The following is a 144,179-nucleotide window of genomic DNA, read 5'->3' as shown; positions in this document are numbered from 1 at the left end:
GTTCTGGAAGTGTGAGTCAGATGTATTACACGGCGTGTCATTACAGCTTTCCACTCTAGTTGGTCCCTGTGGTTCACATCACACCCTGCTCTGCTGCTCTATATAGACCTCAGAGGGACAGACGGGTGTCTGCATCTGTCTCCCTGCCTGTCTCCTGCTCCTTCTCTACTGTCTGCCTCTTCTTTTTCTTCACACCGTCTCCATTTTTAGGCCTTTTTCAAATCACAAATGCATCAAATTTGAAAGCAAATGAATCCAATAACATACATTTGCTGTATAAGGGTGAATGAAAATGAGAATGCGTTTGCAGATGAATAGTTAATGTGGTAAATAGAAGTCATAAAAACTGTATTACAATATCACCAGAATATAAAATTATAGAGAAAAATAACAACCTACCAAGTGCTAATCCAACCTTGTAAATTCCAAGTCATTTTGTGCCTCTGTGGTTGTTGTTGTTTTTTTGTAATTTAAAGTAATTTTTGTCTCTTTGTGGTTGTTTTTTGGTGATTTAAAGTCATTTTGTCTCTTTGTGGTAGTTTAAAGACATTTTGAGTGTCTTTGTGGTTGTTTTGTTGTGGTTTAAAGTGATTTGTGCCTCTTTGTGGTGGTTTAAAGAGATTTTGTGCCTCTTTGTTTTGTGATGGTTTAAAGTGATTTTGGGTCTCTTTGTGGTGGTTTAAAGTGATTTTGGGTCTCTTTGTGGTGGTTTAAAGTGATTTTGTGCCTCTTTGTGGTGGTTTAAAGTGATTTTGTGCCTCTTTGTCGTTGTTTTGTGGTGGTTTAATGTGATTTTGTGCCCCTTTGTGGTTGTTTTTTTGATAATTTAAAGTCAATTTTGTCTCTGTGGTAGTTTAAAGACATATTGTGTCTCTTTGTGGTTGTTTTGTGGTGGTTTAAAGTCATGTTATGTCTCTTTGTGGTTGTTTTGCATGTATTTGAAGTTGCTTTGTCTCTCTGAAGTCATTTTGTTTCTATACGTCATAGTTTTGCCCTTTTCATAATTGATATGAGTCTCTCTGTTTTTTGTGTCTCTTTCTATCATGAATGCATCAAATTTAAAAGCAAATGAATCCAATAACATGCATTTGCTCAAATGAAATAAAAGATGCACATAAAGAAAATGACAGGATAAATAAAATTGAGAATGCATTTGCAGACGAATGGTTCAGCTTCATTGTTTTGCACAGAGTCACTCCCATGCCGGTGTCTCTGTGCGGTAAATAGAAGTTATTAATAGCTGTATTACAATATCACCAGAATATTAAATAATAAGAGAGAAAAATAACAAGCTACCAAGTCCTAATCCATCCTTGAAAGTTCGATTTTCCTTTTTCTGACTTTTATTCAAACCTATTTCTTTCTTTCAAAACCCCTCAAGAAAACATCTCATTTGCATTCTTAGATTTATTTATTTTTTATTTTGACATTTCCAAAGTGTGTGTAAAACTCTCCTGACAGCTGAATGAAAACACACCTACTGTCTGCATGTCTCTTGTTGTCATAAGCTCTTTTCAAGCTGGATTAGCAGAGCTGGCGGAGCTCTTTTTAATTGTCATTACCGACGCCAGCCAATGTTTTATTTCGGCAGGAATCTGCCATGTTTGGCATGTTTTTTGTAAATCAAAACCGGAGGAGATTTCCACCCTGTCCCCGGGACACACAGAGTCACTTGTTACATTTGTAGTGGCAGAAAGATAAACCAACACACACCATCTTTCACATCATGGACATTAATGGATAACTTGCTTACCTTTTTTTAGTGCATGTTTGTATTTCTTTCTCCTTCTCACGGCTCTTTCTCTTTCATGACTTTCTGATGAAGTTACGCAAGTTAACAAGTAAACAAAATAACTCATTCTGACACTTGGAATATACAAACGCAGCCATGCACTCCTCCCCTGGCTCTTACTCACCGAGATACACACACACTTGAAATGTTGTATTTGGATCTGCTACATTAAATCCAAATTTATGTAAAATTCAAATGTTGTTTATGTGGTCTGAGGACATTTGGGGTTAGCAAAATGCCCAAAGAAACCCACTAAACACTTCCCTCCAGCTGTGTGACCCAGAGATGAGGCACTTTCTGTGGGTCACTGAGGCCCGTGGACCCCCTAATCCCCCAGCAGCTGGGCCGCACACACACACGCACAAATGCTACAATATGTCAGTGTACTTAAGTAAAAGCACTAATGCCACCCTGCAGAATGACTCCACGACTATAAAAGTCCTGCATTCAAAAACGTGTGTAATTATTTAAAATGCATCATGTTTTAATGGTAGATCTTAACCTGAAAAAAGCTAAATGTAGTGGAGTAAAAAGTATATTTTCTCCTAAAATGTAGAAAAGTAGAAGTATAAAGTTACATATGTGGAAATACTCAAGTAAAGTACCTGAAAATTGTACTTAAGTACAGCACTTGTACTTAGTTAGATTCTATGAACTGAGGTTAAATCATGTAAAACAAGAAATAATATTGTATAATTAATTCATATTAATTATCACACCTCAACAGTATATAGCAGTGGTTTGAATGTAGCTACTCAAGTTCTGTACTTTTCTGGTACTTTACTTAAGTATTCCCACATACATAACTTTATAGTCCACTACATTTTGAGGCAAATATTGTACTTTTTACTCCACTACATTTAGCTGACAGCTTTAGTTACTTTTCAGGTCGAGATTTAACATAAAACATGATCAATTTAAAGTGATTAGACATAAACTAAACCACATAAAAGTACATTAAGATGTTAAAATTTGAAGTACCTTCATAATCCAACATTTGTATTATTATAAACTATGTAAAGTGCTTTAAAGTTGTTAATGTGGAATCTGTAAATACACAAAGATATTATTCATGTAGTAAAGCACAATGTTTTCCTTCTAAAATGTAGTAAAGTCGAAGTATAAAGTTACATTTGTGGAAATACTGAAGTAAAGTACCTGAAAATTGTATTTAAGTGTAGTACTTGAGTAAATGTACTTAGTTACATTCTATGAATTAAGGTTAAATCATGAATAAATGCACACTTTATGTGGGAATCTATGAGGGACCCCATCTACTGCAGGTAACACATTGACTATGTATAAATACCTCATACCCCACAAATAATGCGTACTGTCCCTTTAAGATACTCACTTCCCTCCTGCTTCACTTACAAATTTAAACTGTCACTGTGACACTTAGCTCCCTGAAGAAACGTAAGTACTCCCACATGAGGAGACAAAAGGCCGCCCTACAAACCATCCAGAGCTTAAACTCCTGGCTATGTCATGCTGGGGTCAAAGGTCATCCACACCATGGCACGACAGGAATGTATCCTACTTCATATATCACTTAGTCATCCAGAAATGTGGACAAAGAACATATTTGAGGGTGCGTATACCCCATAAACCGGTGCTTTTCTAGCAAACAATGGTGGCTTTTTCAGTAATGGATTCTTTTCCTGTGCACAGGACACCACGCTGTCAAAGGATTAGTCCACACTTGAATTTATTGTTGCTCCTTATTAGGCCCTCACCCTCATCATTACCTTGGGGAAGCTAAAAATAGTGCTGGAAGGAAAAGAGGAGGTGCAAAAAAAGGAGAGAGACATTTGAATAACAGAGTGCACAAAGAGGTAATGAACAGATATTAAAGGGAGAGGTCGCAGAGGTGACGCAGGAGAGGAGGAAGATGAATATTCAAGTGGAAAAGACGTGGAAATTAAAGCTCTCAGAGGGGGGAAATAAGGAGAGTGGTAGGAGAGGAGCCAGAGGAGGTTCCTGTGTGTTTGGGTGGCCCTGAGTCGGCTGGAGGACCCAGGTGTTCCCCCTCCTCTATCTCCTATATCACTCCATCCTTTCTTTCCACTCCTCTATGCCTCCCCTGGTGGCCTTCACCATTTAATCTGGATTAATGAGCAGGTTGACCTTCCTCTCTTTTTCTCTCTCTGGCGTTTTCTTCCCCTCACTGCGCTTTACATGGAGGAATATATTGTTTTCTGGCGCCACATCTGCTTCAGTCTCCTCACATCTTAATCTTTTTCTACCTCTCAGATTTTTTTTTTCTTTTTATGCTTCCTTACCTTATCTCAAGCTTTGACAACGCATGTGTGAACGTCTGTGTGTGTGTGTGTGTGTGTGTGTGTGTGTGTGTGTGTGTGTGTGTGTGTGTGTGTGCGGCTTGGTCTTTCCTGCTCTGCTGACTGACAAGCCGGTGCTGTTCATTCTTGAGACCACCTGTGTATCCTGTCCCAGCTCTGTTTGGGTGGTCAGGGCCTCCCAGACCCACAGAAAACACACTCTGCTGATATCTGTGGCACACACACACACATATAGAAATCCACATCACCACAGTCCACGAATATCCTCAAGGGAAGTCCGCAGACACACACACACATGCACAAGCTGTGTGCGACCTAATCTGTGGTGAGTGAGTCATTCTAATTGGTCAGTCAACAGGTGCTGAGCCCGACTCCAGGGACTGGACACAGGAGATGCGGGGATACGATGGCAGAACAAGGGAGCGGCTAAGCTCAAGGCTTCTGTTTAATAACTACAGTGGGAGCCATTGTTGAAGGGTGGGAAGTAAATGTCTAAATCTGTTCCGCCATTTTTCTGTCGCTGATTGATATACTATAGTAATTTGAACTGTTGCCAGTTAATGAAAGCTTTAACATTTGTTGTCCAGGCTGTGTTCACACCATAGATTGTATATAAGAAGTGGACATAGCCATTGTTCCATCACCGATCAGTTTATGGACAGTTTTGAAGCCTAGCTTAGTAAGGAAGGTCTAAAATTCAACCCGAGTCCCAACAAAATGCTGAAAAAGACATTTTTTGGCAAACAGAATGTTAGAATTAACTTTCATGGACAGAAAACACACTCTGAAAGGGTCAATATAGCACTTTCCAACAGGGAACTGAATTGCTTTTATCCTTTGCACTTAATTGAGTTGCCCCCTGCTGGCCATTAGAAAGAATGCAGGTTTAAGACACTCCTCAATACAATACCACCAAACAATGTGTGTTTACATGCATTTTGCCACACCACAGTGGTATCCAGGAATGCATTGCTGTGGGCAAACACCAGTTTGTGCACATAAACAAAAAGTTACTTTGTAGCATGTAGCATTGTGCTAATTTATCCCATGAAACAGGGATGAAGAAGAAAATGATTGCTGACTTAGTGAAGAGTAACTGGTTATGTATTTTTTCTATTTATGGCTGGATAGAGTTAGTGATGTGGTCTTTGTTAAAGTTTGTCATGACACCTAGACGTAATGCCTATATATATATATATATATATATATCTCTCTCATTCACGGTGGTGACAGGGCTCATTGTAGATCACCACTTTTATAAATAGAAGAGTTTCCCTTCCAGCGAGGACCCGACTTCCAGATTTGCTTACTTGCTGCAGGTAGACATGTGTGTCACTCAGCACTGGAAACAGCACATAAGATGGAAAACATTTGAATGGGGGCTGTGAAAGGTGAGCAGCCCTCCCTTCTCTTTCCTCTCTCTCTTTAACCTCTCGTACTTTCTCCTCTCCTACTCAGTCTCTCTCTCTCTTTTTCCTTCCGTCTCCCCGAGGCCCGCGTGTCGCCTTACCCAGGGGTTTAGCCCCTAATCACCCAGAGCTAGTGGGAGGGAACCGGAGACTTCCAGCTGGCTGCCTCGTTACTGCAGACCCCTGGGACACACAAACGCATTCCTACACACTCCAGCTAAACACACACACAGCCTCATATATGCTTACCAAGGCATTTGCTGTTATCTCTTGGCATCTCTCCATCCACGTCCCCCCCACAACTCCATCCTGCCAAGGCCACAGCCTCACCACGTAAACTGAATAACAGGAGGAGGCTTACCACGAGGGAGGGCCAAATCTCTGGCACGTCCTCCACTCCCAACCAGTTTAAACCAGTCTTAAATATTATCTTCCTCTATACTTTCTCCACACATGTGTCTGTATCTATATTAATGGTGTCAGTGAGTCTTATCCACCATCTATTTCTCTTCCAGGAGGGATCCATATGATTACCCCACGCACTCCAGACCCGTGCCAAGAGAACCAGCCCCCTACCAGGGCCCTTCTGGCCGTGCTCCCCCCCCCCAGACGGGCCATCAGGCGCCAAGCAACCAGCGATACCACCCCTCGTCTCCCCGCACAGGACAGCCGCACCGTGCTGCAGTAAGGCAGGACGTCCCGCCTTCACCCGCCGCCGGCCGCAGAGGGCGCCACTACTACGAAGCTGCCGGAGGCCGAGTAGACAACTACAGGCAGGCCAGCCCGGGCCGCTACACCAGCCCGGACCGCTACGGCTACGGAGACGATAGAGAGCCCGACCCGAGGCGGAAGAACCCCCTGATAGGTGCGGTCTGAGAAGGTACTCTGGAGTCACAGAAGTCACAAAGAATATAAATAAATTCATGTTTCCAGCGTGTGAAACATTATATCAGCTGTCGCCTCGGCTGCCAAAGTGGATAAGTGAGATTTTGCCATATTAATTTATCTGATCAGGAACCCTGAAAGCAATAAGTGACAAGCTGGGAGGCTAAAATAAGGCTTATTTTCAGAACCATCTGGTCATAACTCTCTCCACAGGCCAGGACAGATTTAACAAGCGTTAAGGACTCGTGTGTGTGTGTGTGTGTGTGTGTGTACATAAATATACATGTTTGCAACCGCTTGTGTATATTTGCAAGTTTATATCAACAGGATGTTATTTTGACAGATTTTTATAATGTAGATTTGAAATTAAATTAAGGGCGATTAAAGTGATGGCAGAGTTAACTTAGCACATGTTGTATAGAATCGAGTCTTTTCCAGCGTTTTGCACAAGCTGATGACACTGAAGGAAATAAAGAGATCACCTTGACCAGGAGACACAGGAAGCTGGAGTCGACAAACAGGAAAAGGAAGTAACTCCCCTTCAAAGTATCCTCTTGTCCTTGATGTTTTGTCTCTTTGACTTCCTCTACATCCTGCTGTCAAACTTTTTGTACTTTGATTATTTGGACGTGGTTTATTATTGTACATTTGAACGTATAAATGAGTTTATTTGTGATATTTTTGTGGTGTTTCTAATAAAAATGTATAAATCTTGATCCACACACGAGCTCGGATTATAAACCTAAGCTGTCCTCACACACAGTGCAGCTAATAAAGAGCTTAATTAAACATTTTATCTTTTAATATATCAATGCTTAATGTCGCCGCACTGAAAACTCACTCAATGTGTCAATGGTGGTTTGATTTAAACATGCTGTCAAATGATTTTTTATACAAATATTTTGCATTAAATATTCTCTCTCTCTCTCGTTTCATCCCATTTCTGTTTAATTTAACCAATTATCTAGACTATGCATATTTAAAATATTCAGTCAAACTACGACAACACTGTGAGTCATCACTTTAAAAATTCATTAAAATATTCACCCTAATTTCTCTGAGCTCAATCTAAAGATAAATTTGCCCTGTGAGATGACTGATAAGAGTAGCCAACGTTCTGATAATGACTAAATCATATTCAACAATTAGAGGCAGGGAAATCTCCACTAGAAAATGATTACTGCCCAATTTGCTCTCAGAAATAAAGATGGCACTGATTGGTGAAATTAGACTTGAAATGGGGAATAATTAGAGTGTGGAGAAGGCTTTTTCTATCAGTTAGTGTTTAATTAGCGTCAAGGCCAACAAGGACCGGGCCTCTGCTGATCTGACCCTCTCCTGTCTGAGCTGGAAATAGACTTTTCTTTCATTCCGACCGATTTTAAGCAAATTAACTTTTTCCCAGATAGACTGAGAGCAAACATCATGATGCTGAGCTACTTCCGATGAGCTATCCAGCCAAGTATTAGCAATAAACACATGCTTATTATAAAATGTTTCTATTTATATAGTGCTTTTCTAAACAGCATTACAATGCATCACAAGCTGGATAAACAATGAAAGGAAAAAACACAGCAGCTGTCTGCTCACCATCCTGTGATGACAAAACAGGTTAAAATGTCTAAATACAGTGAACTTTATCACAACATGATTAAAAAAAAGATGTCATTCTGTTTCTTCTTCTTGAGTGTGTGTCACTGTCTGTTTGTCTCCAGCTAATCCTCTAGCTACTGGACCAAAAAGCCTGCATCTTTGTGCACATTTATTACCATGCTCAAGGACCTCTCGGTTGCGTTACAGTCATTAGTCACATTTCCATCAATGCATTTCTCTGCACATTTTGAAGAGTAGCATGAGGAAAGCTTGATGGAAACACCAAAATTGGATAAAACTTTCGAAAATGCGCATACATTTTTTCATGCTTGTTTGAGGTGGTTATGTCTTATTAAAAAAAATATTTGTTAATGCTCAAATCAGGAGATGGAAACACTTTTTACGAATAAGTTCTGATGAAGTGAACATTTAACTCCCATAACTGATCAGATGTTTCCTCTGACATGAAAGAACAAGAAAAAAAGAAAAAGATTTCTCTCATTTTCTGTTGCCAAAGTTGTCCAATCAGCAACCTCTTTTTGGTATTTTTTTCTCTACTTCTATTGTTTACTGACGGATTAGCCTACAGCAACACATTACACTGCCATCTTCTGACCAAAGTACGTTACTGCAGCTTTGTTTATTAGCTCTAAACCAGTTGATGGAAACGTCCCTAATTTATATTTTCTTTATTGCAACATGTCAAAATTTCACTTCAACATTTGCTTCAACTTTAATGGAAACACGACTATAGACTGCTGACTCCTCACTCCTCTTAACAGGCTGTACATGACATTAATATAGTAGTAAATAACTATTTACTTTGTATTGATATAGTGCATTAATGGCATCCTGACCAGAGAATGAAGTCATGCTCCCTACTTATGTGTTTAAATCTGGGATTGTCTTTGATGTAAACAAACAACGACAAATTGTTGCGGTAGTGGATAAAAATGTTAGCTGCTAACCGCTGCTTACAGTTTTAAAAACCTGGTTAATGTTGTTAATCTGAACTGATTATTTAGGTTTAGGAAAATATTGTGGTTTGGGCTGAAGTAAGAGGAGATGATGCCTTGGATAAAAACACTTAAATTATGAGCTATCGTGTTTAATAATGAAATTCAGAAGATTAACAAATGAGAAGGCCCCCAAACACACAGGAAGATTTAATTTTTTGGTAACACTTTATAATAAGGTCCTTAATAACCATTAATTAACAAGTAATAAGGCATTGTTCTCGCTTTAGATCCGGTAGTTGCAAAAAGCATAGTTAACTTATAGTTAACTTATAATAGATGAGCAATAAAGTATATTTTAATATCAATAAGCAAACAAAATAAGATTAATAAAGGCATGGCAAAGACATAATGGGTGGGTCATGGGTGTTTGTATTGCCATTATTAACACTTATATAAGCTTATAAACACACAATAATGTTAATAAGCATCTTATAAGGACTTACAAGGGCCTTATTACTTGTTAATTAATGGTTATTACAAGAACCTTAAAAGAAAGCGTTACCAATTTTTTTTTAAACCAACCCCTCCTCACAACAACGTTCAGGACATTTGACTAAGCCCAAGAAAGAACGGTAACACTTTACAATAACCATCGAAGTGATGTTTATAGATTGTTTATAAACCATTTACATACATATTTAATCGTTAAATTTTTTAAACCAATTTCTTCAAGGTATATGAATGATTTAAAAATCCTTAACACACTTAATATGGTGTTAAAAATGTTCAAATGAGTGCAAAACTATTAATAAACTAATAATTATGTCATTGTTTGTTAATGGTAAAGTAACTATCAACTGACATTAATATACCATCTTTTTGGCATTTATGAATTATAGTTCAACATTAATACATTTTCTGTTTACCATTATAAATTGCCTATATACGGTTTATAAATGATGATTAAACGATGATGATTAAATCTGTTTACCATTTATAAATGATGGTTATTGTAAAGTGTTACCGAAAGAACTTTCACGCTCAGCAATAAGTTTGACCTAAGTAAAGGTGATTACAGACAATCCTTGAATTCCCCCCCAGTGGAAGTATTTCCTGCAGATCAGCAGGACCATGTCTTCTCTCATTCTCACTGAGGGCAGAGCAACTTACAGCACTTAAGCTGGCCTCACTGGCCATTCACTGTACTTTAAAGAATAACTACGCCGTAAACAGCCTCCTTCAAGTGCTTGTGGTCAGTTGGCTGCCAAAGACAATAAACAACAGCAGTGGAACATCCTTGTATTAATTGCATTTAACGTCCATTAAACAAAAGCTTTGAAATCACTGTCAGGAATGCTTGGCTGTAACACACGTCTTCTGTAATCAGTTACCGTGTCTCCTCTTCCTTCATGCTCATTCACAACAGTTCACTCACATGACACACACTAGGACTGGACACAGTCACAGCCATTGCATGGGCGGATAATGAGACAATGGGCTCCTGGGGACAGACATGAAGAAAGGGCCCCACCTCGTCTCCTACATAGGACCAAGACACAGACTGTCGAGCTGTGTCGCGTCTTTGTCACTCTTTATAGTTGTTGTAGTCACTTCAAAATAGTGTTGGTCTTTTCATAGTCATTTTCTTCTCTAAGTAGTTGCCTTGTGTCTCTTTGTGGGGGTTTTTTTGTGTCACTTTATAACTGTTTTGGTGTTTTTGTCATCATTTTGTGTCTTTCTGTAGTCATTCCATGTCACTTGGTGGTCATTTTGTGTGTCTTTGTAGCCGTTTTGTGTCTCTTTGTAAATCTTTTGGTCCTTTGTAGTTGATTTGTGTCTTGTTGTTTTGTTTTGTTGGGTGTACTGTGTTTTTGTCTTTTTAATCTCTTCATCATTGTTTTTTGCCTGTTTGTGGTTGTTTTGTCTCTTCTCATTGCCATTTTTTATCCTCTTTGTGTCTCTTTGCAGCTATTTTCCATCTCTTTGTAGTCGTTTTGGGTATTTTTGTTGTCTTTTGTGTCTCTTTGTAGTTGTTTGCTGTCTCTTTGTGGTATTTGTGTCACTTTATAACTGTTTTGGTCTTTTAGTCATCATTTTGTGTCTTTCTGTCATCGTGTGTCACTTGGGTGTCATTTTGTGTGTCTTTGTTGTCATTTTGTGCGTCTTTGTAGCTGTTATGTGTCACTTTGTAAATCTTTTGGTCTTTTTGTAGTTATGTTAAGTCTGTGCCCCAGTTCGTAGTCATTCTTTGTCTTTTTTTTTGTCATTATTTTGATCTCTTATCTCTCTTTCCATTATGGCCCTCTTTGTGTCTCTTTGCAGCTGTTATGCATCTCTTTGTAGTTGTTTTGTGTCTCTTCGTGTTATGTGTGTTTCTGTCATTTTAATCTCTTTATCATTGTCTCTTTGTGGTCGTTTTGCCCTTTCTCATCACCACTGTTATTCTCTTTGTGTCTCTTTGCAGTTGTTTTGCATCTCTTTGTGGTTTTTGTGTCACTTTATAATTGTTTAAGTTTTTAGCTGTCATTTTTTTGTTTTAGTTTAGTAATTTTTTGTGTCTTTAGTATTTCTGTGTCACTTGGTGGTCATAATGTGTCTTGTTGTAGTTGTTTTGTGTCTCTGTCATCATTTTCTGTCTCCCTGGTACCTTAATTAAAATTTGTCGTCTGTTTGAGTCTCTTTGCTGTCATTTTGAGTATTTTTTTGCTGTGTCTTTGTCCCCTGAGCCAGTCCGGCCCTTTCAGTAATCCATCCGTGAGCCATTGATACAATGACATGTTTCCATGCTTCAGAATCCCCCCTCCCACTCACTGCCTGACCTTTGATATCAAGGACCCCTCCTTAAAAGCTATTTGTCGATTCTCTGCTCCCATCTGCCTTTCGGTTGAAGTTCCTCGACGATTCTTCTCGTGTTATGAGCTTTCTTTCCTGTGAATTAATTTGACACCTCATAAGCCAACATTCTTGTCGCAGTTTCTGAAAAAGGCAAAAATGCAGAAGCACGGGCTGTTCCCCAGCCGATTGTCATGAACCGCGGGTTGTGGGAGAATTCCCTGGTTATGTTCTCTTAGCATTACCTATTCTGCCGGCGCCCCTGTCGAACACCTTAGCTTGTTAGCATGTGTCAATCAAAAGCCGTGCTCTGGGGAGGGCAAAGTGGAGAAGCTGAAACAGTTATCTCTCTCCCACACAGCTCCCAAAAAAAGAGCAGGGAGAGATAGACGGAGAGAGATGGAGGGTGGAGGGGGAGTCTACAGTAGATAGAGAGTGTGTGGGGACTATACACCCTCACACCACAGAATGAAGCTACGGGTGAGTGCCCGCGGTGACCTCGGCCTGCTCTCGCCCCCCTCCCCGTTTTATCCTCTTCATTAAAGGCACATTCCACCGCATTAGCCCGCTGTCCTTCTGTCCTTCACCTGCTGCCATTCATTTCAATTCAGCCCTCGTTAAGGCATCATGGTCTCAGAATCGAGAGCAGTCGGAGCGGGCCGAGCGGAGCTTCTCATTTAATTATACAGTTCATTAGAAAGCCGGACCGCCCCCTCCTCCTGAGTCTGAGACAGGCCACGGGAATAGCGGGTGGCTAATGTGCAGTTTAAACGGCCTGAATATGGAGATTGGTCGAGTTATGGATTATCGTTACCCGTTAGCCTGCCCTTCACCCACCTCATCCGCTTTTATGTCTGCTGTGTAGCCTTTTGATACAGTATCACTCAAGTTGGAGTGTGCTCTTTCAGCCAGCATGTTTGTTTGATATTGTTCATGAGCTGTGAAATTGAATTTCCACAGTTGGGCTGATATTGGAAATAATTTCATATCCTGTGCAATATTCTTGCTTGGTTTCACCTTGTGCTGTGTTTAAGACATCCATTTTTACTTAATGTCTTTTTTCTATTTCCGAGCTGATACAGCAGCGCTGTTAATTTAGACCATATTTACCCTAAAAGCGACGATGATGATGGCTCGCTGGCTGCCTCTCCTTTGCCCACACACCACAGCCAAGCCACCAACCACCATCTTTTACACCAACTGTAGCCATGGCAACGTGGCCGCCGCTCCTGGCACAGCAGCCTCTTTCAGAGCTGATGACATCAGCGTGGCAACAATGAAAGGTTCATAAATCCCATTATGGAGAAAAGCTGGATTTTTTCTTTTTGGGCAGGGTCACTGAGGCCCAGAAACCTCATGTAGTGTAAAATCAACTGAAGTCCCTTTGTTCTTCGCTGGTATCAAGTAATACATGGGGAGCATGCAGCTGGAATGCCTTCTGCATTACAGCTCAGTGTGCTGAGCTCTTGTGGGTTCAGTCAGTAAGCATGGACACAAACCTCCTGTACATTCAGCCAGATACACACAGCATTTCTTTATCTACTTGTTCAGGGTTTTTTTAGCTGCAGCTCTATAGATCAATCAGTCTATCGATCCACAAAAATGTTTCCCATCCATTGGCGCCAACAGTTTTCACCCTAAGAGACTGGAATTTGGCATGGAGGTCAGGTATGTTTTCGAGAAGGTGTGTGTATGTTTCCATGCCAATTGGCAAAAGGAGGTTCGACAGCACAAGTGGTCTATAACAAAAAGAAACATAACTCCTGAACAGATTCACGTAGCATGGGCCGTAGGAGGCATCATTGGCAGAGAGCTCCTGTCTCCGTCCCAACACTCTACCCAAGCCCCTTCCATAACTCATAAACAATTTGTTATATATCTTGCAGGATATGTCTTTGGACCCAGTTGAGAGCAGTTTTTAGCTGTAACCAGCAGCTTGATATCTCGCTCTGTCAGTCCACAAAAATGTCCTCACCCTTTGGCGTCCACAGTTTACAACCTAGGAGGCTGAAATTTGGCACGGAGGTGAAGTGTGAATGCATGGATGCAAAAAGGCAAACAACTTGGCCACAGCTATTGTGAATTCACGCTTGTTTTATTAGAAAGTCTTTTTAAACCAGTGGATGCAACATGAGCATGAGTCCACTGAATGGTTTGCAGCCCTGTTCCCTGTGGGCTCCCACCTGAATAAAGGGGGCTGCATTGTTTATTTGCTTCCTGTGCAGAGGAGGCTCAGAGCTGCTGGACTGGTCCGGTTCCTGCCTCTGTTCCCTCTTACTCCCCCGCCAGCATCCAAACCCTCCAAAATCTTCTCTTAAATATCTCCCCGGACCCTCTTGGCTTTCCCATCGCTCCAACAATAAAAAAACACCCAAAAAAGTGCTGTGCGCTCTAGTGCTTACCCAAGGCTAGCAGTGTGGTTCACTGGGTTGTGATGTGGCCAGCAACAGCTGAAGTCCGTGACCCCTGGACCCCATCCATCAGGCTTTCAGCACCAGCCCTGGCCTCTGACACACACAAAACTACAGCCAAGGAATGGAAGCACGCAACAGGGAAATGCATCAATGTCAGCGAGACACTGGAACCATATAAAATTATATGTAGACACTTTGTCCAACACTTGACATGCATACAGTACAAATCTGCATGCACGTTAGCACACACCACTGTGGCTTTGCATGTGAATATATAGTTATAAATGCTTCCAGAGTGCACACGCTGCCAAACTGCGGTTCTGTGTGTCCAGAATGAGCCGTCTGTCATGCACACACACATATCCCTGTATATTAAATTTTTATTCCACTGCACACTATTCATATGCTTCTACCGCTGTCTCTTATATACACACACCTGCTGTCTGCTCACACACACAAGCTGTCTTTACGGCACATCCCAACTCTCACACACATGTTACCAATATGTGTGTCGCAGTGGCTCAGCTGACCGCCTGGCAGTCGCTGTGAAGTTGGCGCCCTTCTCATACAGATGCCAGGTGTTTTGCTTGGCAGTCGGGGGTGCTGGGGGTGAGCTTGTGTCAGGAGTGTTGGGTTGCTGTGAACGGCAGGGAAAGGATGGGGTAATATGTCGTGTGTCCCTGTTAGCCCGGCCGCTTGGCGAAGAGCGAGCCCTGCCAGGTCCAAGAGGAATTAGAGACTGCTTAGTTTCCGCATGAGCTTGAAAACGGCGTGTGATATATTGTCTGCTCTATAAGCTGGGGGTATCTCGGGTGGTTTCCCAAACAACATCATCATTCCTCAATTTGCATATTTTTGCACTGATGCTAAAGTATGTCAAACATCATGTTCCATATAAAATAAAGTTTGGATTAAACATTTGGCACTGAAATATTAAGTTAATTTCCTCCCAGTCAAGTGAGACATTCTCTTCCAAATTCTTTCCTACTGTTGCAGAATTTAGATCCAACATGGAGACACATAGCACTGTATGTCTGGATGGGTCAAAAGGCCAAAGGTCGAGATATCTTCGGGTGTTTAGACCTGACACTTGTTGCCCTGTTTGGTCTACGAGAACCTTAGACAAACATCATGTGTCTTTAGAGAAAGTTGATGTTGTGATTAGCCGGGTGACATTTAAAATTTTATTTTAAAGGAACAGTACAACATTTGGCAAGTACACTTATTCACTTTGATGCAGAGAAATCAGGTTTAGCTGAGGTTTGTCCGACTTTCCGAGACAGAAATCTGACTTCAGGGGGTGTTCCAGTTTAAATTTATGACTGGGAAATTGGAAAAACAAGCTAACTAGTTAGCAGCTAGCAGCAAGAAGTGAGCTGGAGGAACAGCAGGAAGCACCAGTTAGGTAATTGTCGTCTTATTTGGGGTCTAATAAACAAAAAAATAATCAAAGCAGGGCTTGGGTGCGGAAATGGGTTTCATAAGGTGGGTTGGAAAAAGGGTAGACATTACCTGGGAGGTTTTCGATGCAGGACTTGCAAGAAAAATATGTAAGGTTTTTATAAGGAACATGTTTTATGAGAATAGTTCATGGTTCAAGCTGTTGCTTCTGCAATGCAAATCAAACTTCCTTGCACAGACGTTTTTATCCCAAGTGAAGTTTAATTTCTCAAATCACATGTCCGTCTGTGCGACTCGAACAAACAGGCAGGTCATTTGATTTCCGGCCTCATTTTCATTTTGCAGAGATGGTCATTCCAACGTGGATTAGATAAGGGTGAAGACAAAGTGGAGCCTCATTGGAAAGTCTCTGTGGCAGCCAGCAGTGTAATCCATCCACACATTCCTTCCAGAGAATGCCAAACAGCTCGCTGAAAATGAGCTGCGGACCCGACTCCATTAGATCTCCGCCCTGTCTCTAGGCTTTCTATCTTTCAAAAACACACACACCTCACACTGTAGCTGGGAGCGACACACACACACACACACACACACGCCTGCCACCAGCTTCATTAGTGCTAAGAAATGTCCTGCTCGTTAAGGCAAGGCAATTAGTGGCTAATTGAGAAGCTCTCTGCAAAGAAGACTAACTTGCTTCCTCTTATTCCAGCCTCCAAAAGTGTGTGACCAGTTTGTGCATCTGGATTCCACCTCGAGCTCATTTTCTTGAGGCGATTGTTCACTACAGAGCTGCAGCCTGAGGGAGATAAGGAGCAAAACACAGGGAGAAGTTTTCTTTTTGATGCTTTTTATTGCAGGGAAGAGTTTCGGCTGCAAAAATAAAAACACGACACATTATATTTTTTGTATAATTGTTTATTTATCCGAAGCGTTTTGCAGTTTGCTGAGACAGTTTAGAGCTGCTTTCTGCAGCGTCGTGTCATGCGATACACAAAGAAAAAGCTTAATAGGGAGTTTCACTGAGTCATTCCCATTCATTATGCCTCCTTTCTAGACATAACAGTGGAGCTGCCGCAGCTACACACTCTCTCACAAACACAAGTTACCAACTGCCTGCCCTTCTCACTCCGCAGCTTGACTTTCCATCCCTCCGTCTCTCTGTTTCTCTCCGCCACACTCCTCCGTCTCCTCTTTCCATTCTGTCACTCCTCTCCCCCAATTCTTTGCAGTCCACAGATAAGCTCTGTGATAGGGAGGAAATGAGAGCGACACACACAGCCTGCCAACCTCTTACACAACTACGATAAAAGCCCTGCAGATAAGATGCAAAGAAAGTAACTTTTGATTCAATTTCAAGCATTCATTGTCATTATTTGTGATGCTTATTTAGCATGTGTCCTACAGGGGGCAGAGTCTTTTTGCCCTGGCGCACTTGTGTGACCCCTTCCCTGATTTATATGCACATTCCCTGGCACCGCCTCGCACACACAGTGTACCGTCGTTGAGTGATACACAATCTTTCCTTCACAAACGTAGATAAAACGATGCAGCCAGTAAATACCCCCCCCCACACACACACACACACACAGATACTTTTTCCGTCTCCGTGTACCCGCTCACATCATGGATTTCCCCTGTAAACATCAGAGATATGTGACCTCTTCACTCTGACCACCCTCTGAGAGAGAGTGTTTTTATAACACGCCTTATCTCAGCCCACCCCACTTCAGAGGGAGAAGGACGGGTGCAGGGTGGGTGGGTGCAGAGCTGGGGATTCCCTGTGTGTTTTCTCTTAAGTCCCCCCCACCCCACACACACACACACACACACACACATGCATGTACGAACCATTTTTCATGTTATTATTGCACAACAAAGTTGAATTTATATGTCATAGTCACATGGGCTCCATACTGTTCGAGGTGAGGCCGCACGAAAGCCTGGAGCGGCCTTCACTTGATTGACTCATGAAACACACAAACACACACACACACACACACACACACACACACACAAACAGATAGAGACGCCCTGCAGAGGTGAAGGCCTAAGGGTGTCCATGAGGGCCAGTCACATCCTATTCCTGCTCACGATTGGAGCAAAGAGAGCAGCAGCCCTATAGATACCAAGTCTTTGTGTGTGTGTGTGTGTGTGTGTGTGTGTGCTGATTTATAGCAGAATGACAGGAGACGTGTGAGTCACTTTAGCACAATTGACAGTGGGGAGCGTGTCGACAGGCTTTGAAAGCGGACGCAGGAGATGTGACCTTATCTGCTGCTTGAATCCCTCGATTTATAAATGAATCCACTCACACTATATTGAGGGGATTTTTTTTTTTTTTACAGGTTTTTCACAAAAGAAACACTATAGCTTCATGACAAATGTTCAACCTTATGGACTCAATGACTGTCCTACTGTGAAATTGAAAGACATTTGACTGTCGCGTGCTTCACTCCATGAGCCCTTTATGAACACTGTTCTTAAAGGTTGCCTTCTTCATTTTTTCTTTTAGTTTTTGTAGCTTCGCAGTAGTGTTCTTTATATCATTTTGGTCAAAGTATGTATGTTTGAGCGTCTAAATGCTGTTTTCCGCAGGCCCTAACACATATCCTTGAACAGGAAGGAGAACTTAAACCGGCTAGTACGTTAGCATGTTAGCAACCTGGGCTCTCTCCTCTCAAACTTAGATGCTGAAATAAGCTCTGTGGTTAACACAAGCTGAAGAGATGTTTTGTTGTATGACACTAAATACATAAGTAATTTAGTTAGTTTGTAAAAGTTTTTACATATCCTTAAAAGGGTGTTAAAGTGGCTAAATGAGTCTACAGTGGTTGTCGGGGACATTAAACGGCATCACGCCGGACACGGACAGGAACTCTCTGATTACTCCACCTTACAGCCTCAATTCATGTTTTTCAGTTATAGGTTAAAGAACTGTTTATTAGCCTACGGTTTGCTAGCTTGTCAAACGGCTGGTTAGCTTGTCGGGGAGCGTCTGAAGCTAACGGTAGTGGTGTTCAAGTCATGCGACCGTGGTGTAGTTCACTATCTCGCTGAACAAAACATGTTAGCATCACAAACTAGCATCACAAAATAAACATTTCTGGCACGTTTTTCACAGTACATTGCACTGTGTAGAAAGAATGCTAGGTGAACATCAATCAACAGTAAAACTTATAATAATAACATCAATATTGTAAATTCAGAGCAGTTGAAATAAAATAAAAATGAATACAAAAATAAATAGACAAAAATAAAATACATATAAAACAGTCTAAATGTTGTTTTCAATATGGGGGATTCAAATTCGTTTTCACTGTTCATTTCAGTGGGGAAATTTTTCAAGATATCTAATTTTTGTGCCTTTGTTATTGTTAGAATTTTTAGAGATTTTAAGTACAATTTGAATTCATTCATGAAGACAATGAATTTGGGGAATGATTTCATAACTCTGTTCTTGTGGATGAAAAAATTTTCTAAAAAAAGGATAACGTTGCAACATAGTTCCACAAAACTTGTGTATGCCGCTGTTATATTTAAATAATTAAAAGAAGGCAGATAGATGTGTTTTTCTTCACTTTAGCTCTCGTCTTTCCCACAGACAGACCTGAGACAGCACAGTTTGTTTTGTTCCCACAGAAGTTATCATGTTTAGGCTTTGTCGCTCATAGATACACGGCTGTAAGAACAACACATCTTTGAAAGAGACTTGGACAGCTGTTGGCCTGTCAACCTCATAGGTAACTGCACAGTAAAACTCTGTTTGTTTTTAAGTTCAACTTCTGTAGAAGAATGAATTATTACAGAGAACGGGGCTCATTCTGACCGGGATATTTACCTATGACCTAAAATAAAAAGCCTGCTTTGAGACCAGTCTTTTTTTCTCCAGTGTGGGTTTACTCTGTGGCTTCCAATCTACTCACCTGAGACCTTAACAGATCCAAAATCCAATGCAAAAATCCCATACACTGCAAAAAAGCCAACTTGTATTTTTTGGCCTGAAACAGTGATTTAAGTTGGTAAAACTTGGAAATATAAATTATTGACATTTAGGGCAATAATGTAAGTTAGCACAACAAAGGAAGCCAGTTGTCTGCTCAAAAACAAGTTGGTGAGTTGTTGTTACTTATATCTTTAAGTTGGGGTTCACAACAAGGGACAATAGTTCTGATAACTCTTATTTCTTTGTTGGGAAATGCGGGAAAGCGCTGAAATTCTGTCATTAGCGAAAGCTAGCGGCTAACTGACGCTAGCGGCTAACTGATGCTAGTGGCGCTGCTTGTTACAGCTACAAGAGTAGCCATTAGCGTATCAATGCTAACTCAAAATTGTGATCACAACATTAGCTGACATTTCATAGCGGCGTTACAATCTTGCCACTTCAGCACATTGCAGTAGTTAGCAGAAGTAAGGATTAAAAGTTATTACAATGTTAAATTATAAGTTAGTAGCCTACAATTTACAGTTGAGTTGACAAAAATCTGAATTCAGAGTTGAGCAAACATAAAAAACAAAACTTAAAATATTTAGTTTAATTCTCCAACTTAAAATTTTAGCGAAGTTTGTTGCCTTGAAATTTTGAGTTCACCCAACTTTTCTTTTTTTGCAGTGTAGGCAAATTCTCAATGGACCCCATGAAGTTGTATAGCCTACAGCGATCTGTACATTCCTTGTTTGGAGAAACAAAAGCTAAGCATTGTATGTTTCAGTTTCACAATGAGTAATTATGATGATCAGGTTTGCTTAAAGACTATTGTCACAGTTTGTTTTCTCAGGTTTCGCACGCAGCCTGTTCTCTGTTGTCTATCTCCACCTCCCAGTAACTGACACCAAAACACCCCTGACTGATAAACAGCACTACATGTAAGAGGTAAAATATGTGTTTTTGATTGCTGCGTGAACTGTCTCTTTAAGGGTCACTTTGATAAAACTTGAGCTTCCTCCCCGTCTGCGGCTGCTGACAGGCCACGCGCCAAACAAAACATTGATACTGGATGATTCTGCAGAACCCCAGATTAGGTTCAGTGTCAGTGTCATTGAGCATAATGTCAGTGATAATGACAGTGGCTGGGCCATTTCGGAAACAGCAGAAGAATTTGATTTACTTTCATTGCTTGGAAAAACATCCACATGATATTTGTCAGTGTAGTGCAGTTAATTGTATTGGTTCCTGATATCTTCCTCTGCCAGCATCGGGAGAATTGATGTTGTTTACTCTTCTGTGCTTTTTCCAGTTTGGTTGTTACTATTTACAGAAGCTGCTTTGAACGCACCATCAGTCTTGATTGCTTTACTTGTAAGTGAGCTAATGCTGGTTGATCTAGTGATGCCACAGTGTGCAGCAGTATCAGTCTGGTTCTCTTTCACTGTGACTATTTAGAGGGTTAGTTTTAATTGCTTCTTGGCAACGAAGCTGTGTGTGTGATTTCACAGCGTCTTTCAGCAACTACGTCAGGTTTTACAGTGAAGTAAGTGATGAAATTTTGATACCAAACTGATGTTGTGGAGGACCAAAGCTGCCAATAAACTTAATATGCCATTATATGAACCAAAAACAATATTAAAATAAATGTTAAATGCTTATTAATTGATTACATGTCACATAAACTGACATTCATGATTTAATTGGCTTCTTTTTTTTTATTATTCATTAATTCCCCTTTTTTTTCAATTCACTTTTTCTTGTATTTATTTTTTTATTTATTTTCAAATGTATTTTTTAAATCTTGCATTTCTTTTTCTTTTGTTTTTTACTCCTATTTAAATATATTTATTTATTATTTTTCCTTTGTATTTTTACCCTTTTTTTATTTCCCCAAACTTAACTTATTTCTTTATTATTTTCTTTTTACATTTCTTTTTTGCATTTTTTCTTGATTATGCAAATTAGGAGACAATTATCAAAGTGTGGCATTGTATACATTTTCCAAAACTTTAAATAAATAAATTTAAAGATGAATACATATAAAGAAAATTAAATATTTTATTTTTCAATTTCTCATAAAAAAAAGAAAAATAAATAAAATAAAAAAACTAATAAAAACAACTTATTAACTAATAATAAATGAATTTAAAATTAACTTAAAGAGAAAATAAAAAAATAGATAAAAGAAAATTAGAAAAGTAGATAAATAAGGGGGAATAATGCAAAGGATAAAAGAAGCAAATTTAAACATAGTTATTTTATTATTTATTTCTCCTTGATTTTGCCAATTTCGGTCCTTCATGCAATATTGGCTGAGTAGATAAAGCCCAGGTTGAAATTAAATCAGTCATACTTTAACCCATAAGAACCCAGAGCCAGTTATCCTTAAAGGATGTGTTCTATAAGTGGACCACATAGAACACATTTCTGATGTTTTTAAAAAAAATACTACCCCTAAATGTCAAAGATCTGTGATGAGACATAAACATTACAATGGGCGTTTATGGTCTTTATGTTTATATTTTTTATTTTAAAATAGAAAAAACTAGACACATTTTATGCTTACAGAGACACAAATTTACCTTTTTATTTTGCATCTCCATAACATTTATCAAAATTGTGACTTTAGTTTGTGCAAGAAACATGGTCAGAACAAGTTAAATGCAATACAGGCAAAACTATTAACGGATTAGAATTGTTAAATGGGTTTAAATTTAGCCTTGTCACAAAAAATAAGCTTTTTAAAATTAGCTACTTTTTCACATTTCTGTTTCCAGCCACAGCCACATTCTTGTCAAAGTCACATGACCACCACACCAGGGTGTTGAGTATACGTCCCTTAGGGATTTAATAAGTTAAGGTGAAGCATCAAGCTGAATATGGGAGATTATAGAAGATGTAAAGTGTTTGTTACATGGGTATCCATGGGTTCTTATGGGTTAAGTTCCGTCTGTTATGAAATTTATGAACACATGTATATCTGACTGTTGAGAAAGCTGCATGCACGTGCTGTCAGTCTGCAGCAGCATCCAGGCCTCCTCCTCCTTTCTCTCCACTGAGGCATATTGATGCAGTGTGAGGAGGTTAAGCCGTCGGTTTAGTGTCCGGGCGGCCGTGACATTCTGCCTCGTCGGCCTGTAATTGACTCGTCGGTGTGTGTATCAGTTAAACCTCGGCTCACCTGCTCCGTGTGTCCAGGGGGTCGTGATTGACAAGCTACTCTAATGCCCCTGCTCTGCAATTTGGAGTACACCGGGGTTTCTTCTGCTCTGTTTTCTCTGGCAGGTACTAGTTTTCCCCACACTTGGCATTTCTCACATTTGTTTTGTTTTCATCTGTCTGCCGCTGTGTTTCTCAGTCCGTTTGGCTGTCAATCTGTCTGTCCTGCTCCCTTTCTCCATCACTATCTCTATTTTCATCTTCCTCAGGTCCTTCCTCCTCTTGGATCCAGATTGTCAGATCATGTTAGTGGAGCAAAGTTACCCCGCTCTGCAGAGACCAGCTGGGGGTCTCAGTTACTCCGGAAAGTTTGGTGCTCATGCTACAGGCATGCCGTTCTGCCTTTGGCTCGGTTTCAGCTGTCTACTCCTGTACGTGTACACACACACACACACCCACACGGACTATATGTTCTGCCTCCCCAGTGACTGGACCCCAGTACAGCAGCATTATCTATTTAAGGCCACTAACTGTGATTAGATCAAGATTCGGCCCCATAATGGCCAGTCTGGCACAGCACCCTGCTTCAATTAAGGCCTGACATGTCACACACACACACACACACACACACACACACACGCTCCCATCAGAATATTATGATCTCACTCACACCCAGATGCAGAACTGGCACACACTTTTAAAAAATTCATGCATCGAATGTAATTGAATTCTTTCCAGGTTTTTCCTTCCAAATCGACATTTACATCATGTGGAAAAATCTACGTTTCCTCGTATAAGGTGACTGCTGGCAGGAAGGTGAAGCAGATTAAAGGTCATTATTAGCATTAGGAGACATATTAACACCTTACATTAGAGAAGTAATAGTTTAGAGAGCGTGGTGGCGTTTTTTTAGTAGCTGTCCGAGTCCTCAGCCTGTTAACTGGACTCATCTTTTCCTCTATGAGTTCACTTTTTGAGCGAGTTTGTTGGAAAGTGTCTCCAGTAGAGCCCGACTGCTATAGACATAGATTTTAAGAGGGAAAAAAATCAAAAATGACCAATATGACAGCCCAGATAGAAAAATTTGGAGCCAGAATGAACATTTCTATGTCGATTTTGCACTAATTTTGCACAAATTATGAGCATGCAAAGGTACTCAGAAGCTGCTCTCTTAAAGTATTAAAGAATATTTTAAATTATTAAATATTATAAATGCAGTGCCTTACACTGTCAAGAAATTATAGAAATGAAAAAAGTGTGCATAAACACCAGTGTATGTTCAGTGTCAGTCGATTGTTGACCATTTAAATCAAGAATAAAATAAATAAATATGTAAATAAGGATCAGTACTGTATGTTAAGTATCAGTCAATTTCTGATCAATTTATAAATAAATAAAAAATAAATAGCTAACACCATATCTAAATCATATAATTATAAAATAGAGACACATGTGATTAAAAATGACAAAAGTATTACAAAGAGACGCAAAACAGAAACAGAAAACAGAAAATGATCTAAAAAATTACCCAAAAAATACAGAAAATGACCAAATAAAACAGAAAATGACGACAAAAAGACACAAAATGACCACAAAGAGATACAATACAACCCAAAAAGACACTAAATGACTCAAAAAATACAGAAAATGACTAAAAAGACACAAAATGACCATTTTATAGACCAAACTCCGAGAGGATTTATCAAACAGCCTTAATCTGACATAATAATGTGAATGGATGTTTCTGTTTTACTGCATGTTGTAGTTCAGAATATCATTTTCATTTTTGGTCGGCTTGGCTCAAACACAGACCTCGACCTCTGACACCAGCAGCCAAAGAAAAACACACACACACACACACACACACACACACACACACACATGCATAAAATCACACACTTTTTCAATTACAGTCAACCCGAACACTGTAACCGACCGTCTTCACATTCTTGTCACACTTGTAAAAATAATGTGAACCCCACTTCCCACACACACAACCACATGTTCCCATAATGATGAAGTTAGGCCGTTTGCTATTCTGAGCTTCTGTTTTCTTTTTTTCTATTTGTTTATATCATGGAAGCAGCTCTGTGGAGTACTTAGACTTGGGAATGTTAGAATAATGAGTCGAGCCTGTAAATAATGAAACAAAGCATGTAGCGCATCAATTAAGAGTCATTTACTGCCTCGCATCCATCTCATATCCGTGTGTGTGTTCCTGATGTGTTTTCGTGCGTGGGGTTTTTTTTTTTGCAAATACGTCCCGGCGCTGTACGCGTCCTTCTGAAAACACATTAATCAAATGGTGAAACATCTCGGTCTCCTCTGATATGAAAATGAGCCGTCCGTAACCACATTGAGGACGTTGTCACCGTAATTGCTCTTTGACAGCTCCGCACACACGCACAGACGCACACATATAATCTTTAATTGCCTCCAAAATGTTTATGTCAAGATGGCGTTGCTAAGATAATGGCTGGGGACTGCCGGGCCCACACTAATGGCATCTCTGTATTTAGCGCTTCACATCACCAGAGCCCATCTGATATTTAGTGGCGTGCAAAGGCTGCTATTGTTGGGGTGATATTGTGCTGCTGGATGCTGGCCAATTCATTAAAAAACTTATCGCACCAGAAGGAAATCTAGAGCACAGTGAGGCATAGCGGGAGGATTTTAATAAATATAGCTAATGTGACATTTTCAATACCCCGCTCCTCTGTTTACATGCTGGAATTTTATTCCTCGTGTTGCTTTAGCACCAAATTGTTGCAGCCACTTTCCCATCAAGCTCTCCTATATTTGTTACTTACATTGCAGAGTTCATTAAATCCAGACTGATTTTTTACGATCGTGAGGAAGATGATGATGAAATATTAAACAGTGTTGTTTCTTATTCATGAAGTGGGCTATAGTAGAAAATCATCATGTCCAGAATCAGTAAACACATTAGATGGATGGTAGAAAGCCACACCCACACATCAATGATGTCACTGACACACCCTGAGTGCACTTCTTCATCAGCAGAGCTCATGGATGGTTTACCAGACCGGCCTGTCAGGCCAGGGGCCCAGAGTGTAAGGGCCCCTGGCCTTCACCAGCAAAAGGTCACTCAAAGAGCTCGTCTCGACCAATAAGAAATACTAAATGACCAGAGACACAAAATAAAAAGAAAGAAACACAATCATACAAAGACACAAATGACTGCAGATGACCCAAAACGACAATAGAGACAAAATGTGACATACAATTATTTCAAAGAGACATAATATGACCACAAAAGCAGACAAAACGGTGATGCAATAGATGCAAAATGCCAACAAGACACTAAATGACCACAAAGAGACTAAAGAAAGACACAAATTACTACTAAGAGACAACCCAAGAAGACACAAAATGACCCGAAAAGACACAAATTACAAAAAACCATACACTAAATGACTTAAAAGAGACACAAATCAACCAAAAAAGAGACAAATGATCACAAAAACAGACAAAACAGTGATGCAATAGATGCAAAGTGTCCCACGAAGATACTAAAGCAGGCATGTCAAACTCAGTTTGGCTCTGGGGCCGGATCCAGACTTTCTGTTCTCAGGTGGGCCGGATCAGTAAGAGAATGTCAACTCCAAATATTTAGCTTTGTTTTTCAGTACTATGCTTTATCATTCAGCCTACATTTGTAGCCTACCCTACATATTATAATCACGGATGACAAGGGATCTTTTCTAAGCACAACACATTTATTCAAAAACAATGGGGAAAAAAAAGATTTAATGTTATGCGGTGAATGTGTTAACAACTGGTTTATTTTAACAGTTAAGTGAATGCAGTTTTACACCTGAACCAACTCACCACACTAAACAAACTCAAGTGGGAGCTATGAAAAAAACATTTTCGCCTTAATTGTCATACTGCTTTGAAATAAATAAAAAAAGAAATATAAAATAAAAATTATAGCAGTGCATGGACAATAAGATTAGACTACATCACATCAAACTACTAGGCTGGGCCTACTGAAGCTGAGAATATTCACAATATTAATTGTCTTTAATATGAAACCAGATTAATCTTATTTTTAATGATCTGTATTCATGAGTGCAAACAAATTTTGTGCCATCACACTTTTTTTCCTCTCTCACTGCACTCCTGCAGTCTACTTGCTGCTGCTGGCTCCTGAAACTTGGGATCTTTTTGCCTTCACAAGTGTATCGATATTAGGTGTCAAATCCTGAGTAGCAGCACATTTAACAATGTCATTCAAGTGTTTATTTGTTAACCTTGAGCGCTGCTTTGTTTTATTGTTGTTCATTATGGAGAACACCTGTTCACAAAGATAAGTAGTCCCAAACATGGATAGAACCTTTGCAGCCATGGCTGTTAATTTGGGGTAACCTGGCACGAGATATTGATAAAACGTATCCAATCCCACGGACCCAAATTTATCCTTCATAGCGGAATCGCACTGCAAGTCAATAAGCTCGAGTTGAATGTCAGCTGGCATATCAGAAGGCTTCACTATAAATGGCGAGCGAAAAAAGCCAAATTTGTTCTCAAGTTCACCGAATACCTGAAACCTCTGCTCAAACTCTCGCAGCAAATCTGTTATGTTGCCTTTATATTTTCCCAAATCATTATCGGAACGTTCCGGTGCCTCCGGACGCACAGCTGTGAGACAAGAGAAATGCGCGGTGTCACCGTTGGATAGCTGCGTCACCCACAGTGACAGTTTCACCTTGAACGCACTTATACTGTCGTAATATTGAGTGACAACTCTGTTACGGCCCTGCAATGTAGTGTTAAGTGTATTTAAGTGTTGTGTTATATCAGCCATAAACGCAAGATCCTGCACCCATTCCTTGCATTTAAGTTCCTTTACTGGGCGTCCCTTCTTCTCCATGAACTGTCCAATTTCCTCTCGTAGCTCGAAGAAGCGCTTGAGTACTGCACCTCTGCTTAACCACCGCACGTCCGTGTGGTATGGTAGACCAGCATGAATGTCATTATCTCTGAGAAATGTGTCAAACTGACGGTGATTTAGACCGCGCGCTCTGATGAAATTGACAGTTTTCACAACCACACTCATAACATGGTCCATTTGCAGTGTTTTGCAACATAACGCCTCCTGATGTAAAATACAGTGAAATGCCCAAAACTCTTGTCCTCCATTTGCGGTCTGTACTTTGTCACGGAATTTTTTGGCAACGCCTGCCTTTCTCCCGACCATTGATGGCGCACCGTCGGTCGCCAGGCTCACGGCACGGGACCAGTCCGCTCCCACCTTGTCCAGCGCTCCAACGAGAGCGCTGAAAATGTCATCTGCTGTTGTGGTATTATTCATGGGCACCAATTCAAGCAGCTCCTCGGTGATGGTCAAAGTTTCATCAACACCTCTAATGAATATGGCCAGTTGAGCAATATCTGTGACATCGGTGCTCTCATCTATTGCAATTGAAAATGCGATAAATGACTTGATTTTCTCTTTCATTTGGCCTGTCAAGTCACTTGAGAGTTCTGTCACCCGATCTGCGACAGTGTTCCTCGTTAGACTAATATTGGCAAAGGCAGGTCGCTTTTCAGGGCACACGACTTCTGCAGCCTTCAGCATACATGTTTTTACAAACTCCCCATCAGAAAATGGCTTGGATGCCTGCACCAGCTCGTTGGCAATAATGTAGCTAGCTCTTACAGCCCCATCAGCGATATCGCGGCTGCGCGTAAAAGTAGACTGCTGTTTCTTCAGACCAGCCACCAATTTGTTTATCTCGTCTTTCCTTATTTGTCCTTTCAAGTGGTCATATTTGTCTTTATGATGGGTCTCATAGTGGCGCCGAATATTAAACTCTTTGAACACTGCAACTTGTTGATTACATACCAAGCACACCGGTTTTGCATTCACTTCTGTGAATAAATAATTCTCAGTCCATTTTTCCTGGAAAACTCTGCACTCCACGTCCACTTTTCTTTTTTTTGACAGTGCCATTTTTGGAAGGGTGTGTTGACCGATAACTTGTTTAGTAGTGGTGAATTGTGAAGCAAGATAGGCGGGTTTTTTTTAGTACTAACTCGTGTCATTGCCGCATGCTGGACTTGAGCTCTTTTACACATTTACTGCCCTCTCGCGGCCGGGAGAAGCATTTGTTTTGTATTTATTTAAAAAAATCATAACTTTTGATAGAAATGAGCTAGAGACTCGCTTCTTTTTTTGACATACTCAGAAATTTATGCCGGGCCAGATTAAATCATCCAACGGGCCGGGTCCGGCCCGCGGGCCGTATGTTTGACATGCCTGTACTAAAGGGACAAAATGACTACAAAGAGAAAACAAACAACCACAAAGACACAATTTACTACAAAGAGACCAAAGAAAGACACAAATTACTACTAAGAGACACAAAACAACGCAAGAAAATACACAAAATGACCCAAAAAGAGAGACAAAATGACGAAACAATACACTAAATTACTAAATAGAGACACAAACCAACGAAAAAAGATTCACATTCCTACCAAGAGACACCTTATATAGAAACAAATGACTACAAAAAGACCAAAAAAAGACACAAATTACTACCAAGAGACACAAAACCTAAGAAGACACTACATGATTGCAGAGACAAAAACAGGTTCAGCCTTTGTTTTTTGCTCCTATGTGTAATCCGTCCATGCTTGAGTTTTCTTTCAGGCACATACTATTTGGTGATCTCTGCAAAACTTCACCCAACTCATGCTGAACAGACGAAAAAGCACGTAGACTTGTGAGTCAGGCCTTTAATCACCGTTTCATCTACTTTGAACACCAGATTCTCGGAGCTGGTAGTCTCAGCTTGTCTGCATTTGTTATTCACCAAACAGGAAGCGAGGAGGAGCTGAGTGGCGGGGGGTCAGAGCCGCCATCACTGGGGGAAAACACCTGAATAACAGCCGCTTCACTATCTGTCACAAGTATCAGCTCGCAGGTACACTCTGTTCCACACTCCACCAGCTCTGTGTTTCTCTGCTTCACACCCCACATGCACACCAGCCATAAGTGTTTTTTTATTGCACATCATGAAGTGACACATTAGAAAACTGTACTAAAAAGGGAAAGCACGACCCCATAAAGTTTTAATGGTTGTTCCAGCCTGTTTTTTTGCATTCTTCACTGAGTTTATGCTTTAAATGGACAGCGAACAGACAAGTAACATGACTGATGAGCTGTTTTGGCTGTGATCCCGGATATTCTCATAACGGTCTCCAGACGACATGAAATACAATATGGCAACATGAAGAGCAATTCAACCACTCTGCCTTGATCCATTTCTCTCTGTGTTTTGTTTTGTTTTATCAGACTGGGTTGTGTGTTCTCATTAGAGGGCTAAATAACAACGCATTGCTACCATCAAGCCCAGACACCTGCCATACATTCCGCTTAAGATATTTTATACGCTCCAATAAAGTTGATGTAGATGCATTTAATTTGCATTTTATTCTGGAAGTTAGGAAAGTTCTCTCTCACAAATGGATGGAAATGTAGCTGCACACACACTTGCCAGCTCTTTCCTCTCTCTCCCAGACTCTCCATCACACACACACTCACACACACACTCAGGCCTGATGGAGCGGCTGCAGTGGTGATGACCTTGCTATCGTTTACAGCAGCTGCCAGTCCATTGTGTACTGTGGATCAGCTCAGTTACCCTCCCCGCCACATGCACTCACACACACATGCAAATGGCGTCCCAGTTTTAGCCTGCCTCTCCAACCTCTGCCTAATTATCATGGTGCTGAAGCTGTCATAAAAAGCCCATTGTGGCCACGTTGAAGCAAGTCTCTTCACAAACCTCCGAGAGATTGACATTTACTAAGTCGGAAACTTGTGCCGGGATTTTCTATCACAGCCTCCGAGAGCAGAAAAGACGGATATAATGTGGGATAGGAGGCTGTAGACTGCGATGCATTCGTCTCTTCCATATCTGGGTTGCAGAATAACAAGTGAATGATTTATGAACTGGAGCACTTTCCCACAGCGGCTGAGAATTTGAAGTGAAATGACAACGGGCTCAGGCAGATTGTTGTATTTACTCAGCAGGAATTCAGAGTGTAAACTGAAACTGGCCTGTTGTGATGACAGGTTTGCTGTTGTCATTTATTTCTGCATAGCATGGTATTAAAAACCTTGTAATCACAATTAGCTGCTAAGTACAATAATTATGCAGGGATTTGTCCTGGTGAGAGTTTTACAACAACACCAATAGATTTTGATTGAAAACTACGGCCTCATATAACTTCCTTTGCATGTAGAATAATTGGATATTTATTGCAACCAAGCAACTAGTATATGTTATATTCTGCTGCTTTTGACACTGGTGACCAAACATTAATATTAGACAGGTAGAAAAATAGGGTTGGACAAAAAACACTCTTTTTTTATTCAGCAATGATGTAGCCAAAGACACAATACAAACCAAAAACACACAAATCAACTACAAAGAGACACAAAATAACCAAAAATATACAAACGATTACTACAAGGCACACAAAATGACCTAAGAAGACACTAAATTACTACAAAGAGACACAAAACAACCTAAAAAATACACAAACTACTACAAAGAGACACAAAACCCACATACACAAAATGACTACATAGACTCGGAAGAACAACAAAACATCAAAACACATGGGGAATTCCACAAGGCTCATTCCATGGTCCTCTTCTTGTTTAGTTTTACTTGAATCGATGGCTAAATAACACCATGTACCATGTAAAATCTGCAGTGTGCTGACTGTTCCCAGGGTCCATTATTTAACCAGGTAGGTTATTTAATTTGCTGCAGAAGTGCATTGTTGTTATTTCTTCAATGCACTTCTGCAGTAAAAACATATGGAATTCCACTAGGCTCAATCCTTGGTCCTTTTGTTTTTGACTTTTACATGCATCCATTCGGCAAAACAAAAACATCTATTCTTATGCAGATGACACACAGTTTTACTGAAGTGCATTGAACTTCAATGTCCCTCTGCAGTCTCCCAGCAGTCTTCTTACTGTTCCCAGGGTCCGAACTGAATACAGGGAGCCAGTATTTTGATTTATTCATCACAGAGCTGGAAAAAATTTCCAAGCTGTATGATAGACTTGCCGAAATAAGACGTTCTCCATTACCTTTGACTGAATGACTCAAAATGATCAATCTTATGTGGAACCCGATTCTACTTATTTCTCTGCATCATTTTTGTTTCTTCTTAACATATCTTTGTCATAACATCTCATGCTGATTTTTTTCAATTAACATCATGTATGCTTTATAAAAAACTCTTTGAACTGCCTTTGTGTTTGACACGTCCTTTATAAATAAACCTGCTTTGCCTTGCCTATAAATACACGTTCATTATGCACCTGTCTATCACAGATTAGTCGGTCAGCCTATAGCCTTCTTAATACCCAGTGTCTGGTGGCTATTTCCATGGGAAACAACCACCAGACACTGGGTGCACAGAGAGTTAACTTGAAGAACTGGGTTGTTAGCATGAGCAGTGATAGCCACTAAAGCTGAAAAGTGAACAAAACCTACATAAATTCAAAGTTTGTCCAAAGAAATCCAACAAAACAGTGCTACCCACACTGTTGACTGAGTGTGGGAAGTGCATAGCAGAAACACATTCATAAATCCAAAAAAGCTGAATGTCAAAGATTAATCCTATTAGAGACACAGTCCAAGGCATAGTCTGGCCAATCGACTCGACACATCCATCATTCTGTTACTGTGTGGGCTTTAGCAGCATGGCATCCAGCCCGCTTCCAAACCATCTCCAGTTTTGAAGTTCGACTCGCTCAAACTGAAAGCATATTGACCCGGAGCAGGGCATGAGATGCTGCAGCACTGTGGCCATTATTAATAATGAGCATGACACACGAGGTGCTGGCTTAAAGCGTTTCGACAAACAGGTTTGTGACCCCAGAAAACAATTAGAGGCTATTGTCATGACCTTTCGCTGGTAACCACCCTGGAACCTGGGATTGAAAATAATGAGTCTGGTTGCAGTCATTACCTGTAGGGGAGGAGCGTGGGCTGAGAGAGTGGTGCTGTCAGACAGCCACTGGATTACAAATTCTCCCGTTTTTGTATGTTTTATGTGTCAAAAAGTTGCATTGACAGCCCACACAGTAGTGTTATGGACAAGATGTATTTTTTGTGTTTTGATGTCAGAAAGTTATTTCCCGTGCAGTAGCCTTCACATGCAAATCCGAGTCAGGACTGTGTGTATTTCCACATTTTACTGCATGTTAAGTTCTCTCTAACTTGGCTAATGTCAGCTTGAGTCTTTGGCAGGAAGAAGCTCGCATTCAAGCAGGCAACTGTCTGAAGATTTGGACAAACATTTATTCTCACATGTGCACATCCAATCCTTCACTGTTCCCGGCTCTCGTCTGTTTCTGCAGCTTTCTGTCATCGCAGATTCAATCAGTTTCGGTGTGAAAGTAGAAGACAATGTCACAGATGCATCGATGTAAAAGATCAACATCTGACACACACACACACACACACACACACGAACAGTCTGTGTCTCATCTGTCTGTCTCCTGGTTGTGTGTTTACAGTGTGTTTGCCATCCACAGAGCAGGCTAGTAGCGCTTTGTTGTGCCTCTCTGGTCCCCTTCCTCATTTGCCTTTGACAACACTGATAATCCCCCAACAAGATCCCCCATTCAAACCCCCACCTCCACACACACACACATACACACACACACACACACACACACACACACACACACACACACACATACATATATACACACTAACAAACATTTCCAGATGCTCACGAGCACATTTATATACACAAAAACCTGCACACACAAATACAATCATGCACAAATACACGCACACACATACACACGTACACTAGGTGCCAACCATTGCCATGGCAACTCCAATCAGCAAAGGCTCCCTTTCCCCTATTACAGTGGAGATATGACAGTTTCTCTCTCCTTCTTCCTGCCCTCCTTGCATTATGATTTTTTCATCTTTTCCCTCTCTTCGTTCCTCCTTCTTTCCTGATGTCATTTTCCGTTTTTGTTATCGTCCACCTCCCTTTTTTCTCGTTCCAGGTCGTTTCTCATTCACACCCGGGGATACAAATCGTCGCCGTAAAGTAAAATAACAAAAAACAGAAACAATATATATTCATTTCTGCTTTATTTTCAGTGGAAAGGCCTGGGTCAGCATGATGCTACTTGCCTGGGAATAGCTGCAGGGTGGAGAATAGACAGAAGCTGGCAAGTGAAATATACTTTTTGCTGTGTAACCTGATCCCAATTCTTGATTTTGCTACTTAATCTAAATTAATTTATTCCCATGTTGGATACAGAGTTTGAAGCAGTGCCCCATATGGTGCAAGGTAAGCATTATGGGTGTGAAGGTCAGACATGAAGGCTGTCTGGCTGGAGTTCACCTTCTGTCACAGACCTGTAAGTAGTTTTTATTAACCTTAACCACAATCTTCACCTTATCTCAGCGTTTGAAGGAGACTTGGACACAGTAGTTAATAAAATCCAGTTTTAGGGGGTGTTGATTAAAGGTGTGTGCCCTTTTAACCCCTCTGCATCCTCAGGGCTTCTTTTTAATTTGTAATTTTTTAATCATCTTCAATTTTCACTCCACTCAGACCCTTCAGGACAAAAACGTCTCCACTGAACCCCATTAAAACCACAATTTTAGATTCCCACAGACATTTCAGCATAAAATCATGAATTCTATTATATCAGGCTTTCAATCTAGAGCCTTGCCTTCAGAATTGTATTTTTTTGACTATTTTCCACCAGACTGAGACATTTTGTCTTGGTTGTCCTATAGGGCAAAGACGTCAAGGAGTCCAGCTTATTGCTGCCGTATTATGTTTCATGCAATGCATCAAAATCATTGAAATATCACAGACTGTGACAAAAATAAACAAAAAAAACCTCCCTGGCATTGCATTTATCACAAATAATCAGTTTGTTTGTTAAGTTTCATTAAAAAAACAGTAGAACTATGTCAACAAACAGGCATTTAATGGGTTAAAATTCTGAAATTGGATGAAAATTGGTGGTTATGATCAGAGCTGATGTTGGTTCACCTCAGTAAAAGTGGAAAATGATATTGGTATATAATATTATGGCTTTTTTGAGGCATTTTTCTACAGGGATGCAGGAGCTTTTTTCTCAGCAGGATGCAGCACTGAGATTTCTCTCTGCCCACCAAAATACCCAGATTTGACCGACATTTTTTCTTTTTCTGGGTGATGAAGCTCCCAACATCTCAGTCTGAAAATATGATATACATCACTTTATTCTGAAATACACTTCTGTCTGCCATGCGTGTTTGATGGGCTATGCAGCCCAAATGATTGACAGCTTACTCAGTTTTTATTGAGAGCTCTTTGCTTGTTGCCGGGTGACTTGGGGGCAAGTTTGACATGGTTTGATAAAATACAGGAGATGGATCTGCACCAGGGACATGATGCTTAATGGGGAGACATGGGTGGAGGGAGTGAAGTTAGACTGTTTATCATATATCAATCAAAGTGATTGTCAGATATAATGCAAGTGTAAAAAAAAAAAAGTGGAATTATAATATAGATTCTCTTTAACTCCAGTCAACCCTAGCATTGACTTTCATGATAAAGTTTCTTTAACCCTCCTATTATGTTCGTTTCTCAGGAACAGCAATAGTGTTCGTGGGTCAATTTGACCTGGGGCATGTTTAATTAGTGTCAGAAACCAAAAAATCACAATAAACATTGTTTATATTTCATGATTAACTCCATTACTAAGCACCTCAATCAATATTTAGTGCAATGGTGTCCTTAACCTCTCACAGATCATGGTTTGTTGATGATAATTCACTTGTTTTTCATAATAAATGCACATTAAAACTTTTTTAAAGTACATTGGAAATACCTGCATATACAATACAATAGTTTTATATGACACTGAGTTTTTGGAACTTTTATTTTACATTTTTAAATTTTGTCTTTTATGGAGTGATGCTGATAAATTAACACAAGACACCCCGTTCTGTTCAGTGTCAGATTGACCCAAGCAGCATCTATGTAATATAAACATGAAAATATGTGAAATTAACTATTTTCATTTTATATGTTGATTACAGAACCTGGTCTCACAGGAATCCGTGAAATAGCCACGGATTCGCTTAACTCAAAATCCGTGGAATAGCCACGGAATCACTCAAATTTCCATGAAACTGACACGGATTTCGCTACAATGCAAGTTAATTACATTACATTACATTACATGTCATTTAGCAGACGCTTTTGTCCAAAGCGACTTACAATAAGTTAATGACAGTCATATCCCGTGGCTATTCCATGGATATTTTTTCCTATTGGTTTGTTCCAAGTCACGTGACTTTTAAGGTCCAGGCGGTCAGAACAAAAAACATGGCGGACAGTTCTCTCATTTTTAGTGAAAAAATCAATATGTTGACTTAGTTTCTGCATAAAAATGGATTTTGATCACATTTCTAGCGAGAAATATATGTTTTATTTTCTAAATATTCACTCAGTGAATGTACATAATCACTTTGTATGTTGGAATAGCCACGGGATATGACTGTCATTAACTTGCATTGTAGCGAAATCCGTGTCAGTTTCACGGAAATTTGAGTGATTCCGTGGCTATTCCACGGATTTTGAGTTAAGCAAATCCGTGGCTATTTCACGGATTCCTGTGAGACCAGGTTGTGATTACACTAAGCCAAGCAGAATTTCAGTTTTCAAGTTTCAAGTTTTATCCCATTTTTTTAATTTTAAACTTTGAAATGGGTCAATTTGACCTGCAACATAACAGGAGGGTTAGGTAAATCTAACTAACAAGTTACTGCTTTGAAGAAAGGTTTCCCTTCACTACCATGACTTGACTCCCCTCTCCTCCCCCCCGTGCCCCCTCCCCTCCACCCTGACTGGCTGTTGAAAGGACCATTTAGGGTCCATTCACATCAAAGACCCCCTCAGACACTTAATGGTGCCATTGTTGTTTCCTCTTCAAAAGAAACAGAGGTGAGAGGCGGGGAGAGAAAGGGAAAGGAAGGGATCCTTTCTTTCACACACACACTGCAAGACAAAAAAGTTAATTCAGCCTCGTATTAATCCTTCAAATCATAGTTTCTAAAGCAGTTAAAATATTCAGCTAATTAGGTGATACGTCTTCTTTTTCCAAATCTTTTTAAAGAACTTTCTTCTCATGAGTGACATTATCTTCTTCAAAGATGGCCGCTGGGTTAGCAGCTACTGAACCACATCTGACTCTCAACCGGGCTTGTCACCATAAAACCACACACTCACACTGCTCACTTACAGATGGTGCACACACACACACACACACACACACACACACAATGCACACGCACACACACACACACACACGCACACACACACACACACAATGCACACACACACACAGAGTGAAACCCAGCCAAACCCACAGTGCTGCTTCCAACTCACAACTCTGCTGCAGAATTAATCTCAAAGTGAACACTGACACATATCAGACTCCTCTCATGGGATATAATGTGTATATTTAGCAGCTTTTTACTAATGAGCATGTTAATAGGCGAATGTGACGCTCATCACAGCAATCAGACGGGAAGTATTTAAAAGGAGAAATGCACGATTTAACACTCTTTTTTTTTTAAATCAGATATAAAAATAAAACACATGTTTTCAACATTTTAATGATCTGATTCACTCTGAATTGTCTTGAATTAAGCTGCATGACAGCAAGAAGGGACCAACACATCCTCATACGGTTGCATTGTATCTGCATGGATGGATTATTGGATTATTGAATGCTCAAACTAGGTACAGGAGGCCTCCCTCACCTTCAACAAAATGCCACTGAAAAGCCTTTTTCATACTGTATAAGTGCAGTAAAGGTGCCCTAACGAGCTGTTCTTTCATTTCCCCTTAGGACATTCATACTGACTAACGTTGGCGTCCATTCACATTACAATCGTGCATTGCGTAACGAAGTGGGAGGAGACGGTAGTGGTGTAACAGAGCAGAAGCATTACGTGTACACTAAGCGACGGCAGCAGCGAGTATATTCAAAACAATAGTAGTGGAAAGAACTGCCCATTGTGTTGTTTCTCACTGTAAAGTTTCTGCAAACTCAGAGCAAAGTTGTTCTGCATTTTGCTGAACATGATTCGATTACTGTCGGACTCAAGTGAGAGGCGTGTTTCTGATTATATAGTCCACACAAATAACGTACATCATGTATTTTCCATCTTGCCGCCTCTATCGGTTCACATCGATCCTGTTTTGAACAATCTAGCTAATTTAACCCCTCTGTTACCACCTCCGAAGGTGGTACAGTCAGGATCACTCGGTCCCCCTTTTACTCCTCTGGGATGTTCAGACTGAAGGTGAAACATCACAGAAGCGTAAATATCACGGCTTGAAACAGCAGTCAGAAAGGGTCTAAAGAGACACGTAGCCATCAGCAGGGCTGTAGTGCTTGAGTCAGGTATCAAGACCACTTTTCTTAGCTTTGTTTTGGCTATTGGTCAAGTTGTTCCTGGCTGTTTCTTTGGGATCAGTTGTATAGAATGTGACTGGTTGATTCTACCAATATGGTGTGTTAGATAAGTTTGATGTTAGAAGATAAATCAATGTTAGTTGGAGATTATTTCTCTTCAATCACTGGAAAGATACTATTGCTGATTATGGACTTGAACACAGATCAATGTGTTCTGTACTTGACTTGGTCTTGACTGCCTTTGGACTTGATCTGGACTTGGACTCGACTGGACCTCCTCTTGGATTTGACTTGTTTATGTTGACTCCATCCAGGCCAAGCAAAAATATAGAAAACTGACTACAAAGAGAGACATAAAAGACTACAAAGAGATACACAACAGCTGCACAGAGACCACAACAAGAGTCAAAACCACCATGAAAAGTGGCAAAACCACAAAGAGACGCATGGCTTTCTTTTTGAGAGGACGGACTGAAAGAGGCAGTTCAAAATGAAGCAGACAAAGCTTTGTTCAGAGTGTTTCATTCATAAAATGATGCTCATGCTGAACAAGGTGGCGAGCTGCTCTCTAAATGCACCTTTTAGAGGAGAAGCAGTGGTAGTAAATGGCAGTGGAATGGGAATAAAGGCAGATAAAACATTCAACCTTGACTAACAGAAAATCAAACTCAACATTTCTCACTCTGAAAGCATCCCACTAGAAATCTCATCTTCTTTCAATAAGTCTGCTTTAAAGATCAACCATCTGAATACTAGGTCAGCCAATCAGCGCCAGCTGCCCGAGGAGACTCAATAATTTACTAATTAATTGATAATTCATTAAGAAATAAATACTATTATTTCGCTAGACTTTTGACCTGAGGGTAGATTCCCATTATGTCAATTTTGCACCACAGGAGCTTTATTTTAATGTCTCCCCCATCAGCTCAAAGTTCATTAAGCTCTATTGCCATGAGATACATGAGCATATAATTGGCCAAAGCAAAGCACTCAAAAGTTTCAAACATAATGTGACATTTTAGAGCGCCACTTATCAATCTCTGAGATATTGTTTTTACAAAAGACTGGTTCAAGCTTCCTGTCTGAGTAACATATGGACATAAAGATGTCTGTGATGTCTGACTTTACATAGAGACTTAGCAGAGCTGCAGGGAGTGAAAATAATAAGAAGTGCTTAAATGTGCTATAGGGTGACGTCCCTGTGCTGACATGTAAAGGTGGATACTTATCAAGTCAGTTCAAACATCGTACACTGTTTAGGCTAGCACAGAAAATATTTTCAGGTCATACCTGTAGTTTTTTTTGGCTATCACATCCTGATATTTGGAGCCAAAGGTGACCAGATTTACAATATTACAATTAACTTTCATGAAAAAAAAAAACACAGTGTGAAAGTTGATGAAGGACACAGGTCGCTGTAGTGGCGACAAGTCAATCACAAGGTGGCCACATCCAAAAACATACTCTGTTTCATTGTCAGTTTTACTCTCAGTGGGGCCATAATCTACAAAATAATCATCATGATGATCTTTGAAAACTACAGATTGAGACCATCAGCTCATTATAAGAACATTTCCTGAGGTAATAAATCAAGTTAGAAGTCTGGTCGTTTTCTCATAGACTTCTATGCAAGCAGTTATTTTTGTAATCAGTGGTGTCGCCCCCTGCTGACCATCATAAAAAATGCAGGTTTGCGCACTTCCACATGAGCTTCACTTTTCAGGCCTGAAGGTTGCTGCTTAATAACATAACAAATACATTTATGAATAATAAATATGTTTATGGAAATGCGTATTTATGCCAGTGATCATGGGGCCTTAAATTAACGTCCATCAGTAGGTGGACAACATTTATAAACCATATCTAATATGTGATGTCTGAGTGAGATATCTGTGTTGCATATAACAATGAAAAACAGCATAATTCTTTGATCTTTGTATTAGATGGGATTTATACATTATTTAAAGAAAGACTGACGAGTCACAAAGTTGAGCTCCTTTAATTATATTTTATAATTAAAGGCTGTAGTGTTAAGGCGGACGAGGATTCAGCTAATCTGGTTACAAAAGAACTTCACTCATGAAGCTCTCCTTTTTACTTTACAAAGCCCCACTTTAGAAATACAAGTCTTTTGACGATTTCTGCCAATTCAAGCAAATAAATGAGGAATAATGCTATTAAATCTTGAATTAAAAAGGGGATTTAAAATATACATAAGCACATATACTTCTGTATTGACTCTTGATTGGAGTTTTTAGTTAATTTCCGTGCTTTTAGGTGGTTAGTTTGTGTCCAATATCCTCTCAGTGAGGACAGGAAGCCTCTTATTGTGGACATTTTCGCCAAAAAAACAGAAATGGCCCTGCAGCACTGGGCTATATATTAATTTAAAATGCTTCAGAGAGAAATTTAAAATACACAGCGTCAAGCTTATCTAGGTCAGAGCAAACATGAGTCAATTCTGGTTTGGCAATGACAGCAGTCACATATTTCATTCATCATCATGGTGGTGAAGCCCTGACACTTCCTCCTCGCTCTAATTAATACGGTATGAAACCATAACCACATAAAGTCGCCTCACTCAGGCCAGGTTTGGCTCCAACTTCTTCTATCCAGTCTGTTGGTGTCACGTTTTTAATATTTTTGATGATATTTGTTGCAGCGATCGACTCCACAGAGCTCCTGGAGTGGGTGGTGAATGAGGAAGATAAAGTTGGCAAAATAAAATTGCTATCTCCCCATGCCAACTGTAAATTGTAAGTATCGTTTTCCTTTCGTGGTAGCAAAATATCAATAACATAAAACCCTGAAATGTTGTAAAGAAACACATAGACATGGATATGTTTCTGCCCCAACAGGCTCTGACTCGTTAAGTCATAAAGAACATGCAATTTCCTTTCTTCATTTCAAAACAATTAACGGTTATAGTCACAAGAGAGGTTTCTCTTTCCAGGATTTTTATCTGATCTTTTATCTTTTAACAGCTTTTCATACGTTTCAGACAGACAGTGGTGTGTTTGAAAGTGCAACGTTGGATCGTTATGGTTATTTTGTTATGACTGAGGTCGTTTTTGCAGACTGCTGTGTGTGTGTCTGTGTGTGTGTGTGTGTGTCCTGTGTCGTTTATATGCAAAAAGGGGTGTGCCATGGACACGGAAGTATTGGTGGAAAGGTTCAACGCATTTCCTCATCCTCCTCCTCTCCCCGCAGCCACACTTCTGCATAGTGAAGGTTGTTTGCACATTAGATATAGTTTTCCTGTTTAATTAGTTTGTTATTTTGGCCTAAGTCCAGCCTGAAGTTTACAGAACAGTTTACAGGTTCATCTCAGTACATTAGAATATAGTGGAAAAGTCAATTTCCAGTAGTTCAAGTCAAATAGTCCCAACCAACTATTGAGTCATATAGATGGACATACTTTTCAGAGGCCAACATTTCCATATTAAACATACTTTTTAAAGTTTGTCTTTTGAAATATTAAAAGGTCTTCTTAGGTCTTCATTAAATGTAAGCCATAATCATTATAATTAGAAGAAATTAAATAAATTAGGACATGAAATGTTTCATTCTGTGCGTAATGGATCTATATAACGTGTTATTTCCACTTTTTTGAATTGAATTACTGACATAAATAAACTTTTCTATGATATTCTAATTTATTGAGCTGCACCTGTGTGTGTGTGTGTGTGTGTGTGTGTGTGTGTGTGTGTGTGTGTGTGTGTGTGTGTGTGTGTGTGTGTGTGTGTAAAATAAAGTGAATCTGAGGAACATCTTGTAATATTGTTTACCTTTTTTGAGGGCAGGATTTGTGAATGATTAAAGAATATGATTACAGTTTATGAATATCATATTGTTAAATTGGGTATATTTATTTTAGTTTTGTGGCATTTAAATTACTTTTATATTTTTATAATCCTTAAAAAAAATCAATTTATAAATATTTTTAATGTATTTTGATTAAACCCCCTGAAAGTTAAACTTGAAAAATTATATTTATATTAATATAGAAATTGTCTATATAAATTTTGGAATAAAAAATAAAATATTATTTATTTGAATTTAAATTACTTTTAAATCCTTTAAAAAAATAGTTTTTGAAATATTTGCAATATATATGTTAATGTACATATAAAATACATGTATTTTTGATTAAACCCCCTTAGGGTTAAAGTTAAAAAAATATGAATTACATTTTTTCTATATATTTTTTTAATAATAAAAAAATATTCAAATTAATTAAAAATGTTTCTTCTTGTTTAAATATGCTGCACTGAATTATTGTTAGGTGATTAAACAATTATAATGCCTATTTGTTATTTGAAGATGTCTGTGCAGGTTGCACAGGTGTGTTTAATTAGAACGGACATTTCCTGTCAATTGAAACTTTTACTCTAAAATCCTGCCTCCATCAGACTTCCAGAGCCAGAGAAACTGCAGCACCAAGACCCACACCTCTCCCCTCACACCACCTGGGACTTTGGTTTGGATTTGAGGCTTTGAATCCAAATTTGTGGCCAGAAAAGACCAGATCTCCAGCCACGACTGCAAAGGTAAGAAGATTCATTAATCAGAATGTCTTGTTTTTGGCCAAGTATCCTGTTTGTTGCATGCTATAACCTAATTCAGCCCACTATTTGCTAATTGGTGTCAATGCAATTTAAATACAGAGGCACCACCAGTATCTTTTAGCACCTGGCTGCTGATAGCTCAGGAGTGTGTGCTGAGGGACGAAACAGCCAGTTCACAGAGCCACGCTGATGACCTGAAATGAGAATTGAGCAATGAAAACGTACTATAAAAAACACCTTAAACCTGCAATAACTGATGTGTTTTGGCAACTTGGTGCAGCTTTCTGTTTTGTATTTATCCTGAGTTTGCTTTATGAAATTCCCAGTAAAGATCAGGCTGCACCAGTTCAATGTTAGAAGTGTTAGAAGTCAGAAGTGTGTGTCAGTGTTTTGTGATGTAGTGAGCTGAGCCTCAGTGACTGAACATGCTATTTGCATACTGCCATACAAAGAAAAAGGTATGTTGCAACATGTTGCAATCTCTTTAAAGGGGACCATGTTATGTTTTCTTTATCTCCTGTCATATGCAGCCTATAATGTCGCAATGCCGGATGTTCATATAAATCCTGGCCAAAGCTTCAAACAATACAGTGAATGAAACATGTTCAAAAGTAATCCCTCTGAGGAAAGATCTCAGCTTCCAAACACTCCATTTCCAACTAGTTTTACAAGAAATCTCAGCTCCAGCTTGTCACAGATTCCTATATCTGGTCATGTATATAATAATATGTATTTATATATAATAATAGGCATGCATATATAATCCAAGGGTGTGTTTACATGACAAACACTGCTGCATTCCTCTACATGCCAATGTTGGGAACCTGTGATCTTGGCTGCTGATTCCTGCTGTTTAATTGTGAAGTTTAGAAGCGTTTATTGGTGATTTTCTTGTAACTAAATAACTGTTGTTGTATTCTGTTACAGTCATTCCACTGCAGCATATGGCTCCATGCTTAGAGGGGAAATCTTTGGTGTTGATTTGAATGATTTCGCTACAATTTTAGATCACATTGCCATTGGAACTTGTTAGATTGTGCAGTTTTTGGTAGTTCTTTCTATTAAAAAGTGCAGACATGCTCGTTTGCAGACCTTCCTGCAGTTGCAATGACAGAGGTGCTGAGGCATGGAAAGCAAAGATGCAAAAGACCCTAAAATGTTGCAAAATAAAGTGGAATTGCCTCTTTCAGAAGAGTAACATTTTGCAAATTCTACAGTGAACCGCTGTTTAAGAAGAGCTTTTCCAAAAGAAAACGGGGGGAAAAAAGTCCATTTTTGTGACACATTTTAAAAAATTTTTGAGACAAACCATTGAGTTTGAGTGCCTAAATGTGTATTAATACACTGCTGAAAATATTTCCCAACAAATGCTGTAGTTATCTGTGTTTAAGTAACATTTAACCAAAGATAGCTGTTTAAGAACATTATTTTATTTTTATTTTATTTACATTATTTGTGACACGTTTTAACAGATTTTCATGTTCAGGACCCTAAAATGTTGCAAAATAAAGGGGAATTGTCTTTTTCAGAAGAGGGTTTAAAGACCCAAAGTACAAGTTGAACCTGTAAATTACCATGATAGGTCCCCTTTAAAATGCATGTTGCAGGACATACCTTGTGTTTGTTGTGAAGGTGTGAGACGACCTCTTCCCCTCCCCTGATAAACTTGTTTGTTGTGTTTGTCCCGTCAGCCATACATCATCATCCATCTTTGCTTTGGTCGAGCTCGGCTTCACCTGAGGTCAGGGCGTGTTCGATAACACCTCGCAATCTCCTCCTTATCGCTATCTAAATTACAACCAGCATGGCCGCCTTCAGATAGCAGCGAGGGTGCATGCCAAACATACCTGTGTCGCCGCTCTCTCTCTCTCTCTCTCTCTCTCTCTCTCTCTCTCTCTCTCTCTCTCTCTCTCTCTTTCTCTCTCTCCGATGGCTGAGGCCCAGCCGAGCTTGATAAACACTGACAGTTGAGGCGAGGTATTTCCGTGACTGACGGTTATTGACTCGGCGATATGGTGATTTGTTTCTGCGCTGCGGCACAATTGATTAGCCATAAGGAAACTCTGGAGACGTTATTGGATTACTATTCAGAAAGATTGAGTGTCAGTCTCCATTGGATTCCATATCTCATCCATCTCTCTTTCTCTCTTCAGAATATATTAGTCATTTTCAATAATGGCAGGCTGATACGGCGGTGCTGTCCCCCATTTGATATTCTATATCCCTGGCTAAATAATGATGGATCTTTGGGCTTGTTCTGGTTACCTGTCGGCCTATTGCTTCTTCCACCCTGTCTGTCTTTCTTCATGCACTGGAATTAAGGGAGCACCCCACTGATTTTGATCAGTTTACTCAGAGGAGCTTGTGATAACAGTCGAATAGTGTCTTCTGTGGAGACCTCTGAAGTCTGATGAGGCTAACATGGCCCGGGGCTTACCCATGTCTAGACCACAAACGTTACATTTACGGCACACTGTCTATAGTGTATGGATTGAGGGAAGTGAGGAAAAAGAAAACTTTTATTTCAGTATGCTTTACATACGAAAACTAGAAAATTTCCTCTGGGGAAATTCTGAAAGGGCCACGGGGGCTACTGCCGGTGTGTGTACACTATGATGAGATTCTTCAGAGATTTCAAACTATGCCCTTTAACCTCAAAATGTGTGTGTGAAGTTACCTGTGTGTGTGTGCGCGCGTGTGTTTGAAGCATGTGTATGCATGTGTGAGGAGTGTGCACACTTAAGCGCGTGTGTGTGTGTGTATCTGTAACTATAATCACATCAAAGATCAAAGCAATCAACCAAAATTACTGACACCTGTTCCGGCACAGAGACAGCAGAGGTGGACTCTGCTGGTGAATTTCTGGCCTCGAACAGAAAGCATTTTTGGCAAAACCATAATACCTACCGACTTCACTTTGAGCGTCCTGAGTTCTTCCTGAACGTCTGCATATGTTTTTTTTTTTTCAGAAAAATGCAAAAATAGCTTTGTTAGAGCGATCTAAAAAAACTGTTCCATTTCCCTTTTTCCGAAATCTCCCTGCGTTTTTAATATGGGAGCCAATGAGGCTGTTGGTGGTGTTGTTGGTGCATCTGTGCGTCATATGCCCAAACTATAACTCTGACAGCTTTACCAGAGGATTGTGAGGGAGAAGACAAATTTTCCTACGTTTCTATGTATAAATTATTTCTGTAGAGTGGAATTTGCGGCCTGGAGCGCAGTTTTCAAATTTATTTTTTGACAGTTTTTTCTCTCCCTCTACACTCTGGCGATGATGTCACACACTGTGACACGAACATTCCGTGCAATACACACCCATTATAATCTCAGAATTTCTCCAAAAATGATCATGGTCATTGAACAGGGATTGATAAAAAACTATATGACCTATCGAAACGTGGATTAATACACCGATACACAAGACTTGTGTCTACTGTTTAAAGTTTAAATGGAGTCTCTAGGTGAAATTATGCCGGAGAAGTAGACGTTTAAAAATCTCGAATTATTGTTCCTTTTCGCTCATTTTTTGTCGGCTGTCCCATTCATTTCAATGCAAAATTTTGGGCAGTTTTTCGCGAAAAATTTGTATTCTGTAGAGAAAAGTAATAGCACACCGATCCCGATCAAACCACACGTTTTGATATATAATTTGTCCTGCAACTCTTCAAGTTGTAGGACTAGTAGCGGGACGAAATTGCGTCCGGAAGAGGAAGAAGAAAAAATCCACAGTATAACAGTAGTGCAGCACTGGTCCCTACAGCTATTGCTGTATGGGACCAGTGCTCGGTGCGATTGCCCCGAGGCCCTAATAAGGATTACACAATGCAGAATCAATAAATGGACAACAAAAAATAGGAAAAAATTCCATCAGAGAATTAAACAACAAGGTCAAGAAAATTGAGATATAAAGATTAAGAAATGTATTAATTGAAAAGGTAAAACCATAAAATAAAGTACTGTGCAAAAGTTTTAGGCAGGTGTGAAAATGCTGTAAAATAAGAATGCTTTCAAAAATAGAAATAGTTTATTGTTATCGGTTAACAAAATTCAAAGAGAGTGAACTAAAGAAAAATCTAAATCAAAGATTTACCACCCTTTACCTTCAAACCAGCATCAATTCTTCAAGGTATTTTTCAACACCAGCCTAAGACTTTTGCACAGTACTGTATATAGTACATTTTTAAAAGTACTTAAGTAGTAGTGTTTTATTGTGTATCAACGTTGCGTTGAGTTGGTCAGAATATAGTCTTTAAGTGTTTCATGTTGCAGTGTTTCCATCCCCCATTTAGTACATTTACTATTTTTGGAAAAAAGACAAAAAAACACATGGTGAGCATGAAAACTTATGCAAATTTTTGAAAGTTTTATTAAATTTTGGTGTTTCCATCAAGATTTTCTCATGCAAATCTTCAAAATGCACAATGAGAAGACATTTTTGGTGAAGAAAATGTAGCATAGCCTTGCTCTTGCTTCAAAATGAACAAGAAGACATTAAATAAATCAAGTAAGAAGTAAGGTAATTCTCTCATAGACCTCCTTTTGGCAATCAGATGAGTCGCCCCCTGCTGGTCACAGGAAAGAATGCCAGTTTAAGCACTTCTGTATTCACTTCCACATTTGGACCCTGAGGCTACAGCCACTTGGTTAAATGCCAGCTTCTACATGTGCTTCTACAAATGCCAGAGTGTCTCTGTGTCTCTTTTGGCCCCATTTCCCACTCCATCTTCTCTCAAGGAGACAAAGATACGGTCCATATTGCATCCACTGGTGCATATCAAGGTCAATCAGTGGCAAAGGGATGCACAATGGAGCAAATGTCATTTAAACGTGTGTGTCGTTTTGTGTGTGTGTGTGAGGTGACACGGGGCATTCACTTACATGACTGACACAGATGTTACCTTTGTGGTCAGAAGGCTGTAAGTCAATTAGGTTTTGCTAATGGGGCCGAGTGCTTAGCCGTCTCCAACACGCACACGAACACACACACACGGTATTGATAAGATTACCATGGTAATGTGAATGCACCAGGGTTAAACCACATTAAGGGAGCCGCCTCTCCCAAAGATGTTTTGCTTTTTTAAATTGTCAGCCATCTTATCCTAAGTGCCCTCCTCTGCCGCTCTCTCTGCCTCTTTCTGTTAATGTGACTTTTCCTCTTTTGTGTGCCCGTCTCTCACTCCTTCTTCATCCCCCTCTCCAGCAGCAGATGCACAGCAAATCTCCTCTTTACATCTCAAACTTCCTCAGCCCATCTGTCTCCCCGTTTCTGTCGTTATCTCTCTCCGTTTAATTGAATGACTCAGTGGCATGATTCTTCCTCAGAAACGCACAAAAATGTTTAACATTTCTCTCTCTATTTCCTCCTCTTCCCATCCAACTCATCATTTTCGACAGAAGTCATAAAAAGACCAAAACCAACAATAAATCAATCGATCCAAACGTTTCCTGTGTAGCCAAAGCCTGATATCTCTTCTTCCTCTGTGCCAAAGAGATCCATTGTTGACAAAAACCACCAAAACCACATGAATGAGCTGCACTGTTTCAACGAGTGACGTGTTCCTTCAGTCTGGTATCACCAAATGGTGTATGAATATCAGTAGTTTAATCTCACAAATTTTGACCCTAAACACATGATATACCTTTGCATTACCAAGCGAACCCCCAGAAAATAACCACATATTAAAACTGCAACCGTGCATCTGTATATGATGAGTTGGGAATAAGAACTGGATGTTAAATGACACACAACAAGCTTTAAATCCATAGATATGATATATTAAAACTGCCTTTAAAGTGCTTGCTATTTAAAGTATGTCCTCCCATGAGATCATTTTGGTTTCTACATTAAAATGAACAAAAACAACCTCACAGATGCTGTCCTGCTTCTGTAAATACTCACTAGAGCAACAAATGTTTATTCATCCACTGCTGAAAAAAGTCCCCAACAAATGCTGTGTTTTATTAACATTTTGTAAATTCTACAATGCACAGCTGTTTAAGAAGAATATTTTGGCTTTTCCAAAAGAAAAAGGGGGGAAAAAATTGTGACACGTTTTAAAAGATTTTCAGGACAAACCATTGAGTTTGGCTGTCTAAATGTGTATTAATTCACTGCTGAAAATAGTCCCCAACAAATGCTGTATTTACTTCAGTTTGGCCATTAGTTTAAATCTACAGTGCCCAGCTGTTTTAGGAGATTATGTGCACAGGGTAATTATAAAGTCCTGACACAGAGACAGATGTCTTCTTGGTTTTGGCTATTTTATTGCTGACAATAAGGAAAATAATCCCAGTTTAACCTTTTAGGATATATACACTCTGCAGGAAAGTTCTACATTCAGCCTATGCAGACTATAAATAGGTATATGTATATAAAAATTACCCGTGGATGATGTAACATTACAGTACGTCTTTAGTCACAGTTACAGCATGCATACATAATGTTTTAAGCGCCTGACTTCATACGATAAAGACATGATTCTTCTTCTTCTGGTAGCAGCAGACAAAACTGTAGCTCCTAGCCGTGCAACTCTTTTATCTCCCCCCTTACAAAAAACTCTCTCTCTCATTAGCATGCACTTGTCCTCCAGTGTTTTCTCTACCCCGTTTGTCAAGCGCTGATCTTTCCTTCAGAGGCCGAGTGATAAAGGCCCTGCAGAGTAAACAAGCCGTGGAGAATGGCCTCTTGTCTTTTTATTATTGCCTCCTAATGCAGCACTCATTCCTGCCGTGATGGAGTGGGGTTGGAACCTACAAACACCATGCGATGGGTGGGCACGAATCAAATGTATGAATTTATTTGCACGGATACACACTGAAGTGGATTCGTCTTTTTTATGTCAAGCAGCAGAGATAAGGCGTAAAAAGATTAGCTGCAGTGAAGTTTTTATTCAATTGTATTTCCATTGTTCATTGAAAACTGCTCAACATGTCAGGTATTGTACTGTCTGGAAAATATGTGTAGTAAGCCCCCCTCTCCCTGGTCTCCAGACTAAAAGGAGGGGTGGGGGGTTTTGGAGGGAAAAGGGTTGCGAAGGTCACTTTGATGTGACTATAAAGACACACAGCAGGCCAGTGGAAAGAGATGAAAGAGAGGGAGCAGAAGTAAAATAGATCCTGGTGGAACAGCAAAGGAAGAGGAGATTCATTCTCTCTTCTCTGCAACATAGAGAGGATAATGATGCTGTATCATAAACAAGAGGTGGCCGGGGAATAGAGCAGGCATCTTGCAATTAAAGTGAGCAAACAACATTTTTGAACCGAGCTGACAACAGCTATGGGGTAGATACGCTGTAGTGCAGCCATCTTGCATAAGAAACAGGCTCGAATCTGAAAAACAGCAACTTAATAAGCAGGTTAATAAATTACCATTCATCAAAATAGGGTATTTGGCACATGCTGATCATCCACTGTGACTTATTTACTGAATGATTAATAAATGCTGCTTGATTTTAACAGCACTCTAAGATGCTGCGGATATGCGGCGATTAAGCAAATTAGATCTGTCTCGATGGCTGTCATAAGCGTACTTTTCCTGCGTGTTGATCTTAATATCTTAATCGTTTTAATGTATGCATAATCTAACATCAAGTTTGTTAATATTTACACCATGTTCCTAAATATTGCCTGCAGTCTGGTTTCCTCACAACCTCAGCTTGATGCAGTTGCCTGCCCCCATTAGGATCAGCTGCGTACTGCAAATGAATCACCCTGTACTGAAGCCGGCTCTGTATCACTGGATATGATCCAGACTGCACTCACTGTGTGTCATCTCTGCTATCTGCATGGGAGGATTATGCACAGACATGCAAAAGGCCTCACGGCCTCTCCTACATGGGAGAAAGGCATGTTGAGCCTCTTTTTGTTGTTTTTTTGTGTCTTCTTATTGCTTTTATGGGGTTATTTTGCATGTCTTTGTTGTCATTATCTGTCTATTTGTGGTTGTTTTGTGTATTGTTGTGGTCAATTTGTGTCTCATTGTAGTAATTTTTGTCTTTGGTTGTTTCTGACCCTTTGTGTACTTTTTTTGCATCTCTTTGCATTTGTTTTGTGTCTCTTTGTGGTCGTTTTCTGTGTCTTTGTAGTTGGTTTGCCCCTTTCATAGTAGTTATGAGTCTTCGCTGTTTTGCATCTTCATTTTCAGTCTATGTGGTTGTTTTGTGTTACTTTTTGGCCATTTTAAGGGTCTTTATAGTTGTTTTGTTGCTCTTTGTGGTCAACTTGTTTTTCTTTGAAGTTGTTGTTTCTGACCCTTTGTGTAATAATTTTGCATCTCTGTGCATTTGTTTTGTATTCTTTTGAGGCCATTTTGCATCTCTTTGTAGTTGTTTTGTGTCTTTGTGGTCATTTTCTGTGTCTTTGCTGCTGTTTTGTATCTTTTGTGTCATCTCTTTGTGGTGAGTTTCTGTCTTGTCTCTTGTTTTATGTGTCTTTGGAGTTGTTTTATTGTGTTACTTTTTGTTCATGTGTGTGTCTGCGTAGTTCTTTTGTTATTGTTGGGGTTTATTTGTATCTCTTTGTGGTCGTTTTCTGTGTCTTTGTAGTTGTTAAGCCCCTTTCATAGTAGTTATGAGTCATTGTGTCTTTGCAGCTGTTTTGCACCTTTTTGATGTTGTTTTGTGTCAGTTTTAGTCATTTTGAGTCTCTTTGAAGGTGTTTTTGTGTCTTTTTGTGGCTGTTTTACCCATTTTCATTGAAGATTTGAGTCTCTTTGTGTCTCAGTGCAGGTGTTTAATATGCTTTTGTCATTTTGGTGTCCTTTTGCAATCATTTTGCATTTTTTGAAGCTGTTTTGCACCTCTTCATAGTGATTTTGTGCCATTTTTTTGGTCTTTTTGTGTCTCTTTGCAGTCATTTCATGTTTCTTTGAGGCCATTTTAAGCCTCTCCCTGGTTGTTAGTGTCTCTTTGAGTGACACGATCCGCCAATGATTGCCTGTCAAACTGATCCTAGCAACCACAAAACGTCAGATTAACCATGTTCGAGCTCACAACAACACCGAGGATGAGCAAGATGATGAAACCTTGTGTTTCTGGGTGTCTCCTTCTATCAAAACGCTGCGTTTCTACACAGCTGTACTTAAAGGTTTCCTGTCTGTCTGCTGTGCATGCTGTTTCTAACTGCAGCTGAAAGTGTTTTGATGATTGAGCTGTTTTTGGTATTGAAGGTAGCACATACAGAAGCACACAGAGGGAAGAGGAGGAGGAGGAGTGGTGAGACAGCAGCCAGACACCAGATGTTTCCATACAATCCAACCAACCAGGCAGCACCGCACAGCAGAGGCAAGATTAGTGTATGCAGTACAGTAAGATGAAGTGTGTGTGTGTGTAATTATTACCCTGGCCAGGGCATGCCCATAGCCTGGGTGGCCCATAAGGAATTCAACAGTGGCAGTAAGTCTAGAAATAGCACAAGATGTGGGAGATTTGTGCTGAAAAAGATGGAGCTCTTTCTCACTGGAGGAGCTGGCGTTGGAGTATTTGGAAATATCGAGTGTGTGTGTGCGCCGAGATGTGCTTATAAGATAAAGATCAAATGAAACTTTAATGATCCCAGGGGGAAATTGGGTCACTGCAGCAGCAAAGAAAAGTGTGGAGATAAAAAATACAACAAACAGAACATTTTGAAGATTAAAGATGCTGCAGATACATCATTTAAATACGGAGCTCCTATAGGCTGTGCATCGGTATGTGTTTTCATACTCCTATGCCTAAAAATACTCTGATGTGGCACTCCCATGAATACCAAAGGGGATCACAAAACTACCTTCTTGACCCTTGATGTGCTCGCAATGCCCCCCATACACACACACACACACACACACACACACACACTCAAGATGCTGATGGGGTCAAGTGGAGGCTATCTGTAGATTATCTCCCCCGCCGTTAGATCTGAAGCCGTGTCTGTCGGTGATGAAGAGAAGAAAGCTAAAGGCCTCGACCGGGATCACTCAGCCTACTAGACTTTCACACAGTTTCCTGCTTGAACCTACAGATGGGAGAGAGGGGGGAGGAGAGGTGGTGAGAGAGTGAAGAGGTAGAGAGGTGTGTTTGTGTGTGACAGAGAGAGAGAGGGAGAGTTATCAGTCATGCTGTCAGTCTCCGGGGCAGCTTGTGATAAGAGAGGCAGTATGGCAGCGCTTGGTATCTATCTCCCCCTCTCTGTCTCTCCTTCTCTCTCACACACACACACAAAACGGGGGAGAAAGACCCTGTTGTGTTCCCCTCTGCCACCCATGAGTGAGCACAGCGCAGGTGTGCCGAGTTGAGGAGTCGGACTGTACGGCAGCCATTTGTCGACTGTATTTCGGGGCGGGGAGACAACAGAGGGAATACAGATGATAAAATAAATTAGAGGAAAAGGAGTTCACATATTGCAGCTGCAAGTTGTGAGTGTTTGATTTCACTGCTGTGGCACTTAAAGAGCCTCTGACACTGAGACATGCAGTGGCTTTTTTAAGCTGGGGCTCATACTTTAGCATGGCATGTGCTAGGAGATGAGTTCTTTAGTCTGGTAAATATCTGTTTTGCTGCTCCATATTAGAACTTTTTATATATACATGAATAGAAGAAGAACATGGTAGTGTGTATGAGGTGCAATGTGTGTAATGTACATGTTTCTTCAATGGAAAATCCACGAAAAAGATGTCAGGTTTGCACATAATTTCAGCGATGTAGTACTCAAGTTCAGTCTTGCTCTTGAGTCTGGTCCATGACAACTTTTTTCAAGTCTTGCACTTGTTGGACTTTTTTGCATGAAAGCATGGTAGAAATAGCAAATTAGCTAGCTAACCAGCTAAATGTGTCACAGCTTATCTGCCCTTAATGCTTCATTCGCATACTTTTGACACAGTATAGGAAAACACACTGACATCACCAGATGAATGGAAGTTTTTCAAGTTTTTTAAAGGGATTGCAGTCTGTGAAACCTACACTCAGTGCATTGATTAGCTTGATGTCTTGTTGGTAGATACAGTTGGAAGAAAACGCAGGTGAACCCTTCGTTGACCTAGTTTTCTGCATTAAATTGTCATAAAATGTGATCTGATCTTCATCTAAGTCCCAAATATGGACAGACATAATGTTCTTAACCTAATACCACATAAACAATCATAATACTTCTGGTCTTTATTGAACACACCCATGAAACATTCATAGTGCTGGTGGAAAAAGTAAGTGAAACCTTTAGTAAAGACCTGGAGTACAATCACCGAAAGGAGATTTGAGTGAGTTGTAGAGCTACTTTAACTTCTGACTTTTAAAAACCTCTCAAAACATATATTAAAGATAATATAGTATATCGGTTTGTGTAGTGTTGGGTTAAGCACATTGTGGTTATCTATACTTGGGATTTAGATGCAGAACAAACCTCATTTTCTGAAATTCTCAAGTAATTTCAAAGGGTTGACGTACACACATACTATTATTCTTGCCACTGTATATTATTTATGTCAATTTTAAGTCCTTAATCACTATATTAGCATTGGAGGGCTTGAATAGGACTTTATTTTGCTTTGGACTCAGCTGCCTAATCTTGACTCTGGACCAAGTCTTGGACTTGACTTGAACTCAATTGAGTTAGTCTTTGCCCTGCCCAATGGTAGGCTATAAATAAACTACACAACATGTACCCACTTATGAATACAAAGATACCCCACCCACAACATTTAGTCTCTATTCCTCTTTTTCTCAGCTTGTCTTGTAGACTGTTGCCCTCCATTAGCCATGTGTTGACCCAATATTTTGGGGGTTGAAAGCTGATGGTGGGGGCAGAGATGTTGACAAATGGGAGAGAGGAGTATCAAATGACCCCTGGGGACTGGGAGGGGGGACAGAGCAGAGCAAGAAGAAGTTACCCAGTGCTGCTTGAAGGTTTTATAGTGGCTGTGTTTTCTCTCTCTTTATCTCTTTATGTCTGTGAGAGGGTCATCATGGGGGTTAAGGGACGCTCGCCCGCCGCTCATCAAAGCAATTAATCAATGCTTACTCATCAATAAACACATAAAATGCATAAGTGGCACAGAAAGCATAAACAGCTCGACATTATAGCACATGGCAGACTGGTTCACGCCAGTGCGGACCCCCGCCCAGAGGCTCAGATTAGCCAATCACAGTGACGTGTGACAGCCGTCGCACCCTCAGGCGAGAGGTGGGCTTAAAAATGACTGACAGGCTGTAAGAAAGCTGCAAGTTGATGGCATCTAGTCAACCTGGGGGGTGCAGCGCAGCAGGGGATGACAGTTGACTGAGGTGACAGACAGACAGTCACCCAGACCTGTCATACAACCTTCTGTCAAGGGCGCTGGGGTCTTTGGTTGACATTGTTTACAGCTCATGACTGTCATAGGAGAAGATGATGACTGTGAAAGCTTTCTGTTTACCACCATCATCTAATGTTCAGTTCAATTCCCTTCACCGACACAGGAATGTCGTTTATAAGATTAATAAAAGTGAGTGATAAGCTGCTGCTTGCTGCTAGCCCAGAGGACACAGCGCACATGATTTCCAAAAACGGTATGAAATGTGACCACAGCACACTTATCTCAGATGAGCTCCAGCCCCGAGAAGTTGGCGGCGTTTTCCGGATGTTGTTTATATAACTTGCATTTTGCAGATGCAGCAACAAACTGTGTTTACTGACAGCAGTTTCCACAGTTTTCATGTAATAAATCCTGTCTGTTTTAATGCAGCGCTGCCCAAAGAATCAGTTTTCAGCCTCCTTACATGCAGATATTTCTCCAGATCCTGTGAGTCTTTTATTGATGTTATGGCTTGTAGATGGTGAAATACATAAATTCCTTGCAGTTGTGTGTTGAGAAATGTTCTTAAACTGTTGGATTATTTGTCTACAGAGACTAATACCGGTTACAATGACCTGTGGCATGTTCCAAAAAGGTGTTTTATCTTGTTTGTTGCCTCTGTCCAAACTTTTTTTTGCTGCTATTAAATTCAGAATTATCCTTTATTTACAGGAATCCATGACAGTGATCAGATACAGCATTAAATATATTGTCCTTGTACAGTTTTTAATTGAATATATGTAAAAAAAAATAATCAGTATGTGATCACATTCTGTTTTATTTACCCAGCGCCCCAACAATCAGGCTTGTATATCAGGGTAAAAGTTCATGCGAGAAGGTGTACAGTATGTCACATTGCCCCAAAGAGTTCCTCCTGTGCCCTGACCTGTAGGAATGCACCTAGCCGTTCCAAATAAAGATGCCAGCGAGGCTACATACTGTACCTCATTATACAGCCAGACCTCAGCCAGTCCATTACATTACACGGTAATACAAGCCATAGGCAGGGAGGGCACATGGGCTGGACGCTGCAGAGGCCTTTCTCAGCAGATTATTTTGGGCTCACTACTGTGTCATTACACGGCCTCCCGCTCTGTATTTAGGCCTGTTGATTGCAGGGCAGAGATTGGGCAGGGCTGAGGTGGGCTCTCCCTCTATTGAGTTGAGGGCTTTGACATTGGTTCGGTCGTTTGATGTGTTTTGTGGTGAATGGTGGCCTTGTGCCTCATGTTTGCTGTGCAGCCACCCCTTCCCCAGTCAGTCACACACTCCTCCCTGCCTCACTCTTTCTGGGATTTGTGTTTATTCCTCATCAATGCTCTGTTTTGCTTTAAAAACAGCCTCAGGAGAAGTTGTGCACCCCGGTTTACCATTACAATATGTCTTATCTGGGCATTATCTGTGGAAGAGTTCATATCTTTGGTATCTTCTGCAGGGGGGTGCGTCTGTATGTGTGTGAAAGAGAAAAGGGGGAAGAGAGAGAGAGAGCCTGGGGCGCGTGCACGTGCGCTCTCTCTCTCCCTCTCTCCTTCTCTCTCCCTATAATCAGCGACCGACGGGAGGGGGCGGAGCCGAGGCGCCGTGACTGTAACGCGATAGCTGCTCAGCTCAAAAGCGCGATCACTCACACACACACGCTCCACACACCTCCCAGACGCGTCCACGCAGGACACACGCCGGTGTCGGAGCGGAGTGCAGGGGCTGTATGGTAGGGAGCCGCTAGCAGAGAGAGAGGAGCGGTGCTGCAGGAGGTGGCACGACAGGAGCGGCTGTTTTTGGAGAGCAGGAGCGCAACACTTTTAATTTATTATTCTGTGACTTTTATTGAAAAGCAGCTTCTCGCGTTTCAACTGAGAGCTGTTTACTGTGGACTTGCTGCTGCCAAGCCCCAACAAGGAGAGCCAACCCTCTTGTGCGCAAAATACGCGGGGACGCAGAGAGGGAGGTACGGGGACTGAGAGGCTCTGAGCCGGGACTTGACGCACCCTGGAGCCGCTGTCTGTGGAGCTCCCAGCGGCGCAGTCTTGACCAAGGAGTTTGCTTGTTCACCCTTTTTTGGATGTGTTGCTAAATGGACAGACTTAACGGGAAAAGGGCTGCGCAAAAACAGATATCTGAATATCTTCAATGACATGTAGTTGGCACATAGTTCCATCCACCAATGGTTTAACAAACGCCGTGGGATTATTCCTGAAGTGGTCTGCTGCCAGCGGTTTTTGGTCCTGCACAGCCAGGGGTGTGGATTTTTTCTTTTTTTGGAGGAACAGCAGATTTTATATTCAACGAGGAAGAAACTTAAAAGCTCTCCGCGAGTTTCTGCATCATCCAAGATGGATTTTGAGTCATCATTGATTGGATTTTTAATGGCACTGTGTCATCTGGCATTGGGAGTCAGAGGAGAGGAGGGTGAGTTTTAGTTACTTCTTTGATTTTGACGCACGACGCATGGTCTGCCCCAGCCAAAACACACCAAAAAAGAAAATAAATATTAGTGTAAATCAAAGAAGCATGGATGCACTCTAAACATTACATTTATTTCTGCTTTAAATCATTTTTGTCATGTGTTTCGTGTTATTTCAGTTCACATAAGCGCCTGGCATGATGAAAACCATTGTGTGATGAGTAGATCCATGTGTCTTTTGGATATTTCTCTCCCCTAAACATGAGAGAAGAAGGCTCAGGGTTTGTGTATGAGTTTCATCAGAATCATATGATGACTTTTTAAATTGAAGTCAGTGACTAATTCCGCCCTGTGCCAAACCAGCTGTTACACATTTCAAAGTAAAGAACTTAGATGCTTTCATTAAATATTTAGCAGATCAGAAACAGTTATCTGTCCCAGCTCGACTGGGAGCTGGATGGATCCGCTGGACTGTGAATGAGCTCATTATATGCATGAAGCTTTTGGAAATTCAAACACATTGTTTACCCCTTGTTGCCCTTCATTGATTTAATTATTCATCAAGGGAAATAAACAAACCTGGGCCTGATTAAAATGCTGCTTCTCATCCGGATGGTTTTAAAGGTTGGGCTGCTATTTTATAAAATCGCTGGTGTCCAAAAAACCGTGCGTAAAAGCTACACTGTCATCTTAACATTCCCGCTAATAGGACTGTAATCATCATCATTATAATCATTATCTTCATCAGCCACCATAAGTCTTCATTATCTCCTCGTGCTCCGTCTTGGGGTTGTGTGTGCAGGGTGAAGGCTGGTGGCGGAGCGCCGGCTGCTCCAGGCGGCGGCGCACCGTCACCTCCGTGCGCTCTCAGCAATCAAACAAAAAAAAAGAAGGCAGATTATAGAAGATGAGGTGCAGAATAGCAGCCCTGTAGCCGACAGTGGGTTCACAGCCTTGCTTTGAGGCACTTAAGAAGGGATCATTGGTACCGTAACGCACAGGGACGAGCCCGCATTTCACGGAGCGAGCGTGAAACAGCGCCAAATGTATCCAGAAGCCTCATTAAATGTGGATTTAACACCAGGGAGCGTCCATCTGGTGACACGACCAAATAATAGTAATAATAATGAGTCATTCATTACTTTCATTATGTCACCAGACGCGGTCAGGGTGGTTGTGGTTGTATGTTAAAAGCTTACTACACAGAGAAGTGACGCCACTGGTGGGATGACACATGGCCTTTCGCTCTGTCGACTCTAGCAGGCTTGTTCAGGGTGCTTACGGGGGCTGGAAAGGTTTGAAAAGTGCTTGGATTTCGGTTATAGTGCAGGAAATTGTTTGAAAAATACATTCAAGATCAATACGTTATACATTATTGTGTCTCTGAGAGAAGGGGCGCTTTAAAATGAGCTCGAAAACCTTGAAAACACTTGATTTTAATATCGTGTGATCAAGGTTTGAGAAAGGTGTTGGGCTTTGACTATAGGTCTTGAAATCTGAATTCAACTTAAACACAAATGCATGTATTGTCTTAGTGAAAGGGTGCGTTTAAATGCACCATAACAGGACTCCTAGTGGTGCTGGAGATCCTTGAAAACACTTGAATTCTAATGTGGTGTTTCATAAGATTTGGAAAGTGCTTAGATTTTGAATTAAGTGCTTGAAATATAGATGCAAAGTCAACTTTAAAACAGCTGACACATTGAGAAACACAATTTTTTTTGGTGTTTCCCTTTTGATTTGCCACCTTTGATGCATCTCATTTAATATGATGAACAAGTGACATAATTAGTATGGTCTAATATGCAGTTTACCACACATGTAAGGGTCTGGAAACGCTTGAAAATGCTTGAGAAGTGCTTGAATATGACTTTGGACAGCGTGTAGGAGCATTGTTGTTGCATTTACGGTAATTTTATATTAAATGTGGATGCCAGAAGAAAAACAATGTATCAGCATGTTGTGTTCCTGTCAACGTTGCACACTTTTTAATATACGTCACACTGAGTATTGGGAATAAGATGCTGTTTGTGTAGTCTACAGTTGGCTGCAGCTCCTCCTGACGGCTGAGCCTTTACAGCACCACCCGCTGCTCCGTCTCAGGCTCTGTTGTCTTCACATGGTCTCTTCCTCTTGTTTGGGCTACTTGTTTTAAATAGGACAGTCGTCCCAGCCATCCCTCTGTATTGCAGTGTGTTTTACTGGCTGCTTGTGCACCTCTTGATCAGAGACAGATGTGGGCCTCTTGGCAGCCATCAGGCAAGCAAGAAGCTAGATCTCCCCCTCCCCTCTCTCTCTCTATTGCTCTCTCTCTCTCTCTTTCCCCTGCCAAGACACTGCACCGCATGTCCCTGCCTCTATGCTCCCCTCAAGAGCCACATTACACACAGATGCCAGCGGAAAGAGAGACTGAAGGAGAACAGAACGGAGACAGAACAGGGAGGTTCAGAAGGGAGTCGGGGGGGAGAGAGAGAGATGTGAGGGGACAGAAAAAGACAGCGACTGCAGAGTAGATTGGAAGGCAGATGCAAAGCTACCCAAGGCACAGAAAAGAGAGCATCCACCAGGTCTTAATGTGAAGAAACAGAAGGGAACAAGGAGGACTCGGGGGGTGGATTGTGCATCAAACAGTGTGAGCGGAAAGGGCAAGATCAAAGCGTGCCGGGGTCACGGAGTTAAAATGGCACTGGACTTAGAGGGAACAGATCGCGTTAAGGGTTTATGAAGTGACACTGGTGTGACAAAGTGTGGTAAAAGCACAGCCAGAGCGCTACAGGGAGATAAAAAAAAAAAGTGTATCTACTTTTTTTTTGCTACAAAATGAAAGTTAAGCACATTGGAGTCCTGCTTTTGATGATCGACACCATCTGCTTTTTCGCAACTTGGTACATTTCCAGGAGCAAAAAGGTCTCCCTTTAAAAAATAATGTTGTGGAACAAAACCATGCATGCCTCCGGCACGTCTGCATCTAAGTGTAAAGACCTCACATGGTCCAAAAGGTAAATGACCCATGAAAGATGTTTGCTGCTTGGACATTTCCAGTTGCGGCCTGCTGTTCGCTGCTGGTGGCGAACTGGAAATGTCTCTTTTTCTCAAGATTGTTCTCATCCCAGCTGGGCAGATATCAGCGCTTCGTCACAGCCCACAGAACGCCTTTGTTTCAGTTTCAGGGACCATGTGTCACTTTCTACTAGTTATAAGCATTGTGGTTTTCAATATAAACTCCCGTGTTCACAGGAAAGGGTGACCTTTAGGCAATAAAACCATCTGATAACTAGACTTAGAAACAACTACTTCTGCACTTTATTACTGGATGCAGTTACGTAATTTGGGTTTGACTTTTGGTTTCACATGGGACACAAACTCCATTCTAAAGTCCCATTTCCTTGGCCTAACCTGCTTTTTCCCTAACCTTAGGATAGTGTTTTTTTAGAAGTGGTTTTGGTTCCTAGACGTTGATATCTGATGTGTTGGGATCTTTAAAGCCTTAGCAGAGAAACTTGGACTCACTTGTACTGTAATCACTATAGTTTGACTCGGTGACATGTGCATCAATTACTCCATACCACCAGCATTAATATTCAGGCCATTAAGCATCTCATTTGCATGTTTATTGAGTGGGCGGCTTTGCATCCTCTCCACCTATGGTATCGACTTCTTCCAGAGTCGGATTTCTACTCATTTAATCATTTCTTTTCCAAATGTTAGCTCCTGGCTGAATCTCATTTTTATCTTCTCTGTTGGTCTTTTTTTTTTTTTACGCTTCTCTATTTGTTTTTCTCCCCTCAACCCGCCCTTCGATTCTTTGCATTTCTCTGTGTTTTAATCTGCACCCAGCCCTCTGAGGTGCAAAAACAAGGTCACCTATTAGCATTCATAGCCAAAGACAAACCAAGCGGCCCGTTCAATACCAGTCAGGTATGAGAGTCACAAAGCCCTGGAACGGCCCGCCACACATGGGGTGAAATTAAAAACAAGACCCCCATAAATAAAACAGAGCTGGGTCTTTCACTCTGCAGCATTAGCTGCACAGGGGGGGTCTTAACGGGCGCTCAGGGACAGGTTTAGATGGGAGCTAGAGGGGGTTAGTATTGTCAAGAGGCAAAGCGTTTTAAATTTACTGTAATTCAGAAGCGGGTTAAAGAGGAAAAGGGGGCACGAGGAGAGAGTAACTGCTTTTGTAAGAAGTGCATTTTGCCGAGAAAGGTTTTTTTTATTTTTTTTAAGCAGTCGGTTCCGCTGAAAGGTAACATTCTGTGAGGTGGGGGGTGGGGGGGTAGAGGGTGGCAACAAATCACCAAGACTCTTGCAGCAAAGCTCAATTCTTCACAGCGCTCCCTCGCTGATCTAGGCTCAGCCGTTTTCCACTCTTTAGACAGGGAGATCTTTTGTGAAAAGTGCTTCGGCTGTGCAGGTTTGACGCTGCCGCACAGAGACAAAAGAGCGCACCAAAGGGAGAAGGAGACATGATACCGTAGTCAGGTAGTTTAGGATTAGGCCCACACCATTACTACCCCCCTGGCCCCCTGCAGGCACCAGCAACCATCTGTTTACCCGATTGATCCATTGAACCATTGATCAGGATGGCCAGCACTGTGCATTTAGCTGATTAGCATGGGGCACTTATCCTGTTAGGGAGGGAGGAGGAGGAAGAGAGGAAGAAAAGGAGGCAGAGAGAGAGAGGAAAAGAGGATTTGGGATATTATCTGCCTTTGATGTAGCTTTTGTTAGTTCTTATAAGTAAAAAATCCCCTTTAAACACATTTAACACTGTTTAACAAAAAGCTATTGTCTGTGTGTGCTGCATTGTTGTGTGTTTGGTCAATTTTCATTTATTCTGGAAGATAACTGGCTGCAGAATATGCCAAATCTGTCTAAAACATCAATGCACATTATAATGTCTGAGTGAAAGGACGTGTTCTTCAGTTTCAGGGTTCCTGCAACAGCTGGAAATCCTTAAACACTTGAATCTTAATGTTGTGTTTTTAAGATTTGAAAGGTGCTGGGATTGGATTAAAGTCTTCAAAACTACTTAAATTCAGGTCACAAACAGGTGACACATTTTGAAACGTGCCATTTTGCTGTCGTGTTTTCATTTAAAATTGTCACCTTTATGCAGAATGCTGTCATAAAACATAATTTGGGTTGTTTATCGCACAGTAACATCTAATCTAACATGATGAAAAGGTGAAATATCCGTATGCTCAGAGGAGTTCATTTGCAAAAATACAGCAACATTTTGATTTGTTTGCCCTTGGTTCAACAATAAAAAATAAATGATTTACTGAAATTTTAAAAATGTAACAATGTATCAAAACAACCCAACACCAGTTTGACTGATATTCCCTGAACTGCAACAAAAACAACATGACGTAGGAAAATGAATCAAAACAGAGATTTATTTTTTTACCACATGTATACGGTGCTGGAAAACCTTGAAAAGCCCCTGGACTTTGCTTGAAATGTGCTTTGATGTGAAAGTGTAGGTGTAACATTACATTTTGCACCGATTGTTGAAAACATAAACATTAATATATGAGTAATGGGTGCACTCTTCCATTAAACCTGCATTCTTTCTAATGACCAGCAGAGGGCGACTTTGCTTGTTGCAAAAAGAAGTCATCCTGCTTCTTAATTGATATATTACGTCAGAAAACATTCTCATAATGAGGTTATGGTCTCTAATACTAGTTTTAAGCCTTCTTCAATACAGCATGAGGTCATTTTTATTAATACTGGTGACATTTAGAGTAAAATAGACAATAAACATGTTAGACATGTTTTAGGCATAGGAAGTCATGCTAATGTAACTCTTGGGTTTAAAGTGAAGATATTGTGTAAACATAGATTGTTTCTGGGGCCATTATATACATTACGACCAAAAATTGTGCCATTTTTTAACATTTCTCCATGTCCTGTGGATCATGTGGATTTCCTAGGCACCCAAAAAACACTACAATCTCAATTAATATCCAAGTTAATAGAAATACGGGTGAACCCTTGCTAACCAAGCTACAAAACCACTGCTAGCAGTAGTTTGTATCTTAGCATCCTCCTCCCAAGCTTCACATTCTCATCCAAATATGGTCACTTCTGGTTTAAAAAACGATGCCAAATTCAAGGCTTCAAAACATCACATCAGCTCCCTCCCTTCCTTTGTAGCATCTATGATTGTAGGCTGCTAATACTGCCTCTATTCCCCACAGCACCATCACTCTACCTCAGCATAAAGCACAGGGCAATGAAAGTGAATCTCTTTTCTTCGCCCTTCCTCCTCATCCTCTCCCTCTCCTTGGGTCCAGTCTAGTGTGGAATGGGTGAGATTAAAAGCAGTCAGAGAGACAACCCCTGCTCTTGACTGAATGGATGAGTGCTGCCCACTCTCCCCTCTCATTCCCTCACTCTGGGCGATAGCACTTTTTAATTAAGGTGGGGGGGAGGAAGGGAGGGGCTAGAGACACTAGGAATGATGGAGGGATTTATCAGCGCCTCTCCTCACACTCGCAGCTTATCCCAGAGCGTGACGCCATACTTCCCTGATAAGGCAGCTAATAGAAATGAGAGCGCGGGCACACACACACACACACACACACACAAAACGTGAGCTAAGACATGCAGACATATGCACATTTTGCCAGATAATGAAGATAAAGGTACTCACAGCGGGTACAAAGACGTCTCTGGGTTTGACTTGATCTGGAGTGACTACACACACACACACACACACACACACACACACATGCTGAAAACAAATGATGTGGCTCCATGCAGAGGCACACACACATTTATAGTATTTCTGCTACATTTCCATTCAGAATAATAACACACTTTTGCAAAGACACTCTCCCTCTCACACACACATAGTGGCGACATTGTTCTGGTGTAAGAGGGGTTTGCTCCCAGCATGGTAGAAACATATGTGGCTCTCATGAGTGTGTGTGTGTGTGTGTGTGTGTGTGTGTGTGTGTGTGTGTGTGTGTGTGTGTGTAGACAGATTGGCTCCTCTAGCAGAAGAGACAGTGTAATTCATGAAGCTGGCTGGCAGCTCCTGAGTGCTTCCCCTGTGTTACTCATCCAACACCACAAGTTGTGTTCTCCCAGTGAAACACACACACTCACACACATATTTTGTGCTCACTAATTGCCGTAGATATTCGAGTAATTAGGAAAAAACACACACATCTGTCATCAGAATTTAAACATCTCCTCACAGCGGTTGGTTTAGCGCGGATGTATTGCTGCTGCATCCTTTATTTTCTCTCAGCAGCAGCAGACAAACACACACTCACTTGCACACACACACTTGCAGCATGTGTGTGTGTGCTGACTGACAGAGGTTTCCCAGTGGGGTCAGTGTCTACAGGGAGCCGCTGGATAGCAGGCATGTCTTAATGAGGCTCGTCAGGCTCTCTGTGCAGCACACACACACACACACACACACACATACACACTCCACCTCTCCTCTCACTCACTGCATCTTTCTGTATTTCTCCTTCCTCATCACCTTTTGTCGCCTCCCTCCCTCCCTAGCCGCCTGTCACTCGCCCTCTCTCTTCCTCTCTCTTCCTCTCTCTTCCTCTCTCTTCCTCGCTCTTCCTCGCACCCGCCCATCGTACATCAACCCCACCCACCGCCTTCGCCCTCCTCCCCTTCCGATCAATCTTCCCCCTTCTCCCTCAATCCATCTTTTATCCATCGCCTCACTGTCTCTCTCTCTCTCCTTTTCCCCCCAATCCTCCTCTTCCCTTTCATCCTCTCCTTCTTTCAACCTCTTCCATTTTTCCTTTTCCCCGCTGTAATCCGTTCCCACTCCTTCTCCCTTCTCCCCTCTCGCCTCCACCCTTTCCTCTTCATCCTTCTTGGAGGCCATTGAATGGGCAGCTCAGGGAAAAAGTGTCGAGGCTGCAGGATTCTCCCCAAACGGCTTAATCTGCCGGGGCTTCTGCGTGCTGATAGCCTCCTGCACGCCGTTCCCTCCATAGGCGTCCCAACAATGACTGTCTGTCTGCACAGCCGCAGCAGATAAAGAGATGTCTGTGTGTGTGTGTGTGTGTGGCTTTCTGTCTGTCTCTGTCATTCTCTGCCATCCCTGCTATCTTTTTGAAATTTTTCAGTTAGCTATTTTTCCCACCTCTCATGATTGACAGGCCCTCTGTACGTAGTTGGATGTGTGCGTGCGTGGGTGGCCGTTTGAACACGGAGCAGCGTTTGTGTGTGTGTACAAAGGCGTGGGTGTATGTTTATGCACGCATCCCCGTACGTGCCTTCATATGCAGCTGAACTTGTGTTGTGTGTGTGTGTGTGTGCATTCGTGCAACAACTCTGTGTGTGTGTGTGTATGCACGTGGGCGGCTGGAGTCGTGCACTCGCATTGAAATCACCGGCAGCTGTGTGCGCCTGGTGTGTGAGCGTGGGCATTGCTCCTCTCCAGCAACAAAGTAAGGAAGCCATCGCAGCTCTATCAAATGTCAGAGAATCTTAAGTGTGCCTTTTAAGCACAATAGGCGGTGGAAATGTCAACACTTGAAGGGTCTATTACACTTCAAGCCTTTGGTGCTGTTTTTTTTCTTTCTTTCCGCTTCCTTTATTGATGCTTTCACAGAAATTTGAAAGAAACAGGCGAGAATATCAACCCATTTATGTCAAGAATAGATGCAACTCAGCGGATGAGTGGTTAAGGCGTTGTTAATGGCAGTATACCATCGTTTGTGGCCTGATATAGCACTTTCCCTCCCTATGTGTTGTTTTCCTGATTTGGCCGACTGCTGCAATATTAAGAAAACATTCGTCCCTTTGAGTTCAATATCAGGTTCATTACATTTACCGATCCCCCTGGTGCACACACACATATCCAGAGCTAAACCACCCCCCGCTGTTGTCATGGAGAACATCCGTAAAGAATAATAATGCTGCAAATCTATTGCAATGCAAGAGTAATAAAAGAACCATTGTGCAAAATGTGTGTGTCCCACAGGGTGTGTGTGCACAGAAAATACTCATATACATGCTTCTTTTGTATGTGCATGTGAGTTTATGTGTTTAGCGTGTTTATGGGAGATAACGCAAGACGCGAAAGCTGCCTTAGCTGTCAGGCCGCGAGCACAGAATAGGGCCTTTGTTGCCGCGTGAGCTTCTCATTACAGAGTTGGGGTGACCCCCAGAACCCCCGCTAGACAAGCCGTCTGTGTGTCACTTCCTGTCGGAGTCTGCCGAGCGACGCCATCGGCAGGCTATTGTTCCTGCGAGAGCATGATAGGATCAGGGAATGTGTCCTAATGTTTGCAGATTGGCTTGCCGGAGCAACAATTACACTTGGAGAACGCTCCCCACGGGGAGCTGCAGAGATAAGAGCCTGGGTGTGGAAGAGGGTGAAAAAGGCTCTGTGTGTTTCTCTGCGTACGTGTCTACGTGTGTGTGCAGCACTGATGATCTTTTATTGTTTTAATAGCTTACCCATGTGGTCCCGCTCGCATTGACAATCCACAATGGAGAAGTTTTTCCAATTTCCTCCTAACTGACGGCCTAAATTGCTTTCTTTGTTTTACTGTTCATTTGTTGCTCATCACATCTTCATACAGAGAAACACAGTCAGTCTGAGTCAGTGATTCCCAACCAGGAGTACTTGTACTCTTGGGAATACTTGTGCTGCTGCCGGGGGGGAACGTGCAGAGATTATAGAGTAGTTAGGGAAAAAAGGAATTATGATATGATGAATATATCTACATATTATGTCAGGTGTAACACCTGAATACTACACATGCAGTTATGTAAGAGGGCGTGAAAACTGAGGCAGCAAAAAGTAATCACCAAACAGTGAATTGTGGAAAGTACTCACAAACTAGTTCAAATAATGAGCTCAAAGTAATGGATAAACAGGCCACTAAAGTAATATTAATGGGTTAATGATGAAAATAATTAGCTACTTAGTTACTGTAAAAAATACTCCACTACAAGTAAAATTCCTGCTTTCAAACTTTAGCAGGTAAAAGTACAAAAGTATCAGCATCTAAAAGTACCAACTGGCTTCACTCAAATTATGTATTAAATATTATGTAAGCAGACTCTTTATATTGTCAAAGTAGGGCTAATTTTGACTACTTAATATACTGTTATGGTTTAATTTATAATAATGCCTAATCATTTTAAATTGATCACGTTTTTTATGTTAAATCTTGACCTGAAAAGTAAATGTAGTGGAGTAAAAAGAACAATATTTACCTTTAAAATGCTAAAATATAGTGGAGTAAATGTATAAAGTTGCAACAAAAACAAAACAACTATCAAGCAAAAAGGCTGGGAACTGAGTCACAGTTACAGGGAGTGTTTCACTTACTGCTCGTTTATTTAGTTTCGAGCCTGAGGTGCAAATGACAGATGAAATGTATGTTAAAAAAGGTCAATTTCTTTGAATTTGAGTTCTAACTGTCCCACCTCTCTGTCTCCCTCACAGTGCCAGAGTGTGGAGGAGTATTGGATGCCAGCGAGGCGGGTTACATCACTTCCCCTGGTTATCCTTTGGAGTACCCGCCTCATCAAAACTGTCACTGGATCATCACGGCGCCGGAGTCCTCGCAGCGCATCGTCCTCAACTTCAACCCTCACTTTGAGATCGAGAGGCTGGACTGCAAGTAAGGCGGGGAGGAGGGGGAGTCATGTCACGCTGATGTCTGAAACCACTCTTCTTTTAGAGTTAAATTGCTTTGACCAATAAGACTGCATAGTGTATTATTATTCTGGCTGATTTGTTTTGACGTTTTCATTAGTATGCTGCAGCAGCATTTGCATCTCAAATAAGTAATTTCCAGTTGAAGCACACAGGTTTTTACATACTATTATAATTCACTGCCAGCGGTTTGGCTCGCTCCCAACTTGTTGAAACATTTTCCACATTTTGACCACAACAGGTCAATTGCAAAGGAAATTTTAATTGTAGACACAAGCTTTCTGCAGAACGCAGACCATTAAGTGGACTGTGGTTTTTCTTTTTGTGAAATAATTATTTATGGAAAGGATGGCGAGCACATAAGCTCCCTTCAGCGCCGTCCCTTTTCACATTCACACCATTACACACATTATGCCCTGGATGCTGCCCAGTGCAACCACAGGCTTTTTAAAGGCTTCTGCTGAGCAATTACTGGGTTAAATTCCTTGCTCAAGGGCACATCAGCTGCTTGTAACCCCAACAGTTCGTTTAAGTTTCCACATCTCATTTGCACGATGGTGAATAGAGACGAAGCAGAACGAGTCAGGATGAAGACTGAATGGAAAGAATGATTCCAATGTCTCAATAATTAGTCCATGTGTTTCTTCCACTGGTTAAAGTGATGGTGAAGGGCAGAATATCTTTCACCAAGAGATTTCTGCTTTATTCTGCTTGGTACCAGAGGCTGCAACAACACATGATTCACCATAATTATGGGCAGATGATGAGGCAATGTGCAAAGATTCAAAGACCCTGCCATCTTTACTGCATAAGACAGGTTTTGTGTCTTTAGTTGTTTTGGTCTTCTGTGTAAAAAAATAAAATAAATAATAATAATAATAATAATTAAGAAATTAGTATACTTTTGTAGTCATTTTGAGTCTCTTTTAGTTGTTTTGTGTCTCTTTGTAGGTTTTTTTGTGTCTCTTTGTAGTTTTTGTAGAGTAGTTTTTGCTGTTTTTGCTCTTTTTGGTCATTTTGAGTCTTTTCGTTGTTGTTGTGTGTGTCTTTGTGGTAATTTTGAGTCTCCTTGTAGTTGTTTTGTGTCTCTTTGTAGTTGTTTTGGTTTTCTTGTAATCATTTTTTTCTGTAGTTGTTTTGTAACTCTTTGTAGTTCTATATCCCATATATAGTCATTGTGAGTCTTTTTGCAGCTGTTTTGCATGTTTTGTGTTGCTTGGTGACTCTGCAGTCTCTGTGGGCCCATAATCCAAAAATTAAGACACATGTTGAAAATCCTTTTTGTGTTTTTGCTCAACAACCTATCTGACTCAACATGACTGTCTGTTTGAGGGGATATAGTATGAAAAGAAGACAAAAGAACAGAGTCATGATGTAGCTGAAGATAAAAAATAAACAGGGAAGGAAAGGAGATGAAGAGAATGAAATCCAGCTGTTTGTCTGGATATGAGTGCGTCGGTCAGTTTCCTTTCTCAGAGACATGAATAATCCAAATCATATGGTCTTCTATTGTCTTTGACCTCAGAGGAAGGAGGAAGAAGTCACGGTCTCCACTGTTTAATCCACTTTTATACAACCGAGTCAGTGAGAATGTTACACAATTCATCCACTTTGGGGCTTTTTCATTGTCTGCTTGGTCTGTTTAAAGTGAAAACAGAAGATTTCTCTCCAATTACAGCAATTTAGTTCTTTTTTCCGCGCTCCAGCTCTCCCTTCTCTGTGTAAATTGGAGAATTAATAATCCTAGATGGGTGTTTTTTTGCATTGTTCACTGACAAAGCACTTTGTCTGGCCAGGAGAAAAATGTAACTTTCATGATGACATCAATGGCAGCTTTGGTGAAAGGGCTTTTCGTAATGATTGTCGATTCTATTCACACGCTTGTGTCACGTCGCAGCGAGCTGGGGAAATGTTATTTTGATGTCTCGGCTTTGTGTCTCCAGGTTTCTGTCGCTTTTGTCAAAGGCAAAAAAAAATGTTGCATAATTATCTCCCTTGCAATATGTTTCTCGGTAATAACGCTTTTACACCAGCGTCACAGTGTCAACACTGGACTTCCCTGCTGTAGTGGAAGAGAGAGGAACGGCTCAGCTGTTGATAAGCAGTGTGTCAAGCAGTTTCTCACAGCCAGAGGCGAGCGGGGCAGTAGGAGGCCGAGGGAGGAGGAAGAGAAACTGAAATGCCTTCTCTTTTCTCCTCCACAGAGGGTTTTATTGGGATGGGGGTTATTTCTTCTCTTTTTTTTTACATTTGCCTGGAGGAACGGAGGCCTCGGCCTGCCCTCTAACACACACTCCCACTCAATCTCCCTTCATCCTGCATGTATGAGTGTGTGTGTAAGAAGGAGAGTCAGAGAGCGTGGGTGGGAAAAAGACGTCTACGTGTGAGTAACTCTGCAAGCATGTATTAGTTTGTCAGCTCAGCTTCCCTCCATGCATCTATCCATCCAGCCTCCTTGTGATCACTCCCATTAGTGGAATGGGGATCACGCCTACATTTATTTATGCATAACCTCTAACACTGATGTCTTTGCCCTTCTGTGTTTCACGGAGGATGCATTTCCCTTCAGAGCGCAGAAATAAGTGGAAAAAGCCAAAGTACGGCTCAATATTCCTGCTCTCTCCGTCCTGTGCTATGCTTTTTACCCAGATTGATCCAAACCCTGTAGCACTGTTACGGGTAGCTTCCTTTTTTTCCTTTTTTTTTTTTTTGCCTGTATGATTAGGCATGGCAGTGTGAGCGAGCAGAGAGTAGATTTTTGCATGTTTTCACGGTCCTCGGCGAGGTTAGGGCGAGTGGAGCCGCGGGGCTGCAGAGGTGGGGGGCTCCCCGTCTTTGGTCAAGGCTGAAAATCTGCGTGACAGCTGGGATTACAGAGACGGCAGCAGGGAAAACCGGAGCTGTGTGTTACCTGAAAGACGCAGAGCTATGTGGTCCGGACTGCTGATTGTGGAAAAGGAATAAAAAGTACACATGGTGACAAAGATTGTACATGTGTTTTCAGTGGATACGCTTGAAAATGCATGCACGTATACACTTAAGCATGTAGCCTGTCTGTGCAAGAGCCCGTCATACCCCCCTTGGGCCCTTTAGGCCCTTATAAAACTGTAAAAGTGCTTGGTCAGGGGCTAATATCCCACGCCAGGTGCAGCTTTTCCCTCAGTGGGTTCAAACAGTCAGTACTCGGACGATGTAACGCAGCCAAACCGCGTCTACTGCAGCAATCAAATCCGCAGCCTTATGCAGGCGCTCCGTGTCTGAGGTGGCACTTTAATTCAGGATTTCATTTCAGGGGGAGTCCGGCCGCGTGCCAAATAGCTCTTACCTCCAGGTTGCCAGCCGATTGATGTGAACTAAATGTAATAAAGGCTAGATGAAATATCAGGCCCATATCTCTAATGCAATCTGCCATCACCGAGCCCCAGGATGCTACCTAGTGATATACCAGAAGCAGAGGAGGGGGGGGAGACTACCCCCCCCCCCCTCCTTCTCTTTCGCTCCATCTCCCTCCCTCTCTTTCTTGATCTCTCCCTTTCCTCCCTTTTGTTCTTCCATTCTCCCTCTCTTCTTGCCCGAGGAGGAAGTGTTTTATTTTTACACACTTGAATTAAACATTGAAACAGTCAGACGTGCGCACAAACACACACACACACACACACACACACACACACGCGCCATAAAGCTGTAGTCATTCTGGAAGATCCATTTCTTCCACCTTTGCGGTTTTTATTTTCTCACTTTTATTTGGTTATTTGTTATTGACTGCAGCCTGCGGTGGGAGGATTTGGTGATATAACTTTATAACTTCACACACACAAAGCTGTAAATCCTGGTGGCCTGTGACATGCCTGTTACCATCACCAACACATCAACTCTTATGTTTGTTAGACTGTGTGTGTGTGTGTGTGCATGATATCACCCTCTTACTAATACCCAAAGGGGGCGCAGAGAGGTGTGGGATCAATGTCTGTATTCCGCTTGTAATGGGAAATCGATAAATGATCAGCAATGGCCGGGGGCAGAGAGAGGAGGAGATGAAGAGGAGGAGGAGGCTGATGGTTAGGGATGAAAGGAGAGACAGATGAGTTGCCAGAGGTCAAGACTAAAGGGAGTTGTTCAGGTTCTGCTCCGTCAATATCTGGCACTTGGCTGGCGTTTAGGACAAGATCACGGTCATCAGCGTCCAGCGGTCACCACTATAACTGCTGCCAGTGCTGTAATGATGATATAATAAGTAAGAGATTAAATAAAACTGTTTTATCAACCATTTCCAATGTCGCAAAGACATCCAGGTATATACATGGGCAGATTATGAGACAATTGGCCCAATAACACAGACGTTTTGTTGTTTTTGTGTCTCTGTAGTCATTACACGTATCTCTGTGGTTTTAGGTCGCTCTGCGTCTCTTTGTAGTTGCTTTGTGTCACTTTGTGGTCATTCTGTGTCGCTTTGTAGTTGTTTTTCATCACTTTGTAGGAGTTAAGCATGTCTTTGTAGTTGCTTTGTGTCTCTTCAAGGTAATTTTGTGTCTCTTTGTAGTTGTTTTGTGTCTCTTTGGGGTCATTTTTTGTGTCTTTGTGGTCATTTTGTGTCTCTTTGTAGTTATTTTGTGTCTCTTTGTAGTTGTTTTGTGATCATTTAGCAGTTTTTGCATATCTATGTGGTGTCTGTAGTTTTTTTTTAGTCTCTTTGTAGTCGTTTTGTGTGTCTTTGTGTTCATTTTATGACCTTTTTGGTTGTTTTTTGTTTCTTTGAAGTCGTTGTGTGTATCTTTTTGGTCATTTATGCCATTTTGTGTTTCTTTGATGTAATTTTGGATAGCTTTATGGTTATTTAGTGCCTTTTTGTAGTCATTTTGTGTCATTGAAGTTCTTTAGTCATTTTTTATCTCCTGATTAGTCTCTTGAGTAACATATTGTAGGTGAGTACCAGGGGGGCTCCGATACTTTGGGCCCCTGTGCCCAGTAGACCTATTAAAATAGTCCATCCATGAATATATATGTGCTTAGCCTTGTGTGAAGCTCTTCACCCCAAAAATATGTAAGCAAAGTGGACTGGAGGATCCAGATGAATTTGCAACACAGCAAGAAAAATCTCCATCGCAAATACATGTTGATACGGGTTGATTAAAATGCATCCTGCAGGGCCAGCAGGGTCAGGGCTTCAGCTCAGACAGCAGTTAGAGTCTGATGTTTCAGATCGATGCCGCACTAGAAGGTCTGGGGCCGAGCCCAGACGGCCTGTGGTCAGCGGTTTGGCCTCAGTCATGTGTAAGTATGAGCCTGTGATGGACAGCAGGAGAGGGAGGTGAGGCATGAGGAGGAGAGGAAGAGGAGTGCTGTTTGTTTTTGGGGCTAGATTGAAGATGGCAGGCCCTGTGGATCTGCAGGGATTTTGCTCGCAGCATCTAGTTAATATTTCAGAGGCACTTATGGTTTATTAGAGTCCCCATCGAGGGTGGGAGGAGTGGGTGGTAGTGTGTGTGTATGTGGATGCTTGTGCATGTGGGTGTGTGTGTGCAGTACACCCCTCCTCCTTACTTAATTTCTGCTTCTGCACATCACCGGGAGGGAGAAGAAAGAAGCGACAGACGCTTCTTTTTGTTTACCGGTTCTGGATCTTGTGGGTTTCTGTGCTCTGAGACTGGAGAACAGGGAGAGAACACACAGCGGAGCAGAGAGAAGGAATCATTTCAACCGAAGGCCTCGAGTGTCTTAGCACAGCCAAGTTTGGTTTGCTGATGTTCGCGAGCAGCTGCTGCTCTTTTATAGGCATAAACAAAATAAATCAGACGACCATGACGCGCCCACAGCAAATTACGTGTTAATCTTTTGTGTAATTTCGACGGCCCCAATGAACACTTTATGCATTTATGTCGGCATTTAGAGGAAACTAAATGGAACACAAGATCCCAAGCTGGTTCTTTTGCAGACAGGTAGTTAAATGAGAACTGCTCTGGTGGTTTTACAAGGTAAAGGCAAAAAATATGACATTCTGAGTGTAGAATGACTGGTGTAGACACCACAGGTGTTTAGGGCTATTTCCCTGATGAACAAGTTTTCTGAAGATTTATTTTTATATATGCAAAAGAGGCATTTTCATCAAATATGTGCATACATTTCCAGAAAACAGAAATCTTTATATCTATTTTTATCACTCCAAAATAAATCTAAAAAAATTATTGTCAACAACCATTTAAACAAACTTGGCATGTTTTAAAGAATATAATGTTCTATAGATCATGCTATGAATTATATATAATTAAACCCCTCTGTAAAAAAAAAAAAACCCTTCAGAATATACATAGGAATGAAAGTTTATGGTTTATAAAAGTGCTACTTAAGTGAATATTTCTGGCTCCTAGTTGAGAGAAAAAAACAGCCTTAAACTATATTCACTATGAAATGACATACTATTTGCAAGAAACCGCGGTAAAATATATATATTTTTAGATATATATTGCCATGAACATCCCAATTTGATAACTTATATGAAGCCCAATCTTTTATGAGTTGCCAGTTTTCTGAAATGTTATGTTTAAATATGCACATAGTGAATATAGGAGAAATCTACAGATGCAAATGGACAAAATAAACAATTGGATGTGCACACTGGGTGTCTTTTTTTCCACTCGTTTTAAAGAAGACCTTTTATGGAAGCAAGATACCCCAAAATCTCTGCATATAAAACAATGTTTGTGCAAAGAAAATGACCACCAACGGAGCCCACAACAGGCTAGTTAAGAGATCTATAAATATGCATGATATAGTATATACATACTGCAGTTATGTTTCTGTGTGGTGCCAGTGCCTGCAGGGAATGTCCATAGTCCCCAACAAACAGCAAAGGTGTGAAAGGCAATTAGTTGTTTTGGCGGCGGGGCGGAGTGATATATGAGAGCAGAGGAAGAGAAGACATGTCTGGACTGGTGCAGAATTACTGGCCCTTAAGGGTTTTTAGTTTCCTTTACCCCTCTCCCTCTGCTCCACATAGTCTCTATGGGCGAAAAGAGGGCGCGGGGGTGAAAGCGGTCCCCGTAACGACTCCCTGAACACATGCAGACCCACACACACTGCCAGACAGACAGAAAGCTGCGAATGGGGAACGCTTGGTGTCAGACATGGGCGGAGTTTGGATCCAAACAAAAACCTTTTATGGAATTTGGGTGTGGATGGGGTCCATGTGAATATTTATGTGAGTGGTTTGCGATGCTAATGTGCGTCTTCAGCGTGTGCGCATGTGCAAATAATTAATGTGTGTGTCGTGGAATGCGTTCAAGTGTTTGAGAAAGACAGACAGCGGGGCTCTCACACGTCAGGCCCTCATGCATGTATTCATCAGAGCCTGGGGAGAGGCTGAGCGAACAGGTCAATAATCACATCTGAGGAACACTCACTCACTGACGCTAATCCACGACAGGAGAGAGCGAGACAGAAAGAGAGAGAGAGACAGAAAGTGAGAGAGAGAAGGATAGAGACCCACTCCAAAATCAATTAAAACCTAATTAGGCTCTCAGCTCTTTCGCGGGCCTTTTATCCTCGGTGTTGGCGATACGGCGCTGAGTGTGTACGCGCACGTCTGTGTTTGTCCATATCTGCGTGTGTGTACATGTCTGTCTGTCTGTATGTGTGCGTTTGTTGGCACATAGTTGAGTGTGTGTTTTCCCTAAGCATGTGTCAGTTACAGCCCTAAGCAGCCGTACTTAGGGATAGCCGTGGCTCTTACTGGCTCACCGTGGGAGCTTGCAGCTAAAGCCTTCACGATCGCCTCTGTAATGCAGGATTACAACCAAGACATGTATAAGAGAATTGGACAACGGCTCCTGTGCTTACTGGCACAAGTGCTCTTCGGGCCTACTTTTGTGCAGATTTGCAACATGCTTTAACTGCAAACTTGCTTCCCAACAATATCACAGCACAAAGTCCGATGCATGGATTGCTTTCGAGACATCTGTCGTTGAATAATTGACATACGTTCTTCCATGCTGGTGCACAGATATAATGTGAATTGGTGAAAGAGCACTTCAGCGATTTAGTGTTGCACTTACATACAGTTGAGGGTCTCCAGAGAGGGAAAGAACAGCCAGTGACGATGCAGCAAAGGCAGATGTATCCTGACTTTTCGTCAAAAAAGATGGATCCTGCAATTCCCATAATCCAGTGATTCCCAACCACTAACCAGGGCTACTTCACCCCAGGGGGAAGTCCTACTTCTGCTGTTGCCAGGAGGCACTTGGAAAGATTGAAGAGTATCTCAAATAATTTGAAAAACAGAGACTTAGATTTGATTAACAGAATACTATCACACATAAATGCCTGAATGCTGCAATTAGTTCAGAGTGGGTGGAAACTAAAGTTAGCATGCTGACAGTGTTGGTCACATTACAGGCTCATTGCAGCATTTTCACACTTTGATCCTCACCTGTACATGTGCCACTGTGACCCAGATTAATTTGGCTGGGATTATCCCTCCATCAGCAGTCTTATGCCTTGAATGCTCTGTATAGGAGTCAAAACACTGCAGGAATGAGATAGCCAAAAAAGAGGCTTACTGACTCAACTTAATCCACGTTTTATTCCCAGCAGCAGCACAAAAGCAGTCTTAGTGCTTAGATACCATAAAGGAACACAGCCTACTTCTGATTGCTACCTCTCAGCTTTAGTTCGGGGGAGTAGTGAGAAAAAGTTTCCTGTTTGTAATATTAGGAAGATGTGAAAAAGTGGCTGAAAACCCAGAGACGCTTGTGATGCTTTTTCAGCATCAAAGCACCCATCACAGTAATTAGTGAGACAACAGCGGTCCTGTTGTCTTTCTGACGGCTTCGTCATATGAACTAATTGAGACGAGTGTGTTTGTGTATGATGGGAGGGCATCCTCGGTGTAGCTGCAGGGCTCCTGTGGCGATGCAGTTAGTTACGCAGTGAATCACAATGTGGAGGGTGAAGAGACACTTGGTAGCACTGGAGAGAGAGAGAGAGAAGGGATAAATATGATTGAGAACAAGATTACAGATATTTAACCCTTGCAAAACTTGAATCGAAATACCTTTCTACCTCTTTTTGGCTAAATATGCAAAGATTGAATAACATTACTCATGTAAAATTCGGTGTCATTTCCTTAAAACAGCACTTAAGCATTGAGATGCTAACAAACAGAAATTATGGAGTTTTCCACACCTTCCAAACCACAAATTATTACTTTAAAACCTGGCAGTTTTCTGTCAGCGTGCAAGCTTGGGCTGGCCCTTTCTTAATCATATCCACAAAGCCATGGTACCAATTATTGGAGTTAGTGCACGAAAGGACTGTGGTTAATAGTAAATGACAGTTTTCGTTGTGCAGCACTCGCCTGTCTGAGGCCTAAAAATGTTGTCAGGTAAATAGAGCGATTCAGACTTTCTCTGCAAACAGCAGCTAGAATACATGCAGGGCAATTTAAAGGGGACATATGATGCACTTTTTCAGGTTGATTCTTGCATTCTGAGTTTTTACTAGAAAATGTTTACATGCTTTAATTAAAAAAATAAAAAAACTCTTTTTCTCTACCTGTCAGTGTGAATATAATCTTTATTCACCATCTGTCTGATATGATACGTTTCAGCACCTGTCTCTTTAAGACCCATCCCGAAAAAAAGCCCAGTCATCTCTGATTGGCCAGTGTTTTCTTGTGACATCACAACCATTGAGTCATGGATTGAGTGTTTTGATACTTTTTCATATTTACATAGCACCTAAACCTGCTTTATAATAATAATAATAATAATAATAATAATAATAATAATATAAAAATGTAAATATCTGACTATTTACAATATGGGACCTTTAAATCTAACAAAAAGTGCAAGAAAAAGCAAATTAACTCCAAATAAATACTTAAAGAAGAAAATGAATGAAAAAATATACATAATAAAATGAATACATAATTAATTCAGCAAGAAACCTACATCATGTCTCACACTGTGCTCCACTTTGGTGTTTATTGCCACTTTTCCACCTGATTCAAACATTTTTATACAGAAATTATTTTTAATCCAAACCATGATTTTTTTTTAAACTAAACTTTACCGTGAAGTTTTGCTCATTTATAAGTAATTTTAAGGTGTTTAATCTGAACCATCCAACCATAACAATTGTTTATTTTACCTGAGAGAGATTATTTCTAACAGTTGACTCAAACATGCATAAAAAAAGGGTAGTTGTTTGTGACTGGCTGGTTTGTCAGCTACTGTTCAAAAACTAGTGAATAAAACATCACACAGTTAGGAGTGTGTCACTCTGTGTGTGACTCTGTGCTGCCGCATGTTGTGAATAATGTCGGAGGACTGACACACAGGTCTAATTCTGGATCAGCCAGGTGGGCTTTCTCTCGCTCACTCTTTCTGTTACTCTCTCATAAAAACACACTCACACACTCACTAAACTGACAGTTAAGAATTCGCTTTTATCGTTCAGGGTCAGTTGGCTAGTCAAAGGTTATAATGAGCTGAGTGCTCAAGCATGTGGAAGCTAAAAAGCGAGGTGTCTTCACATTTATGTATCGTTATTTCTAAACCCCGCTCCGCCTGCTGCTCATGTCCTCACCTTTCCTCTCGGCGAGCCCATGCCTCTTTATTTTTTCATGAACTTCTCCGTCTATTTTTACACTTCTTATTAATGAATTCATCCAGCTGTCTATTTGCCTGCATCTTCACCCTCAGATTGCAGCCCTTTTGCTCAAGAATGTTCTGTTTGTAACACAAATCTGCTTTCCTGTGATCCAAGATTCAATATTTTGGGGATGGCTCGCCCCAAGCTGATGTAAAAAGGATCAGAGTTTGTTGTCCCAAGCAACAATGGGTTGTAAGAGCTAAATATATTGAATACAGCTGAGGGGGGAAAACACAAGCTTTGACTGAGAGCCAAGTCTTTGGCAGATATATTTACTTGTGTCTTAATGTTGTGTTGTGTTCCTAAATGCTTTACTTGGACACTGTGTATTCTGTCCTGAGGCTGAACTCTGATGGTAAATAGGTTCACACCTGTCTGGTTTTTATTAGCTTAGCTTGTTGCATAACCCCATAACTATCTATCTATGTTTATCCTCCCTCCACCACTCTCCTTTTATCTCCTTACCTCTCTTAATTCCTTCCTGCAGCATTAAGCTCAGCGAATGTTAAGATTGTCGAAACATTTTAAAAGCAACAGGAAGTAATCTCTTTCTTTGTTATTTCTTTAGGTATGACTTCATCGAGATCCGCGACGGGACCTCAGAAAATGCTGATGTTCTGGGTCGGCACTGCAGCAACATCGCTCCAGCGCCGATTATCTCGTCTGGAGCCTCCCTCCAGATCCGGTTCGTGTCAGACTACGCCCACCAGGGGGCGGGCTTCTCCCTGCGCTATGAGATCTTCAAAACAGGTGAGGGACTGGACCTGAACATTAGGAATTGAGGATAAGACACATGTTTCGTCATAGTTTGGTTTATACAGCTAACTGACTTTTGATATACATTTGTCAACTGAAATGTACTTAAAGGTACTATGTGAAGTAATTTACACTATTTGTGTATAACACTGTTTATGTACAGTTTCTCCCAAAAATTCCTAAGAATACTCGTGTTTCCATCAACTAATTTCTTTGCGGTTTTGGAAGATTTGCATGATGGAAATGCCTAAATTTGAAAATGTGCATGCAATTGTGTTTTTTGTCTTTTTCGCAAAAGTAGTTAATGCGCTAAACAGGAAATGGAAACACTTTTAGCGAACATTAAACAATTAAACACAATGAATACAATTTCTGAAGACTTCTCTCCATTTGCTCAATCTCTTCTTCTTCTTCTTCTTCTTCTTCTTCTTCTACTGTTTACTGACAGATTAGCCCACAGCAATACATTACACTGCCATCTTCTGACCAAAGTATGTTCATGCAGCTTTGTTTATTCTCTCTAAATTGATGGAAACGTCCTTAATTCGCATTTTCCTCAATGCAGCATTTCAAGATTTCTCTTAAAAATTCTGTTATATTTTTCTAGGAAACACAGCTAGTATGATGTTTATGCACACTCACAGCAGCAGTGTGCAACTAATTTTAGCACTAGCAAAAAAAATAAACGCCATCTGACAGGATATGCTAGTGTGCTTTCTTATTAAAAAAAGCTGGTAAATTATGTCCAGTCTTATGTCAGTGTTTATTAACTGAAAACTTTCACATAGTACCTTTAAGACAGGAGTTTAAATCTTCCCTATATTTACACATCTGGAAACAATTCAATGCGAACTCCCCCGTTTTTGTAAAATATTACGACAATTTAAACAAAAATAAGATTTAAAGCTAAATATTAAGCTTGCTCAAATATTTCTTGGCTGTTCTAATCTTCTCACGCTCTGATTTATTATCATCCAGTTTCAGTTTGACATTATACTGATGTCCAGATTGGAATACAAAGAATAGAAGCTGATTCATGTTGCTTATTTTAACGATAAGGACTCAAAGTGCCACAGCCACTGCTCCATGCTTGTCATTTATCTCGATGTCTAAAAGTACTCAAAGACCTTTGTGGGGAACTTTTCCACACAGACGTAGGGCTCCGCTGTACATTAAAACTTCAGTTAATGATTTTGTCTTTGCCCCGTGTTAATGGCCCGAAACCTGTGATCATTCACCCCAACACTCTTACAACAATTTACATCAGCAGAGGCAGCCGTGCATATAAACAAAAGTTAAAGGGAGAGGGAGAGAAAAAATACTTTCAAGACGCCTGGAAGCATGTGAGGAATGCTTGCTTAATTGGAGCAGGATCCGCTTCCTCTGGGGAGGAGGGTAGGGAGGGGGGGCTCGGTGGCAGTGGGATGATGGAGAGAGCTCCAAGGCAACTTGGAGTTGGACTTAAGGTTAAAGGTTTATGGGTAGAGGCGGTGGCGAGGAGATTGATGGGGATGAGTGTGTGCCGAAATGGAATTTTCTCGAGGTCGTCAAAGTGCACGAGGTGAAGTGCACTTTGCAGGTGAGCTTGTAGCGGGAAGTGTATTTGTTTTGGCGGTGCGGTGTGTGTTTGTGTGCAGCAGGAGAGGTGAAATGGTCAGGTGGCCTTGAGGCAGCTTAAAGATTAATGTGCGAATGAGTTACCAGCTGATTGTCTTTGCCGCATGCGCTCTACGGCTCCGTTTACACGAGGACGGTCTGAACAGAAGACGCAAAAGTGGCGTCACGTCTTCACTTTTTGTTCTTCGTTTAGACGAGCGTTTTCGGGAGGAAATCTGCTGCATACGGTGACGCAAAAGTGTGTGAAATTGGATTGTATGCAGCCAGGCGGCATCACTTAAAGCCATAAGAGCATCTTTGGGCATGCAGAAGTTTTCACGCCACACATTTTCATCAGCTACTCCTTCCACAAAGTTCTCCACCATCACTAGATCTCCCAGGTCTCGTTCACAGCCGTCTGGCTCGCCTCCGACCAATTGCTGCATCCAGAATGTGATGGAGGTAATTCCAGATCCTTCTCTGTTCACTAATACTATCTGTACATATCCTGGACATTTGGTGGAAAGACTCCTGTAAGTTTATTAGAGCTGCCAGAGCAGCTTGAAGGTCCCACCATGGAAATAATCCCACGTTTGTTTATTTCCTGTACTGGAGCATGTATGTGACGTAAACACATACGTGACGTGAGCAGATCAGATCAGAGTTTTGTGTCTTGTCAGTGTAGACGACACGCTACGGAGGAACGGATTCAACTTTTCCACTTTGGAAGGTGGTTTCACATTTTTGCGTTTTTAAGCCCCCAAAACGCCGTCACCGTCTAAACGAAAGGCACTTCACATAAAATATTTTGTCGTTTTTACCCGCAAGCATCCTCATGTAAACGGGGCCTACAGCAGAAATCCAGATTCTTAGTACACAATTGTTAAAACAAGAAGTTTCAGCTGAATAAGAGTCGGAGTATGCGGAGCACAAAAAAGGAGCATTCGTCTCACAGAAAGAGCATTGAGTTATCACCTCCTACCTTTGAAAAATATCTCTGCTTTTGTGTCAAACGAATGTGACCCAGATTTGACGTTCAGCTCCGTTACCAAGGCCACCAGCTCGAACCCCGACAATGTAATAGTGTAGATTGCATCTGTCTCACACACACACACACACATACACACGGATGGATTGAAGGCTGGTGGATGGGGGATGCGGTTGCCATGGCTTTAACAAGATCCTGGTATAAATTCAGGGGGCATAAGAGATTGTGTCACTGTGCGAGCACATGTAGGTGTCTGCTCGCTGCATGTGTGGGTGGTTCCACTCAGCTTGTTGTGTGAGATTCTGTCTGTCTGTATGTATGTGGAGGCGGGATGATAGATGCATGTGTGTGTGTGTGTGAGAGAGACAGACAAACGGAGACAGACTGGTGGGGAAATGATTGGGGTGAAGGGAGATAGGCCGACAAAGCAGCAATGAGTCAGAGAGTGAAAATGTATTCAGGATGCGTGATTGAGGCCATGTGTTAATTACGGCGTTTCCAGCGCCTGCATGCTCTCTCATCCTGGCTGTTTGTCTTACCGCGGCAGGCCTGGGCCACGGGTTTCCACTAAACACAGTTTACAACTTCTGACGGGAATGCAGAGATCTCAGCTAAAATGTGTTTATTTACCAGAGTGGAAGTAATTGCAGCGTCATTACCGTGGAGGGATTACTGAGCAGACCTACAGGGCACCTTCACCTACAACATGTCACTCAAAGAGACAATCAGGAAGAGACTCAAAAAGACTATGAAGAAATATAAAAGTGCAACAAAAAGACTTTCAAAAAGATGAAAACAACTTCAAAGAGGAGAAAACAAAGACACTCACGACTATGAAAAAATGGCAAAACAACCACAAAGAGACACATAATAACTACATGAGACACAAATCAGCTACAAATAGACTCAAAATGACCATGAAGAAACATAGAATGACTGCAAAGAGACCAACACAACGTCAAAGAGATGCAAAACAGCTGCAAAGAGACACAAAGCAGCTACAAATAGACTCACAACTATGGAACAAGAGGTACAACAACCTAAAAAAGACATGAAATGACTGCAAAGAGATATATAATGACTGCAAAGAGACACAAAGCAACTGCAAAGATACTGCCAATGACTACAAAGAAGGGAAAAACAACCACAAAGAGACACAAAATAACTCCAAAGAGACCCAAATTAATTACAAATAGTCAAAAATGACCACAAATAAATATAAATTGACTAGAGAGACCAAATCTACAACATAGAAATGCAATACAGCTGCAAAGACACACAAAGCAACAAGCAAAGAGACCAAAACAACTGCAAAAAGATTCACAATAACTATGAAAAAAAGAGGTAAAACAACCATAAAAATACATAAAATGAGTGCAAAGACACACGGAGACACAAAGCAACTGCAAATAGGCTCAAAGTGTCCACTATGAAACATAAAGCAACTAGAAAGAGATGTAAAACAGCTGCAAGGAGACTTGTGAATATCTTAAAAAGGGCCAAAACAATCAAAAATGCCTACAAAGAGACAAAAAAATACCTCCAAAGAGACACAAAACAACTACAAAGAAGTGCAACAATAACCACAAAACTTTTTTGTGTATCTGTAATTTCTGAGCAGCTTTGGAGGAAAGTTATATTGCTTTTACTGAAGTATGTTTTGATATAACTGTACTTTTCTATGATTAAAGTCAGTGTGAAGTGTGAAGAAAATCCTAGATTGCACAGCAGTGGAATATCTTTGGTGTGTGGGTTTGTGTTTATGGGTGCGTATGTGTTTTTAAAGGGTGCGTCCCAGCAGAGATAGAAATCTCAGCACACAGCTGGGAGATGTGTGTTCAGCTTCCTTCCCATATTAAACAGACAGCGCAGGCTGACCCCATCACGCTGTGTCTAGAAGTCATACCGTGTGTGTGTGTGTGTGTGTGTGTGTGTGTGTGTGTGTGTGTGTGTGTGTGTGTGGCATATCTTGGCCTGTTTTTCTGAGCTCTGAACTAATGGCACTGCGGCTTGTTGTTGTTTTGTTCATTCAACCTTATTACATAAGCGGTGACTGTAACTACTCTAGGGGGTTTTGAATTGGACAAGCAATCTGTTTGTGTCAACATGTGTGTATATGTGTGTGTGTGTAACGGGGTACAGTGCAGCGAAAGCTAATTATTTCCAGCGCAGAGGAGCAGGAGTCGACCTTTGACTCTACATCCATCCTGATACCCCTCCACCTCCTCCTGAGGGGAGCCGGGGTGAGCTCCTGCCCCAGAACAACATCTCTGCCCCACTCACACACACACACACATACAGTACACGTATGCCTTAATCCTGCTGTACAGTGAAAGTGCACGACCCCCCTCCTCCCCATTATTGTTGTGGCCTACTTTGCTCCTACTCATGCGTGCTTAACCCTTTATTCATCCCCGACTACCACCACCCCCCCATCAATCCCTCATACCCTTACACACAGTCATGCGCTGCTGACGCTGTTACCACGGCTACAAGGGGAAGACTTTCCAGTAAAGCCCCTTTTTTCCCAGTTCCCCAAAGCCCACCAGTAGCACGGCGGGGGCAGATAACGTCGCAGCCAATCCCCAGTTAAGACGGGGAGCACCTCAGGGCGTTGGGTCCCCTCCGTGACCGCTGCTGTGGCATCTGTGGGGTCACGGCGGGAGCGCAGCCTAAAGCGGGACCCCCGACCAAGTGCCAGTCACAACATTGGCCCTGATGCTATCGCACTGATTGGATGCCAAGCCTTGCATCCGTGATGGCTGTGACTATAGGGCTAATTGCCATGTGGTGTTTATTCCTGAAACGCCCGATCCATCCCAATGCTAAAATTAGACTCAAGTAATTAACTAGCAAAGGTAAATTAAATTCATGAATAAATAAACTGGATGAGCGCGAAGAGGGTTGATCAGTGAAGAGAAGAAAATGAAATAATAAGGCAAACTCTATGAATAAGGAAACGGAGACACTTTGATCACAAAACAGCAGGAGGGTTTTTTTAATGCTCGAGATTAAAAATACTTGATGATCCATTCCACAACGGAGGCGTCAGGGTGATACGTGACTTCGAAGGAGCATTCCTTTCTATAAAAAGCTGCGTCAGACTGATGTCTCTGTGGGTCCATAAAAGTGTCGAGCCGTGGCACGCCAAGAACGCTGTTTTTCTTTTCTCGGGTCTTCTTCTTGTTCGCGATGTTGTTGTTGTTATTGTGGGTTTTCCACCCCAACTACCCCTGTGTAGCACGCCTCTTCCGCCTCATACACACACACCCCTTCCTCAGATGCCTCAGGAGAGATTTCCTTCAATGGAATCTCTACTCCAGTGTGTGTGTGTGTGTGTGTGGATGCATGTCAGACGGAGGAGACAGGCAGGTAGAGAGTGGAGGGTGAGGCGGTTTTGATGTGCAGCAGACAACGTGCGCAGAGGTGAGCCCTCAGCGAGAGCTGCATGCCGAGGACAGGGCAAGAGAGAGACGCCAGACTAGACAGAGAGTTAAAAGAGTGAATGAACACAGACTCGGCGTGTCGCTGCTGAGAAGACAGGGAACGAAGGAAAGGATGAGAGAGGAAGAGAGGAGGAGGAGGAGGAGGAGGAGGAGGGGATGCCCTGACACAACATGTGGAGCTGCTACTACATCAGGCACTCATGTGCAAGAGTCGAGTGGTTTCTACCCAGCAACTCACCCCCCTGCGTCACACTCACACATACACACTCACACCCTGACCTCCCCCTCTTTGCCAGCAGACAGCTCTTGCCAAATGGCAGCTCATGGTGCGATGCAAGCACCAACCGGGGCCGCGCATACGGCAAGCATGTGCGAGCGCGTGTGTGCAAGGCATGGGCCGAGGGTTGACGGAGGGAGGTGGTAACAGGGGCTTGTTTTTGGCGTGTTCATATAGCGTGACTTAATGAATGAAAAGAGAAGGTACTCATGCATACACTGCTGCACACGCAAATATAAGAAATGTGCATGCACACAGCGTTGGCACGTGGCAGCGCGGAGTGTGTGAAGCGACTATTTCGTGTGTGTAAAACACACAGAGCGGTGTGTTCGGAGGCGATGGAGTCAAGCTGTGCTCAGATTGAAGTTTTCGGCAGTAGGGCTCCAGACTGCTGCACTGTGACCCAGTAAGAAACAAGGCCAGTGTGTTACTGGGTCTCACACATACTGTGAAGCCATCACACACACCTTCAGACACACACAGAGAGACAAACATGCCAGCGGCAAAAGATCGGCGTGTGAGAAGCTTAAAAAAAACGCAAAAACACACTCACATGGCATATGGCTCATGCATACTGCAGTGACTGTTTTATTGTAAGCACATTACAATTACATGCATGTAACTGCTTTAATGGATTCACAGCATTCATGTTTACTCCAATTTATCACTCGTACACACACACAAAAACACACTTTCCACGGAGCGAGGTGAGGTCAGTGGTTGGGGGGAGATATCGCCGGTAGCTTGCTGTAAATTACCTTCATATTTCAACATGCCGAGTTCTGTGTGTGTGTAGGCGGCCTGGCTCCTAGCATGAAGGCAGATGATCCACGGGTGTTTTTGATGCTGCAGTGAGAGTGGGAGTCGACACACAAGAGGTTGAGCGCTGCTTTTAACATGTGGGGGAAGATTTCATACGTTCTTGTCAACATCCTCACTACAACATACGCTCCGGTATGCAAAATAGTTCCATCGACAGACAGGTACATGCATGGGGGGGATGTAAATACATGAGTCAAGGAAAACATGGGAGACAATCGGCATTAAAATAGACAAAAGGGAAAAGAAAGCGGAGAAAAACTAAGCTGCTAGAGAAGAGAAAAAACAAAGCGAGGGAGGCACAGACTGTCTCATGTGTTCTTTTCCGCTGTCGCAGTGCTGATTGGGGTCAGTTCTCTGCCATTAACCAAGTGTAGACAGGGGAGGGCCGGAGCAGCCAGTCGACCCTTTAGCTTTTATAGGGCTGTCTGATAATAAGGACTGGTGCCTTGGAGGAATGCTGCAGAAGGAATGCGCTGTCAACATGTCTGAGCTCCTTAAACGCTGCTTTTATGAATATGTATCTGGTTATCAAACGCAGCTTGAGACAACGCAGCAGTGCTGGATGCAACCTCGCTTTCCCAGGTTTGAAATCCACCAGAAAGCTTCTCCCCTGAGTCCTTTCAACCTGGCCTCCCTATCTGCTTTCCAACACACTCAATGATGGGAAAATAGTCCAAGAACAGACTCTTTTTCCTTATGCTCGTTATATGCTTGCCAGCTGTAAGCCTCTTGGCAAAGGCAAATGTAATGAAATGTGTCTTCTATCAGTTGTAATTTGCAGAGAAGTTGGAGAAACCAGCGTCCAGTACAAGTGCGCTTATAAATAGCCACATAAACAGCACGGATGGATTACTGAATGGGCCGACCTGGCACAGGCACAGGGTCCTCAAGTGTTAGGGCCCCCCACCCCTAGCCTTCAAAAAGACATACTGACCAGGAAGAGATTTAAAATGACCGCAAAGAAACATGAAATGACAACAAAGACCAAAACAACTTAAAAGAGATGCAAAACAGCTGCAAAGAGACACAAAGGCGCTCACAACAACTATGAAAAAGGACAAAACAACCAGAAGGAGGCACAAAATGAACTCAAAACGATCACAAATATGTATAAAGCAACTACAAATAGACACAAATTGACCACACAAGGACATAAAACAACTACAAAGAGACCTAACATACTCATAAAAAGACACAAAACAACTGCAGAGACACACAATTATCACAAAGAAATATAAAACGACACAAAATGACCACAAAATGACCATGAAACATACATAAAACAACTACAAAAAGACCCCAAATGACCACAAAACCCACAAAATGACCTCAAAGATGCATAAAATAACTACAAAGAGACACAAAAGGACCACAAATGACATAAAACTACTACAAAAAGAGACAAACCCGCTACAATGAGGGATAAAATGACTTCAAAGAGACACCAAACCACAGATAGCTGTGTAATGACTGCAAAGAGACACAAAACAACAACAAAAAGAGGCTAAACAACCTGCCTATGCAGTGTTTTTTTGCTATTATGTGGTGGTACCATATGCATGTCTGTGTCCAGTGGCCCTTTATCTCATAGTCTGAAGAAGAGCAGGATTTTAGTGGCATCAGTTGGTTTAGAAAGGACACAGCCACAGGTATTTCTGACATGTGCAGTTAAAAAAAGACCTAATGAAAATTCTGCAGTCTCTAAGCAACATTATCACACAAAGATAATTGCCCTCCTGGCAAGCATAAAAATAGACGGAAAGACATACAATTAAACATACCTGACTGTTTATAGCCTCCATTTAAAGATAGAACATTGGGTGTGACATTCGTTGAAGTCCCTTGTATTTTTAGTGTGTGTGCATGTGCTGGACCGTCAGCTCTCTCCCACCCTCATTGATGTGCCGGTCCATAAACACTCGGCCGTGACTCAGGCTCCCCAGTGGGCCGCGGAGCAGTGGCTGATGGGTAGATGATCTGAGCCACACAGCTGCCGCCGCTCAAGGTGAGCCGCCCAGGGCGCATAAATCTACATGGATAATGAGGAGCCGCCGCAAAGGGCCCACTTAGAACCATTACACAACGTTTGTGGAGTGTGTGTGTGTGTGTGTGTGTGTGAGAGAGTGTGTGCAAAAAGGAATGGGAGGTGAATGGAGAGTGTTGAGAATATTTGTTTTGAATAGAGCAGGGGTCAGTACTCCCCTCTTTAGCCTCGCATAAGTGTGTATTATGGAGTCATATTATGTAACGTCTGAGGATGCATGGGCAGATTTTCAGACAATGGGCCCCACCGACATGCAAAAGGCCCCATCACCTCTCCCATACAGCTGCAAGACACACACACTTCATAGTGGTTTAGACTTTTTTTTTTATTTTTGTATCTCTTTAGTGGCTTTATGCATCTTATTGTGTCCCTTTGTGGTCATTTTGTACCTATTTGTAGTTGTTTTGGTATTTTTTGGAGTTGTTGCGAGTGTCTTTAAGTGTCTACTTGCATCTCTTTGTAGCTTTTTTGTGTAATTTTGTAATTGTTTTGGTGTTTTTATAGTTGTTTTGTCTCTCTTTGTGATGGCTAAGTGTCTCTTTGTAGTTGTTTTGTGTCTCTTTGTAGTTTTGTGTCTCTTTGTGGTAGTTTAGTGTCTCTTTGTAGTTGTATTGTGTCCTTTTGTCATTATTTTGGTCGTTATTTTTTTCATCTGTTGTTGTTTGCCCCCTGTTTGAAGCAGTTTAGTGTCTCTTTGTAGCCCTTTTTGTTTATTTTTTTGTGTGTTTCTTTGTGGTTGGCAGGTGTCTCTGTGAGTGAACCTGAGGCGAATGCCAGAGGGGGCCCTGAAACTTTCGGCCCCTTTGCTCAGTTGGCCCATTAAGATGTCCATCAATGTGAGGACGGGGTCTTTTAAGGACACAGCAGCACCGTCAAACATAATTCTACTACTTTTCTGAAAGTGTAATAGGTTTTTGTTCACATCTTTGTCACATCTTTATTGTTCTTGAACACAGAAGTAGTTGGTTGGTTGGCATACGACTGACAAAAAGAGCCATTAGCCTGCTCATATCGTGTGCTGCAGCGTTAGATACGCCCACTTGAGCATTTACTCACTGTGTATTTTCTCCTCCATCGGTGATCATAAACTCTGTGTGTTTGTGTGTCTCACCACCGCAGCTACTGTATATTCCAGCGGGCTGTCAGTGATGAACGACTCTCTGAAACACCCTCTACAAGTCAGATGAGATATCCGAGCGTGATCGATTGCTCGCGCCTGTATCTTCTCCTAATATGACCGATTGCTTATTCTATTCTAAATATCCTCTTATCCTTGTATCCGCACAGGGTCGGAATTCTGCTTCCGCAATTTCACCAGCTCCTCCGGCATGATCGAGTCCCCGGGCTTCCCGGATAAATACCCTCATAATCTGGAGTGCTCCTACATGATCATCGCCCCGCCCCACATGGACGTCACCCTCACGTTCCTGACCTTTGACCTGGAGAATGATCCCCTGCTGGTGGGAGAGGGCGACTGCAAGTACGACTGGCTGGACGTGTGGGATGGCCTGCCACAAGGTGAGGGCACACACACAAATCACATGCATACATACTCAACATATGCATACACACACTGGATTAACACTTACACAGTTGCTTATCAAACCAGCATTTTTCGCTCCTGTCACACACACGGTGGCCTCAATTTTCACTGCAATATATAAGTCATGATCCTCAATGGAAACATCACAGTTAAGCTAGAAGTAGAGAGAATTCCAAACTGTCTTTGTGCACATTTATTATGCTATATCTCATAAAGAAAGATCTACATTTGCCCACATGTTACCAATATATTGTATATATATTTCCCAATATTTGAGGGAAAGTGAGGGCTCCATATGCTGTACATATGTTGAAATATTTAAATTTTTACAACGCCTACTTGAATCCTCTCCTGTCCTCAGTTCAGTCCAAGTTTCACTCAGTTTTTGTCAGAACACTGTTGCTCTCAAATGAGTCATTCATGGCTTCTTAGTTGTGCTCAGCAGTGCAGAATTTTATGTTTTTTGCAGAATCTGGTTAGCACAAACAGCTGATTTTTGGCAAAAAAAAATTATGTTTTATGTCAAATAAAGTGATTTTGATTAACTATCCCTATTTTAAGCTAAAATTTAGTTACTTTTCCTGACAGAAGCCATCAGAAATGTAAAAATCTGATTATAATTTCTTTTATAGTTTCTGGTTATGATAAATGGTGTAATTTTGGTGATTTTTTTCCTTTTAAACCCTCCAGTGGGTTGTATGTGCACGGAAACACACATGCTTAGATTTTATTTTGGGGGAAAACACACACATAAAACACTTATATCCACATCACACAAACTCACGCAATTCTCCACATTCCCACGCACAAATTTGCATACCAGTCCTTAATTTCCTGAGCAGCCATCGCTCTCTTTGATGTATGCAGCCATGCCTTACTGTACATTCCTTTGCATTACATAGAGGAAACATTATTTCACACGGGGAACTGAAAGTGGCTGGACACCCCTAAGGAGCAGCCCTTTCCCATGCCCCTGTTCCCTCTCCATAATAACACCCTTCATCACCCCATTCCTATCCTCCCTGTACTCCCTCCTTATCACCTCGAGCTTCCTTCCTCCCCCTGGCGAGTGAGAGTGATGGCTACGATGAATATCTGTTTGTATCCAATAGGAGGTGGCGAGTGTTGCGAAAGTGGCCTATCAACTGAGATCAGGAAGTGGCGAGGAAAAAACATTTGGGGATATTATCAAGGGCTTTGATAGTGACCGCCATAGGATAATGTTAGTAGCTGTAGTGCTGATGAAAAGCACATTAGCAATGGTAAGCGGTTCACTTCCCACCTCTCGCTTGCTGAATTTCTTTCTCCCCCTTTTTTTTGAAATATGAAGCAGAGAACTGAGGATTTGCTCTAATTATTCTATTTTCAGTTGCTAAAAAGGGATCCAAGTGGATTTAAAATTCCAATTATAGCCTTGAATTTGGGAGCTTTGATAGCTGAAAACAATTTATACCATTCAAAGTTGAGAATTAGGAGGAAATTAAAGTGTAACCCAGTTCCAGAGAGACGAGTCCTCGGGCATGAAAGAGGGACGGGAGACAAAACGGGAAGGGTGAAGAATTTGGTGTCTGGTGAGGAAGCTACTCTTGAGACTATTGTAATCCTCGCCGGTGTCTGTGTGTGTGTATGTGTGTCTGCAGCTGATCCCAGTGCAGCTTGCATTTAGGCAGGGATTCCAGTCCCCCTGCTGGGCCCTGGCTGAGACACACATGGCAGATGGAGGGATGGACAGGGGAGAGAAGGGAGAGAAGGAATGATGGGAGGAAGAGCATGCTGCGACTCATTAGACAACACTTACTCAAGCAGCGTGGCCACTGGAAGCCTGTCTTTGCAGTGCTGGGTCCCTTTTCCTATTATAAATGGAAAGGACACTGGAGCATCATATAGCAAAAGCAAATGTGACCAGATTTTCAAAATAAAAGCTCCCGGTTTTGGTGTTTTTATTGCAACATCACAATGAAAATGACTTAAAAATGAAACCATTCAGAGCAAAAAACTTGTTTACATCGATTTCTTCTGTGTCTGTGTGTCTGCAGTGTCTCCTCTGATCGGTCGGTACTGCGGGACAAAGATCCCTCCAGAGATCCAGTCATCCTCCGGCCTGCTGTCCCTCTCCTTCCACACCGACATGGCCGTGGCCAAAGACGGCTTCTCCGCCCGGTACAACATGACGCACAAAGAAGTCAGCGACTGTGAGTGCAAGATAACTTTTAGCGAGTGTGTGTTCGTGCGTGCAGATGCTCTCTGTGCCGGTTTGTTTACCTGTTTTTATTACCAACTCTATTTTCTCTCTTTCAACAGTCTCTTCGCCGTCATCTCTGCTGACACTCGTCTTTCTTTCTTCATCTTTCACTCCTCTTACCCTCTCGATCTTTTCAGCTTTGCCTACTTTAATGCTATTTAAATCTCTCTCACCCCTCTCAGTCTATTTTGCTCCTTCCTAAGGGAGCATGATTTCTCAGAAGCAGACTCATACTATTTTCTTTTAGAATATAAATTAACTTCACCTCAATTTACTTCTGCTCACCTGTTGGGCTGCTTTCTGTCTCCCTTTGCCCTTTCTCTGTCTGGATTTACCTTTTCCTCTCTGTCTTCGAGCTCTATAATATGCAGCTTAGATCTTCCCTTTTAGTCTCTTCAAAAAAAGCTCTTGCATCTGTCACCCATTCTATTCAGCTCTCCTTCCTTCCTCTTTTCCTTTTTTTTCCTACAGCTTATTTTCCCTCTTCACTGTAAAGCCACGTCAACAAACATACAGTAAACGCTCTGCTTTCTCCGTCTCTTTCCCCCACCAGCGTTTCACTGCAGCATGGCGCTCGGTATGGAGTCGGGCAAGATCAGCGATGATCAGATCAGCGCGTCGACAACCTTCTACGACAACCGATGGCTGCCGCGGCAGGCCCGCCTCAACAACGACGACAACGCCTGGACGCCTTCAGAGGACAGCAACAAAGAGTATATACAGGTCAGGCTTCAACCACTTCCTGGGGATTTTTAGGGGGAGATAGAAGGTCAACAGTAGATGCCACATAGAAGTGGTGAAAACTGGGGATCTGAAGATTAATTTCAGCTTCGTATCTCAGGTTTTTATGGTCATGAACCAGAACTAAACAATGCGTTTTGGTAAGATGCCCTATCCAGATTTGAAAGTTCAGAGTCTATACGGGCTAAGAACTTTTAAAACCATTTGTTATATAGATTTGGTGCTAAATTTGACAAATTTTTCCCCTCAAGAATCGATATAATGGTCAAAAACACAACATTATGACTCCAAGATTTTGAGGAAAAATTCACACTCTGATTTGATGTCAAAAACTTTTTGGGATTTCTGCAAGAATTGAATTTCTTTAGCAAGTGGATGGCAAGATTGCACTTCTGTTTCTGAAGATGTCAAGAGACTCCTTGGTGAAATGGCCATGCCAGCTTTTCCTTCACCAAATTTTAGCGTCATTTAACCACCCTTCCTGAAAAGTGGAACATGGTTGGTACCAATGTCTCAGTAGATGCCTAGTTTCAAATGATACCATTATTCTCACTCTAGCTTTAAAACTGAGCCTGCAGAGGACGTTGGCAGCCTTGGGGGAATTTAAGAGATTAAAACGTTCATCCACATGATCTGAAAATTATAATAATTCTAATTACAATGTGAATATAAAGACCGCACAAAGAGAAATCTGAATCAGCATTACTTCCACCTGCAGAGGACAATAAAAGTAGAGAATTCTTCTCAGTGATACGAGTGTAGAGGAGAAGATTCACCCAGCAAAAGCGTCTCTTACAGTGAGGACACACACACGCTGAAAGGAAATAGAGGAACTGGGAACTGATGATAAGGAAGTGCTTCTGCGCTCTCAATCTTTTCCTGTCTCAAACACACACTGGCCCACTAGTATGCATGCATACGTAGACACACACACACACGAGCGCAGTCAGAGGAGAGCGGCGAGAAGGCCGTGATTGATGAAGGTGCTCTTCAGGAATGCATCCGAACACTACGCCATTGATCTTTGCCTCCAGCCTTCCTCCCCTTACACACAACAATGCAGAGATGCACACACACACACAGCACCTAAGCTCCATCAGCAGTAGGCCACAGTCGTTGTCCATCCCCTGCTGTCTGCGTGACAGATAGACACAGCAGCTGGTCTGTCTCTGTTATCTACATCAGCCCTGAGCTCCATAAATCCCTGCAGCAGCCTACACAGTCCTATTACTCTGTTTTATTCTTTTTTAATCTGATCTACATACACAATGCAAATACATAGCATTACAAATTAAGTAAGGGTAGAATGGACGTTGAACAGCTCCTGAGACAAGCAGATGTCTATCGCTAGCTAGCTTAGCTCAAGTTGTTTTGTTAAACCGAGCACTGCCGTTGGCCACCAGAGGGCTATTTCTCTAACTAGTGTTGCAAGAAAGTATGGTGGATTTAGCAAGCTAGTTCGCTAACTAGCAGACAGCTGGCAAGTTAGCTTATTTCACCATACTTTCAACCAGTGTAGCATTAGTGTAGCATGACAGCTAACCAGTATCGCAGATTTATAGTTATCTAACTCTAGTTTGCTCATTATCTCGTACTTTCAACCAGTATAGCATTAAAACATGGCAGAATTAGCAAGCTGGCTTGTTTGCTAATTCTACCATACTTTAATGCTACACTGGTTCCAGACCAAGAAAGCGATCTGGCAATAGCAATCTGGTTTACAAGGCTCCCTGTCTCTAACCTTTACACGACCATAGTGTTTTAGTCTATGATTGTTTTTTTCCTTCTCTTCGTGGTTATTTTGTGTCTTTTACTATGAAAAGGGGCAAAACAATCACAAAGAGAGAAAATGATACATTGTGAGTCTCCTTATGGTCTTTTGCAGCTGTTTAAATCTCTTAAGTCATGCTACATCTTTTTGGGTGACTTTTTGTGATGAAAGGCCAGTGGTTACACATAAAAATGGCCGCTGCTCTGACCACCCTGCTATATTTATTTGAATGGGTATGTCGGTTATTTTTTATGCTGTTCTGTTTAGAGATCTAGTTGTACAATATTTCTCCTTTGCCCCTTTTTTCCAGGTTGACCTCCACTTCCTGAAGGTTTTGACGGGCATCGCTACACAGGGGGCCATTTCCAAGGAGACGCAGAAGTCCTATTACGTCACTACCTTTAAACTGGAGGTCAGCACCAACGGAGAGGACTGGATGGTCTACCGGCACGGCAAGAACCACAAGGTAGCACATGAAATCAATTGTGAAACCGCTCTCCCTCAGTCAGGACATGAACTTGTGTATACAAGGCTGCCTGTTTCTGACCTTTATACAACCATCATGATACGTTCTCCAACAACAGAGGCTGTTGTGTGTGCCCGAGGGCCGTATCAAGAGATGGTACATTCCTGTAAGACTCGTTCCCCTTCCAGGACTGTTTATGAACCTGAGTCATGACCCTAGTCATGAGGTAGAGAAAGAGGGAATTGCAGGGAGGAAGAGATAGAGATAGAGAGAGGAGGGGAAGCTGACAAACAAGAACAATGGAGTCCTCTATGTGCCCTTATCTGGGCTTGCAATTCATCATCTTTCTCACACCAACGCACACACATAAACACACACCTGGGGTTGTGGAGTCACACCCCGTGCGGACTGAGTGCGTTTAAGAGTTTCACAGCTACAATATTTCCTGAAATCGATGGTGTTTAGTGCATTGCGTGCAAGGTGGGGGGTGGTGTATGAATTCATATACAGTGCAGGTTGTTGTCGTTGTGACCTACAGTAAGCCCGTCTCCAGGGGATTTGAACTCTGTCCCTCATATCTGGGTTAAGGTCACTGTGGATTGCAAGCAGAAAAATAGAGAGTGGCAAGGGTGGGTGTATGGAGGGTTAATCCACACTCACTTACCCACAGAGACTGGGGGCCCCCTTCTGTGTGTGCCAGTGATTGGTTTGGGTGGGGCCAGTGGGGGGTATTTGATGTGGAGATTATTGAGCGAAACGTGGATTTGACTTAAAAAGTCAACATCTGTGTAATTTATCAGAACCCCCCACTCCTTCCACATACACACACATGCATCATCCAGAGACCCCCCCTTTAAACAACCTCTGGCTGATCTCTCTGTCTGCAGATCAGAGCGTGTGTGCGCATATGTATATGTTGTGTGCCTGTCTGTCTGAACTGTGTAATCTGAGTCCTCTAATCTGTCTGAGTGAAAAAATTCTGTTCAGACACGGATGCATCAACGTGCATTTGGGAGAGATTCTGCGTGTACGAGTGGTCGCTTTGAACATTTTAAAATCGGTTATGTTTAGCTTTCAGAATGCACACAGTGCAGGAGGAAAGTGAAAGATCAATAAAAGATAGCAGCCAGGATCAGCTTCACATAGAGTGTGAATATTCCTCAAAAATTGAGGCGAAACCAGGAAATCAAGCCTGCTACTTTTACTAATGGAACATTACATTATCTATAGAAAATGTGGATATGATGGCGTATGAAACGTTTGTGATTATCATAAAGAAAATATTAATTATTTAATTTACTCCTTGTGTGATAGGCATGGGCGGCAAATACACATAGACACACACAGACTTTGTAGTTATTTGGCCTCTTTTTGTGTCATTGTAGGTCTCCTTATGGTCTCTTTGCAGCTGTTGTGATCTCCTTTAAGTTATTTTATGGTTTTTTGTAATTTTCTCTTTTTGAGTGACTTTTTGTGATCAAAGGCCAATGTGGCCCCTGATATATTTGGCCCCTGGACCTGTGCCTGGTCATCTTGTTCAGTAATCGATCAATAGTGAAAGGGCTCTTGAATTATGTTTGAAATCCACAAGGATATATTGTGCATTCTCATCCTCTGATGCACAGTGTGAGGATCTCAGATTACGTGAGATCAGACGTTCTCTTTGTATTTCTGCTGACCACAGACAGTGACAGATGCACGGGAACACTTCTTGACTAATCGCACCAAATTTGCAGTCATGATATCAGCCTGGCCTGACTTTATAATGCTGAAACTGAAGAGTTTACCCTTCCTGTCAGCCAGGTTCTCCTCTGGCCCCCGTGGGCTGCGGTTGAATCTTCCGTGACTGCTAATCCACCAGTCTTGTCGTACAAACTCCCAGTTAGCCAGTCCTAAGCCCCCCAAAGAGCCCTTAAGTGGTTGAAACTGAATTCTCGTCAGGGGGTCCTGTAATGACTGGGATTTGGTTCTTCTAATTGTCATTTAACAGTGAGCTTGAAGCTAATGTGGCTTTGGAAGAGTGCGTGCGCATGTGTCGGCGGTGTTTGTGGAAGGTTGAGCCATGAGTGTGTCTGTGCATCAGATATGAATCACCCATGAATAAAAGGATTGGCTTGGCAGTTCTTGCCTCACTCTGTTTGTTATTCTGGGGGAGCACGTTGCCATTTATTGTCATGATTTGTGTCCTTATTTGCTGTGTTAACAAAGACTGAAGGATTTAATGCCAATACGGATTATTTGACTGAAAGAGAGGCGGAGAGCTGAAAAAAGAATGGCATTGTGGGAAATTGCGCTCTTTTTTTGTTGTAAAGAAATGAAAGTGCTGTCGGGAGAGAGAAAAACACCAGCACTGCAGATTGCAATCACCTCAGTCACACTAGCAAACCGGCTTTGTGCACATGTGTGTGATTTTTTTTTTTTTTCACTCATTTTTTCAGACTGCCAACACATTTTCACTTTGACACCCATGTGACTTGTTAATTCTAAATCACACTACTCACATATGCACCTCATTACTTGATGAGACGTGAGCACACTTAGGAATTGCATCTAACACACACACACACACACACACATCGCACATAGATACACACATTTTTTTGTAGTGCGACCATAGAGACACACACCCAAACAAATTAACATTAAATACACACACAAATCCCATCAGCCCCAGTGCAAAGCAGGCATTGTGTTACTAAAAAGCATTGTGAGGCTGTGCTAAATCTGTCCAACACACACACACACACACACACACACACACACACACACACACACACACACACACAAAGCAACCTGGGAGAGAGAGGAGGAAAAAACGCCCACGCAGCATTTCAGCCTGCTCCTCCATCACACCCTCACACACACTTTGTTTTTGACATTTTATAAGCTCACACACACATGCAGACAGAAACAACTGGTAACACTGGTACAAAGTGGGAGCTTTCAACATGAGGTGGTGTAAGGCAATTTTTAAGGATCACTGCTTCAACCTCTCTCTCTCACACACACACACACACACACACACACACACTCACACCACAAGCTCCTCTTAGAGGCAGTAGTGGAGAGCGGCCAGCTGGAACCAGTTCCGACTGTCAACATCTTCATAGGGAGGGAGAGAACGTCTGGAGCAAAGATGGAGGGGAGGGTGGGGTAGGAAGAAAGAGGGAGAGAGATGGAGGGAGTAAGTAGAGCAAGAAGACAGGGATGACGAGTGTAATGGACAGAGAAAGGGACTGGGATCGAGGGAACAACACAGGGATGAAAAAGCGGCCGGGAAACGGATAATGTCTTGCGCAGAGCTAGCCGCGTCTCCCTGTGGTGCCATCAGGTTGAAGGAAAACACTGGCAGAGGAAGGAGACATGTGCTAAAAACACAGAAGAGAAAGAGAAAGAGAGAGATGGTGGATGAATCACGCTATGATGTAAACATCCATCCACAGCCTCATTTCCAAGAGGAAGCATTTTCTTCACTCTATCGTCGAATTTGTGCCGGAGATCCTTAGAGATGGTGTTTACTATAACGCACACAGTTTTCACGGTGACCTCGTTCTCCAGAGAGGTCATCAATAGTTAAATACCCGTGGTGCCTGTGTCCCGCCAATGTCCACACAGTCTGGCCGCCGCATGCTGTTTCCGCCGCGTGTGTGTGTGTGTGTGTGTGTGCAGGACTTCGTTATATTTTCATGACTCTCCACACTAGGAGACACAACATGACAACTTTAATTATTCAGCCCACCTCGCCTGCAAGTCACGTGACGGACCGGAACGTTAAAAACATGCCAGTCGTCGGGCAGATTTCGGAGGTGGAGGTGGGCCGGGTCTAAAATACGAGTGTCATTTCACATTCCTAGTTGGTCAAAAAGTAACCGTGTTATCTCCGAGTTGGTCAATGAACAACCATCTGCTTCCTCGGGTCGCTGACCTTTAACCTTTGAAATAGAGGGTCGGGGGTCAGATGAGTGACCTCTCAGGTAGCCTGACAATAGCTGCAGGAAGTGGAGGAGACAGAAGAAGCAGCTGAGAGCTGACTGACAACTTCTCATTGTCCTTTCTCTCTCCTCTTACAGCCAAGAGAATCTCTTGAGAGCTGATTCTTATTGAACAAATTGTTCTTTTTGTGTCATTAACACATTGTTTATGCTGTATTCTCTGCTTTTATCCAGAGATGGAAACAAAGGGAAGCAGCTAATGGCCTTTTAGTGATAATGGGCATCACAATACATTGGAACATTTCGTCATCTGGGAATTTGTAGTCATTACATTACATTTTATATAATTTTTTATAACTTTTTGTTTCCAACTCAACTTTTAGGGACCTAATAATGCCAATATTCCAATTTTTTCTACTAAACAATATTTTTTAATCACATAATTGCGTTATTGAAAATAAAAATCAAGGCAAAGTTAAAACTAATTTTTAACAATATTTTATCTGATAAGGGATGTCATAATAACAGATTTTTTTCATTAACCTAGCAGTATTATAAAGCACCTAGACTTGCTTTATAATAAAAGATCCCACTTTTTACATTATGGGAGCTTTAAATAATGATAGCAATTCATTTCAAAATAGAAGAAATTCCATTAGATTTTATTAAGAGATAAATCCTTGGATTTCCTGTTTCAGTGATGAATCTGGTCGTTGTTCTTCTCCTCCTCTTCCACATTCCTCTTTCATATTCCTAATTCAGTTGTATCTGCTGCCCTCTGTTCAACCTCTCCTCTCTCTCTTCATCTGTTTTTAACTATTCTTCTGAGGACTCCCCGCAGTCATTTTCTTGTTTTTGCTGTCATCTCCGTCTTCCCCTACACGCTGCTCTTTGTTTCACAGACACACTATCTGTGAGCGGTGAAGACGGGTCGGTTGTATGTGTGGCGAGCCCCTTCCATCACACGCTCATCTTTGTGTGAGCATGCGTGGGTGTTTACATAACCCCCATAAGAGCCCACATCCACTGTTTGGCCTCTTAGGTAAACATAACGGCTGTCTATCCTCGATCCAGCAGCAGATACAGCAGAGATAGACCCGCTTATCTGTTCAAACACTCACACTGCTTTGTATTACCAGTGTCAGCTCCACTTGATTAAATCAGGCCATGCCCAAAATCAAATAAAACCCCTCGAGTCGGATTTTGAAGTCATATCTCCCATATTCCCACTGGTTATGGAATTTCTGGAATAATCATTTTTTTTGGAGGCGTGCGCCAGACTGGGAATTTTACAAATAGGTCACTTTATGCCAATATGGCTGCGTAATATTTTTTAAACTCAAAGTGAAATCACACTGTTTATCACTTATAATGAAAAACAACATTATCAAAACAAGAGGGAATCAAATTTTTAAGGCTCAGGGAGCGCGTTTTGGTTTGATCGTGTGCTTGGATTAGAGTAAAAGAAAAATCATGTAGGGATCTTTTTAAAGGAGTGATGCCTTTAATCTTTAATTCAGCTGCTTGTAGCGCTTGTCTTTCCATTGTGGCCGTGATGTAAGGCAGCGCGGTTTTAGCGAAGATCTGTCGGTGCTATCAGCCGGCCCCGGTCGACCACAGACACACAGAGAATGACACTTAACAGTCACTCAGTCAGTTAAAAGACACTTCCTCTGCTTATCTGTCGGATGTGTGTGTGGGTTTCTGTGGTTTCCTGTGTCTTTGTGTGTGTGGTTTCAGTTTGTAGCCACCAACAAGAGGAAGAAAGAGGGAGGATGTGTGTAAAGACTGTATGGTTTTAAAGAAGAAATTTAAGGTGTTGAGTAGAGCCTGACTGATATGGGAGGCTTTGAGGCTGATGCAGACACTGATATAAGAGGGGAAAGATTCATTAATAACTGATATTGTGGTTGATATAGTCTTTTTTTTTTAAAGCTGGAATGAAAAAAGACCTTTTTTATGTGGATTATGCACCAATTTATTACCACTCTGCAAATGCACCTAGGGAGAGCTACTTTCTCACACATAAAACTTTATTAAATGATGTTCATTTTTACAACTGGGAAAATAAGGAATAAATGAGAATAAAATAAATAGCTGAATAAACATAATTACTGTTCAGTTTCAGTCAATTGCTGACTATAAAAAAGGAAAGAATAAAAAAAAATATCAATGGCTAAAAACATTTCTAAATCACGCCAAGCAACATTTTCTGCATTATATATTGTGTAAAAAGAAGTTTTCATAACTGCATATATCGGCCAGCGTATACACTGATACTGAGATGACATATCGGTATCAATATCGGCCAATAATATCTGTCAACCGATATATCTGTCAGGCTCCAGTGTTTAGATGCAGGTTTTTCAGAGTGGAGGGAGCAGCTGGTGGAGTGGGAAGAGGAAGTCATGCATAATTACAAATGAGGAGTTATGGTTTGGGAAACACAAAAAGGAAAGAAAGGAACACTCATGTCTGTCATTGCACGTCCCCATCTGACGCCCTCGAGCATCACAGGACGCCCAAAACAGGAAGTAACTCGACCACCCTGGTTACATTTACCCCCCGACCCCTGCTGCCCCACCCCGCTGCTTGAGAGCAACTGGAAGGAAGGGAGTGTCCAGAGAGTAGAAGTGACTGTTGATGCTCTGGGAAGTTAATTTCACTCGCATCCTGCCCACCTGGAGGGACTTCCTGATGGCCAATCATGTATGGCCGTGCCAGGTCACGGCTCCCACGGCTTCCTGCGGCCACCAGCATGGAGGTGTGTGGATGTCTGAGTGAGCAGAGGAGCCCTCATCCATCGTCGGGCTTTCCCAGACTCTCAGCAGCGAACCTTTGACCCCAAAACACATCGACAGCTGGGCTGGTGACATTGGATCCGTGTTTGGGTTGTCTCTGCTTTGTCCGGCCTGCCACTGTGTATGTATGTAGCCAAGCGAAACTGTGCGCTGTGGGTGGGTGTAGAGCAAGAGGTAGTGTGTGTGTGTGTGTGTGTGTGTGTGTGTGTGTGTGTGTGTGTGTGTGTGTGTGTGTGTGAGAAAGAGACAGATAAGACACTGATATGAGCAGTACATCTTCCTCTGACAGGAAGCATGGGCGGATTATGAGACACCTGGGCCCCATCATCTTTCCTACATTCTACCTACGAGTGTATAATTACAGAACATTTGCTCATTAACTTATCCGTGACATTAACTCTTCATTTTGCCTTTTTCACAGATTTTCCACGCCAACACAGACCCAGCTGAGGTGGTTCTGAACCGCGTCCCGCAGCCAGTTTTGGCCCGGTTTGTTCGCATCCGACCACAGACGTGGAGGAACGGCATCGCCCTGCGCTTCGAGCTCTACGGATGCCAGATTACAGGTGTGTGTGTGTGTGTGATAAATTAGTTAATTTCTAACCTTTTCTGCCAGAAGAAAGATTTCTCTTGTGTCGCATTGCCCTGATCAATCCAGACTCCATTCAGAAAACAAGCATTTTAAAAGTTGTTGCTTGTCATCTTGCAGACAGAACCTGACAAAGCATGACTTCTGACTTTTTAACGCATTTGCATCACGATGCAGTCATTTCGGCATACATTTTATTTGTTTATTGCATTTAAATCGCAACAAAATCAGTTTATTTTGAGTTATTGACGCTATAGCAGCACCATAGAGGCAGTCATTCAAACACAATTCCTGCAGAAGGAGCTAAATTCACCTATCTTTGTGCACCTCCAGATGGTGTTATGAATGACAAAGCATGACTTCTGACTTTTTAGCACATTTGCATCATGATGCAATCATTTCGGCATAGATTTGCATTTAAATCACAGGTAAATCAGTTTATTTTGAGTTAATGCTGCTGTAGCAGCATGGTAGAGGCAGGCATCCACACAGTTCCTGCAGAGGGAGGTGAAATGCTACTAACTTTGTGCAACTCCAGATGATATTATGAATCTGGACACGATGGCTTTTTGTTTTCTGACGTTTCAGGGACTCCCACAGCAGCTACAAAGCAGCTACAAAGCAACAGCAGTGGTTCTGTCAATCACGGTTGATGACTTAAAGAGTGTTTCACATGGCAAATTATCTGTAAATGGTAAAGCAGTCAAACTCACGCAAGAAAGCAAAAGTTCCCTTCATGTCTGGTGTGAACACACTGTTCCAGTTTGACAGAAACAACAGCAAAGGCAGTGTAACACATCTGATGGGAGAGATTTGAGCCTCAGAAGTTCTGTTGTCTTGCCATGAAAACAAAACAGTTCTGAACACTAAATTCAATTTAACATCTGCAAAAAATATCATGAAAACCAGAAACACACACTCTCATTGGCACATACATGTGTATTTATACTCTTTCCCACACTCCCCCCTGCTATCTTTTATACATAGCAAGCCTCGGGCTAATTAAAGGAAACTTTTACTCTATTCTTCCTTCCAGTGTCATTTCCCTCTCTCGGCGCTCTCCCGCTTCTTCTCCGCGCTCTCTTTCTGTCTCCGTCTCCCCCAGCGACGCCTCTTTTTCCCTCTCATGGTTTTAGATACTTTTTTGATGTCTCCTCTTTGCTGTGAGCTCCTCTCTATATAGAGAAATGAGTAGCGATCAATCATTCATGCCTCCCTGTTCACTCTTACATCAGAAACTGTGATTCGCTTCAGCCTCAACAGCTGCTATTGAAATAACTATTAGCTCTTACAGTACAGGTACATGCACACACACACAGGCGGCTTCTAAATATAGCAGATGACCTCAAAAGCATGCACACCCTTTGAAATGTACACAGACACCACCCACCGACACACACACACACACACACACACACACACACACACACACACACACACACACACACACACACACACACTTCCTGTGCCTTTTATTCATTATTTACATCTCCTGCTTTTGCAGTGACATAACAGCATGAAACTTTGATCTGTGTTCTCTTAAACCGTCAGCACAACTAACATCTCCCCATCTCCCTTCCTCCTGCTCTTTCTCTCTTCCTCTGTGTCTCTCTACCTCTCGCCGCGCTCACCCAGTCTCTCGCTCCACCTCCCCGCTCCCATCGTTTGTCTCTACAGGAGTCTCATCTCCAACATCTTCCTCTCCTCCCAGCTTCCCCAGGCCGTCATCCGCAACTCCGACTCTCTTTCTCTCACTTTTCGTCCCCTTTCCTTTCCGCTCTCTACTCCTCTGCCTCCCGACTCCTCATATTATACCTCTCTTATCCCCTTAATCCTCATTTCTCCCTCTCACATACTCCCTCAGCAAGTTACTTTCAGTGTAACCGCTCATCCATATCTGAATGAGTTTCATTTCCAAGTGCTTTTGCATGTACGTGGAACTTTCCCTCAGCCAGTGAATGCACATTGCAAGCAAGCACAGTAAGCAGACGAGCTTTTGTAGAGAATATAAAGATACAATAACATATTTAAAATGTTTGTGTTAGATGTGAAGTGCAAGGAAGTTATTGTGTGCTTTTATCTCACTAATGGCAGTCTAATTGCACATTGTGCATGAATAGTGCTGCGCTATACGTCTTTTTTCCTCCCCTCCTTCATCCTCCAGTCTAAACTTAATGCTCAGTGGCCAGTGCTACAATCCTGTGGTGAGGCTTAACAGCTCCCAGGTGGGAATATGTGTAGCAGCATGAGTGTATGTTAGGTCATCGCTGTAACTTTTCCCCCTGAAGTGAAGGTTAAAGTTATCTCTGCCCTCTCTGCTTGCTTCCCACTCCAGATGCTCCGTGCTCAGACCTGCAGGGCCTGCTGTCCGGCCTGCTCCCTGACGCCCAGATCTCAGCCTCCTCCAGCAGGGACATGGTGTGGAACCCCTCCACCGCCCGCCTGGTGGCCAGTCGCTCCGGCTGGTTCCCGGCCCCTGCACAGCCCCTGGCTGGAGAGGAGTGGCTTCAGGTACACCAGGGTTTTCATTTGAGCCTGATATGGGACTTTTAAGACCAATAATACTGATTTTAGACCTTGAAAATTAACCAATAACTGATATGGTGACTGATATAGTAATTTTTTTGTGCGTATTGTGCACCATTTTCTTTTTATGATTGAGTTACTTTCTCAATCATTAAATTACAGTACAGGCCAAAAGTTTGGACACACCTTCTCATTCAATGCGTTTTTCTTCATTTTCATGACTATTTACATTGTAGATTCTCACTGAAGGCATCAAAACTATGAATGAACACATATGGAATTATGTATTTAACAAAAAAAGTGTGAAATAACTGAAAACATGTCTTGTATTTTAGATTCCTCAAAGTAACCACCCTTTGCTTACTAGAATATAAGACATGTTTTCAGTTATTTCACACTTTTTTGTTAAGTACATAATTCCACATGTGTTCATTAATAGTTTTGATGAATTTACAATGTCAATAGTCATGAAAATAAAGGAAACACATTGAATGAGAAGGTGTGTCCAAACTTTTGGCCTGTACTGTATATTTAACATTATACATTAAACAATGTATTACATTGTCAGCCATTTCTATAAATGATAACACCATTTCTAAATCATGCCAAGCAACTTTTTTTGCATTATATATTGTGTTAAAAAGTTTTAATAACGGCACATATCAGACAGGATATAGACTGATACCAGTATTCTTTTGATAGGCCAATATCTGCTGATAATATCTGTCAAGTGATATATCTGTCGAGGGTTTTAACTGCATTTATTGTACATTTTGACTATGCATTTCCAGATGTTATCACCTTGCAAGCACCAGTAATAAAATGGAATGCTTCAGCACTAAAACGGCAAATTTTAAATCAATAACTCACCTTGTGTTTACTTCTTTTCATATAAAACTGGAATGAAACTTGTTGTGAACCTCCGCCAAGGCATGCTCTTTCTATAAATCTATATCAATATCAATCTTCTGTTACCTATAGTGCATTTTATATTTTGTTGTGTTAAATATGCAAGATAACAGCAAGCAACAGCCTGGTTTTGGTATCATTTTTTCACAGTAATTGCTGTTACTTTCTGCATAAAAATGTCATGTTTATAGATGCAACTTTAACTTCTGGCTTCCACATTTTTGCCATTCCAGCTGCCAGAGGCAACCAAGCAAAAACAAGAAGCACAGCTGCAATAAAACACAACCATGTGCTGCTTGGTGTACGAGCATTTATCTTAATCTAAATCTCCACAGGTGGACCTCGGTGTGCCGAAGACGGTGCGTGGAGTGATCACCCAGGGAGCGAGGGGAGGCGATGCAGGAAGTGGGGCGACCACAGATAACCGGGCGTTTGTCAGGAAGTACAAAGTGGCGCACAGCCTGAATGGAAAAGAGTGGAATTTCATCATGGATAGCAAGACTAGCCTGCCCAAGGTGGGTGAGAGGAGAGAGAGAGAGATGGGGAAATTATGTGTTTGCAAATAACCTTCCCCCCCATTCAGAGAAAAGCATCAAGATGACCTTTGTGTTTGCATGTTTTTGACAGATTTTTGAGGGGAACACACACTACGACACCCCAGAGCTGCGCCACTTTGAGGAGATAGTGTCCCAGTACATCAGGCTGTACCCAGAGCGCTGGTCTCCTGCAGGAATCGGGATGAGAGTGGAGATACTGGGCTGTGACCTTCCAGGTAGGACATTCTGCTGTTGCCTCTATGGCAGCGAATGGTTTTATATATGATAATTTGCTGCATGCACTATTCCAGGCTGAATGATTTGCCCCCGCGCTGTAATGAACTGATCTAACCAGACGTGAATGGACCTTGAGGAAGGTGGCGCACCAGAAAAGTGGGGCTCACATTAGATATGCATGAGAGTCGTTAGAGTCCCCCAGAGGTGAAAAAAAGAGACTGAGGCCCCGTTTACACGAGGACGCTCGCGGGTAAAAACGACAAAATATTTTATGGGAAGTGCCTTTCGTTTAGACGGTGACGGCGTTTTGGGGCTTAAAAACACAAAAATGTGAAACCACCTTCCAAAGTGGAAAAGTTAAATACGCTCCATAGCATCACGTATGTGTTTACGTCACATACATGCTCCAGTACAGGAAATAAACAAACGTGGGATTATTTCCATGGTGGGACCTTCAAGCTGCTCTGGCAGCTCTAATAAACTTACAGGAGTCTTTCCACCAAATGTACAGGATATGTACAGATAGTATTAGTGAACAGAGAAGGATCTGGAATTACCTCCATCACATTTTGGATGCAGCAATTCGTCGGAGGCGAGCCAGACGGCTGTGAACGAGACCTGGGAGATCTAGTGATGGTGGAGAACTTTGTGGAAGGAGTAGCTGATGAAAATGTGTGGCGTGAAAACTTCTGCATGCCCAAAGATGCTCTTATGGCTTTAAGTGATGCCGCCTGGCTGCATACAATCCAATTTCACACACTTTTGCGTCACCGTATGCAGCAGATTTCCTCCCGAAAACGCTCGTCTAAACAAGGAATAAAAAGTGAAGATGCAACGCCACTTTTGCGTCTTCTGTTCAGACCGTCCTCGTGTAAACGGAGCCTGAGAAACCTCGAAGGTTGGGATCGTGTTCCTGAGATTGTCCCACCTGGAAAATCTGAGTTAGCTACAACAAGTGTTCAGCAGGGAGTGGACAGGGTTGGGTTTAGAGGAATGCGTCCCCACAGAGGGAGAGCAGTGGTTTGTTCACTTTCCAGGCCGGTCTGTTATCCAGATGTGAGTCGTGCTGGAGAAACACACACACATTCACCGGCACACATGTGGAGTCTCACTATTTACCACTCCCTCTGTGCCTGAACAGGATGACTGGGCTGTATAGCACAACACACACATGTCAGTCTCACACTCCCAACACACCACTGTAAATGCAAGTTGATTCTTGAGCTGATTTGTGTGTGTCAGTGTGTATTTTTTTTGTGCCTGTGCAAGTGCAGATGAAGTGCACTGCGAGCTAGTTGAAGAGCGATGAAATATAATGAAGAGTACATCGTTATTATTGCCACTTGTGTGAACAGAATGACACAGAGTGGCTGCTGTACGGAAGCCCTGAGAGGCAAGAGAGAAAAAATATTATGTTGATCCTTTTTTTAAGTCTGATGTAATTTGTTTTCTCTTCTGTGTTTATAAATTAAACACAGGTGAAAAGAGTTTTGCCGTTAATTTTTTTTTAAAGTTTCTTTTTTTTTTTACATATGCGTAAATTAAGTGGAAAAACATCTTGCTGGTTTTTGTTAGGATCCTTTGCCTTGGTTCCTTTTTTTTATTTGTGAAGAGTTTAAAACTTTTGGGAACTTTTTTTTCCAGTTTTCTAGTTTTTTGTTGTTGCATTACACAATACCTTTAGTGTGGGAATGAAAAATCTATCATCAATCATCTGGCAAAAGTTTTCACAGATGAAAGACAACTTGTAAAAGTATCCTGGCAAAACTTTACTTTCCAGCTGTTTTGCAGATTAAAAAAAGGGAAATAAAATGGTGAAATCTCCTTTTTTTTTTTTTTTTTTACTATTTAATAGGACATAAAAAGGAGAGAAAGTGAGGGCTTAGAGCTTCCATACTTTTTTTTTTTTTTTACTTTTCTTTGCTTTGGAAAGATGTTTAAAAAAAGAGTAAAAAGTAGAAAATGAAACAGTAATCTCTGCCAATGAGAGACAATATGACTGTGCTTTCATTTACACGCACTTCTTGAAAACATTTACTCATGCTGATCCAAACACCTGGTATTAGGTCACTTTTTTCCGCCCGTACCACACAGAAAATAATGTGTTTTACATTTACTGTTTGATTGGCAAGTGACTCGTGGGAATGGCAGAAACACGTCAACAATGAGCAGAAACCCCCCAAAAGATGGAAACAAATTGGAAAAAAAGACAAGAACCCCAGGGGCAGGGATTACCACTTTCTGCAGAGAGGTGATTTTTATCAGATGGTGCGAAGGGTTTTTAGGGAAACGTGTCACAGAAAACGGCTGTTGAGGGTCACACATTGTTCACAGGCCTCCAGAACTCAGCAGGAATAGTGAACTACTGCTGACATCCTGTAAATCATTCACTTCCCCTAACACTCCTAAACTATTCATCTCTTTCTGCTCTGTCTTCAGTTAAGCTCTCTTTTGAATTCTTTTTCGTATTTATATGATTCAGGAAATGAAATGAACATATCTTTTAGTGTAAAATAGCATTAGCTACTGCAGTGAGTCAGAGGAAGGTCTCTCTACCCGTTCCTACACATGGTTGCAGTTCTTTCTTTTCCCACCCCGAGGCCCAGTGCGTGGGTCCGTAAATGTTTTTGTTCTTTTTTTCGTTACCATGCCTCCTCTCCTTTCCTCTGCTCCCCGTCCCTCCTCCTGCACGACTCATCACTCACACCACTTTTCCATGCTCACTGCTGTTGGTCCTGACTCCTTCTGTTTCCCCCCGTGTTGATGTGCAGCTGTCTCTCTCTCTCTCACACACACACACACAGCCTCCTCTAGTATACTTGCTCCAAAAAATGAAAAATGTATGAGCTCAGGAAATTTTAGAGGCTGATCTGTAAAAAATAAAATGCAAAGTATCATCTCTTTCCCCACGAAGGATCACCTCAGTCTTGGAGAGCTCACACAGGCACATCCACACCTGTAACGTACATCTGAAGTGTCTCAGCTTCATACCGGCTGTTTGGTTCCTTCAAAACTTCAGTAAATATGGTAGAAATCACGATAAAATGATGACAGATTTTTCACAGATTCCTCCTATACTCACTTTAGTTATTCACTTTAGCTCTTTATGTCACTCTACCCTTTGAAAAGGCCCTGTATTCAGGTTTTTGCTACGTTCTGAGGACCTTCTTTAAAAACAGACTTTGTCAGGACCGGCTGTCTTCATAGGGACCAAAGCCAAGTCCTAATGCGGCAAAATGTATAATCAGAGGTCCTGGTTGAGGTTAGTGGTGAGGTGTGAAGCTGTAGGCAAGGTTAAGGCTATCCACAATGAATGGAAGTCAATGCAATGTGCTAAAAAGGGCAACAGAAACTGGTGTGCGTGTTTTTTTTTACCTTCTGGGGACCATACCTGTACAAACAACCTTTTTTCAGGATCCATAGTTCGCCATTTCTGAGGTCCTTGCTAAAGTTAGGTGTAAGGTCTGGGGTGAGCCAAGTTTAAGGTGAGGTATGAATTAGTTATGGTCAAGGTTAGGTTTGGGTTAGGCTTTCCAAATGAATGGAAGTCAATGTTTTACAATCTTGTGTGTGTGTGAACCCTAATCTGAGCACTTAACCCCACCCAGAAAGACACCAAACAATGGCTACTTGTCTTTCCCATCATGTTTTTTAGGATGTGTGTGTGTGTGTATGTGAACGTGCGTGCATGCGCATTCATTCATCAGTGTGTGTGTGTGTGTGTGTGTGTGCCCAGGACTGCCAAGCAGAGATTTACAGAAAAGCTTTCTACATAATTGAAGATTTTTTTTTTCTCTTCTCTGACATATTGCTGAGTCAGATTCTTTTGGAGGGAGCAATGTATTTTATGCAGAGAGCCCTTTCCAGCCTGTGTAGTATGTGTGTGTTGAAAACTAAGCCCGGAGAAGCATTTATCCGCGTGTGTGTGTGGGTATTTTTGTGAGCATGCATAGCTGCAGTGTGTATTTGTACGAGGGAGTGTGCACCTCCATTATCTATGCCAGCAGTTCCCCTGGGTCCAGTTCTAAGTGTTGGTGTCTCATCCCGTGCATGATGATGACTTGCATCATCACCTGCAGCAGCAGACACATTATGTAAGACAACACTCCGCTGCAGAGAGACTTTCCCTGCATTGCAAGGCCCTCTGCTGCGCATGTACGGTAGCCCTGCTTATGCACACATGGGCCCCCTCACGCAGCTCCGTCCTCACACACATGAAGGACAGCACTCGGGGCAAGGTAGGCAGGTCACATACGTTCACACACATTCTCTCTCCACCGCACATAAACATACATAAGTTGGTCCCATTCTCATTGCCCCCGACACTCCTGTCACACCCTGGAAAGGTCAGCACATTTACACTGTGACAAGGCTTGACCTTTGAAAGCATGCAGTGCTCAGGAGCTGGGGAGAATCTTAATGGACTAGGCCGTGTGTGTTATGTGTGTTTAGTTGGACGCACACATGGGAGCGAGTGTGTTCCGGTGCCCAGGTAATGTAAAGGCACTTGCTTTAATTTAATGCCTGGTCCCAAGACTTGAAGGATTCAAAGGTTAGAACGGAATAAAAAAAGCAAACACAAACAGTGTATTTTTGCTGTTAATTTGCGTCTCTTTGTAGTCATTAAGCATCGTTTCATGGTTTTGTGTCCCATTGTGGTAATTTTGTGGGGGTGTTTTGTCTTTTTTTGTCGTTTGGGGTCTTTTTGTAGTAATTTTGTATCTTTTTGGGATTTTTTTTGGTCATATAATGTGTCTTGTTGGAAATTGTATGCATTTTTGGTCGTTTTGTGTCTCTGAAGTCGTTTTGTTTTACTTTTTTATAATTATTTGACTATTTGTAGTCATTTGTGTCCTTTTGTAATTGTTATGTGTCTCTTTGTGTATTTTGTTGGTCATGTTTAGTCATTTTGTGTCTCTTTGTCGACATATTCTATCTTCTTTGATGTGTTTGTGTCTCTTTGTGGTCATTTTGCATTGCTTCATGGTCAGTTTGTTTCTTTTCAAGTGATATTTTGCAGCTGAGGGCCAGACGGACCCCTGAAACTTTGGATTCCTGAGCCTGTGCCCAGTAGGCCTGTTCAGTAATGCAAAATGGTACATTTGAAACTCAGAGTGAAGAGAGTTTTGAGGAAGAGGGTCACTTTCCTCGCCTCACCTTCCTGGTGGGCTGGCAGCGATAAGAGTCTCATTAGGTAGTTAATGACAGGCATAAAGGACATGACATTAACACTGGGTTAATGTCAGAAGCCGTCACCAGCTGTGGTCGGCCCTTTCATGTGTGCCATTTCTCCAGCTGGGGCGCCGTCGCGCTCATTTCCACAGGAAGTTCCTTTAAGCGGATCAATTGTGTATCACGCCGCGTTTGTTGCCTTTAGTGCCTTTTATAGTCTTTAAATGATAATGTTTGTCATGCAGAAAGACCAGTAGGAGGCTCGGATATTGCCACTAGCAGCGTAAAGTGTGGTGATGAATCCATGTGACTTTTTTTTTTAGATGTTTGCATGCTTGTTTTTTTCCCGGACTGAGTTCTGTCTCACAGATCTTTCAGGCTTTTTAACCTTGGAGTTGTTTGGATCAACTTTAATGGAACACATCAGGGAAAGCTAACAAAGCTGTATGAAATGAATGTGGCTGCAAGTCTGTATTGATATGACAAACAAGTTACTGTGTAAACATGTCTTGTTAATGACTCTCTCGATGGTCACACAGAGAGAAACTGAGGCTTACACAGTTTATTCAAATGATAAATTTAAATCTTTGGTTGAGATGTGACCCAAACCTCCGTGTAAACTCCCATAACCCACCAGGGTCGACCCATCTGCTCCTAATAACACAGCGCTTTCTCCCACTCCACATTCCAGCTGCCGCCTGCTCAACACGTGTCCGTCTGCACACATGCGACGTATTTTAATGAACAAATTGTTATGTCGTAGTGTATTGCATTACTTTCCGAGTCACATGTACGTGTCGTTAAATTATAGATGTTAAGGGCAAAGAGAGAATTCAAACTTTCACTTTGTGTTTGCTCTCTCTTCTTCTAAATGCATATTCACATTTACAAAAATGCAAGTGTGTGTGTGTGTGCTCCCTGTCAGCCAGTGAGTGGTCCCAGAGTGTGATCATCCTGTCCAAGGTCGAGGGGAGTTTGTTGGACACGTCCATCCATCAGCATTAACCCCAGTTGTGTATGCATGCGAATGTGTGTGACTCTGCATGTGGACATGTGTGTGTCTGCATATTTGAGTCAGTGTTAGACAGATACTGACGCCTAAGCACCCAGACACAACATGACGAGGGCCCCCTTGGGTGCTCTTGGGCTATCTGTGCCTGCCCTCGCCTGTCTCTGACACTCTGGGTGGGATGGAGACGGGGAGTTAGCTTTGCACAATGACCTCACACCCTCAGTTATGACATGCGCTTTAATTCACCCTTAATGTAGAGGAGACTGAGTTAGACTGTGCTGAATTATGGGCTCAAAACAGCAGTATAACTCTTCAGTTTCCTGTTTGAAACATTGTCTCACTGCCATAACAGTCAACCTGAACTGAGATTATATTCATATGTTGAAACATTAGTCCCAGCCAAGAAAAAGTACAGTACTTAAAACCCCTTTTACTGTCTTTTTGGGAGTTTTTTGTTGTTGTTTGTAGCCAGAAGTGACCATATTTGGTTGCTGTGGCAGCAACTTGTCAATCACCAGGTAGCCACGCCCAAAAAGATACTCTGCTTTATCTGCTTTCTAAATTGGACCATAACTTAAAACATGAACATCATGCTGTATTTAAGAATACTTAAAACTAGTGATTGAGACCATAAAGTGATTTAAAAATATATTTTCCGAGGTACTAAATCAAGTGAGAAGTACTCATAATTTTCTCATAGACTTCTATACTTCCCAACTTCGCCCCCTGCTGGCTATTATAATTAATGCAGGTTAAGGGCACTTATGCATCGACTTAGTTTTTCAGGCCCGGAGACTACTTCCACTTCTTTTTTTCAGCCTTAAACATGGCAAAGTTACTTTTTTTTTTACCTTTCCACAGAACAATACTAGCTGCTTCCCATGTTTCTTGCTTTCATTCTAAGTTAAACCAAGTTGTTGTTGGCTGAGCTTCATATTTAGCATACAGACCAGTCTTTTCATAAACCTGTCAAGAAATATTCTAGCTCTGTAAATTATATGAATATAAGCAGAATCGAGGGTCATTAAAGGCGCATAAAGACAATATAGCTTCCTGGTTCCTATCTGCCTTTGTTGCTTATCACTTCCTCTCACGTCTGTTTTTCCCGGACCTCCCTCGCATATGCTACTGTGGGAGTAGAACATAATATCTTAAACAAACACCGTGTGATTAATGTGTCCTCTTTACAGCAATCTAATATCTGAAGATTGTGTCATACACCCACCTTTGACTGGATTTCTGTTCTTTTTGTTTGTGCAGAAACCACCACGCCGGCCGACACCGCCACGCCAACTCTGCATGCTGACACTGAAACCACCACTGTCCCCATTACAACTACAGGTGAGTCCAAAGTGTTTTACATGAAAAGAATAGTGGATTAATAATGCCATTAGGAAGCGGTAATAGAAAAGATGAAAGCCTTTGAAAAAGCTGTCTGACATTATGTAGAGCAGCTGTGAATGCTTCTTTATCTAAAATGATTTTTCATACCTCTGTGCCCTTTGGCTCTCGCTCTTCCTCTCTTTTCCTTTCCTCGCTGCTCTCCATCTCTACAGTAGCCACCTCTCCTCCAACAGACAGCGTGTGCGACTTTGACCACGGCTTGTGTGGGTGGACGCATGACCCCAACGCTCCTCTGCTCTGGTCTCTGCACAGCCACGGTGAGTCTCCTCATCACTCATGTGAAGATTCTGCATGACTCACTGCCGCTGTCTGGCAGAACGTTCTCGCACAACGACTCGGAGCAGCTTCAGGAAGTTTTTCTTAATATTTGATGGACAGTGACCTGCAGGGGGTGTCTGGATGATTTCATAAAACAATTCAGTTAGCAGCTCAGGCCAGCTATGGACATCTAGCGCTGATTCAGCCTCCTTGCTGCAGAGCATGTATGAGGTCATTGCTATGTTCTGAGGGTCCTATGTTCCCAGATCTATACGGCACACAATGGACACATGACCGAGGACCCTATATGTGTTTTTCCCAGGTTTCTATGTTCCCAAGGTCCTGTGTTTCCCAGCTCTACACAGCACAGAATGGAAACCTTAACAAGATGCAACTCAGCATCATCTCTATAAAAAACTACCAGACAACTTAGGGTTGAAATGATATCAAGGGCCAGGTTTAATTCCCATATCTGAACAGGTTAAAGTCAGGAAAGAGGTCAAAGGTAAGGTTGGGGTTGGGTAAAACAATAGACTATTCCCATGCCAGAACAGGTAAAGGTTGAAGGGTTAGGGTGAGGGTTAATTGGATAATATTTACAAAATGTTTTACTTGAAGCAAGTCATTTTATCCGAACACAACAGGAGAGTTAATGTGTGTTAACAGAATAATGACCTTGGGAACATAGGACCCTGGGAAGATAGGAACATCGGGATATAGGACCTTGGGAACATAGGCACTTTGAACCATAGGAACCCTGAAACATAGGACCTTGAAAACATAGAACACTGGGAACATAGGACCTTGAGAACATGGGATACTTGGGATATAGGACCATGAGAACATGGGATTCTGGGAATATAGGACCTTGGGAACATAGGCACTTTGAACCATAGGACCTTGGAAGATAGGACCTTGAAAACATAGGACCCTGGGAACTTAGGACCTTGAGAACAAAGGTGTGGAAAAGAGCAACATAGGTCTCCAGGAACCCAAGATCCTGGTAAAATAGGACCCAGAGAACATATCAAAATGATTCCAAATCCATTGGGTAACGATCCATCCATTATACATAAATAACATAAATAAACATAAACATAAATAAAAAATATGATTCATGAGTGTATATTTACAAACAACACGGACATAAAAGATATTGTCTTTGGAGAGTTTTCAGTTGAATATATGTCACAAAGGATTAGAAAATGATCACATGCTGTTTTATTTACGTTTTCGACAGCGTCCCAACTTCTCTGGAACGGGGCTTGTAGATACGCTCCCCTTTTATGTATGCAGCTGCAAGGAGAATTCCATTTGGGCGCGGAAAATTGCACAAGCACAAATGCATTTAGTTTATTTCATCAACTTCACTGAGTCTAGACAAGACACTAATTAAATGGAGTCATTCTCCTTGTGCATCTTCATTGAGTCCTTTTTCAATTTGATTAAAATAATTCCTTAAATTGAAACCAGTCTAATTTAGCAGCAACATTGTCTGCCAGCCGCGCGGCTCTTTCCGAGCCACTGAAAATGAAAATGAATTGAGGGAATGAGAGGGAAAGAGACACCGCCGTCATGTCAAGCGAGCGCAGCCTCACATGTGACGTGTGACACACACTCGTCTGCTCGCTCGCCTCTGTGTCAAAACTTCTCAGCAGGAAGGGGTTAAGACCCGGTAGCTCCAATTAAGTTCAGAGCAGGAGATTCCAAAGACGAGCAGTTATTCCCAGTCGTCCGTTACTGCCCCTCTATTACCGCAGGCACATCCCAGATGATGCTGTGTAGACTTCCATCTACTTAGACACTCCTTGAAGAAATAATTATTCATTTTTCCTTCGTACATACCCGCGGATCAAAAGTGCAGCTTTTGGCGTGTTATTAAAACTATAGAAGAGGTATCCTGCTGGGTTTAGGGAGGTTTTTTTTTTTTATAGCACTATTTATAATTTTTTATAGGCAGGGTAAGGGATTGTTATCCCAACCTTGTTTTAAAATTCATTGCTTTTGAGAATGTCTCCATGAAAGATTCAGCATTCCTCCAGCTGGAGAGAATTAAACAAGAGGTTGGCCGTGCCCCCTTTTTTGTCAAATTTGTGATGTCACCTGGGTCGTGTTCAGCAGGGCAGCGGATCTCTCAACCAAAGGCAGAAATGTTCCTGAAGCGTGACCGATTTAGGTCGTAGCCGTCTTTGACAGGAGGCTTCAAAGCGGCTCCTTTCATCACGGCCGGCTTGGAAAGGGTTGCTTAGATTAGTCAGGTTGTGGCTTTCATGTATGGAGTATCATTTCCAGCCGTTTTGACACGCCACGCCAGCCTTTGATTTTCCTGCTGATGTCAAAGGTCAGACATCCCAGCCAACACAGGATCATTATTTCACTGCTATCAAATCACTGTTTAATCCTCTGTAGAGTTGCTTTCGCTCATGTGGCCCAGAAACGGTGATCTCCTCACCTTTTGACCTGAGTCATGAAACCAATTATTAGGCACGGAGGTGGAATTATCCACCATATAGTGTGTTATTTGGCTTAATATACCCCCGCTAGTAAAAACATGCTAAATAGGCTTCATAGATTGAATCCTTGTTTGCTTCTCCCTGCAGGAGACCGCTGTGAAATGGATTAATAATGCTCTGTTGTGCCGCGTACGGCGAGGCAGTCTCGATTATGAGCTGTCTGGCGAACAAGAGGCACAACAATGGGGGGTTCGCTGCGAGAGGCCGAGGAGACGGAAGAGGCTTTGTTGCACACATTAAAATGTGTGATAAAACACCTCGCCGAGTCACAAATACGCTTCACTTGCGCATCCTCTATAGGCGTCTAAGGAAACAGTGTCATGCGGGGCAAGGGGGGGAGTTCACACACACAGACACACTCATTCCGGGACTGCGAAGGGCCAAGGGACACACTGTCACACACACTGTCTGAAGTGTCACATACTGGCGAGCCTGGGCGTATGGCGGGCAGAGGGGAGCTGTCAAGACGAAGGAAGATTTGTCCCTCCAGATACTGCTTGTCGGATCTGCCGGAACACACACACACACACACACACAGTGAAAGGTTATCGACCCAGTCACTCAATAGCTCGAGCATAGCTGTGCTAAAAACACACACACGACTGTATATGGATATAAAGCTGTGTGAAAGAAAAACCAAAAACACACTCTGGAAAATACCTGATTTCCCTCTCACTACTTTTTCCTCGCCTATGACATGCGGTTGCTGCAACACAAACACACACACACACACACACACACTTGTACATGATAAAGCAGGTGATTTAATCTGCAGATTGTTGATACTGGACATTTTCCCACAGGGCCCACTTAAGAAATTCTCCACCAGACGCCTCTTTGAGTCACTCTCTCTCACACTCTCAGACATACTGTAGGCTCTCCAATCTCTCACAATGGAATTCATGTCGGCATCCAATTTGCAAACTAAACATCCTCTGGTGTAAACAAATGGACTAGCGTGCGTTTTGCTGGACTTTTCCGCTGTATAAGTCATTCACCTTGGAGGGAATGAAGAGAAATAGGCCCCGAGGGTCTTGGCTGGAATTCTGGTAGCCCTCCATATGAGAATGACGCTCTCACTGCTCCTATTCTTCTGTGTGTTTATATTTGTCATTTCCCTATTGTTTGCTGTGACTATTGTGCGGTAGTGATCCCCGTCCTGTTAGCAACTGGTGATTCATTTCTTTTTTGTTTGAGATATCTGTAATTGTGTGAAAACATGCAGTACATATGGGTATTTATGTGGCTAAGTCTGCCTGTATGTGTAAACAGTCATGATTTATGATTATAATTGTGCGACTCTATGCATGCACGATTTGTGTGTGTGTCTGTGTGTGTGTCTGTGTGTGTGTCTCTGTGTGTGTGCTCCATTTGTGCCCCACACGCTCATTTTCAGCAGCATCCATTTAAATCGGGTATCAAGAGTCGACACATCCTTTTCAAATTTTCAAGTTTTTATTGCCTCGAGGGCTGAAATGAAAACCCATTAAATCAGGCTTTTTTTTTTTTTTACTTTCATTTGACTGGAGCGACCAGCAAACTCAAGGTTAAAACAAAGCTCTGCTCATTTCTGGTAATGTGTTACTAATACTAAAACAGCTGGCTTGCATATTGTTGCTGTGATATTCTCTCTGACGTTTTCAACATTTTTTTTTTTACTTGATCCTATTTTTTCCCAACTTTATCCAATTAGGTTTAAAAAAGTTTCATATGTCCAAAGTTTTTTTAGGATTTTCAAAACATGAAAATCACAAAGTCCTGCGAAATCGCAGCACATCTGGATTGAGGAACCCCTTTTCTATTTTCAAAGTAAAAGCAGTTGAGAGAGTGTTGAGACTTGAGATACTGACGATTCATTGACATTCCCCAGCATACATCTCCTACATAGGAGCAAGAGACATAGACTATGTTGTTGTTTTGTGTACTTAAAACTGTTTTTGGGGGGATTTGTGGTTGTTTTGGTACTTTTTGTAGTAGTTTTGCATCTCTTTGTAGTTGTTTTTTGTCTCTGTGTGATCATTTTGAGTCTGTTTGTGTCTTTTTGTGGTCATTTTGTGTCTCTTTGTAGTTTGTATGTGTTTTTGCTAATCTTTGTTGTCATTTTGAGGGTTTTTTTGCTGTTTCGCCTCTCTGTATTCATTTTATGTTTCTTTGTGGTTATTTTGAGTCTCCTGTGGGTTGGTACATGTCTCTTTAAGTGGCATTTTGCAGGCGAAGGCCAGGGGCCCCTGGGCCTTTGCCTTGTATGCCCATTCAATAATCCATCCATGCATTTTACAGACTCTTATTCAGAAAAAGACAAAGTAATCTCTCATCTTATCATCTCCCCTCCAGAGCTCAACAGCTATCTCTACATGGACGCCAGCCTGAAGACGGAGCAGCAGCAGGCCCGGCTGGTGAGCCCCGTGGTGGCGGCGGAATCCGGGCCCTTATGCCTCCACTTCTCCTACCAGCTGTGGGGGGAAGCCCAGGGCCACCTGAGGGTCCTGGTGCGGGACGCCCACAACAAGGAGTCCGTCCTGTGGACACTGAAAGAGGATCAGGCCCCCGTCTGGAAGGAGGGTCGCACCCCGCTGCCACAATCCCCTAAAGACTTCCAGGTAGTAATATCACACACAAAAGTTATAATAGGAATGATATAAAAGCTTCAGACTCCGAGCCAATATCAGCTTTATTAAAGTATGTCTGCTTGGTAATAGGTATCTGGGTCAGACTCTTTATTATGTGTCTCCCCAGAAAGAGAAACACGTCTTTAATGTCTTTATCGGGGTTGCTTAGAGAGAAATGCATCCATCTCACGGCATATGAAAGCATCAGTTTTAATCTCCGTCACCTTAGGCCAGGTTTGACTTCAAAAGGAGCTAAAGTAAGCCATATTGTCTCTACTGGCTGCGTGATTGTTTGGGGATCGTCGTGCATTTGTCAGAGACATCACAAGTTGTTAATGTTCTCATAAAAAAGTAAGTTGGAGAATCTTGCAGGGAAGGGGAGGATGATTGCAAGTGTTGAGCGCAACTTTGAAATCACAGGCACCGTATTAAGTTTTTATCCTCTTTCTCCTCCTCTTCCTCCTCCTGCTTGTCCCCGTTCTCAATTTCCACCCTCCCGCCCTCCACCCCCTGCTCCCTGTTGCTTTCATCCTGTCTCCGTCTTCCTCTTCCTCCTCTTCTTTTTTCCCTCCTCTTCCTCTTCCTTCCCTCCTGTTTTGGCTGCGATAGGTTGTGATGGAGGGCTTCTTTGTGCACGGCACCAGAGGACACATCTGGATAGACAACATCCACATCAGCTCTAACACGGCTCAGAAAGAGTGTACACGTAAGTCACACACAAACACACACTCCCTGGCAGCTTTTGTTGCTCCATCCAGACGAATATTTTTAAAAATGAACAACACCCGTTTGACCCAGCAGCTTCTTCTCATCCCCATGTCAACTCCACCATCATCCTGCCCTCCATCAATCTGCCATCTCCCATCCACCTCCTCCACTTTTAGCCCGAAGGTCCTTGAACAGTGACACACATGAGTGATAAACACCCCGATCCTCCCTCGCCCTCCCATCCCAGTTTTGGAGACAGCCTCTCCTCCAAACTGAATACAGAGATGAAAGGAGGAAGGAGAGGGAGGGACAGCATTTATTCCTCCACAAAAAAAAAGAAAAAAAAGAAAAGAAGAATAGGAAAACTAGGCCATAAACGCCCCGTGGGCCCCAGCGATGCTAATCTATGTTTCATTAGATTTCTCTTCTTCCCTCCTCTCCCTCTATCTCTCTCGCGCTCTCACTCCTCAGTCGTATTTGTAAACAGAGCTTTTCCCGAGCCGTCAAAGGGAATTACTAGACAGGCTGTTTCCCGAGCAACTTTCCGGGTGCCTGGTGTGAGCGAGCGTCGGCACTGCCTCCTTAATCTGGCCCGAGCAGGGGCTTTGGAGAGGGTCTTAAACAGATCAGAGAGCGAGCCGGGGGTTCAGAGCCAAAAACCTGCCGTCATCCCTTCTGACTGACGTCCAGTTTGCTCTGGAGCCGGACCACAGTGTGGAGCAGTGTCATTGAGGGGAAAGAGTGTGTGATAAGTGTCCCCGGCTCGTGGCGAATGCTTGTTTTTGCATCATTTCTGTGAGTCTTGAGAGCCTCCGCGCTGCTGTGTTCCCTCCCCTCCTTCGCCACTCCCAAAGCATTCTGGGATGTTGCTTATCACCCAAAGCAGTTGAGTTTTTCACAGTACGTTGGCGTTCCCGCCAAAAGGCACCAGTTCCCAAGTCGGTTTCCTTCTTTCTTTCTCTCCCTCCCAACAACACGCACACACATTCACTTACACACTAAGACACACTCTTTGTGTTTGCATTCCAGGCAATCAAAGTGAAGGTTCTGCTCTGTGCATTTGCAGCAAGCCAAAACCCCCCATGCCCGCTCCAGTTTAACTGGACTCGGCAGATAAACAACTTGAAATGCGTGAACTTTTGCGAACACACACACACACACATACATCTATACACACTCAGCCCATCTCAGATTCCCAGCTCACACAATGTACTCTGTTTGAAATTGCATTCTGGCAAAGGAGCCGAGTAAATGCCATAACTCATGTGAGTTATCTGAGGAATTAAGTTAAATTTCCTCAGGAGGAGTTTGATAGTCTTGTGACATTTGTGTGACATTTGGCTGACTTTTCCTTCGTATTTAAAGCTATCTAACAGTCGCCTCTCTCTTTCTCTTCCTGTCTCCATATCTGCCTGCCTCTCTCTCTGTCCTCGCAGAACCCATCGCAGCTTTTTCTCCTGAAAATCCAGGTGAGTTTCACTTTGGTATGATGTCACTTCCTCTCTGGTCTTGCTCCCCGCCCGTTGGTATGCACTAGCCTGGGGTTTTTTGCTTGGTGGCACTAAGTGACACAGTCAGCCCAAACCTAACAAAAGAGTCTGCTAGAGGTGTGTGGTTCCACATGAATAAATCTTAATTTATAATGGAAATTAGTGATTTGTGGCGTCAGCAGCAGCATGTAGGCAAAATCATACAAACCCTTTGCTAAAATCTTAATTTGCAAATTTGCAAAATTCTCAAACTTAGTTGGCTTATTTTAGTAACGTGCTGTGGTGCACTAGTTTTACCTTGTCAGTCTCAGAGGAAACAAAGGCTTAGTCTCAAAAGAACAAACTCTGCGTGCAAGGCAAGCTAAATCAAGCGCACCTCATGGAGTCAGATATTTGAAAAGAGCTACATATTCTCAGTTCTCCACAGCCTGACACAGCCTGAAGGGTTTTAAATAACTGTCTGCCTCATGAAAAATATTTAGAGCATCCTGGGGGACTCTATGAGATTGATGTTAGTGTTTTGGCATCTCATAATGTCTTCCAATAAGATAAGAGCTTGGCGGTTTCAGTGCGAATGTGATGTGTGTGCACTTCTTCGGCTTTTCTACTCCTCCGCCTTCACGCACACTCACACCGAAGTCTCTAACCCTTGACAAACATGCACAAAAACACACACATTAATATCACCCCACACACACACACACCAGTGTCCCCAGTGAAAAGCAATCAGATAGAGTGACTGAGCAGCGGCAAGCACGGGTGTCTCTCTCTCCTCTCCCTAACTCAGCTCTGTCTAATGAGTGTGTGCAGTGTGAAGTAGCAGGAGCACGCACCATTTCCCTCTGTAATTATGTGACACGGTCCAAAAATCAGGATGTATTCAGCTCTGCTTCACTCTCCCTAGTTCAATTTGACATTCTCTCGGTTTTACAACCCTCCACATCCAGTTTGGATGGTACATTTGGGCGGTATTTTTTTTTTTTTTTTATGTCTTCAGGGGTCCGTTTTTTGCTTAGCATTCTTGGATAGTCGGATAGAGGCTTCTTGGAAGGTGGTTAGTTGGTTCTTACCAAGAATCTGAGAAGGGGGTTCAAGCCAGGGGCAGCAGTGTAGAGGATCTGTGGAGATAGTCTCCAAGGAGACAGAGCTTGGCTTGAGGAGGAGAGGACTGGCCAGGAGGCTGATGCATGACAAAAAGGAAAATGAAAAAGCAAGAACAGAGAACAGGATAAATTATGTACTCAAAACAAATCTGCCATCTCGAGCCAGCTAAATAACAAATCCCAATCCAATATCGGCTCAGAGAGCTCTGGAACATTGGATTCCCATGTGGTGTCCGACTGATTCTTGCATGGTTCTGAGGCTTTCTCAGGGGGCTGCTCGTGACTTCCTGTGCCAAACAGGAAAAGGAAGCTCCATAATTCAATGTGTGTGGGTGCTTTTATAACTAATTATTTTGGCTTTCGTTTCACACCAAGTCATTCCATTGGAGCTTTAAACAAATTAATTGCATTGAATTTGACTGGATCAACCATTGGACTGATTTCAAACCAAATCTCTTGATGATCTTGGTGTGAAAACTTGTCCTCCAACTGCAACCCAAGCTACATGAGAGACATGGATGCATTTTAATTTTTTATTTGGCCTTGGAGATTTATTTTATTTTTTTGCAACTGGCATGCTTGTGCATGCTCATATGAGGTGCACGCCTGCTGTTCGTATGATGAAGACCAATAGGGATAGAAAATAGAGAATTAAATGTAGAAAATAAAAAAGTGCCACTCCTCTCTTTTCCCGCTGGCCAATTACTCTGTATCTCTCCACCAGGGGGAGGCGTTCCTGTGCCTCCCTTGCCAATCCACTGGTATTACATTATGGCCGCCGGGGGCGCCCTCCTTCTCCTGGCCGTGGCCATCTTGGTCAGAGCCCTCTGTTGCTGCCGACAACACCTGGCCACCAAGAAGAGCCAGCTGTCAGTGGCCTATCACAGCTCCTCGCAGTGCTTCCAGTATTCTAACTGGTCCTCCAGTATGGCCGCCCCAGGGGTGGAGCCAGTCCTGACAGTGAGGTTGGACAGCCGGGACCGCCACCGTACCCTCTGCTGAAAAGAAGCACTTAGCTGCGTGTTTGGCAGAGCAGGACGCCAACTTGTGATGTCAGTGGCAGTGTGATGCCGCAGTATTGACCGAACATCCATTCGACGAACCCCTCCCTCATTTAGTTTACAGTTGCAAAGGGTGATGATGACATTGTCCTAAACTGCCAAGTGAAAATTTGCAAAGCAACACTGTGCTGTCTCTCTCTGTCTCTAATGGATGTAGCTTCGGTTGCTGTTTTCTTCTTTGTTCCATTAAGGAGTTTGCTGTTGACATTTCACACTATGCTGCTCCTGATGAGAGGACTGAAGTCTGAGTAAGTTATTTATCCGAGCAGCTTGTTTCGGACCATTGAGTGCCGTCTGGCTCCTCATAACCCCAACAGTCCTCCTGGAATGACCCCAGCATGGACATACACACAGACATGTGTGGGCTGGGAAGAGAAGGGGGTCGAGCTAGTTCCGCTGCAAGAGCCAGCTAAAGCTGCCAAACCACAGGCTAAAACAAGACCCTAGAGACATGAGGAGCTCTGCAGTGCTGAGAGAGAGAGAGAGGAGAGAAAACTGTTAGGCTGAGAGGCATTCAACATGCTCGCTGTGGAAATTATCTGGCAAACCCCAGAAAATAAAGCTCTTGGTATCTCTGTAATAACAACATGAGATGGCTGTGTTGTACCAATGGTGAGGGGGTTGTAACAGAGGAGAAAAAAAATCCTTCCATTGTGCTTTACAACAGAGCATGTGCACATTTAAAAACAAAGGAATGCAAATCCATCATACTTTAAGTCCTGTATCACAAATGGAGATAACCAGCTCGTTTGATTGAACGTCTTGTCTTCTCTTGATAAAGGCATCAGTCAGTGATGGATGCAGCCGTCTTCAGTGTTTAGTGTTTCATCTTGATTCTCTGGCGTAATAAAGCACGTTGTTCCCACTCCCATTTGTGCTTTATACCACCCACTCCCGTTGTTCCCTGTGTCTTTGAGCTGCCCAGATCATGCTAAGCCAAGCCTTGATGTGTTTTCAGTGGGAATATGTGCTTGTTGTTTTTAGGGTTGTAAATAGACACAGCTGTCTGCCATCACAATTTCTCTCTTGATTTATACTCCTACAAATCCCACAATGCCGCTGGAGCAGCTGGAAGCCATAAGCGCAGTGTTTCGCTGTGTATGTGCGCCCTTGAGAGGGATCCAAGACGTTATGAAAACCAGAGCCGAGCTTCAGCTATTGATGGTTCCTCCTCCGGTGCACTGATTCCCAACCAGGGTTACTTTTACCTCAGGGGGTGCTTCTGTAGCCAGGGAAAGCTAGTGGAGCAGCTCAAGTAATGGGAAAAAATGTTATAATTTGATTAAAAAATAACCGCTTAGAGCTACAGGTTTGCAGTTATGTAAGAGTGGGTGAAAACTGGTTAGCAAGAAAGCACAGAAGATGAGCTAAATGTAATGGCTATAAATGGTTGAAATAAATAGTTAATAGTAATGACTAAACAGTTTAAAAGATTAACTAAATGTAATGGATAAAATAGTTAGCTTAAAGTATTGCATATGTTGCTAAAATGGTTAGCTTAAAATACTGGCTAAACAGTTCAAATGATAAGCCAAAAGTAATTACAATAGAAATAGTGACCTAAAGGTATTAGCATTAATAATTGCTAGTAATAAATTTATTAATCAATAAACAGTGAGCTAAAAGTACAGACTATCAGTTTAAATATATTGGCTAAAAATAGTGGATAAGCTAGAGAAATAGTTAGCTCAAAATAGTGACTTTAACAACAAATGATTAGCCAAAGCTAATGGATAAACAGTAGAAATAGTGAGCTAAAAGCACAAACATTTCAAATCATAAGCTAAAAGTAATTAACAAACAAGTACTGACTAGCAGTTTAAATATATTGGCTGAAATAATAGATAAGCTAGTGAAATAGTTAGCTCAAAGTAGTGACTTAAAAGTTCAAATAGCTAGCTAAAAGTAATAGATAAATGGTTGTAACTTCACTTCAAGTAGTAGCAGTAGTGTTTTTATTAGTACAACCTAAATACTGACATTTTTAACAAAAAATAAAGAACAATATCCACTTTAATGTAATGAAGTGTTATATGTTTGTAACATATTTTGGGAACTGCCTGAGTACAGGGCTGTGGGGGTAGCTTAGACTGAAATGGTTGGGAACCACTGCTCTATTAGTGCCATAAGACTTTTAAAACGAAAATAATACATAGCTAATGCACCTTTACTAATTAACACACAAAAAAACCTAAAAGACGATTTTATTGTGAAATTTCTCAAAACTTGACAGAGATGAACAAATTGGCACCAATTTCTCAGTCATCAGTCAGTACAAAGGTGGCGAGGATTTGACACGAGCTCAGTTTAACGCCCCAGATTGAATGAAATTGAGGTCTTCACTCTGTGGCTTAACGGGCCGTGCTTTCGTGATCTGTCACACCAGCAAAAATCCATCACCAAATAGCCCACAGCTCAGCAGAATGCACCTCGATTTGTTGCCGCAATTTAGAAGCAGCACTTTTCTCCTCAGAGTGAAAAAGAAGTGGTTTTTGGCACGCTCTCGCTATGTGCTTTTAAATCAACTTGGGGAGGAGGGATTGGACACCCTACTTGTGCCATCTCGACACCGTTACGCTCCAAGCCTCTAATAGTTGTAATTAGTTAATGGACAGATAACATTTATTAAGGCTGCGGTAAGCACTTTTCCCTCCCATCTACCGCACCTTCCGACGCCCAATCCGCTGCCAACTTCAGCTGCCCCGGAAACAGTATTAATAACGCCATTGGCCATCAAAGACCTCCAGATCTAGACGTGTGCCTTGCCAAGCAGTTACTCCCACTCCTGCATGCTTGCCAAGACCAGCAAACACACACTCACACATAGACACAAACCCACACACAAAAAGTGAAAAGAAAACTCATCTAAAGTATAAGTACACTTGAGTTATTTGGCTCAACATAAGTGCTGCAGCCATTGCTAGTTTTACCACACTTATAATCTTCCAATTCAGACACTCGCATACATATCAATTTGCAGTTGAGTGAGTTTCGCAGAATGGAAAGACTGTCACAAGCACTACTTAAATGTTGCCATTAGTTGTTTTTTTTCTTTGCTCATCTTATGCACCACTCTTAAACTTGACAGTAACCGTGTTGATGATTTTAATGGTGATAATGATGGGTAATGTTAATTATTTGATGACATGTTTGCATCTTTATTCACCCGGAATGAACAGTCTTATACCATCAGTATGTTATGTGATGACTGTGTGTTTGACAGGAATGTATCATAATGATCTTTCTCTAATAATAAAGTCATATTTTTCTATTATTCCGAGACTTATGTGTGTGTGTGTGTGTGTGTGTGTGGATGCCAGCAGTTTCATTGTCAGAAATAACACCAGTAAATATGAATTCATAATATACAAAAGGTTGTTTATCAGTTCAGATTTGTGTGGTCCTGCCAGCTCATTACCAGCACCATCTGTTATTGCTGATTGTTAGCATTACAAAAGGTATTAAACTGGAAGCCAAATATTGTGCTATATAGCAATTATTATGTGTAGAACCTGATTGATGCTTAAAGATTGTGTTTCCTGTGCTTCTCTACAGCCCCGACAGATAGGAGACCTAATGAATTTGGAGATGGGCGACTTTTCAGTGGCAGAGACCCACAGGGTGGAGGTAAGGAACAAAGAACTCAACGTACTGACCTTTAATTAGAGGCAGTAGGTGCCGACTTGGGTTAATAGCCAAATGTTACCTGGAGCTCCACATTTTAAATTATAATACACTCCAGGTGCAGCCCCGATTCCAAAGAAGTTGGGAAAAAGAATAAATCCAGAACTTGGGGTTTATGTTTACAAAACAAAAGCTTATCAGTTTGAACATTAACCTCTTAAAACCCACCTGCCTCAGCAGGTTTAGAGGTAGGGGAAAGGTTGAAACCAAAAACACAGTAGAGCCACAGCTTATAACAGAAGAACTATAAGGTGAAAATACATGTATGAGGCATCATTTAATGTCTTCTAGTTTCTGCAGTTGTTCTTGTTTACAATGTGGCTGTAATACAGCTAAAAAAGTTAAAAGAAAACTTAGTTCTAACCCTTTCCCCTGTCCCACAATCAGTTTCTCTGAGGAAAACAGAACTCAGAAGAGTTTTGTGATTAAAGGGGCAATAGTGGTGAATGTTAAATCCACAAGAAAGGTGTGATCGTAGATCCAATGTTTATCACCTTAATGTCTGAAAATGCATGGTTGAAAAGTCTGATTGTCCCCTCTATTCTGGCACTAGTGGTACTTGCAGGGTGCTTTCACGCCTGCTGTTTGGTCCACTTGAAATGAACTCTGGTGTGCTAAAAAACGAGGTCTCACTTCACTTCCAAATGCACCAGAGGTGAGAACACAGTCCAAACTAAAGGAAGGAAGTGAACCAAAACACAGAGAATTGTGGATTGAATTAAGAGCGAAAATTTGAGAATAAACAGTAAACACGGTAGTAGCAGGCTTGAAAAATGTCTTGTGGACAAACGTGATGTAATGATGAAGTAAAGCCTAACCCCAACCCTTACATATTTGAGATGAGCCAGAGACAACTTTACATTTATTTTATTCTTGCCCATTGTCATCTATATTTTGGAGGAATATGGAAAACTTCATACTTGATAAGACTGGACGGACCATCATTTTTTAACCTAAAAATACTTTCTTAAAATTTGAATCTAATGACAAAAAAGTATCCTTTATAATAAATCTTATGCTTCTGATGGGAAAGTTTCACATCCACAAGGTGAAGTTTTCCAAATCCCTCCCTAACTTCAACGTTTTCACAAGAGAATTAAAATGTTATATAGAAACTTTAGAGTTGACGTCAAATAAAAAATGCGAACGCACTCTATACCCTATGTGCCTTATGTTATTTTATTTTTATATACTGTATTTGATTTACTGTAACTGACATTTTTCTTTGTATATCTTGTTTATATACTGAATGCCTGTATTTCTTTCATTCTTAAATAAAGATCTGAGAAAAAAAAAAAAAAAAAAAAAAAACCCTTACATATTCTGTCCAAAACACGGAGAAAGCATGTAAATTCACAATTGATTGCACTGAAAGTTAACTTTTTCTCCTTCCCTTCTTGTCACAGGCTTACAGTTCCCTGAGTGGAACACAGCCTCTCCATCATCCGATCCTCCGGTGACCCGCGTCTCCGAGAAGGACAACTCGTGGCTCTACACCCTGGACCCCATCCTGGTGACCATCATCGTCATGAGCTCCCTGGGCGTCCTGCTCGGGGCGGTGTGCGCCGGCCTCCTCCTGTACTGCACCTGCTCCTACAGCGGCCTGTCCTCCCGCTCCTCCACCACCCTGGAGAACTACAACTTCGAACTGTACGACGGCCTCAAGCACAAGGTCAAGCTGAACCAACAGCGCTGCTGCACCGAAGCGTGAGGAGGAAACGCGGAAGGAGTCGGAACAGAGAGAGCCATTTTGTGAAAACCTCTCACTATTTTCTTCATTTCCTCCAGTTCACTTTCAGTTTACTTCCTCGCTGGTGCAGATCCCTGGGCACATGGAGAACGAGGACGCCACTTTTTCGCTCAAATGAGAACTTCCTGCTTGGAAAACATGGCACAGTCCAGTGTTATTTTTTTTTTGTTTTCGTGGTGAAAGAACCAATGAGGGAATGACTTCTCAGATGGATCGTTCCATTGCGGGGATGTTAGGCCTCAAAAAATATCTACACATATCAATTACAGATCCCTGCTCCACCAAAACTGTTTATAAAAGCGTCATAGATTTGTAAGAGGTCTAGTTTTGAAGCTGGATACTGTAAGCTACACATGAGTCAGAACACGTTGTGTTGGAAAGGTGGTAGGTTAGGAACGTGCTTAGAAAGCGTCTTTTTTGATCACATGTGAACACAGTGGCCTAGAACTTAGCTCCTTTGTGCGGCCTGTTGGCTTTTTTTGTTCCGTCGTAGACTCTGCTACCTATCAGCCTCAGTTATCCTCTTAGTTCCTGACAGTCTGTGGTATTTTTAGTCACAGACGTCCATCGAGTTCTGCTCGGTCACTCTCCTTCTGTTTAATGTTTTTGTTCTGGCCTATCGCCAGCCTGTGATGGCAGATAAGTAGAAAAAAAGAGGCATATGTGTGTGTAGAGGTGGGAAGGGGGGGTTTTAACACATTCTTTTAATGACAGAGAGAGTTATTGTTAGATTTAGTTGTCGGAGACTGTTGTTACTGGTTCCTGTCAAACAGAAGGTCATGTTTACATTGTGGTTAATAGTAAAAAGGTCAAGGAGATTTGGTCGGTGCAACCTATGGATTGCTGGTAAGGGCAGGGACTGAAAACCACTGAAGAAAGACAAACAGAGAGAGTGAGACACTGACAGAGCACTAAAATCCCCTGCCTCTCTCTCTCACAGCGGCGATGTTCGCCCTGTGCTTCGGCGAGGACAGAAAAACAAATGGGATCAAAAACAAATGCCAGAAACCGCTCTTCTCAATCGACTGACTGTGCCGGGACACACAACAAGCCTTAACTGTTCGCGGAAATGTTGAAAAAGGAACAATGAGGCGACGGAGAGGAGGTATCTATCTCTCTCTTTACATGTGGACCTCAAAAGCCATGATTTAAAGGACCTACTCCCCCCCCCCAACTCACACATACACACACATCACACCACCTCCACCTCAAACTACTGGCCTGTTTTCTGTTTTTTTTGTTTTTGTTTCTTTTTGTTTAGTTTCACAGCAAGGCAGGCATTCTTCAGGAGCGTTTTGAACCAATCAGAAAGGGTCTTGCACGCTCTGGATGGACTCATAAGCCATGAGAACGAGAGGGTGAGAGAAGAAGTCTCCCTCCCCCCCACGCACATGCACATACATACTTCACTTGTATATACAGATGTATATACAGAACATGAACCCTCTCTCGCTCAGAAACACTGCGAGGCACTCAGACCTGAAATGAAAGGGACAATGGTTGCTGCTGAGACGCCCGAGGTATATATTTGAGATACATAACGCCATGGATTCACGACACACACATGCACTCAACATTTCATCCCATTTCCACATGCCGCCCCTCTCCTCTGAGGCCCGCTTCTCTGGACCCCACTGACTCTCTTCAAAGTGCCTTGGAGCCTCGGGGGTCCAGCTTGCCTTTGGAGCCGGTATCAGATACAGTAACTTGACGCTGACAGTGACAGTCACAGCGCCCCCTTCTGCTTGGGAGGACCAAACAAGCGTTAAAAAAAAAAAAGGACAGGACCCCTCCTTTCGCACTGCTCGGACTGCTGTTGTTGTTGTTTTAAAGGGGTCTTTGTACAGAAATGCTCTTTTTATGATTGTTATTATAATTATTGTTATGATTATTTAATAAAGGATTTATACCATACTGAGGAAAAAGTGGCCTTGGATTTTCTTACTGTGCAAAAGTCCTCCAAACTCTACAATCCATACATTGTTTCCTCCTAATTTCTTATACAACCCACAGGAGCGTTTTGTTAATTAGCATGATCAAGCGTCCTAATACCTACACACGTTTATGGTCACAGTTGACTAAGTGGTTAAGTTTAGAAAACAAAATTACATGGTTAGCCTTAGGAATAAGATACCGTCACTAGAGGGCGCCATTTAACAACAAATGTAGATATGAGTCGTATTAACCTCCTGTACAAACAACCTATATGGTCTTTTTGGGAGGAGGACAGTCTTGTATCAGAACAATGAGTTATTGGACAGGAAATGTTTAGCTGTGTATAGCAGGAATGTCAATAATGCTACAAAAATATTGTGTCAGTCAGACTTTTCTGGAGCCATGGAGTCACTTTTTAACACAGAGGGTACCTTTTGTGTCATTTTTTGACATGCAGGGCTGCCTGAGGAATTGCAGTGACATCGTTTTGTGACGGATTTTAGTGTTTGTTTTAAACATGTGGTTAACATGAAACACGCAGAGGTTTGGTAAAATATCATTGTTTGTGTTAAATTAGAGACAATTGTTACACAACTTGGTTAGATTTAGGCAGCAAAACTACATGGTTGGGGTTTTTTTTTTTTTTTTAAATCATGGTTAGGGTTAAAATAACTGTCCATTAACTCCATTAAGGGTGTGTGGGAGGGTTGGACTGTGATCCAGGAGACCATTGTTCATGTTGCATGTGGCACCAAGAGTCATTGTCGTTATTTTAAGCTAACCTGTAAATTTACTTTGGTTTGTTGATGCATCATGTCACGTTCTACATCACCTATGTCACCAACCCAGCTATGTTCAGTGGTTAAGAAGTACACAAATTGTTGTTTTTCATCCAAAAAATGGGTGAGTGGTGAGTGAGAAAGTGTTGAAAACAACAGAAAAGTTTGATTGATGCAACATTTTTGTAGCATTATTGGCATTCCTGCAATACTTGTGGACACAACTAAGTATTTCCTGTCCAATTATCCACAAAACTCTGTGACTTTAAGCCAAACTTGCACATTTAATTGCAAAAAAAAAAAAGAATACACACAGGAATCACACACACACAAACACACTCTCTTTCACATACACATACATACATAATACCTTGTTGTCAGCTTGCTACACTTGGCCTCTAATCTCCACATGATGTCCCATTAGTCTGGACCTCTGGTGGCCCTCATTTAGGAGCTCCAACATCAAAGCTTTGAAGTGCCCGCCGTCTCAGCCACACACACACACACACACACACACACTCATACAGTACACATGCAATTACTCCTGTTTCTCTTTTATACAGCTTGCACAGGCTCCCACACACGGTTCCATTTATCCACATAAGCTTTCCTCACCTTAATGCAAACTCTGTTAGCAAATACTGTTAACAGATCCAGAATGTGATATCTTTGACTCTTTGGGGTCTGCTGGACGCCTGTAAGACAGACAAAGTGGTCCAGATTTTTTATGGTGGGGTTTTATTGTGGCTAAAAGATTAAGGAGAGTGCTGAAGTTAATGTTGCATTTCTTGCTCCTGACATGTGTTTTTCCTCGCTGAAATAGACTGTAACTTTTTAATTACAGCAACATTTAACACAACTTTGGTTCGATATGAAATGGAGCCTGTAGCGCAGGTACCACATTACGAGTCGTACAAAGCAGAACGACACGTGTTGTCACTGCACAGCGGCAGAGGCAGTGGCTGTTAGCATGCTCCGGTCCGTGACATAGCGGGCCAATTACCATCTCTGAAAAAATCCAGACAATCCCCAGTCCACCGGAGGAGTGCGATGCCATCTGCTCGCAGGTTTGATTGATCCCGGCAGAACAGTCACGACCACATCACACGAATGAACGCCGACAGGAAATTACCAAAGGAGCCAGATTGTCATTGTTCCATACCGCCTCTTGTTTTCACAACCAAATTATTCTTAATTTTTTTTTTTCCCTGTGAGTGTGTGTGTTACCCAAATGTTGTTTTTCGAGGTTTTTATCAGTCTGTAACGGCACACTGCAGGGGCCCTTTCCTTTAGCCGTCAGATCAGAGAGTTCTTTTGCCTCTGAAGCCGAGGCGGTCTTCAAAGAAAAAGCTCTGGCACCCTGTAAGTCGATAGGCCAGATTGAGGAGGGAGCCCATTTGAGGGTCGCACCACAGGAAGTGACTGCAACACACAGCTAATTAATCTGGGGATTATGTAATCAACATTAAGCGAGGGCAAACAGGCAGTTAGTCACCACAAACTTTGTTTAGTTTTCTAAGTTAGTATTTCCTTTACATTACTGCATGTAGGCTGAGCATGGAGTCTTTGCAGAGTGAAGCACGGTGAGTCAAGGTACATTTGGTTTTATGTTGTGAAAAAGGACCAATTATGATAATTTACAGGTTCATACTTGTATTTTGGGTTTCTAATAACATGTTCAGAGCTTTAATGCCTGTCTCTTTAAGCCACACTCCTGAAAAAGCCCAATTTGCTCTGATTTCAGTGTTTTCTAGGTCTTCCGCATCTGCGTTCTCCGTGTCTCTGCATCATCATTGCAGCAGGGGAATGTATGTCCTGACAGGCATAATTTTTGATCACAGGGTGTTTGCATTTCTCTGTTGATTGGTATAGTGTTTTTTTCATACTGAGCATGCTTGCTGCATCTCTAATCACCTTCTGTCTGAGATGCTTTGTTGAAGCACCTGTCTCTTTAAGAGCCAGTCTGCTCTGGTCAGTTTTTTTTAAGTTTTCAGCATCTGAAGGAGCATTGGTGGAGATGCACCCTGTTTATTCCAAAGAAAGTTGAGCAGTGGTGCATGAAACCAAAAAGGTTTGTCTGCCTTTATTAGCTGAGTGGTGATGAAGATGTAGTCATGCAACTCTGGTGTGGTTAATTTTTAGCCTGATAACTCCTGGCAATTGCATTTATGCTTCAAAAATCCTAAAAGTGGCGCTTATTTGTAAAGATTGTCTTACTCACTCTGCAGGAACGTGCCTGAAGTAGATGACCATATATAGAAGTCTATCACAACAAGCTTACACAGCTTGAGTGTTTGGAATGGTTGGAAAGCTGAGGGGTTACTTTCCACATTATTTGGCTGCATTTAATATGAATTCCTGACATTGAAACATTATATATATGACAGGGTAAGCTTAACCGGTACACATTTAACCTTACCTTGTGATACAGCCAAGCAGACTATAAATAAAGTAGACCTTCTCAGGGAAGATTCAGAAATCAAAAAATGTAAAAAATCCTCCATATCCCCCTCCCTACACTTTCAGTGACAGTCTGAGGAAGAGAAGCACCTGGAGACTAAACCTTACATCTCTTTCAGCAGCATCCAAAATGCTGTCATAAGCTTTGCATATACATACACATGCAGAGACTTACATGTTTCACACACACACACACACACACACACACACACACAGCACTGTGCACCCACATCCCAATGGTCCTCCCGGGAAGGGGGCCCAGATAATCTTGTCGGGCCTGCCAGCGGTTCAAAGCACCTATATGGGTCAGAGTGGGGAGGGGGGAAAGGGGCTCTGTGGCAACTTGCCCGCCAATGACGACAGACCCAATGACAACAAATGCCAAAGTCTTGTATAAACACCAGGCAGACCATCACTTTCCTTCCTCCGTGACATTATCATCTCCACACCACCAGAGGATACTGCCTCCGAAAACAAATACTTGCAGGAAATGATTAGAATGAGAAAATCTCCATTCAGAGCTCCAAACTAGGCCAGCTTTCTTGTCATTGTGAAGCTGCACAGAGGAAATTAACTTGATAAAAAGATACTGAGGATGATTTGAGGCAATTTTGGGGACTGTTGACCGGAGACCAAAACACTGATGGTGTGTTTTTGCTTGGATGCGACTCCCTCCAGACCGAAGCTAATGCCTCATGCTCGGATTGCTCGGAGGCAATGTTCGGTAGCAGAGCCCGGGTTTGATTTCCCAGAAGCGTCTCATATTTTCTCCATCAACAGATTTGAGGACATCATATGGTATCTGGAGCATTTCCTCGTGACTGAACTTTTGTTGTGGGCACGCAACGTGACCAGTGGTCCTATGTGGTGGGCCACCTGTTCGCTCCACTTGAGGCTGGTGTGTTTACAGTGACGGTTGCCCTATATAGCACAAGAAACTTGTTATCAGGCACTGCGGGAGGCCCCTCACTGTGGGTCCTAACCATCTGTCTGGGGTGTTTGTGGTCGAGATTGAGTGAAGGTGTTGCAGTGCTTGACGTCAGAGACTAGCAGAAGTACTGTTTGAATAATTCTTTATTTTAAAATTTGTATTGATTACATAATTGCTTCATCAAAATTGGTATTTCAGAGTAAAGATATCTTTTTCAGTCAATACCAAGTGCTTACATTACCCACAATGCAACCACGACTATTCTCTCACAGTTTCAGGACTGCAGTCAAATTGTTTAAAAAAAAAAGTAGGTTTTGTATTTTCCCTAACCACTTTTCCTTGGTGGAAAACATCATGAGGATAATTCTAAAGGATTAAATAACTCTCTGACACCTGTAGACGAGATTGTTGACCCCATGTGTTTTTTTGTCCGACAAGATCTCCAGTCTACATGACAGAGTAGGTCGGTTCGTTTACAAAGCAGATTTCTAAATATAGTGCATGTCATTATACATACATGTATGGTTCGTGGCTGTAAAAAAAAAAAGGTGAATTTAAGCTACAAGACCACTGATTTAGATTTAGGGCAAAAACTTCCTGGTAAGGCGTTATACAAGACAGGATGAAGTTACTACCGGAAGTGTCATAGCTACGTAAAACGTGATGTGCAAAACATGAGACACGTAAGTTCAGTGATGTTTAAATCACATTGTTTACTTTTTTTTCACATGGGACACGAGCTCCGTTCGTCTGTTTGATCCTAGTTTTTGACCCATATCTACGTTAACCTCCTGAGACCCAAGCTTTAGTTTGGTATGTATTGTTAGTTTCTCCTAGATATTTGATATTTTGGATTTGTAGGACATAAGTACAAAAACTAAGCAATGTCTTTGAAAAAAAACCAAATCGGTTAATTTTACTGTATAACATAATTAATTCACCAGTGTATAAAACTTTTATTTCCTTACATTTACTCCCTCTCTTCGGAAGAACGATAGTAAAAGTCTATTCGTTCTCAAATGAGTACTTCCTGCAGAGTCGTAGCTTGTTGCTATTGCTAAAAATAGTCAAACTTGCACAGAATATCAAGCTACAAACATTATTAAGCACAAATGAACAAGTTTTAACCATAAATGTGATCAGCTTTGGTACCTGGTCCACTTTTGTCTAGGGATAAGCTGTTGATTGGCTTTAGCAAGGTGCTGCCATCTGGTTTTTACACTAATTGATGTATTGTGCTTTTTCAAGAGTGTGTACTACTGAGGACAACATGTTATAGTAAAGCAGAATTTAGTATAAGGTTCATAAAACCTAAAATGAAATGTCCACATATGAGGACGCAGGGTCACAGGAGGTTAAGGATAACCTCGGCCACCAGCATGAGCGCAGTCTGTAGTGTAAATCACTTTATATAAATGCGCTATCTAAGTGCAGTCCATTCACCATTTTACCATTTACTACGTCTAAAAGTCAAGGCAGCAGTGAGAATATGTTGCATAAATATGAAACTAACATCAGATTTTGACCCAGGTGATCCGTGTTTAAGTCCAGTGTGAAAGCAAGTCATTTATTTTAAGTTACGTATCCAACTGTCATCCATACAGTTTAGCTACAGCACATTTAAGTCTCAAACTACCATAACTACCTCACATATGCCAAAATATCAAAATATCTCTTTCTAAGCCTAACCTTTTTATTTTGTGTCCCAAACCTAACTAAGTAATTTTGATGCCAAAAGAGAACTTTGACTGTTTGACAGCATTAACTACAGGTTTACAACTGGGACCATTACATTTATTATGTGACGTTTGGTCTCCTGTTACCAATAGGAGGCGCTTACTTGGGAAATGGTGCAGTTGGTGTTGTTAGGAACAAATGCAACATGATCTCACAGAAATCCGTGAAATAGCCACGGATTTCGCTTAACTCAAAATCCATGGAATAGCCACGGATTCGCTCAAATTTCCGTGAAACTGACACGGATTTCGCTACAATGCAAGTTAATGACAGTCATATCCCGTGGCTATTCCAAAATACAAAGTGATTATGTACATTCACGGAGTGAATATTTAGAAAATAAAACATATATTTCTCGCTACAAATGTGATCAAAATCCATTTTTATGCAGAAACTAAGTCAAAATATTGATTTTTCACTAAAAATGAGAGAACTGTCCGCCATGTTTTTTGTTCTGACCGCTGGGACCTTGAAAGTCACGTGACTTGGAACAAACCAATAGGAAAAAATATCCATGGAATAGCCACGGGATATGACTGTCATTAACTTGCATCGTAGCGAAATCCGTGTCAGTTTCACGGAAATTTGAGTGATTCCGTGGCTATTCCACGGATTTTGAGTTAAGCGAAATCCGTGGCTATTTCACGGATTTCTGTGAGACCAGGTTGAACAAATGACATGGGTTGATCTGGTTGGGATGACTTGTTGGTGGTTCTGAAGAGATGCAAGGCCCTCAGGAGCTGCATAAATGTCACATCTTTAGGATTTTCCCTGCAAAACCTTCTTTACATAGAAATCAGTCCACATGCTGTAATAAGCAACTGAGAAAGTCAGGGAAGCAAAACGATTAAAACATGTAAATTGCTTTGATTAGTATCTTTATGTCTTTAAATTGGTATTGAGGTTGTTAGAGTGATCAGTGTGTTGTTGCTCATAAGATGAAGGAATAAAAGTTTTAACACAACCCAATTCTAAAAACAGATCAGATAACTTCTTAATTACGATGAACTCTTGAACCAGAGAGGGAAAAAAAAGCTAAAAATACGTCTGCCAATCACAAGTTAAGTAAAGGAAAGCTGTTAGTGGAGCAGTCTTCCTTGACAGGTTGTCAGGTTTGTTGAACAAAACAACCTTAAGATCTGTAATAATGTGTTCGATGCCGTAGACAATTCTTTACTCCGAATCTGTCAAATGACTTCAACAGAGACGAGTCGCCGGGCCTGTTATTATTTGAACGAGTGTGTCGATAATAGAATGAAAAACAAAGTTGTATTTCATGAAAAGTGGTAATCAATTAACAATGGCAAAAAAGCATCACGCTTTCAAGAATGCAGCTGGGGCAGATTTCAGAAACAAGCAAATAAACAGCTGCGCTCATCATGATTCACTCTGGCTGTCATTACGGGGGAAGAAAAGAAAGAAAGAAAGAAAATAAGAAATAGAAAATCATCTGAATGTCTGAGTCTGTGGTGCGACGCTTGTACCCCAGTTTAGTTTGCAGAGTAATTGAAATGGCCTTCTCATAACTTTCTCTTCAAATTAGGGTTCTTTCATTATGTATTCCATCGAGGCGATAATCAAATTCAATTGCACTTTGAGACCCATCTGTTCCGAAATAATTGACGATTCTACCCTTCAAAAAAACAACCTCCCGAGTCTCCTCGGCTCTGCACATAAATCTCCTCATCTGAATCAAATTAGCTCCACGTGTGTTTACGAATCGGCTTTGTAAGAACACGCGCCACATTTCCCCTTTGATGAAGTTGGACACTGCAGAATGAAAAAAGGTACAATGTCAAAGATTTTTTTTTCCCACCCTTAAAAGGCACTTCAGTTTGCTGCTAATTGCTGTAATAAATTCCCCTAACAACTATTCCCACGCTGATTTCCATTATAGCATGAAATTGTAGCTGTCAGTCTTGTTTTGTTGTTTTCCTTTCTACTCTGTTTTCATGATTTGATCATAAGCAGTGTAAGCTGTGTGGAAGAGTGTTGTGGCAGAGGGAGATTATGAGCCAGTGAGGCCTGTGTGGATGTGAAGCCTCCAGAGGAGAGATCTCTGTGTTTGGTTAATGTGGGATGGAGCTCTGTGCTCTGTGTATGTCCTCAATCCTCTGAGTGGGTTGCTGTTGATGGTACAGGGTTATATTTTATGCCTTGTAGGAGGCAGAAATAGTGTGTGTGCGTGTGCGTGTGTGTGCGACAGTAATGTGGTGACATCCTTCTCTCTGTGATAGTTCTGTACCATGGCGCTCTGAGTAACTGCACCCAGGAGAAAGCGGATTTACAGCCTCATTCAACTGTGCTGAGCTCCAGTTAAACATCATTCAAACCGCCAACTTAGCAATCCTCCTCTCTTTTTCTCTATCTCTCCCCACACACACACACACACAAACACGCTTCTTCATAACGACACACTCGCTCCTGCTGAATCCATGGATGGATTACTGAACAGGCCTACAGGGTGCAGGAGCCCAGGGGCCCCTGACCTTCACCTGCTAAAATGTCACTCGAAGAGAGCCAGAAGAAATGCAAAACGACTAGAGACACAAATGATGACAAACGGACACAAAATGATACAAAAAGACACAACCTGACTACAACAAGACACAAATGACGACAAAGAGGCACAAAAATTATGACAAAGAGACACAATATGTCACAAAAAGACACAAAATGACTATGAAAAAACACAAAAGGATGACATAGAGACACAAAATTACAACAAAAAGACACAAAAGGATGACATAGAGACACAAAATGACTACAAAGAGACACAAAATAACACAAAAGACACAAAATTATAACAAATAGACACAAAATGGTGACAAAGATACACAATTTGACACGATAAGACACAAAATGATGACAAAGAGACACAAAATCACTACAAAGAAACACAAAATGACCACAAAGAGTAAAAAAGGCACAAAATCACTACACTAAAGTACCAATAATAGACACAAAATTGTCACAGAGACACAAACTGACTACAAATGATGATAAAGAGACACAAAATGACACAAAATTACTACAAAAAGACACAAAATTACTACAAAGAGACACACAATGACAACAAAAAGACACAAAAGGATGACATAGAGACACAAAATGACTACAAAGAGACACACAATGACAACAAAAAGACACAAAAGGATGACATAGAGACACAAAATGACTACAAAGAGACACAAAATAACACAAAAAGACACAAAATTACAACAAAAAGACACAAAATGGTGACAAAGATACACAATTTGACACGATAAGACACAAAATGATGACAAAGAGACACAAAATCTCTACAAAGAAACACAAAATGACCACAAAGAGTAAAAAAGGCACAAAATCACTACACTAAAGTACCAATAATAGACTGACTACAAATGATGATAAAGAGACACAAAATGACACAAAATTACTACAAAAAGACACAAAATGATGAAAAAGAGACACACAATGACACAAAGAGACACAAAAAAGGGGGGAAATGGGACCAAGAAAAGACACAATGGCCAAAAAAGACACAAACTGTGGCACAAAATGACTACAAAGAGACACCAAATGTACAAAATGACAACAAAGAGACACTAAAGGACCCAGAAAAGACACATCATGACTACCAAGATACATTAAAGGGACCAAGAAAATACATAAAAGGAGAAGAAAAAGACACAAATTTACACAAAACAACTACAAGACACAAAAAATGACCAAAAAAGACACAAAATGACACACAATAACCACAAACAGACACGAAACCATGAAAAGATGCATTGCATCTTACACTACACACAGTCTGTGTGTCTTTTATGTAGGAGAGGTGGTGGATGTTTGCGTGTCTGTGCCAAGGGGCCCATTATCTCATTATCCACCTATGGCTGAATGATGTCATGGCGGCACAATTATGGGACATTTGCAGTCAGTGTTTTGGACATTTAGCTTCTCGTTTTCCTGTGAAATGTTGTTTTTTCATGCGGCAAGCATTAGCGCTCGTGCTCAGAAATATTCATCAGTGATTTAGACAGAAAGGAGAAAATACACTGTACACAAATGAAACAATCATTCTGCATATAAGCAAACAGCAGGGAGGAAAGGGGCCGAGCTCAATTTGCTTATCAGTCCCTCTCAAGCTACAGTTTGGGCCCTTGGAGACATAACAGCATCAGGCCACTGGGGCACAAGCGGGGAGTCGAGTAAACACATGGTAGTAGAATAAGCAAGCCACACAAAGGGCCTTCCTCCCATGACCAGGCCACACACAGACACACAGCGCTGCAGTTTCCATATATACACTGGGAAGAACAACAAACAAGCAACCCAATCCACAGACAAATACTGCCCCAAATATCAAATCAATATCCCCGTCTTTATTTTTGAAACTGTTTGGACTGGGCGTCATCGAGGGATTATTTGTAACAGTAATAACCCTCCGAGGACTGAACCAGGGGAGCACACACACCTGCCCTCTGCTCTCAGCACACACAGGCAGGAAAACAACACAAGCTGCAGCTCTACGGTGCACTGTGTGATGTTTAGTGTCTGTGTGCATGTACGGACCTGCTGGCTTCACATTAACTGTTGTTGGTTGTTTGTGTCTCACATCATAAGTGTATTTTTCAGTTGTTTTGTTTCTCTTTGCAGTCCCTTTGTGTCTTTTTGTTTTTGTTTTGTATCTTTCTGTAGTCATTTGTGTCTCGTTGTGGTCTTTTAGTGTATCTTTCTAGTCATTTTGTGTTTTTTTGTGTTTCTCTGCAGTCCCCTTGCGTCTTTTTTGTGGCTTTTTTAAGTCGTTTTGCATCTCTTTGCAGTCCCTTTGTGCCTTTTTAATGTTTTTGTGTCTTTCTGTAGTCATTTGTGTCTTTTTGTTGTTGTTTTGTGTCCTTTTTTAGTTGTTTTGCATCTCTTTGCAGTCCCTTTGTGCCTGTAAGAGCCATTTTGCTCATTATGGATTCTGAGGTCATGAGTTAATATAAGGCACCAGTGTATGACTGATTGTTGGTGAGATGCCCGAGAGGCACACAGTTTTTTGACCGCAGAAATGTGATGTATACGTTGGAAATATAAGTTTATTTGTTTAAGAAAGAAGTATATGTTTGTTTGGAAACATTATAATAAACTGAGTTAATGGATATACGGAAAGTGGACATTTCATTTGTGCGCGTAAATTACTATAGACGGGATCTCATCATAATAGTGGCATCTTTTTTGAGTAGCAATCGGGTCACTACAGTGCCTTTTTTTTGTTTTGTGTCTTTCTGTAGTCATTTGTGTCTCGTTGTGGTCTTTTAGTGTATCTTTCTAGTTTTTTTGTGTCTTTTTGTGGTTGTTTTGTGTTTCTCTGCAGTCCCCTTGTGCCTTTTTTTAATCTTTTTGTTGTCATTTGTGTCTTTTTGTTGTTGTTTTGTTTCTCTTTGCATTCCCTTTGTGTCTTTTTGTTTTTGTTTTGTATCTTTCTGTAGTCATTTGTGTCTTGTTGTGGTCTTTTAGTGTATCTTTCTAGTCATTTTGTGTCTTTTTGTGTTTTTTTGTGTTTCTCTGCAGTCCCCTTGCATCTTTTTTGTGGCTTTTTTAAGTCGTTTTGCATCTCTTTGCAGTCCCTTTGTGCCTTTTTTTTATGTTTTTGTGTCTTTCTGTAGTCATTTGTGTCTCGTTGTGGTCTTTTAGTGTATCTTTCTAGTCATTTTGTGTCTTTGTGTTTCTCTGGAGTCCCTTTGCGTCTTTTTTGTGCCTTTTTTAATCTTTTTGTTGTCATTTGTGTCTTTTTGTTGTTGTTTCGTGTGTCTTTGTAGTCCACTTGTGTCTTTTTTTGATACATTTTTGTCTTTTTGTAGTCATTTGTGTCTTTTTATTGTTGTTTTGTGTCCTTTTTTAGTTGTTTTGCATCTCTTTGCAGTCCCTTTGTGTCTTTTTGTTTTTGTTTTGTGTCTTTCTGTAGTCATTTGTGTTTCGTTGTGGTCTTTTAGTGTATCTTTCTAGTTTTTTTGTGTCTTTTTGTGGTTGTTTTGTGTTTCTCCGCAGTCCCCTTGTGTCTTTTTTGTGTCTTTTTTAATCTTTTCGTTGTCATTTGTGTCTTTTTGTTGTTGTTTCGTGTGTCTTTGCAGTTCTCTTGTGTCTTTTTTTGATACATTTTTGTCTTTTTGTAGTCATTTGTGTCTTTTTGTTGTTGTTTTGTGTCCTTTTTTAGTCGTTTTGCATCTCTTTGCAGTCCTTTTGTGCCTTTTTTTTATGTTTTTGTGTCTTTCTGTAGTCATTTGTGTCTCGTTGTGGTCTTTTAGTGTATCTTTCTGGTCATTTTGTGTATTTTTTTTGTTGTTTTGTGTTTCTGTAGTCCCCTTATGTCTGTTTTTGTAGCTTTTTATGTTTTTGTAGTCATTTGTGTCTTTTTATTGTCGTCATTTTGTTTCTTTGTTTTAGTAGTTTCGTGTCTCTTTGCAGTCCTTTTGTGTCTTTTTTTTATATATTTTTGTCGTTTTGTAGTCATTTGTGTCTTTTTATTGTTGTTTTGTGTCCTTTTTTAAGTCCTTTTGTGTCTCCTTGCAGTCCCTTCGTGCATTTTTTAAATAATTTTGTGTCTTTCTTTAGTCA

At 41.7% G+C, this 144,179-nt stretch overlaps 2 protein-coding genes across 4 annotated transcripts in view; both read left to right on the top strand.

Moving 5' to 3' along the window:
- Window positions 1-7,311, top strand: part of pard3ba (par-3 family cell polarity regulator beta a) — a 199,416-nt gene extending 192,105 nt beyond the window's left edge. The window contains exon 24 of the mRNA XM_059328231.1: window positions 6,017-7,311. Coding sequence (XP_059184214.1) covers window positions 6,017-6,377 — 361 coding nt within the window. The 3' untranslated portion in view covers window positions 6,378-7,311. The remainder of the gene's footprint in view (window positions 1-6,016) is intronic.
- Window positions 7,312-56,713: 49,402 nt separating this feature from the next.
- nrp2a (neuropilin 2a) lies at window positions 56,714-131,677 on the top strand. 3 transcript variants are annotated; one of them, XM_059327831.1, is made up of 18 exons: window positions 56,714-57,458; window positions 67,904-68,081; window positions 79,332-79,513; window positions 89,980-90,210; window positions 92,272-92,427; window positions 93,031-93,200; window positions 95,300-95,455; window positions 102,610-102,754; window positions 105,113-105,288; window positions 106,548-106,727; window positions 106,840-106,984; window positions 114,430-114,510; window positions 114,729-114,830; window positions 119,679-119,944; window positions 120,563-120,659; window positions 122,098-122,130; window positions 127,871-127,942; window positions 129,406-131,677. In XM_059327831.1, exons 1-18 carry the CDS (start codon window positions 57,383-57,385, stop codon window positions 129,708-129,710), a joined length of 2,751 nt encoding a protein of 916 aa, XP_059183814.1. In that variant the 5' UTR covers window positions 56,714-57,382; the 3' UTR covers window positions 129,711-131,677. The 3 variants fall into 3 exon arrangements, with proteins under 3 accessions (XP_059183814.1, XP_059183812.1, XP_059183815.1); XM_059327829.1 differs by having other exon boundaries at window positions 114,726-114,830; XM_059327832.1 differs by lacking the exons at window positions 127,871-127,942; window positions 129,406-131,677 and adding an exon at window positions 123,979-125,770 and having other exon boundaries at window positions 114,726-114,830.
- Window positions 131,678-144,179: the final 12,502 nt, after the last annotated feature.

The sequence above is a fragment of the Centropristis striata genome, chromosome 24 (genome assembly GCF_030273125.1).
Source record: "Centropristis striata isolate RG_2023a ecotype Rhode Island chromosome 24, C.striata_1.0, whole genome shotgun sequence".
Lineage (NCBI taxonomy): Eukaryota > Metazoa > Chordata > Actinopteri > Perciformes > Serranidae > Centropristis > Centropristis striata.
This window is presented reverse-complemented; position numbering and strand designations above follow the sequence as displayed.

Coding starts and splice junctions, on each gene's coding strand:
- nrp2a (XM_059327829.1), top strand. CDS start 57,383: ATGGATTTTGAGTCATCATTGATTGGATTTTTAATGGCACTGTGTCAT. Junction 68,082..79,331: donor ATCGAGAGGCTGGACTGCAA/GTAAGGCGGGGA, acceptor TTATTTCTTTAG/GTATGACTTCATCGAGATCC. Junction 105,289..106,547: donor CTGGAGAGGAGTGGCTTCAG/GTACACCAGGGT, acceptor AAATCTCCACAG/GTGGACCTCGGTGTGCCGAA.